Genomic DNA, 121896 nt, shown 5'->3' on the forward strand with positions numbered 1-121896 from the left:
ATTTGTACTTGACCCTACATTTGGTTCCCTCACCCACCCATGACAGAGATGAAGGCAACTTTGACCAGGGCAAGGCTATTAAGGATCTAACTTGGGATGCATGATTTTCTTTAAATGCTGCTGGTGAACTCTATTAAATTTTCTCTGAAAGCGGCCAGTTCTCAACAGCCTGGGCTAGGGCCAATGATTTTCACAATGTGGCACTGGTTTTGACAATTCCTACACTGAAAGAAAACAATGAGTTGCGTTCATTCATAGGGGGAAAAAAACAATTATTCATTCTTTTACCAATTTTCAAGTGGCACACACACATTCTCACATGCCCACACCCACGTATGAGAATTGCTCCTAGGACATGGTTATCAGACCCATCACTACCCTGGTCCACCTCCCCTGGATTTCCTCCAGTTGGTCAATTTTATTCTTAAAACATGACACCCATAACTGGACACAGGACTCCAGACGGATGAATCTGCCAGTTTGGTCTCTCTCAGTATCTCATTTTTCCAACCTTAATTTCAGTTTGCAATTTTTTAATTAAAAAAAAACACATGGAAGTTTATTAGTGTTTAAGTGTTCATAATGCCGTTTGTATGCAATTTTGCCTAATATATACATTTCTCCCTTAACAGAATAAATTTTGTATGTTATATACACTAATATAAGGATTTATATGCACACCCTAGTAAATGCAATTTTATCCACATCACTTGAATAGAGAATTATATTGGAGAAGTGCATGTTTCAAAGGATGGCTGCATTTCAGTACGTGTATTATTTTGGAGAGTTCAAATTTGTTAGGTCCTCGTTTAAATGCAAAGTGAATCAGATTTCTCTCCCATCCCTATCCCTGACCAATGCAGAATAAAACTGGATGATCAGGCTATATGCTGCTGCAAACAGGAAGATGGGCTGCACGGACCTTAGGTCTTGCCCAGCAGTTCTCTTCTGATGTTCTCAGCATTTCAGAAAACTGCCAGAGAGGTCAGACGCTTTCCAAGTTCTGTGTATTTGCTGTGACCAATAGGATTGGGAGCTCCCTGCTCTCAATCTCACACGTCTGGCATCTCAGTACAACATTAGCGGCAAGGGGGCTATAGAACAGGTGGAGAATCAATAAGGACCCACTGAAAGTTATTTGCAGATGCTAGGGGGAACGGGAAACCACAGCAAGAAATGGCACATACTACTTATTCAATAATAAAAGGACCCTGCTGGAAATGGAAGAGGTAGCATTTTCTGCAAAGCCTCCTGGTTTTAAGGGGGAAGGGATTGTGGGAGCTAACAGCAGCACCAGTTTCGGCAGCAGCTACTCAAACATTCCAGCAGGTTTGAAATGGCAAAATTCTGAAGATAAAGAAATTCAGGGAAGGGTCACCATGTATCCTACTTTTTGTCCATGTATTTTATGGATCTACTGCAGCTTCTAAGTTATACTCAGAGTAGTTCCATAGAAATTAATGGACCTAACTGAGCAGGTCTAACATAGGATAAGGGATGGACAATTTTTATTTCTCTCAAAAAAAAATTCAAGTTCTTAAGATTTCTGCATCAGCTTGTGATTGTTTCCCCCCCAAAAAACAAAACAAAAGTTCTTGTTAAAATTTGCCAGCATTTTTGTGCAAATTTCTCCTAATATATAAATTATTGCAAGCAGATTTCCCTAATATAATGCATTATGAATCTCTCTATAGAATTTTAACTTATATATACTTTTTATGCACACTTTCCCCTAGTAAGTCACATGATGGACTGTGTGAAAGTTGCTACAGATTTACCAGTGAGTACCTTAGTTAGCAGGGAGAATGCATAGCTATAATGACTCATTCTTCTCATCAAAACCATGCCTGTTCCCTGCAAATGCTCATTTAGCTAAAAGCCACTTTTTGATTCTAGGTTTGTTCAGCTCCATTCTACTCAGGGACTAGCTGGAGCTATTTTTGTTGCTTAATCACCTGCGTTCCTATAGTTGCATAATCAATCTGTGTAGACGGAGATTTGCTAGATGACTGAACAAATGGAAAGAGTTCAGGCCAGTGTATGGGTTTGTAAACACAGCCCAAGAGCAGGCTTGGTTTGGAAAGAAAGAAAAAAGTGGTTACTGGGAAGAGGAAATAGCCACAGAGTGGAACTCACAAAAACACACAGGCCCGCAGAAAACAAAATCTGAAAGCAAAGGAGAGTGATGGAAACCAGCCGTCAACGGGTGGTGCGCAGCATAGAAAAAACACAGAGACAGCGAGTATCTTCAGGGTGGAGGGCAGCTCACTTGAACGTTCCTCCTCTCCCGTATATTTTTTATCTTCCCCCCCTTTTTCTAACAGCCTACGTGGCCATCTGCCAATGTCCCATGTCACATCACCCTATCATGGCTATACAACACTCATCACCATATATGGTATTACTGCACAGCGGGAACATAACTCCATATAAGGTCAATACACTTAATACACTGCAAAGCACAGACATGCCGCGTCACCGAGGTCAGCGAGGCACCACGCGGCACTACAAGCCTCTGCCATGGCTTCATGGCTCTCACATGCCCTTTTTCTTTATTTTATTAATCAGAGTCATATATTTCATTACCAATACATTTATACCAAGCATGATAGGCAACCCTTGTAAGGCCTGAAGCAGGCCGTTGACGGGAGAACCATGCAGTACATACAGAGATTAAAGAAGGAATACATTGTATACAGCAACACAAAATAATGCAAATAACTACTATAAGGATCACTGAAATCAATAAATGTCGAAGCCAACTCCCATCCGGAAGCCAAGAATATAACCATGCCCATGGATCAACGGAAGGAGGGGGGGCAAGCGGATTGTGAGCTACCATGGTTTCCATATGATCAATCGTCGCAGATATGCTGACATTATTATCAGGAATAAACATACAACAATGAGAATGAACAAGTGCACATACCCCTCCTTTTGAGGCCAAAATGACATCCAACCCATAACGATTTTGTAATACCACCTCTCTCATTTCAGACACCTCCTGGTTGAGATTCTTCAATGCTTTTATGGTATCATTGAATAATCCTTCAGTCCAATTTGCTAGCCGATGGAGGTCCCTATAGTTCATTGCTGCACCCACTGGGGGCAGCAAGGCTCGAGAAATCTGGGTATTGATTTATGGGTGAATTAACCTCCCGGTGATTTCGTAGTCTAAGAGAAGATGGTAACTTATCAACCTTATACAACAACGGGACCACAATATCCAATGTACATGTGCCTGTGAGGTTTCGAGGAATGGCTTTGTATGCTTTTTCACCACAAAGCAACCATAACTCTCTTTGGAGTAAATAGCTGATATTACTACTCTGTTGGGACCAATTAAAGGCTGCAGTAAATAAAGAACTGATATGAAATTGCTCACCAGTGGCATTTGCTAAGCCAGGGATAGAAGAATTCAGATTCCAAGCTGTGCGACGAGGACACCCTTCATAGCTTGGCATATTTCCCAGGCAATTGGCTGCAAAACTGTATCCATAAGTGGTGGACCATGCATAGGTGGGTTTGCCTAACTTATATGGTGTGGCATGGCCAGGTAACGCGACAGGAAACACCGGTACCGCTGTAGATGGCACAGATAACCAGGGCACCTGAATGGGGCGATGACGGTAGGTGCAATCAGAGAATTCTGACGGCAGCGGCTTGCCAGCTGATAAGCTGAAATATGGTGGTTTCAACTGGACTGGGTCGTCTGCTTCTCTTCCTTGTGTAACAATGCAGCAAAGGATGGCGAGGCAGATGGTGAGGAAGGCACTTCCGCAGTTGAAGGGACTCGCCATGGCCGTACGCATCGAGCTGGAACCCACAAAGGCTTGTCCTCGACGTCCACTGCCACGTACCCTCGTCCCCACGTGATCAGCAGAACAGGTCCATGCCACGCGGGATCAGGCAAGCATCGGTACACCACCAAGGGGCGGGGGAGTGCCTCCTCCTTCCTAAAATGCAATTCAGCGGGGGTATGGGTCCTATTATGTGGATATAAAAGATGGTTAAGTACAAAAAGAACTTGGTGGACTGCCGAAGGGATATCTGCTGTTGGTATGCTTTGGCCGCCAAGCTGCTTAATCAACAGTGTTTTGAACGTCAGGTGCGCTCTTTCCACTATAGCTTGTCCTGTGGAGTTAAGAGGGTATACCATGAGTTAATTTCACATTCCACAACATACAAAATTCAGAAAATGTTTTAGAAATATATGCTGGACCATTATCAGTTTTGATGCGCGCAGGTTTACCCATGACTGAGAAACAGCGAATAGTGTGCTGGATCACATGACGAGCTGTTTCCCCCCTCATGGGCGTAGCCCATATGAATCCAGAGTGGGTGTCCACCGTGAGGTGAACCTTGGAGAATGGAGCCAACACAGGTGTGTGTGTGACATCCACCTGCCAACACGCCAATGCAGACGTGCCCCTAGGATTGACAGCATCAAAAGGAATGGCCAGCGGTGATTTAGAACAAGAAGCACATTGGGAAACAATATCCCTTGCTTGGGCCAAAGGAATAGAAAACTGCTTTGCCAATGCTTTCGCAGGGAGGTGAAAGGTGTTATGACATAGTACAGGATCAGAAAAGAGAGAAAAGGCAGAAATGTCCCTCAACACTGCATCTGCTCTTGCATTGCCCTCTGCTAAATATCCTGGGTGTGATGTGTGGGAGCGAAGATGTGCAACATAATAAGGGAACTCTCTGTGCTGAAGTAAGGCTTGCAGGGCAAGAAACAAAGAAAACAAGTCAGAATCCAAGGATGGAGTTACATAAGGTATCCACAATGAGATTGAAAGGTTGAGTAGAAAAGGATTGAAAGGCAAGAATCACAGCCGCTAGCTCAGCTCGCTGAGCAGAAGACTGTGGAGGGGTAAATAAACATTTCCATTTTCCTCCCTCTTCCCACGTCACCACCCCCCTACTTTTTGTTCCAGCTGCATTTTGTTTGGTGAAGAGGGTCAATGCAGAGGGAAGAGGTGTGAGAGACAAGGGGGTGGCCAAAACATAGGTGACTTGTGTCAGAAAAGTCAAACGGTCATCCTTCGGAGGGTTGAAAATGATGACACCTACAAAATCAGCCAAGGCGATTTGCACGGCAGCATTAGTTATCAATAAGTGCTGCTGTTCAGTCTGTGAGAAAGGCAAATAAACTGATGCAACATCAAAACCGCTCAAGGCCATGGCGCGAGAACATCCTTTAATGACAATGTCTGATGTGGATTCAATTACTGAATAAATGTTTTTGGGTGGGGTATGTGGCAAATGTAGCCATTCTATAATGCAGATAGTCTTCCTCTTGTCCGTCTGAGCATATAAAATTCCTGTTGGCAACAATGGTGTGGCAAACACTGCCAGATGCAGCTTGTGTGCAGAGGCTTCTGTGATCCTGTCCACGAGAGTAGATCGCAGGTGCTGATTAACGGTCTGTAATGCAGTGATCATTGCTGGGGTGACCTGGATTACATCTGCTGGATCCTTGTGTCCTGCGAGCACCAAAAACAATGGTGATAATGTACTGGTGGGTAATGCAAGGAAAGAGCGAGCCCAATTCAAATGTCCAAGAAGTTGCTGTAATTCCACAAGCTTCATGCTTGAAGGGATAGTCAATTGGGGAACAATAGGCAGCGCTGCTTGTGCAGTGACTTTATGTCCCAAGTAGGTGGTGGGCAACGTCAATTGAATTTTTTCAGGCGCTACGCAGAGTCCCGCTTCCGCCAACGTGGCAGAAAGTTCTTGAAAAATGGCGGGCAGGAGTTTCTTCGCAGCAATCAAAATGTCGTCCATGTAATGATAACATATCACCTCTGGGTGGCGCATGCGGAAAGGTTTCAATGCTTCCCCCACAAAATGTTGACAAAGTGTAGGGGAGTTCCGCATGCCCTGAGGCAGGACAACCCACTGATATCGCTGGGTGGGCTGCAAATTGTTATATACTGGCAATGTAAAAGCAAACCGTTCCCTGTCTGCTGGGGCGAGTGGGATAGAAAAGAAACAGTCCTTTAAATCAATCACTGCCAACTGATATTCTCACGGGAGCATATTTGGATTTGGCATGCCAGGTTGTAAAGTCCCCATTGGCTGCATTTGTTCATTGACTTTTCACAGATCCTGCAAAAGGCGCCATTTCCCCGATTTCTTTTTAATGACGAAAATTGGGGTGTTCCAGAGGGATGAGGACGGTTCAATGTGGCCGAAAGTCAATTGTTCAGAAATAAGCTGGGCCGCCGCTGCGGATTTTTCTTTTGGTAGGGGCCACTGTTCTACCCACACCGGGGTATTGGTGATCTATCGTAACGGCAGTGCCGTGCGAGGAAGTGCAGGGATAAATTTGACTCCAATTTGGTGTCTGCAATGGCCAAAATATCATGCCCCCATAAGGAAACTGGAATGTCCATTATCAACGGATGGAGGGTGATCTGAACCCCGCTATCGCTTTGGATGAAAATTGGGTGGACACTGTGCCGTGCCGGTGATTCACCTCCCACACCAATAACTTGTGTGGCTGGACAAGTGGGCCAACTGGATGGCCAAGCAGATTTGGCCACAACTGTTACATCTGCCCCTGTGTCCACCACCCCCACAATGCGCCGACCTCCCACTGTCAGAGACACAGAAGGGCACGAGGCTGTAATGTCCATGGCTGCTGCAATCAGGGGTGGTTGTTCGGATGGGGGGAAGATGATAATCTTTGCCACTGGGGTATTTGGCTGTATCCTGCATGGACGATCCGCGTATAGTGTGATCTCAGGGAAATTCACATATGGTCCGTGTGTTAACATCGCTACCGCATGAATTCCTACTGCTTGCGCGGATAATAAAGGCAATACCAGGCAAGTGGCATGATTGTCCAACCCTGCTTCTTCTTTTTTTTCTTTTTTTTCCATATATTTTTATTAAGTTTATAACAACACAAAAAGAAAAACTTATTTATATCCAAGTACATATCACTTATTTTCATTATCTGGACTTCCCTCAACTCTTCCGACAATCTTTCGCAATTTCCATCCTATCTACACATTTCCTAACTTCAACATTACTATTAAGTGTTACAGTTCTGTCTCTATATATCTTCACGTAACGTTCCTCATTCTTTCACAAAGCTTCTTTGAAACACACTAACGTTGTATGTTCCTCACATGCAGTTTCCAAATATTCCGTAAATTTCCCCCAGTCTTCCAAAAATTTCTGATCTTTTTGATATCTTATTTTACCTGTTAATTTGTCTAATTCTGCGTAGTCTATAAGCTTTACCCTCCAATCTTCCAGAGTTGGGACCTCTTTTCCCTTCCAATTCTGAGCCACCAACATCCTTGCCGCCGTAATAGCATATTGAAAAAATTTACAGTCTTTCCTTGTTATATCCTTTCTTGTTATTCCTAATAAGAAAATTTCAGATTTTTTAACAAAGTTATATCTTAGTATTTTCTTCAGTTCGTTATATATTGTCCCCCAAAACTCCCTTATTTTACTGCACTCCCACCACATATGCATGAATGTACCTTCCTTCTCTCCACACCTCCAGCATTTATTACTAATTTTGTACATTCTGGCTAATCTTACTGGCGTTAAATACCATCTGTACACCATCTTCATTGAGTTCTCTTTTAGGGAGACACAAGCTGTAAATTTTATGTTTTCGTTCCATATTTTGTACCAATCATCTATTTCTATATTGTATCCCAAATCTCTGGCCCATTGAATCATCACATCCTTTACCCCCTCATCCATCGTATGCCAATCTAGCAGGATTTTGTACATTTTTGAGATCACCTTATAATTGCTGTTCACTATTTCTGTTTGAAATTTAGATTCTCTTTCTCTGTACCCTTTTTCCTTTGCATCTTTCTTAAACATTTCGTTTATTTGGAGGTAATGCAGCCAATCATAAACCTGACCTTTTATTTGTTCGTATGGTTTTATCCTCCATTTTCCTCCTTCCTTCATCACCAATTCTCCATATGTCGCCCAATTATCTCTCATGTTGACTTTTTTAACAGCTAACACCTCTAATGGGGACAGCCAGTGTGGGACTCCTACTTCTAATATGTTTTTATATCTATCCCATACTTCCCACAACGCTCTCCGAACAATATGGTTATCAAATGACTTGTAACCCTTCTTTTTCTCTTTCCATAAATAAGCATGCCATCCGGCTCTGTTGTCGAATCCTTCCAAATCTAACAACTTTGTGTTCTTGAGGTTGATCCATTCTTTCAGCCAACAGAGGCATGATGCCTCATAATATATCTTCAGGTCTGGCAGAGAAAAGCCCCCCCTCTCCTTTGTATCTGTCAATAATTTATATTTAATTCTTGGTTTTTTCCCTTGCCAAACGTATCTTGTGATCAGCCTCTGCCATTCTTTGAAAATCGACGTTCCTTTTAATATTGGTAGCATTTGGAATAGGAATAGCATTTTGGGCAATACTAGCATCTTAATTAGTGAAATTCTGCCCCAGAAGGATAATTTTAATCTGTTCCAAATTATCAGGTCTTTCTTAATTTTGTTCCATATCGGTGTATAATTGTTCTGATATAGGTCGATATTTTTTGGGGTCAGCCAAATTCCTAAATATTTCACTTTTTTAACAATTTCAATTCCTATTTGTTGCTGTAATTCTTCCATTGCTGTTTTCTCCATATTTTTGACCATGATTTTAGTTTTCTTCCTATTTATTATGAACCCCGCCACCTCTCCAAATTTCTCAATTTCATCCAGTATTTCTTTCGCTGACTCCAACGGATCTTCAGCCGTCAGCACTAAATCGTCCGCAAAGGCTCTTATTTTATGTTGGTCTTTTCCTACCGCCACCCCTTTTATTCTTTCATTTTTCCTTATTGAATCTAATAGCACCTCCAGGACCATGATAAATATCAATGGAGACAATGGACAACCTTGTCTAGTGCCTTTTGAAATTTTTATTTCTTCTGAGATCACACTATTTACTATCAATTTGGCTCTTTGTTCCATGTATATTGCCTTTATTCCGTTGAGAAAATCATTACCCATATCCCTCTGTTCGATATTTTTCAGCAGAAAGTCCCATGATACATTATCAAATGCTTTTTCCGCATCCACGAACATTAGCATTGCCTGCTTCTCATTCCTGGCAGACAAATATTCTATAATATTTATAATATTTCTCACATTATCTCTCATTTGTCTGCCAGGAAGAAAGCCTGCCTGGTCTTCATGTATAATTCCTTGTAGAACCTTTTTCAGCCTTTCTGCCAATATCCCTGCAAAGATTTTATAATCCGTATTCAGTAAAGAAATTGGCCTATAATTTTTTACTTGCGTCAAATCTGCATCGTCTTTTGGGATAAATGTTATGAATGCTTCTCTCCACGTCTCCGGAATTTCTTTCTCCTTCAAAATCATATTCATCACTTCTTTCATTGGTTGTGACAAGGTTGTCTCCAATTCTTTATAGTACCTTGCTGTGAAGCCGTCTGGTCCCGGAGCTTTTCCATTTTTCATTTTTTTAATTGCCTCTTTTATCTCTTCCAATCTTATTGGGGTGTTCAACCTTTCTTGTGCCTCTATCGAAATCTTCTGTATCTCTTTCTCTTTTAAGTATCTTTCTATTTTCCTTATGTTGTTCTTTTCTTTCTTTCTGTACAGTTGATTATAGAAATCCAAAAATCCTTTCCTAATCCCTTTAGGGTTAGTTATCTCCTCTCCACCCACTTCTATTTTGTTTATTGTGGTTCGTTCTTTTCTTTCCTTGGTCTGCCATGCCAGCCACTTCCCTGCTTTATTTGCAAATTCAAAATTCTTTTGTCTTAGTCTTTTGATGTTCCACTCAACTTCTTTGTTTATCATCATTTCAAACTCCTTTTGCAGCACCTTAATACTTTGTTTGATTCTAGCATTGTTTGGCTTCTTTATCAGTTTCTGTTCGTTTTCCATAATTTGTCTTAGTATTTCCTTCTTTTCTCTTTCTCTGTTCTTTCTTTTAATCGAATTCTGTTGGATAAAATACCCTCTCATCACCGCCTTGCCCGCGTCCCAGACAACACTCCTCTTCGTTCCTTTATCCCAGTTATCTTCAAAATATTCTTTCAATTTCTTCCTGGCCTCGTGGATTACCTTTTGATCATCCAATAAGTAGTCGTTTATTTTCCACCTAAACGATCTTTCTTCCAAACCTTTAAGTTCCAATTCCAGAGGGCTGTGGTCTGAGATGACTCTTGGTTGAATTTCTACCTGGGATGTTCTTGGTGTCAACTCATTTGATATCCAAATTTGATCAATTCTGGACATTGATTCGTTTGGGTCGGAGTAAAATGTGAATTCCTTTCTCAGAGGATGTCTTAACCTCCAGATGTCTATTAGGTTACAGCTCTTTACCATTTCAAAAAAAGACTTCGGTAACTTCCCTTCTTTTGAGTTGTTATTTCTTAGTCTGTCCATTTCTAAGGAGACCACCCCATTCATATCTCCCATCAGAACTATCTTTTGGTCTGCAAATTCTGATAACTTGTCCTCCAATTTTTTGAAGAATTCGGATTTGTTTTCGTTTGGTGCGTAGATCCCGACCACCATTATTTTTTCACCTTGCCAATTTATCTGGATTGCCATCATTCTTCCTTCATCATCTTTGAATATTTGTTGTGCTTCGATTTTACTTTTAACGTACATTACCACTCCTCTCTTTTTCTTTTTATCTGAGGATATGAATTCATTGCCTAATCTCTTATTAATCAAAATTTTTCTGTGACTCCTTGCAACGTGAGTCTCTTGCAAGCAGATTATATCTAGATTTTTCTTCTTTAAAAGTTGTTCCACCTTATTGCGTTTTTTCCTTTCGTTCAAGCCATTCACATTCCAATTCCATATTTTTAGAGCCATGTTGTTTTAATTAGGTGTGTTTAGATTCCTTCCTCCTCTTCTTCCTCCCCCTCCTCTCTCACCTCCTCTTCCTCCTGTTCCTCGTCTCTCTGGCCGTTTTTCCTCTTTATCTCTTCTCCTCCCGATGCTCCCTTCGCTTCTTCGTCTTCTTCCGTCGTTAATTCTTTATACTTTCTTTGAAATTTACTTATTTCTTGCGGGCTGGTCAGTCTATGTCTTTTACTCTTGTAAAAAAAGGAAATCCCCTCGGGGAACTCCCATTTAAATTCTATATTGTTCTTTTTGAGAGTTTGGACTATTGCTTTATAGGGGTCTCTCCGTTTCAACAATCTGATTGGGATGTCCTTGAAAATGATTATATAGCTGCCATCTATAATTAGCCTTTTTTCTCTGTTTTTTTGGAGGACCAAATTTCTCATATCCCTATCTTTAAAGGTTATGAGGCAGTCTCCTGGGTATTTCTTCGCTTTGGTCGTTTTGACCCTCATTCTGAAGGCATTCATTATCGTATTTGCTACGTCAACTTCCTGGAGTTCTAACCATTGCGCCAGTTCTACTATTAACTTTTGTCTAATATTCTCGTTCTGCGTTTCTGGTATCCCTCTCAACCTCAAATTTGTTTCCCGTTGTCGAAGTTCACTCATAGAGATGGCATCCCACATTTCTTCTTGAGCTTTGTTAGTCTCCTGGAGTCCCACCTTAATTTTATCTTCCTCCCGCTTTAATTCTCTTATTTCCATTTTTGTCTTTTTCATCCCTTCTTCTAATACTTGGGTTCTTTTGGATACTTCCTTGATTTGCCCTTTAAGTTCTCTTACTGTCTCATCTATTTTCTTATCTATTTTTCCAATTCTTGCATCTACCTGTTCAATTTTTGATTCTAAGTTCTTTTCACTTTGTCTGATCTCACTAAACATTTTTAATATTTCTGATCTAAAATCAGACTCTTGTTTGGACCCCTTTCTTTCTGCTGGAGTCCCCCCCTCCCCCGCCTTTTTCTGTGTATATGACATTTTAAAATTTTTGGATCTGATTTCACTGACCGTTTAAACTGAACCCGATAGACCGTTTTTCCTTCTTTCCACTTCTTTCCACTTCCCCAAACACCAATTCCCCCTTCCCCCCGCAAAAAATTCAATTTAGGAGTAAGATGGGGAAATCTGAATTTCAATTCCCACTATCTCCTTTGAGTTGCAGTCTTTACAAATTTTAGTCCAGCTTGATCTTCTTACTTCTTGCCACCAATTAGGCTAATCCGTTAAATATGAAGGTTCACCCTCCACCACCAAGACTCAGTGCCACTGCTCCCTTTTGGTTCTTTCAAAGTCTTCTTGCCCTCAATTGGGCTAATCCACTTTTCACTATATTCTGAGCCTGTTCTTTATCTTCTTGCCCTCAATTGGGCTAATCCACCTTTCACTATATTCTGAGCCTGTTCTTTATCTTCTTGCCCCCAATTGGGCTAACTCCTTTTAACCGCGGTTGAGGCCGCTTTCCAGAGGCTCCAGAAGCTCTTCTCTGTCCACCCCCTTTCCTTAGGCAACACTCTGTTCCGTCACTTTCAACACAGTTCCAGTAGATCGGGTGGGTAAGTAGAATAGATGAAACAGTAATATGTTGCAGTCTCCTCTCCTGCCACAAGGACGCTACAACTCCCTCTAGCAAGGAGGAAGCGGGTGCCGCGAAAGGGGAAAAAAAAGAAAAAAAGAAGGAAGGGGCAAAGTACTTTCTCTAAATCTCCCCAGAACTCCGCGGTGTTCTCATAAGAGTTTTCCTCACAGAGGGGAAAATTGGAAGGAACCACTACTATCTTTTATTTTGTCCACGTCCCTGCTGAGTAGTTAGCCACTGTCCTGCACTCCTCCTCTTGTCTCCTCCTCCTTCTCCTAGTACGTGCTGACAGTGAGGAAGGTAATGGCGTCTCTAATTTCTCGTATCTTCTCTCACGCAGTGCTTTCCAAAGATCGCACTATCCCCTTCTTTTCCCTCTATCCTGTTACAGGCTGGAGAAACATGGACTAAGTCCGTCAAAGAATTATATAGTATCTTTTTGCTCTCCCCTTGCCTTCCTTCCTAATCTGTTACTTAGTATCTGGCACTTTGGAAAGTTTTCGGGGAGAGAGAATTCTGTCCGCTAGCGACACACACGTTTTTCTCCGCTTTGCTTAGCGCTCTGCGTCTAATGCGATTTCGAGTAAAAGTTGAGCTCTCTTATGCTTTTCTTTATCCAATTCGAATTTCAGCTTAATCAATCCTATAAACCTCCTTCTTTGATTCGAAATTGTCCTTTTTTCTGAGAATCTAGCGCTCCTCCTCCAGGCTCGGGGCTTCGCTCCCCAGAGGCAGTTATGGCTTCCCTCTGCCCGCTTCCCCCCCCGCCGTACTCTTCGCTCCGAAACGGAGTTACCTGACGGCCGGGGATTCTGCGTTTCGGCACCGCGGGAACCTCTGTATCTGTATCGTCCTGCAGATACTTTTCAGGGGTTCGCTGCGCCCTGCGATACCCCTATTTTCCCCCGGAGAGTTCGGGATCCTCCGCAACGAAGGGATCCCCGCCTGGCTCTGAGTCGCGCTAAACCAGAAGTCCGATTGTCCAACCCTGCTTCAGCGAGGACATGAGTCTTTAAAGGGCAGAAAGGTAAATGGAATTCCACATCCTGGGTCAGGCGAAGCCGTGGTACTGTTTCCCTGGACTCTGGGGCGTCCCCTATTGGTTTGTCTGGGCCCGGGGTGGGCCTGGCTGCCGGTTTCCCTGCTGTTGTCCTTGCTGATTTTGGGCAGTGTGCTGACCCTGCTGTTGGTTTTGGGGAGGCGATCTGCATTGATTGGCCCAATGAAAGCCTTTTTTGCAGATTGGACATTTGGTAGAAGGACGCCGGGGCTGTTGCGTGGATCTACATTGCGCCTTAAAGTGTCCTGGTTTGCCACACTGGAAACAAATTATATCGGTGGCTACAGGCTGGTTTTTATTTAGCGCCGCCGCCAGCAAATGAGCCTTGTGGGTAGCTGTACCCACAGACTGACAAATGCGAAGCATGGCTGCTGTGTCTGTGGTAGGATTGTGTATTATTGGTCGTAATGCAACTTTACAATCCTCATTTGCATTTTCAAAGGCCAATTGTTTGATAATTATTTGTTTGGCTTCAGGATTATCAACTTGGCGACTCACTGCTGTAATCAGCCTGTCCATAAAGGAAGAATATGACTCTTGTGGCTCTTGTCTGATTGAACCCCATCTAGACTGAATACTGGTGGGTTCTGGAATTTTTCTCATTGCTTCTTTAGCAGCAAGGGCGGTATCCCTCAATAAGATCTGCAGCAGTGTGGCTTGCACCGAAGCCACAACAAAAGGACCACGCCCCATCATGGCATCTATGACATCTCCGAGGGTAATGTTAGGGTTATTCCCTCTGGTTTGTTGTAATAAAGCCGGAGCATAAGCACGGCAGGCGGTTTCCCATTCATGGGCAAACAATACGCCCGCTGATGGAGGTAACACCGTATGGGCCAGAAGCTTTATGTCATCAGGAACCAAAAGCTGGGCAAATGTGGCTTCCAAAAGCGCCTGCATATATGGAGCTTGGAGTCCATTGGTCTTTACTGACTGCTGCAACTCTTTCAAGATCTTAAAGTCAAAAGGATCAGGTTGGGCTTGGGTGCCTGCCGGGTCGCCAGCGGGGGACAATATAACGGGAAATGCCACAGTATCCTGAGATAAGGAACAGTAGCCGGTTCCACTGACGCCGTAAGAGGATCATTGCCTACTAGGCCGTGGTATTTCTGAATAATGGGGTCCCCCGGCGATGAGCTGTAATCCGGAGGCTTAGGGTCCGGTGGTGCCGGCAGGGCGAGTGCCGGAGCAGACGGCAACACGGCAGGGTGGATTAAAGAGGCCGGAGGTGGGGTTGGCAATGCGGCCATGGAGATATTTTTTGGTGATAAAGAGCCCATGGCGTAACAAACCTTGCACCATGCATTCAGAACTCGAACGCCGATGCTAGGGTGTCCATGAAAATGGATCCCAATTTTGTCCCAGTCTTTTAATTCCCAAGTTCCATCCTGGGGATACCAGGGACAATGTTCATCGATGGCCAGAATAAGCTGTATCAAATCGCCCTCAGGAACTTCCAATTTATTGGAGGAGAGGAGAAATTTTAAGTCTTTTAAAAATTTCTGTTGTGGAATAGACAAGGAGCTGCCCATTTTTTCAAAATCAAGATGAAAGGGATCGACTCACCGGGATCCGAAGATGCGTGGCGCCTGTAACCCTTGCCGGGCGTGGAGAGTCGATGGTGTCCGTAGCGTGGATCGGGAAGCCTCACACGGGGCACCACTTGACGGAAACCAGCCGTCAACGGGTGGTGCGCAGCATAGAAAAAACACAGAGACAGCGAGTATCTTCAGGGTGGAGGGCAGCTCACTTGAACGTTCCTCCTCTCCCGTATATTTTTTATCTTCCCCCTTTTTCTAACAGCCTACGTGGCCATCTGCCAATGTCCCACGTCACATCGCCCGATCATGGATATACAACACTCATCACCATATATGGTATTACTGCACAGCGGGAACATAACTCCATATAAGGTCAATACACTTAATACACCGCAAAGCACAGACATGCCGCGTCACCGAGGTCAGTGAGGCACCACGCGGCACTACAAGCCTCTGCCATGGCTTCATGGCTCCCACATGCCCTCTTTCTTTATTTTATTAATCAGAGTCATATATTTCATTACCAATACGTTTATACCAAGCATGATAGGCGACCCTTGTAAGGCCTGAAGCAGGCCGTTGACGGGAGAACCATGCAGTACATACAGAGATTAAAGAAGGAATACATTGTATACAGCAACACAAAATAATGCAAATAACTACTATAAGGATCACTGAAATCAATAAAGGAGATTCAAGGAGAGATTCAAATAAAAGTGATTTTCTCATTCATTTACAGCAATGGACAGAGAGAAGCATCCTCTAACACACTAGTAATATGCTACAGATGAAAATATTCCCACCCTGTACACACATACAGTGTGTGAGTAAATTTTGCCTTTTTATTAACATGTGTAGGTGTTGTGTTTTATGATTATTTTATGCTGTTAGGGACATTATTCTTTGTGTAAGAATATATTTCATCAAGATTGCCCAGGGATTGCAAAGCTGAGGGGCAGCATGCTTCTACCTCAGTCACAAAACTAGGACACCCCTTACTTCTCAGGAAACCCCAGAGGGCAGAGGGAAGACCATGGTGTAACTCAGACCCTCCAAGTATTCCTATTTTCCAGGGATGTCCCTGATTTAAAGAAGCCGTCCTGGTTTCTGATTTGATTCCGGAATGTCCCACTTTTCCTTAGGATGTCCCTATTTTCATTGGAGAAGTGAAGTGAAGGCAATCCTGTAGAGGGAAGGGTTTTTTAATGTTTAATGTTTTATTATGTTGGAAGCTGCCCAGAGTATCTGGGGCAATCCAGTAAAATTGTGTGGAATATAAATAGTAAAATTATCATTATGGAATGGGACGTCCCTATGTTCATTGGAGAAATGTTGGAGGGTATGGTAACTTCCCTTGTATCAAAGGCAGGAGGACTCTGAATTCCAACTGCTGGATATCATCATTGGGAGAAGGTTATTGAGCTCATGTCCTGTTTGTTGGCTTCCCACAGGCAACTGGTTGGTCACTGTGAGAACAGCATGCTAGTCTAGATGGGCCTTTGTTCTGATCCAATATGACTGTTCTTAAGCTGTCAATGTGTAAGACAATCAGCAGAGGTAACTTACTTACTTACTTACTTACTTACTTAATTACATTTATATTCCACCTTTCCTCCAAGTACTTCCAAGTGTAGATCACTTCTCACGTTTCTCATACCCTCCAACATTTCTCCAATGAGCATAGGGATGTCCCATTCCATAATGATAATTTTACTATTTATACCCCACACATCTTACTGGGTCACCCCAGCCACTCTGGGTAGCTTCCAACATAATAAAACATTTTTTTAAAAAAAAAAGAACTTTCCTGTACAGGATTGCCTTCAGATGGCTCGGAGGTTGGATAACTCCATAGAACTCCGACATTTCTCCAATGAAAATAGGGACATCCTGAGGAAAATAAGGACATTCCAGGATCAAATCAGAATCTGGGACAGCTTCTCTACATCAGGGATGTCCCTGGAAAATAAGGACACTTGGAGGGTCCGTTATCTTCATGATGCCATGTTAAATCCATTTTATTTTGGAAAGCTTGTAGGAATGAGGCCCAATTGCCCATCTAGTCTAGCATCATGTTCTCAAAGTGGCCAGTCAGATGCCTCAATGGGAAACCCGCAAGCAGGACCCAAACATAAGAAGACTCTCCCCGTATGCAGTTTCTAGCAACTTATACTCATAAGCATTGCTGCCTTCAAATGTGGAGGCAGCATATAGCCATGTTGGCTAGTTGATAGCCTTGTCCCTCATGAATTTGCCTGATCTTCTTTTAAAGCAGCCCAAGTTGGCAGCCATCACTGCCTCTTGTGAGAGTAGATTCCATAATTTAACTCTGCATTATGTGAAGTACCATTTTCATCTGTCCTGAGTCTTCCAACATTCAGCTTCATTTGATGCCTATGAGTAAAGACGGAAATCTTCTTTCTGTCCACCTTCTCCATTCCATGCATCATGCTGTACACCACTATCATGTCATCATGTCGAAAATTGCCCAAAGGAAAATGCTTTTACTATTTTGTCGCTGCTGCACTATACATGCAGAGCCCCTTCCCCAAGTGGCATTATGCCTGTTTTGAAAGCTGAAGGAGTGGACAGGCACATGGGGGCAGCATAGCAGACCCCCCCAAACCAAATCAACACAAGCAACTGTTACAATATCATTTTCCCCATCCAAGATGGCTCCATTTATAAAGCTGAAACCTTCAATTAAGTGTAATGTGCTAAACCCAGCAATTCAGGAGAGACATAAAATTGTATAGACCAAATCTAACCACCCAGGAGAATTCATAAAGCTAATTATCCCTTGTTGTTCACAGCTCAGATTTGATCTAAATGCAAAATATTTATACAGAAATGTTTTTTTCACTTAGCACTCTTTATAGTAGCTATCTGATTTTGCCAAACTTATTGCTTCTGTGTCATGCAGTACTTAAAAAAATACAAAAAGACATATCATTTATAAAAATATTGGAGTTGCTTGGGGGGACAGAGAAACTGGGGGGGAAACAAAGAAACTGGTGGTTAATGATGGCAGGCGAATACTTCTTTATGCATTTTTCACTGAAAACAGCAGCTTTATTATGACATATGAAGGGAAACAGACACACACAATTTTGATATTGGCTTTGATTGTATTTACAATTTTGTGTGTGTGTGCTAAATATTGTCTTTGTGTAATGTACAGGGAGAAGAATGGTCACAATGAGCTCTGTGTTTGTGTTTGGAGAGAAGATGGAACGGGACATGAAATCTTAAATGTAAGGGGAACTAGGAACTGAAGCATAGAAAGACAGGGGAAGAGCTGTAGCTTAGTGGTAGGGCATCTGCTTTGCATGCAAAAGGTCCCAGGTTCAATCCCCAGTATCTCCAAGAAGGGCTGGGAGTGAACCTGACCTGAAATCCTGAAGAACTAGATGGACCAAGGGTCCAACATGGTATGTATTCTAGTTGGGATGGTGATGGTGATTTGGTTGGTTGTTCACTGGAACAGGAAAGAGGATGTACGTAGGTTAAAGAACACCACTCACAACCCAAAACCAACAGCAGTGATACCATCTTCTTCCCTACACAACCAAATACTTTCCTGAATAAAACAGATTTAGCCTATCACTGAGAAGATGAGAGAGAAAAAGATGTTATATTTGCATCATACTTATTGATCTGCTCAGGTGACCAGTTCATATGAATGAGTAGCATGAGAAAATAGTGAAGAAGTAGGGATATATTTTAATATAAGTGGATTTTGGTTGCAAATCCAAGCAAGTTTAAATCCCACTGCAGGCCAACTGTATTCAGGATTGCTGCAGTAGAGATGCGCTTGATGAGATGAGGGGTTTTCAGAAGTACATTTTGGCAGATTATTCAGAAGTGCCATCAGGAATGTCTCAAAGTCATTTTCTCTGCCATTTTCCTCATCAGCAACCACAAATCCCCATCATTCATATCAGTTCTCAGGTAAAATTATGCCTTCAGTCACTTTCTTGAGGTGCAAAAAGCTTATTTCTGTGAGCAAGCACAGTGGTGGATAATGTAAGTTCCTCTCCCCACCCCCCACCCCAATTGAGTCAGTCTCACTGTGGTAACGGCACTCTTGTAGGTATAGGGTAGTTGTTCAAATGCTTTATAAGTGTGGGTGTTCTGTTCAGGAAAGTTTTGGGTTGGGGAGGAGGAAGGTGGTGTCACTGCTGTTGGTTTTAGATTGCATTTTTATATCTATTTATTTTGTTTGTAGTGGGGGGTTTATGTTGCGTTTATATTATGTTAATTTTTTGCCAATTCTTAGACCACAATTTAAGACAGGCATAGCTTGGGCAAGGTGGCAGTACACAAGCAGTCAGAATGTTTACTGCAAGTAATCAGACGAATGGGTAAGCCAAGGATTAGGATGCTTCGAAGACCATCTGCTGCTTTATAAACCTACCAAGGCCTTTGGAGATCGCTGATATGACTGTTTTTACATTGTATGTTGTATTTTATTTTACATTTTGTGTATCACTATGGCAACCTTTGAGCTCTTGTACTGATGTACTCAGGGTGACTGTGAAGGATTTGGAATTTCAGTCACTTTCTCTTGGGCTTTTGGTTGCAAAATATAGAATATAAAGGGGTTGCTTTTTTCCTTTAAGGGCTCTTGTGCATAGGAGGGTCAGAAGATCATATGGAGGTTAAAAGTTCAGTGGGATGTTTTGCTCAGGGAGTTGTTCACAGGAGAGTCAAAAGTTTAAGAGGGGATGTTATGCTGAGGAACTTTTGCACAGGAGGGTCCAAAGGTTCATCCTAGGCACCTAGAAATTAAAGAGAAAGAGAAACTAAACCAACACTCTCCTCTCCTTCTGAATCACTAAAACGTTGGAAAGGAGAGAGTGTGCAAATACTCTATATGTCACGCTAGAAAAAAGTGGAATAGGTGGAAGGTTGTGGAGTTAGAAGTTTGAAGAACTTCATGAGACAGGGGAAAAAGTTGGAATAGTGGAGGGCACTGGCACTGCAGGAAGACGGAACCAGGAGAAGGTCATGAAGTGATCCAGAAACTAAACTTAGCAATGCGAATGGATAAATATTGGTTTGGTCAGGGAAATAATCTAGTAAAGGTATAACTAGATATGTTTATTTTAAAATTTGCTCTTATGGGTAGCAATTTCCTTGAAAACTGTATAATGTGTTGTCTTTCTAAATCCATCAGTAAAAGCCTCATGTCTTTGGGAGAGAGGGGAATTAGTCTAAGGCCTTGTTATGCACCCCACACCTATGCACCATATGACTCTACTCACTATTGGGAGTAGGTTGGGTCACTTAAAGACCAGAAGGTTAAAGGGCTCTTTAGTGGAAGCAGCCAGAGAAAAATTAACATATTCATTTGGCAGTGGTGAAGTTAATAAGAAGGAGATGTTGGTTTGACTGGTTTGCATGCCTCCCTTCTCTCTTATGATGCACTGTGTAATCACAGTGACTAACAGCATAGGTGTAAACAGTAATAATGAAATACTCAGCTGATGGGTATATGCATGCAAGGCATGCATACAATATTTTGTATATTGACCGCCATGCTTCTTGATCTTTCTTTTCTGCCAAGTGTGTGGAGTCAGTTTCTAAAACTCACTTAAACATGAATCACCCAGCAGTCTCAGAAGGATGAGCTTGCATTAGTCATAAACAAACACAATGGTGTAATTACAAAAAGACATCTATGGTGAGCAAGAGGAGGAATGAGAGCATGAAATACAGTTATTTTTGTCAGCAAAAACAGTGCACATACATTAAATCAAATTAACGTCAACATTCATAGCCAGCAGAGGGAGCCTGGACAAGTGTTTAACACCCTGAGAAAAATATTAATAAAAATAAACTTTTAAAAAATGCAAATACCTCCCCCGCCCCTTTGCACATGTCAGGTGCTTTGCTGCCTTCTGTGATTTAGAGTTAATTGGTACATCAAATGCTTCATGCCATTGGGAGTTCAATGCCTCTTCCTAGTGTTACTTTTCTATGAATGCTTCTGTTGAGCTTTGGAAACATAGTCAAAGCTTGATTTAACAGATCAAAATGTCAGTAGACCGGCATAAAGGCTTCTTGCTTTGTTCAGCCCACATTAAATGCAAAGGAATCTCAGGCCACCTCCTCCCAGCATTTGAAATCCCATGGTCCCAAACATGTGGCTGGACATTGGACCCACACATATTACCCTCTGTTGTGAGAATGGTGTAGCTTGTAGCTTGATACATATGTGATTACCTCCATGCATATATCTGGCCAATCCATGTAACCTCTCCATTCCACATATTGAGAAGGGAGAACAATGAGATTTATATGATACAAGCTTACTTATGTATGTGCATATGTTCCCTGTAATATTTATGCTGTACTTTCTCCAGTTGCATATCAGACAAGTGCTGTTTCTGTTGTCTTCTCAGCACCCGTTGAAGATCTTCCTTTTGCTACAAGTCTTTTAATTGGATATGGTTACACTTAGATGCCTCCCAAATCTCCAAGCGGTGGAGACAGTTCAGGGGCACCAGGCATGCTTATCAGGGTCTGTGTTTCTTTTTGGATAATGAGGCACAGCAGAGACTGTGGTGTCTTTATGATGTATGGTTTATTTACACATATACACAACCTAAGTCTAGGGGGAGAGAAGGCAGAGTGTTCACATCCCAAGATGTTCCTTCCATTGCTACAGCTTAGATACCAAGAGACTGCAAACATTGTGTCTGAGTCACTCTGCAGCATAAAACAGAACGCCCGCCTTCTGCTCTGGCCCCTCTCTCTCAGACTTGCAAAACTGACACTTTTTCCTGCTCATTTTCATCAGGCAAACTGAAATCCTGCACCCTTTAAATCCTTCTGTATCTTCCCACTAACACACAGCTGGAGGAGGGGCTCCTTGTCTTGCATAGTCTTTGCCTTCCTAATGGACTCATCTTATTTCCCTCTCTTTCCAGGGAAGTCCTGGAGTTTGTAGTTCTGTGAGGGGAACAGGGGTCTCCCCGATAATTCCCAGCACCCAAGGTTATTTGGGGGAAGCCAGGAGTGCTGAAGTGTTGTCAGAGTGCTGTAAATGTATAATGTCCCTAAGCCATGGGTAGGCAAACTAAGGCCCGGAGGCCAGATCCGGCCCAATTGCCTTCTAAATCCGGCCCGCAGACAGTCTGGGAATCAGCATGTTTTTACATGAGTAGAATGTGCCCTTTTATTTAAAATGCATCTGTGGGTTATTTGTGGGGCATAGAAATTAATTCATTATTATTATTTTCAAAATATAGTCTGACCCCCCACAAGCTCTGAGGGACAGTGGACCGGCCCCCTGCTGAAAACGTTTGCTGACCCCTGCCCTAAACTGTTTAGTAATATCTGTTTCTATGTTGCTATTTTTATCTATCATAGAACTGTAGAGTTGGAAAGGGACCACAAGGGTCATGTAGTCCAACCCCTGCAACGGAGGAATCTTTCACCCAATGAAGGGCTCGAACCCACAAGCCTGAGATTAAGAGTCTCGTGCTCTACTGACTGAGTTACCATGTCAGCACCTCATTCTTAAAAACCTAAAGCAGGATGCTGACATGATAGGAAGGACATAATTCTAAGTCAGATGCTGTTGGACTACAGCTCCCACCATTCTTTAAAATATAACTCCCATCTCCCCTCACCATTGGCTGCTATAACTGGGGCTGATGGGAGTTGGGGTCCAGCAACATCTGGCAGGCCACAGGTTCCCTAGTCCTAGTTTAACACTTTGACTGGGTCATGTTCTATATTTCCTTATTTCAGTCACTTTATCTGATCTTCTAAGCACCTATAACAGCCTTTACTATTGGCAATGACATTATTAATTCAGGGCTACAAGAGACAGTTAAGAGTTTGATGCCTTCCTTCATGTACTACTATTCTCTTCTGCAGTGGCAAAGCATCAGAGCTGTTCACCCTGAACTGCAAGAAGCCACGATTCTGTTAATGTTCTTTGAAGCAAGGAAGGCAAACCTTACTTTGCTTTCTGTTTATTTGCTGATCACAAGTATCGATTGACAGTTTCTATTTATATAGAGGGTTTGCCAGTTAACTGCAATCCACTTCTAACACCATCCTAGCTTAAGCTAGAGAATAGCTCAATCCATCCAAACATTGGAAATTTGTTTCTGTTTGTAATAGCAGTAAATTTCAAGAGCTCTGATTCAAACTATGGCTATTAAGACCATTTTATGCATTTCTATGTTTAGGACAAGAGTAGGCAAAAGGTAAATCAGGATCAACTGGGAGATCACTGAATGATCAGCCAGAGGGTTTCTGACTCCCAGTTGAGTTCCCATATCGGAAATTAAATTTTTTCATTCATGTACATTTCTGTGTTTTTAAAGGATTTTATAACAGATCCCATTAGATTCTTACAACATATTACAGCATCAGACACAACATTATATTCAGCCATTGCCCTGAAAATGGAGTTTAGGCATCAAAAATAATGTCCAAATAACAAGTTTCTATTCCAGATAAGCATTTATATAGAAGTTTATATACAGTTTATGCTAAACAAAAAAATTTCTAATGTGAGAGGAGTCCTCTGTTTTCATTTTTAGCCATGTACATAATAAAGTTGTATCAGTCGGCTGTAAAAGAATCTCTGTGCTCCAAACCTTGTGCCAATTTTATTTTATTAGTCAATTTTTCTATAAGTTCTATTTTCAATATTTTATTGTATCATATTGTCAAAGAAGCATCCTCCATATTCTTCCAGTATCTTGTGATTATGAGCCTGGCCGCTTGTAAAAGATAGCATTAAGTTACAGTTCAAACTCCTAATAAGTTATCTTCCATGAAAAGACTTAGCAGTGCCAGCTCTGGACAGGTAGAGGCTTTTATTTCAACAAATAGTTCCTCCTAGAACTGGGCCATTTTCACATGTGTCCATCACATAAGTTGAATAAAGCTTAACATTCCATATTCTCTCTAGCAGTTCAGCAAATAGGAGGCGGCAAAACGGGCCAAGCATATAGGTGTGAGATACCATCTGTGCAATGTTTTAAGTGTGACCTTTCATTGAGGTTGTGACAGATTTAGAAAGAAATTTCTCCCACACTCAAGTCCAGACCTCTTCATTGATAGCAATCTGCCAATCAGCTTCTCACATCTGCTTTAGACCATTATCCAATCTGTTAAGATTGGCATGCTACGCAGTCTAGACACTAGACACTGTTCTATATTTTGGGAGTCCAACAAAAATTCAAAATGGGCAAAGTCCCTCAGCCTGTTCTGTGGTGTGGGTTTGGCATATAACATTTTCACTTTGGCACCATATCAACCAAGGGATTCTACATTCCTTAAGTTGGGATTTGCACATATCCCTTGGGTGTAGTTGGGGTAGAAGAAAGAGGTTTCTTCTGGCTGCACAGATGCCATTGTTAGGAAAGGTTTGGCTTCCTGGACTGTAGTCTCCATTTCCTTGAGGAAGGACTTCTGGCAAGAGATGGGCTGTACCTCACAGCGGTTGACAAGAATGTGTTTGCTAAGAGTCTCACGAACCTGATCAGGAAAGCTTTAAACTAAATTCTGAGGGGGAAGGAGACTATATTATGAATCACAAAGGAACACCTGGTATTAGGAATAATAATTGATGCACAGGAAACTGAGGTGGTGCTACAGAAACCTGCTAAAGGGCTGGAAACTACAAGAAGGAAACAGCAAGAGGGAATGACTCATGATTTTGCTTGTCTCTATACTAATACACAGAGTATGGGAAACAAGCAAGATGAATTTAATATCTTAGTACAGAATGGCAAATATGGTCTAATAGGCATAACTGAAACCTGGTGGGATGAGACTCATGGCTGGGATGACAGTTCCATGAGTTCTTTATCAGGTAATAACCCAGAGAGCCCCCTCAAGAAGATATTCCCCATCAGATTCAGGGGGTCTTGGCTGCTCTTGAAGGTCCACAATCTGTGGTCAGATCTCTGACGGCTCCATGTTTGTCAAAAAGTCAGGACTAGGCATGACAAAGTATTGAGAATCATTGGATAAAAAGCACCTTTTGTATTTTCCATAATATGCCAGTGGCTTTAACAGGTACTGAGATTTCTTCTGAACAAGTGGTGAAATTCATTAAGGGAGCTTAGAATGTGAGCAACTTGCCCTGAAAGCAACTGACAATGTATTATGACAAGAATGGCATTTCAATAGATAAATTATTAGCCTGTTAAAGGTTACAGCCTGTCCTAATGACCCATGATTAACAGTCTGCCTCACACTATTATTTTGAGCACTGAAGGAATAAGGTTTGCAAAAGGCTTTCGGCAATAAAAGTGCTGTATAAATGATGACAGTAAGGACAAATTTTGAAAGCAATTAGAATGAACCGTTACTTCCCTGCCACTTAAGCTCCAATCCTTTACATACTCATTTACCTGGAAGTAAATCCCACTGAACACGGTAGCAACCTCTGATGTGTAACCAGGGCATGCCGGGACATGCCAGGGTGGGCTTGCATAGATGCTTCACCTTCTTTCCAGGCTAAGTGCTCCTACATTCCCTCAAATGTCCGAGCATAAGTAATACCAAACATATGGAAAGGAAGTCCATTCTTGTGCTTGGTTTCAGAGGAGGCATTTCTTCATGCACGCTACTCATCAACAATGTTCTCTCCCAATTAAAATATAAAAGCAAATACCAGTCTCTAAACTGCAAATGCTTTCCTGTTGAATTATCAGCAGTAAAATATTGTAGCAAACTAAATAACACAAGATGTACAAATAGTCCCATTAAGTAGTCTCAGAGGTGATGTGTAAATAAGATTATTTTTTTAAAATTTCTCATCAAGATTCAGTCCAGCTAATTTGTATCAACTTGGTAGCAGTGGAAATTTAATTAAAGAGATCAATAAATCATGATTCTTTTTTTTTCTTTTTTTGCAGTGCAAACTTAACTTTAAAAGCTCATTACATTTATAATTCGACAGTCTGAAGCTTCCGCTTGCTGCCAAAGCTGCAGGGGAGTAATGTAGAGACAATATTCTCTTATCCGTTTCAGAACACAGCCTAAGAAGATATGAATGAGGAAATGAAGATAGCCTGCTTGTAAAAAAAATACACACTCTGGACTAAGAAAATATCAGGATCTAAATATAGAGAAACTCAGCATACAAGTTAGACAACCATAACACCTAGGAATACACCTTCAAACTGCAGTAGACAGTTGTACCCAGCTAACTTTTACTTAGAGTGGACCCACTGAAATTAATGGACCTAAGTTAATTATGTTTCTTAGTTTCAATGGGCCAACTCTGAGTATGACTGACACTGGATGCAGTCCAAGGGTTTCATTCCTGTTATTTTTTTAAAGCAAGGTGGGGAATATTTTTTGGCCTTTTGATCAAAGTTCCAGAGACTACTTGCCAGTCATGGGCAGAGGCAGAGGCAAAAAGTTGGTGGAGTAACAAATGTTAATTTTGCCTTTGTACATTACACTAGTTTCCACTCATATCAATGCAGATAAGCAAGAGGCATCATCAGAGTTCAATTACTCATTTCAGGTAGGCCAAAACACTCATGTGGGGGGTAAGAAGCAGAGCCACTAGGGGCTGTGGCTGGGCAAGAAGTCTGCCCTAGGGGTACTCTGAGGACCAGCTAGACAGGATCGAAGGATCACTATGACCCCCTGAGCAGTGGCCTTGCAACGGGGGTTGTGGGGGAGTGGTTCGTCCAGGGTGCCATGTCTGGGGGGGGTGACAAGAAGGCACCCCGCAGGGGCTCGTGACGGTGCAAGCAGCCATCGTGCTGCCACAGCCACATGTGGAGGATCCTCCGTTCGCAGCTGCAGAGGATCCCGGTGCTATGTACTGCTATGTACAGCGCATGTGCGGCATCGCAGGCATGCACTGTATGTAACAATGATGCACATGCGTTGTACATAGCGGTTTGCCACCGGTGCCGCTCGAGTGCCGTACGAATGGCAGTGGGATCCCTCCGTCGCCGCTACAGCCGCATGTAGAAGATCCTCCGTTCGCAGCTGTAGTGGCGTCAGAGGGATCCCGGCACCATCTGTACAGCACTGGAGTGGCAGCGGCAAATTGCTATGTACAGTGCATGTAGCGACGCCACACATGTGCCCTACATAGCGATGCCCTGCCCCAGGTGTCACGACGCCTTCGTTCACCCCTGCCCCTGAGTTCCCCACCCCGAGTTTAAAGATGCGCTCAAGGCTGGTTTTAGAGTTGAGGGTTCTCTTGTCCATGTGCCAGCCAGTGAGACCCAAGGGACAGCTGTGCAGCCACCATCTTAGTCCCCCCCCCAAAAAAAAAATGCCCTGCAAATTCTGTTGTGCTGGTTATTGTGGGTAAAAGCATGGCAGCTCACAGCCACTATGTTTCTGTGCTGACCACCATTTCTTCTTGCCCACAGTGCACTGGGTTGATAGGGCAATAGTACATAGGGAAAACTAATATTGATCCATAGTCACTGGAAGTCTAGAAGAGAGGTTCAGGCAGTAGTGGGAGCCAGCAGGTGTCACCATCATCCATGAACTTTGCAGCCTCTGAGGATACAGGATGGTGAAGCCGGGGAAATACATCTCATGCTGTCTATAAAAACTTATCTTCTACAGCTACCAGCCACTACTGAAAATTGATATTTTAATCACAGGGATCTTACTTTCTTCAATTTATTCAAAACAAAGTCCCCCTGTGTCCACTGGTGCTTCCCTCCCAGGTAAATGTGCAGAGCATTGTAGTCCATGCTGGGGTGTGTGTGTATGTGTATCCCTCAAGGCTTTGCATTTCTGATAATAATAACACTGGCCACACTCCAGACAAAAATGAAACAGTGCCTTTAAAAAAACACCCTACTGATGCTTTTTACGGTAACTGAGCAGCACACAGCAGTTTTACAGAGTGATGTATTTCCTTTTTATCACGATAGGCAGCCAAGTTTCATGTGATCTTATTTTCAACTGCAAAATTACTTCCTGTAGTGACTTCAACTGCTCAAAAAAAAAAAATTGCAAAGAGCCCAGCTCTGCAGGAAACAGTCTTGCCCTATTTAAATATTTTCTCATTATACAACTTGCTTCCATCCAGATTTCCCCTCCCCCTTCCATTTCCAAACTCTGAAAACTTTATTTGGTTAAGATCCTAATGTACAGTAAAGTTTTTCTTTTCGTTTTTCCCTTTCATGCTTTTTAAAATAATAATACCCAATCTCTTCAAAGAGAGCTTTTATTATACCTGATGAATATTTACTCTATCTTTTCCAACATCAGCAATAGCAAAATGAGGCAACAACTTCTGGTAGCTTCAACAGATCTAATGAAATTGAGGTTCATGTGAAAATGAAATTTGGATTTTCTACTCTGATAGAGGCCAACGTATTCATTCCAACAGTTTTACAAAATAAACACACTATGCACTAGTGACTTTTTTCAACTAGAAGCTTTTTATTAGCTGTGTTACATATATCAGGTGTGTATCAGGTGTGCATTACATATATCACATCTAAAAAATTTTATAACCATGCTAGGATTTTTTATCATATAAATTCAGCTGTTTGAGGAAAGACCAGGAATGGGTGAATCTGTCAATTTGCATTTCTCTCAATTGCTCATTTTTAAAGTTTTCAGTTGAGTTCTTCACATTTCCAAATCAGTTTGTGATTATTATTTTTTAAAGTCCTCGTGAAAATTTATCAGCATTTTGGTGAACATTTCTCCTAATCTGTGTATGTTGTATGCAAGTTTCCCTAATATGCACACCTTTGCAATACAGTTTTCCCCAACAGGGCATATTTTCACAATTTTAACCCATGCATATTTTTGTACATGTCACACTACTGTAGAACTGCATTGCAAAATTCAGAGAAATGTGAATTTTAGTGTGAAAGGCTGTGTTTCATTTTACATATTGTTTCTGAATATGCAAGTTAGGTAGGTTTGTCTTTAAATGCAAACTGAATCAAATTTCTCCCCCTTCCCTATTTCAATTCTCTGTAAAATCTTGCTAGTATTTTTTTATCAGATATATTCAGATGATTCTATTTAGGGAGAGATAAAGATGCAATGGCATTCAGAGATGCCATATATACAAACAAATCTTATGAGAGTCCAATAAAAGCAGTTTCAAGCACAATAGAATACTGGGTCCCCTTAACAGCAAAAGTTATATTTAGACCAGATTGACTTTGGAAGCTACCTACTTGGTAGACCAGTTCCCACAAGAAGTTATGACAGTGGCAGCTTTATTAAAGTTTGGTCAATATGGCTTAAAACACTGTTTCATTACAGAGAACAGGATAACTGCCTTGGCTAACCACTCTTTATCTTATTTGAAAGCATGCTAAAAAGAGAAGGATTGAGGGGTTTGTAGATGCTACATGGAGAATAGTCAAGGTGTTAAAAAAAAAACCCATCTTTAAAAATAAGAAATAAAGTTTTTACTGATCAAACCCTAAACTCTGTACCAATAAATGTTGAATTCTGCATAAATTATGCCACTTCACAAACTTTGCTTCTATATGAAAGCTATTATTATTATTATTATTATTATTATTATTATTATTATTATTTGTATGGTACTTCCAAATGCCTTGCATACATTATACATATATTGGTATTTATTTAGAGAAGGTCTGTAGCTCAGCAGTAGAGCATGTGATTTGAATGCACATGGTCCCAATCTCAATCTCTGGCATCTTTAGGTAGGGCTGGGAGAGAGAACCATGTATGAAACCCTGGCGCTGCTACCAGTCAATGTAGACAATATTGTTACACTCATATATTTGCATGTACACATTCCTACACTTGAGGCCTTCCTTCATTTAAATAGCCAATAAATGCCGCCATGTCTGCAATCCAGCCTGTGTGCAGGATTGAGGCCCTAGACGCTGCCCCTTTTAGCATATTTTAACTCAGAGTAAGTTGGCACAATAAGACCAATTGTTTATTTTCTCTCATTTGTGGCATCAAGATGTAATTACATTACAAGCAAAAAAAAAGGATTCACCCTCCCTTTTTTCCGCCATAATGGCAAACTCCATCTGGAATTGAAAAATCAGCTGTGTTTTTCCTTTTGCTCGAGAAACATCACTAACGATAAAGATTGTTCATTTGCAACTTGCGTTTCACAAAATCTGTATTCTTGAGGGAGAACAGAAGCCGGCTAGGCCTCCCAGAACATTGAAAGTAAACTTATTGAGGTGACATTCAGTAAAAGAACTGCATTATATCACAGATAATATGCACAAATTATATATACAGACACACACATACATCCAAATAAGCTAATGAAGTGAAATGTCAAGCTTAAAATTAAACACTCAATAAGTTCTAAAAGTCTGTTTGAGACCTGGGGCATAATTTCTTGTACACCCTTTGAAGAAAGCACAGATTTGGCTCACTAGGCACAGCATTCCTGGGGGAGAGACGAAGATCCAAGGAACACCAAAACAGGCTAAAAATGACATGAATTCAAGAACCAAAAGCCTGGAGAAACAAAACTGTCTTGACATGGAGCTGAAAAGCCAGCAGTGGTGCCAGGTGAGCCTTGTCCTGGTACTTACAGGATCTTCTCCTCCATCACCCCTAAATCAGGCTTGAAATAAGTACTGTGTTGTAGCCAATGGAATCAGTTGCAGTATAGGATTGATTGTGGTGTGTGTGTAGTGCTCACAACAGTTTTTCCAGTTTGCAGATATTGGCCACCTGCAGCCCAGAACAATCTGTGCCATTGGGTAAAAAGGTCATGTCAAGGAATGAGCTAGATTATACATTTGGTGAAGGGAATCCCTCAATCCATTCATGTCATTGCATTTATGAATTGCCAGAAGGAGCCCAAGGTGGTATACAGTATAAGATAAAACAGAAACATTATAATGTGGTGTATCCACCTTAGTCCCCCTCAGAACAGACCCACTGGAACTAATGAACCTAAGTGGGTAATGTCCATTTACTTCAGTAGGCCTGCTCTGCACAGAAATAGCATTGGATACCACCCTGTATATTTATAAAATAACAAAATCATTAAAACACAAGAGAGCACTTACTGCTCTTGGTATCAGCAGGAAATGTAATGATTTATTTTTATCTGATGATGCTTATACTTTATTTTGTTAGTATCTTTGGGCATCTCTATGTTGGAAATGCAGGTTATAAGCCTAGTTATAAATAAACAAAATAACACAGTGTCTTTCCTAACTAATAGGTTTGTATATTGCACTGAAAATGCTCCATTAGTAATCATATAAAATATTTGTTTCACAGCCACCTAAACTGTACCTTATTTGCTATGATGACAAAACACATAGGACACAAACCATGAACAGCTAATAATTTGCTGTATTATTCTCCCTCCAGTCTATGAAATCCTTTCGGGAGTTTGTGATTAATTTGTGATGGAGGACTGGGAATATGACTAACATGCAAAGCTATAAATTGCATCAAAATAAAAGGAGATAGCTGTAATGCTGTGAGGGGGTTACAATTGGGTATTCACTGCAAAAATATGACAAGTTAAGTGTCTATTAGCCACTAATGTCATCATGAATAAAGGATGTTTCGCAATATATTGTGAAGGCATAGTTTTAAACAGAAGTAGTCTGACATGAGAGGTTTTATATTAATAAGAGTTTATAGTTTCCACAATAAAAGAATGAATGATATATTACTTAGCAGTGTGGTGCAGTGGTTAGAGTGTTGGACTAGGACCTGAGAGACTAGGACCTGAGAATCATAGAACTGTAGAGTTGGAAGGGACCTCGGGGGTCATCAAGTCCAACCTCCTGCAATACAGGCATCTCAGCTAAAGCATCCATAACAGATGGCCATCCAACCTCTGCTTAGAAACCTCCAAGGAAGGAGAGTCCACCACCTTCCAAAGGAGTCCTTTCCACTCTTGAACAGCTCTTACTATCAGAAAGTTCTTCCTGATGTTTAGTGGGAATCTCCTTTCTTGTAACTTGAATCAATTGGTTCCTCCAGAGTCCTACCCTTTGGAGCAGGAGAAAACCAGCTTGCTCCATCCTCCATATGACAACCTGTTAGATATTTTTAGGTGACTATCATAGCTTCTCTGTCTCCTCTTATCCAGGCTAAACTAACCCAGTTCCTTCAACCATTCCTCATAAGGCATGGTTTACAGACCCTTGATCATCTCAGTCGTCACATGTTCCAGCTTGTCAATATCTTTCTTAACTTTGGTGCCCAGAACTGGACACAGTACTCCAGGTGTGGTCTGACCAAGGCAGAATAGTATAGTACCATGACTTCCCGTGATAGAGACACTATACTTCTGTTGAAGCAGCCTAGAATAGCATTAGCTTTTTTGCTGCTGCATCACACTGTTGACTCGTGATAAGCTTGTGGTCTACTAAGACTCCTAGATCCTTTTCACATGTTTGAGTTTATCATGGAAAGTTGTGGTATAAAGGTCAAAAGAAAGATACAAAAGACACAGTTGGTTGCTTTATGTGCCTGTACTTGGTCTGTGGTTTTGGTGTGCTTTAGTGACTCATAAGAACATCAGAAGAGACTTATTGAATCAAGCCCAAAGCCTATCCAGTTCAGCAAACTGTTCTCAGAGTAGCTAGCCAGCTGCCTCTGGGATGTCTGCAAGCAGGAAGTGAGTGAAGCAGCACTCCTCACCACCACCTCCCAGCAACTAGGTATTCAGAGGCTTACAGCCATTGCGTCCAATAACCTTTGATAGTCTTATCCTCCATGGATTTGTCTACTCCTCCCTGAGATGAGGCATTCTCCGTGGTGGTACCCTGGCTACAGAACTCCTCCAAGGGAAATCAGACAGTCCTCCTCTTAACCTGCATTCAGGAAACATTTGACTTTTCTTCTTATTTTATTAGAATGCAAAATCAAGCATAGAACAAAATAATCACAGAAAGTAGGTAGGAAATATCAAAGCAGAGAGAAAACGGGGGCGGGTGGAGAGACATCCATAATACAGTCCAGTCCTTTAAAATATATTTTTATCCAGGCCCCTGGTCTACAGTTTATGAAGGTTTTACACTGCTGGTTTTTAATAGCTGCCTGCAACATGTTTTAATGTTGTCATACATTGTTTTTGTCTGATTTTATCATTGGGAGCTGCTCTGAGTTCCTTAGGGACGGAAGGGTAGGTTATAAATTTGAAATACTAATATCATAGACTAGGGATGAATGAATCTGTCCATTTCAATTCTTCTTACTTCCTTATTATTCCAATCTTTGGTTCAGTTCTCCACATTTCTGCATGTCATCATGAAAATTCATCAGCATTCTCCTAATATACACAATTTGAGTGCAGTTTTACCTAATACACATTTCTGCACATTTCCCTTAATTTTGCATGTTATTTTCATTAATATATACATTTTAAAGCACACTTTAACAAATTTGGAGTAATGCAAATTTTGAAGTACGTCTGTGTTTCAGTTCACATGTGGTTTCAGGAAGTGCAAATTAGGCCAATTCAACTTTAAATGCAATTTGAATAAAAAATTTCTCCCAGTGTCTGCTCAATGAAAATATTGTGGCCTGTCCCACTTGCTCCCAGGGTAGGTGCCACTTTTGCCCTGAATTGCATCACTCACATAAATGTATACACATGTAGAGAACGTTCAAACAAACTCGATTCCCACCAGTCACCTGTTTCTAGATTTTTTGCTAGGAAAAGACACATCCATTTGTGTGCAAAGGTCAATCAACCACAACTTGACTGCAGTGAAGAAGTAATCCACAGTTTATATTCTTGAGCACAAGATTGGAAAGCGGTTTCTTGCCAGTAAAGTCCCTCACTTCATTAAGCTTTTTTTTCCCCATCAGGAAGCATTTCTGGAAAAGGAGTGGCAATTGATGGAGACATTCCATTGTTGTTGCCTCTATAAATTCTTCTCTGAGGGCCAGCACAGGCAATCACAGAAGAGACAAAAGGTGCAGTATGTGCGAGTGAAGGTGTAGCAAAGAATTGGACTATCTGAAAGTGCGACTGCCCCCTCTTCACAATTCTTGTGCTGTGTTTGTATTTCAGAATCTCTGTCCCCAGTAAATGGAAAATTTATAGATAGAAAATTTATTGTGGGTTCAGGGCTCAGTGGGTGTGGAATACATATGGGAAGGCCAGTGCTGGTGCATGGTGCTTGATAGAGTAGCAGCATGAAAGCAGGTAATTCTCTTACTGGACTGGGATCTTTTAATTTCCAGGTGAGTTCGAAAGAGCCCTTGGGCAGGTTTCCATCCAATGGGCCTTGGGTCATTCTTACAGCCATCATAGTTTCCCCAAAGTTCAAAGAAGTTCCATTTTTCTAGGGCACTGTAAATTCTTATTTTTAAAAAACAACAACAAAGCACTATGGTGGCTGTCACAAAAACATGGCAGAACTGAGGCAACAACCTTCTATAACTGAACATGCTGAAAGCCTTGCTCTGAAGATTCTATTCACTTTAAAGATACAGTAGTGCATGTACATATGGGGTGTGTTCACAAAGGGGACTGCGGAATAAGAGAAAGGGAAAGGAGTTGGTAAGCTGAGGGAGCAGGGGTGCAGCCCCTAGTTTTAAAATATGTACATTTTTAAGCTTCCTTGAGCATTTTTATTTTTGAAAGCTGAACAGAAAGGATTGAAATAAACCATTAATAATGAAATAACCTTTTTTAAACTTGGTCTTTCTCTCTCTTTCCACCCAGGGAACTCTGAGCTGTCCATAACTTGTGAGGTTAAGGTGACATTCCTATGTAAAAATGTAACGAGAGCTCACCAGACTGGGGTGGAATCTAGACACATATTTAAAAAGGCTGTGAAAATGCATTTTTTTTAAAAAAAAATGTTTTAGAAAAATATATTGAATTTGCCATAGCTTACCATCGCCATCTAGTGTCACATTTGTATAATGCACTTTACAACACACTTAAAATGTTTTATTTGCCACTGTATAACTGAGTCCTAGGTACACTTGGTGTTTTCAGTTGTGTGTGTCATTGTCTAATTATTATCTAAAGTGACCAGGAGTAGCTGAAAGAGTTTCCTCTTTATGAACTCTTGCTCTTATTGACTTCTTTCCCTCGCGCTTTTTTAGCTGCCATTCTGAGATTTGTACAAAGTATGGCTGAGAGAGTTAGAGAGATCGGAATGATTCACATCTCAAGTGCCCTTGCACATAACTCGTCACACCACCACTCCTTTTAATTACTATTTGCTGTTTGTGTCTGCACGGACGATCTCCACCCACAAGCAGTAATTTGACCCCTTGCATTTCATGTGCAGACGTGTCATTACTGGTGCAAAACTTTCAGTAGGTGTCCATGGAGAAGAATTTATGAAAAACATCTCAACCAGTTTTACCGGGCCAGTAAAGGTCGATGGGTTGCTTATCCCAGTGTCCGGCGTCTAAAATGTATATCTGCTTTTGGCAGAGGATTTCTTCATATGAGGCATCTGATACTTAGTGGTGCATCTGAAATTAGCAGCCAAATTTCTACCTAACTTTTGAGGTTCTCAATTATTCAGTCTTGTTTCTGGAGCCAGTTTTTGTTTCTGAATTTTGTTACAAAACACAATGCATGTTCAGCTTGTTATAGATTTAAATGCCTTCCGTTCCCCTCTGATTCCTTCCTCCCCCCCATTACATCACCTAGGCACATACATACAATGGCAAAACATCCCCCCCTTAAAAAAATATTTATATGATTTGTACACCTGATTGCATCAAGATTATTTCTGTGAGTTGGGGCAGTGTCAAATGTTAGTTCTACTCAGAGTAGACCCATTTAAATTAATGGCTAGGGTGAACTGAGGCCCATGAATTTTAATGGGTCTACTACTCTGAGTAGAATGGAATTGGCCCAAACCCTTATTTCCTATTAGCTGCTAGATTAGCAAATGGAATGAGTAAAAGTACAAAGAAATTGTGTATTGGGTTTTAAAATTTATTTATTTTTCTTTGCATAAAAGGTATATATTTTTAAAAAGTGAAGAAAAGAAGAAAGACCATAGTACAGTGGTACCTCGGGTTAAAGATGCTTCAGGTTACAGACTCCGCTAACCTAGAAATAGTACCTTGGGTTAAGAACTTTGCTTCAGGATGAGAACAGAAATCGTGCAGCGGCAGCGCGGCAGCAGCGGGAGGCCCCATTAGCTAAAGTGGTACCTCAGGTTAAGAACAGTTTCAGGTTAAGAACAGACCTCCAGAACGAATTAAGTTCTTAACCCAAGGTACCATTGTATATCACTATAACAACTGCTACAAGTTAACAATTACATTTTTTAACCTACTGTATATTGTATAAATGAGTTCCAAATTGCATTATCCTTCTTCATGCAAAGTCTACATCTATAAGCAAACTGCTCATAAATGGCAAGTGTAGACAGGTCTTCAATCCACAGAATAAATGGAGCCGTATATTGATCTTTCCAATGCAGCAATATCAGTCTCTTGGCCACTGTAAGGGCATGGAGAATCTATTTATGTTGTCCAGTTGTCAAATTCCATGTAGTAGGTATATAGTTCAAAAGCATATTATCCTCTGTAGATTTTACGTTTTTCCGCACCGTACAATCATAATTATATAATCCACTGCTTCCTCCCAAAACTTACTAAGTATGGGACATTTTAAAGACATGCTTTCAAGAAGCATTATCCTTATTCATGAGATTTAAGGGTTTTCCTATTGAATGAGGTTATGTTATTGAATAAGATCCTATCAACGCAGGAGGAAAAATTTGGATTTTATTTATTTATTTAATGGCATGTGTACGTTGGTAATGTGGCAGGTGGAGGGAAGGTGCAATTGATACGAACACTGCAGCACACTGCATGCTCCTATTCCAGAATTAATTTCAAAAATTCTCAGAGTTAAACCAGAATTCAGAAGGAGAAGAATGCAAGTAGAGTAAACTCATAGTACAAAAAAATGAACAGAATGGATGAAACCCTTTCATCCCTATCTGACACCAATGGAGGAAATGGCAGGATTATTAAGGATGACAAGAAATGGATAAAATATGGGACACTTGTACTGTAGCTGTTTTGGTCCTCCTGCTATACCATGAATCTGGCTCAAAGTACATTCAACAGATTGTTGCTCCTGGCTTCTAGCACTTACCCATTCTTAGTCCATAAACAATAAGTATTTGTGGTCCCCATTACAATAATTGTCAGCCTTTTTTATCACATGCATTCTGAGAATGCAGAGTACATATTTTCCGTGCTGCAAAACCACCTGAAGTGAAAGCTGCACCATTGGCACATTCTCAAAGTGAAACCTGGCTGCAAGGCACAAAATTAGTCATTGAAAATTACCTTAAAATATAGGCAAAGGATTGTTAGATCATTGAACTACTGTATTTACGCGAATCTAATGTGCCATAGAATCTAATGCGCACCTCAGTTTTCAAAACCTTGAAACCAAAAAAGGATTTGCTCTGTCAGCGGCGTTTTTCAAGCTTGCAATCAAATCTAATGAGCCATCAAATCTAATGTGCACCTCAATTTTCGTGACATAATTTGGCCAAAAAATGTGCGCATTAGATTTGAGTAAATATGGTATATACTGTTCGTTAAAGGAAGGGTTGCTTTCCATCCTAGAATGCAATTTGAAAGACATACGGTATGTAATGTTGAACACAGTAAGATGAAGCAGTTTACTTGGCAAAGACTGCAAACTATTATTATCGAGTCTGGACCTTCCTTTTCAGTTTGCTGTAGTCCACATTGAATGACTATAATCTGGTACTAGTTTTGGGGTCTCACCTTGTTCCACATGGGGAGGGATGAGAAATTTGGTTCAGTTTGCAATTAAAGGCAGACCTACCTAACACACACTTCCTAAAGCATTATGTGAACTGAAAAACAGCCATCAGCTCTCCAGCCAAACAATGTGTGCAAAAAATGCATTTTAGTAGGTGAAACTGTTTGTATATTATACAAAACTGCATACAAAACTGTCACGTAGGAGACATTTCCACAAAAAAATCTGATTAATTTTCATAAGGACTTTAAAAAAAAAACACAACTTGATGTGAAAATGTGGAGAACTGAACTTCAGACTGGAAAATTTAGAAACATTGACAGTCTCATCCATCCCTAGTTCCAAGGTTCCAGGTTGCTCTTTTGTCTCCTAGGAGATCTGAGTAGCAACAAGCAAGGTCAAAATAGGAACTATCAAGGCACTTTGTATGCAGGCCTGCACCAGTTTATCCAGCTCCAAGAAATATTGAAAAGGGGAATCCAAGCTTTTTCACCTGGCTGAGCACAAGACAGAAGTAAGGGGGAAGCAACTATCAACCTTTCCTCCTCCTCCCTCCGCCATTATTATTATTATTATTATTATTATTATTATTATTATTATTATTATTATTCCCACCCAGGACAGGTTACATTTAAACACAATATTAAAAACAGTTTAAAACCATTTGCAATCACAAAAATATGGTGAGTCCTTATTTACACCCTTCACCAAAAAATGGTCACAGAGCAGTTTGCAAAAATAGTGAAACATAATACATAATAAGCAAAGCATTATAAGGATTCTTATAAATTGCATAATTTATAAGCCTCACTGCTGCCCTGCCCTGCCCCATCTTTCATCCAGATAAACGACAGCAATGCTAGCATCTGGGGGGAGGCACCATTGTTCTGCCCCTCACCATATCAGCCACTACAGCCTATGATATCTTTTTTATGAAGCAATTCCACACATCCAGGGAAGTTCGAGAATCCTGAAGACACCATATCACTCAAGAATTCACAATGAAGCAGAAGTATGGACATGTGAAATTGTGTTGTACCGAATCAAGCCACAGAACCATCTAGCCAAATGCTGTTAACTTTGGTAGCAACTCTCATCCATACTACCAGATTCCTTTTAAAAGCCAGAGAATAAAATCTTACACATGCAAACATGGGCTTTGCCATTGAGCAATGGTTCTTTCTCATATTAATCTCACAACTTGGATTTTTGCATGAAAGAGCTATTGGTCATCCTGCACAGCTTCCAAATCCAAAATGACAAAATAGGAAATTTTATGTATGTGATGTGCAAAATACTGATTTGAGTAATGGGAAACCATATTGCTTTGCCACCCTTAATCTTCTGCAAATGAGTACCGGTAACTCTCAACCAGAGATGCGCTTTCGTAGTTGCCTGGCCACAATGAGGTGACAACAGTGAGTCAGCATTCTTCTTTACAGTTAACTCTGATCAGGAACGGAGTGTAAGATGACGCTGGCAAGGCATTTCCCTTTAACATATTTTCTCTTTGCAGACTAAGAGCAGTGCTATGTGGAATGCCCATTGCAGGGACGCTGAGAGGAAATTCCAGAGCTATGCTGCTATAACCTGTTCCCTTCTCAAGAATGATTAAATATGCATTGTCAAAGTGTATGATCCTCTGCTGTGGCACTCTGCTAGAAAACTCACACTGATTGGTTTCAAAAAAGAGCCATCTCCTGCCTGAGTCATAAGTTCTTATCTGGAAACTATGGTTCCTAATATCAGTCATAAGAGCAGAAGTGGTATAGTGCTTAGCATACTAAGTTGGACTGGGTCAAATTTTTGAGGATGTGGTAAACTGGATCACTTGTCAATTCCATTAATGCTCTCTAGAGCAGAGATGGAGAACTTGTGACCCTCCAGATGTTGACTGCACCCCCACCCCCAGTGCTGTCCATAGACCATGTTGGCTGTGACTGAAGGGAGATGGAGTCCTACTGGGAAAATCCTACCATCTGCAGGAGAGCAACTTTGCATTTAACCTACTGTCTGATTGCCACAGCAGTTAATATCTGGAAGAAATCTATGCGGTGTCAAGATCCAGGCTTTCATCACATTGAGCACCTAAACCTTTTAGTGACTCTGTGAGATGAATCCAGTGGGGTGTGCGAAATCAGGGGCAGGGCTAACAGACATAGTCCCCTTCTCCCTCCATGTATGCAGGGCTCTATTACGTAACCTGTTTATTGAGCCTTTATCCTGATTTGCTTGATAATTAAAATGCCTCTGAATCACCAGTGATCTTTTAATAATTGATTTATTATTATTCTATTAAATAGATAACAAACAAGACTAGCAGGGTATTCCAACAAATTTAACAAAAGGTGGGGGAACCAAGTGAGCACGGTCAGGTAAAAGGTAAGGAGATGAAAGATATCCATAAAAATATCGGAAGAAATTTGAACAAAAGAGGCAATACGGCAGTATTCCAAGACATAAACAGTGGGTCAACAACTCGTACAGTCAAAAACACTGAGCATTTGTTCCAATTTGTCAGGAAGTTATACGGCAATGGGCATTCATCCTGCCTAGGGTGCTCAAGCATCTTCCCATTATTAATTTGTTCACCCTACTTTTCAGTGCATTTCCCCATCACTGTCCTTGCTGCACAAACTCTGATTCTTTCTGAAGTGCATTTGTTGCCTTACAGAGACCAAGCGCTTTAAATCTACTTTATGGAGCAAACCTAAGTTTTTTGGGATGCACTTGAATCCTTCCTGTAAAATACTAACAGATTGGATGTGCCCATTGTCTGCTCATCAAGGTTAACTTGTAAAGATGGCTGAAGAAATTATGGGAAGTATTTACTTACTTACTTAACTTACTTATTTATGGCATTTATATCCCAACTTTTCCTCCAAGGAGCTCAAGGCACCATACATTGTTCTTCCCCTCTTCATTTAATCCCCACAACCACCCTGTGAGGCAGGTTATGCTGAGAGGCAGTGACTGGCTCAAGGTCACCAAGGTCAGTGGAGGGAAAAGGATCACCTGAATGTGCACTAGGCACCACAATTTAAGGGCCCCTCCAGAGCGCTGCTTATTAGTTTTTAGCTGTATTCTGCAACATGTCATTGACACAATAATAGTGCACTAGTGATGAATTTATACTGGACCATACACACATCATTCTATTTTATTAGCTGTTCTGTGATGCTTCCCCAATGTTACTGCATTACTGCCATTGGGAGGGGCACTCTTATACCATAGCACAACAAACACGAGACAAAAAATAAACTGGAACATTTGTGATAGAAAAGGATACGGGATTTGAGCAGGCGGTTACAGGCCATGCAATGACCGGAAGCAAAGCAGTTTGCCTGCCCTGAAACCTTTGCAGAGCCAAAGAGTGTTGCAAGCAGGATCGTGTCTAGCCACCTGACACCATCATAAGCCCAAATCATAATGAATAAAAAGGGTGTGTGGAGGGACCCCAAGATGCACCACTCTAATATGTCTTCAAGGACTGGCTGACTGACCGAACCCAAAGGGTGCTCATCAATGGTTCCTCTTCATCCTGGAGAAGAGTGACTAGTGGGGTGCCACAGGGTTCTGTCTTGGGCCCGGTCTTATTCAACATCTTTATCAACGACTTGGATGATGGACTCAAGGGCATCCTGATCAAATTTGCAGATGACACCAAACTGGGAGGGGTGGCTAACACCCCAGAGGACAGGATCACACTTCAAAACGACATTGACAGATTAGAGAACTGGGCCAAAACAAACAAGATGAATTTTAACAGGGAGAAATGTAAAGTATTGCACTTGGGCAAAAAAAATGAGAGGCGCAAATACAAGATGGGTGACACCTGGCTTGAGAGCAGTACATGTGAAAAGGATCTAGGAGTCTTGGTTGACCACAAACTTGACATGAGCCAACAGTGTGACGCGGCAGCTAAAAAAGCCAATGCAATTCTGGGCTGCATCAATAGGAATATAGCATCTAGATCAAGGGAAGTAATAGTGCCACTGTATTCTGCTCTGGTCAGACCTCACCTGGAGTACAGTTCTGGGCACCACAGTTTAAGAAGGACACTGACAAACTGGAACGTGTCCAGAGGAGGGCAACCAAAATGGTCAAAGGACTGGAAACGATGCCTTATGAGAAACGGCTAAGGGCATGTTTAGCCTGGAGAAGAGGAGGTTAAGGGGTGATATGATAGCCATGTTCAAATATATAAAAGGATGTCACATAGAGGAGGGAGAAAGGTTGTTTTCTGCTGCTCCAGGGAAGCGGACACAGAGCAATGGATCCAAACTACAAGAAAGAAGATTCCACCTAAACATTAGGAAGAACTTCCTGACAGTAAGAGCTGTTTGACAGTGGAATTTGCTGCCAAGGAGTGTGGTGGAGTCTCCTTCTTTGGAGGTCTTTAAGCAGAGGCTTGACAACCATATGTCAGGAGTGCTCTGATGGTGTTTCCTGCTTGGCAGGGGGTTGGACTCGATGGCCCTTGTGGTCTCTTCCAACTCTATGATTCTATGATTCTATTCTATGATTCTATGATTCTATGTCACCAACAAAACACTGGGGGAAATAGAGTTGGGAGGAATGTTTAGCCAGACTATTTCACAGAGCTGTAATGAACGAGCTGATCTCTTTATGTTCAAGTTAGAATAGCAGGATGATCTACGGATAGGTTTTATGAGAAATGCAATCCATTTGTTTTGCACTGCAATGCTCAGAATGAGGACTGTGTTACTGCAAACTGGCAATATAAGATTGTATAATTTATCTTCTTGTTTTTGCCTGGTTTTCTTTCTTTCTTCTGTGTAATTTAAATTTGAAAAATAAGGGAGGGAGGAAAAGAAAGTACGGTACGTATTGAGCAGGGGTCAGGAGTCCCAATTTTCTGGCTTCTGGATGATCCATAACGTCAAACACATCCCTACACATTTCTAAATATCTGTCCCCAGATGTGTCCTGGATTAATTTATTGGATCGTGGCTCCAGCAACAGCCAAGACAAAATAGCTATTGAACCATAGTTTTATGATTAAATAAATAAAAGGCATACTGGAGTGGAAAACAGAGCAATAAGAATTAAAGGTGTTTACTCAGCTCTTAGCAATAAAACAACTCTAATAACTTTTCAGTGTTCAGTTGCCTATACAGAATGCTTGGTAAATTCTGCTCTTCTAATACGAGACCACAATTTTGAGAGATGGTAAGCTTAAAAATAAAATAAAATGCATGGTACCATTTCAATAGTGCTATTTGCATTATTGATAGTATTATCAAGTACTGTACAGCAAAAGATTTCCAAAACTGTGCAGTTAATGCAGAACAAAACATTTCCTATCCACATGAGTATAGATACTTGTGAGTTTCACTTGTGAGTTTCTCAAGTTTCTTGTTTTAACTAAAGACTTGGACTGTTCAGAGACAAAATATAAAGAATGTCAGGTTATATTCTTAACAACACAAAGCACAGGGGTTAGCCTTAGCCTAACACAGCCTTGGCACCTTTCAAGGCTTCTACTTTCAGTATGTCATATTGCACTAATGCGAATTTAGAGGAATTGAGAAGAGATGGAAATGAGCAGGATTAGGCAAAACCAGTTCCCTTCATTCAACTTAATTAAGGTGGCAATGTTGGGTAAGCAATCCTATGGCTAGAAAGCCACAGACCCCAAGCCACAACACCCAAATCATCCTCATCTCAGGAGAGGAGATAGAAAATACTGGAAATGACTTGTAGAAAAGACCTATCTTTATTTTACCTTGCTCCCTTCCACTGGACCCAATAGGGTTTACATCTGACTAGAGACGTGCATAGGATTGTTCTGTTGGTTAATGAGTTTTGTGTCTTCACAACTACCCTTTGGAATCCCTCCCCCCCCCCCTTGAATAATAGGCAGGTACAGTTTTTGTTGGGACGCGGGTGGCGCTGTGGGTTAAACCACAGAGCCTAGGACTTGCCAATCAGAAGGTCGGCGGTTTGAATCCCCACGACGGGGTGAGCTCCCGTTGCTCGGTCCCTGCTTCTGCCAACCTAGCAGTTCGAAAGCACGTCAAAGTTTAAGTAGATAAATAGGTACCTCTCCAGCGGAAAGGTAAACGGCATTTCCGTGCACTGCTCTGGTTTGCCAGAAGCAGCTTAGTCATGCTGGCCACATGACCTGGAAGTTGTATGCCGGCTCCCTCGGCCAATAAAGAGAGATGAACGCCACAACCCCAGTGTCGGTCACGACTGGACCTAATAGTCAGGGGTCCCTTTACCTTTACTTTACAGTCTTTGTTGTCTCTTCACTGCCTACTGAAGGCCTTTCTTTTCCAACAAACCTTGAGTATTGGAACTGTTTTTAGGTGTTTAAATCATTTCATTGCTTGCTTGTTTGCTCTCCTAGACATCTTTGAGATGAAGAGTGGGATATAAAGTTTAACAACAACAACAACAACAACACATCGTTATTACTTCAATTTATAAAACACTTTTCGTTCAACATTTATATTTAAAGGATGGCATCCAATGTTAGTCATACCCAGAGTAGACCCACAGGATTTAATGGACATGACTACCTTAAATGTATTAATATCTATGGGTCCACCCTTGACTGTGACTAACACTGGCTACAACTCAACTACATCTGCCTTACAAAACAAAGCAAGCAGCCACAGTTCAGTAAGCAATTTAAACTATCTGAAACATAATGAAAATGCAGTCAGCAGTCCTGTAATTACACTATAAAACTTAATAAAATATTTATACTAAAACAGCAGAGGACAAACATTAATATTCTATTTGAATATGTGAGTTTTCAAAATTCATTTGAACATGGGAAGACATGAAGCCTCACAGGTCAGCCCAAGGAAGGAATTCCAAAGTCCGGGTGCTACCACCAAAAGAACTCTGCCCCTTGAAAATAAAAGTCCTACTCACTTTATTTGTGTATGAAGGCAAGGGAGTGCTCATTATGGGAACATACTGGTTGAGAAACTGAAAGGAACTGAAAAGTACAAGGAGAATCTTGCTCCAGTATCTAAGAAGGCAATGTTCTAAACTTGTTCCTTAATGGTCAGAGTACTACACTATGTTCTGAGAGCTGGATTTTTTAAAAACAGTAAACCATAGTCATATCTCTAATATTATGGTTCCATGTGTGGTGAGTGAGCTGGGTGATGTATGTGTATCAGTGAAAGGCTGGTCGACCAGGGCAAATGGTGTTATCTATATAAAATAAATGTTGATGATATGCAAAGTAGCAGAGTAGCTTACAGCTAGGAAGCTAAATAACTCTTCTCGGTGATTGATAGTTTCTTTGTAAAGACTATACAATGTCCAGACACTTTATATTCAAAAGAACTTTACTTTCATAAACATATAACTAAGAAGAATATATTTACAATCTCATACTTATTCAAACATGGGTACATTCTCAGTTGAATTGTAGACTGAAGTCTACTTACTTAGTCTTACAAACAAAATTGTGTTGAGACTTGCACCAAAGTTCTACCTAACTCAGGGCTTACTGAGAGCTCCTGCACAGGTTTCTCTCTATTAATGTTTAGGGATCTTCCGCTATCTGTTTCACATCAGACAGATCACATTGACACCATACCATCCTCAGCTGTATCCTGAGCAGCCTCTCTTAGCAGCCATTCTCCCTCACACACATAGAGAGAAGAGAAAGCAGTTAAAAACAACAGTTACTGGAGTAACAGTCACAATAGAATGGAATGCCTCTCATGTGACTCAACAGTCAGCCAATCATATGAGAGCCACTGCCTGAGGGGGGGACCCTATGTTTAAAGTGCACAGTAATTTAATATAAATAAATATTCCCATTTCAGGAACTTAAATCATTATCCTTAACTTCTCTGTCATTGGCTCAGGCTCTACCTACTGTTGGCCTCCCTCCCTTCTGCCCTATCGGTCACAATGGGCTCCAGTCACCAGTGGAGTGCATATATGATCGATCATGTTTTTAAGGAATGAAATTGCATGCAAGATGCTTTCCAACACTTGAAAGTGACACAGTAGATGGACTTCACAGGCTTAAAAGCAACACAACCTTATTTTTATTTATTTTTTCCACAAGGAGAAAGGGAAGAGAGGGAAATATTTTATAGATTTTGACACAACACCATTATCAGAATGGGTAAACTTTTGAGACTGTGAGAAGACATACCAACAATCTACGTCCCTAAATAAAGATCCAGGTATGAAGATGCTGAATCAGATCATTGGTCCCATAACTAAATATTTTGTCGAGTGGCAGAAGCTCTCAAAGTTTTCAGGCAGGGGGTCTCTCCCAACCCTAACAGGAGATGCTTAGAACTTTCTGCCTCCAGGGCAGGTGGCTCTTCCACTAAGCTATGGTGGAGGAATGAGTTTTCATCCCCTAGCAACAGAATAAGCCAATAACTAGGAGGGGAGCAAGAGCAACCACAGAAAACTACAGAGACAACCACAGTCTGCACGGCTGCATTCATCTCTAGTACATGTTTAAGAAACAAACTTCCCCATACATTTACCACTTGGTAAGTTGAGATGTCTTCACCCCATGTCTCATTGCTTGATGAATGCATGTCCAAATACATGAACTGCTTTCACTGGAAAGCATCAGTGCTGATATGAGGTGGCATGAAATTTCTGTCCCCTGTGGTATTTGATTGGCAATGACTCAGTCACACGTGCAACTTGCCATCACCTAATATTGCAGTCATGAAATGATAGGAAGGTAGTTGCTATATAACAAAGCTGCTATATAAAATGTTGGTGATGTATTCTATTGGAAAACTGTCTAGAGTGGTAGCCATGTTAGCCTGTTGCAGTAAAAAGAAAAAGGTCTTGTGGCATCTTAAATGTATTATGGCATAGGTGCTTAATCAACAGGCAAGATCAGAGGGCTAATGCTTTACTGTGGATTAATTTCGCTGCTTCCTACTAGGGAGTAAGTGGAAAACAACATGATGCTTGGCATAGCATTACCTCTGAACTGGAAAATGTGACTTCTTTCGCTCCGAACCAACCCTGATCTTGGCTTTCTGTTTGTGGCTTGTTTAAGTGAAACCAACTGCAATCTCCAGTTTGGATGTAACACTAAAGACTGTAGTTGGTTGTGCTCACTAGTGGCAAGCAGCAGGGAAAGTGATAGCACATTCACAGCAATCCGTCAACCGTGGTTTATTGTGACACATTATAGTGATCAACATGCACTTGGGGTTGCAGGTTGTGTTGTGCATATGGCTGGTCTACTGAGGCCCATCCAAGCTGTCAAAAGATCTTTCTACTCCCACCCTACCCCTTGCATCTATAAGCAGGTGGATGGGATGCCTTTGGGACAGGTTGAATTTGAGAGTGGGAGGCAAATGGAAGGAGAGGAAACCAAAGAACCTGTCAAAACCCCCCAGACAAATCTGATCTGAGTTGGTCCTTAAGATGATGGCGATGTCCTCCTTTTGGAAGGTAGGAAGTCACATGACACAGTCAGGCCTTTGGCTCAGATGGCCTACAGTGATGGGCAGGGTGGCTGTTATGTACTGAGTTGAATAGGATCCAAACTGCAGCAGTCTGAGTGGTCCTAGAACAATAGGCTCCAAAAGGCAGCAGTCTGATTGGTCCTAGAACAATAGGATTCAGAATGCAGCAGTCTGATTGGTCCTAGAACAATGCAGCAGTATGATTGGTTAGCAGGAACCACCCAATCATGCTCCAGATAGAAGTGAATCCACAACCTGATTGGCCTACAGTAGAATCCTGGAATTAGCCAATCATGTGCAGCCCATTGTGTAAATAATGTATATAAAGCAGATACTTTGAGGGGACATTCATTCATTCCTCCTCACCACTATGAGCTGAATAAAGAGCATGAAATCACTTTGCGACTCCGAGTATATTTCACTGGCGACGAAGGTGGGATCCCGCTGAGCTGACTGCCACACACAGCACCGCAGCACCGCCACCTGCCGCACCGCTGCCTCGCACCGTGTATCCAGGCTTCAGCTCCGGGACACAAGGAACTCAGAATGGCAACTGACAGCAGCTTCTCGCCATTCAACCCAGCATCTGGAGACTGGGAAGCGTACGCCTCCCGTTTCACCTTCCTCCTAGAAGCCAAAGGGGTCACCGATGAAGAAGACGCCAAGAAGAGGGCAATATTCTTCAGCGTCTGCGGAGAGGAGACATTTGAAATCGCCCGGGCTCTCCTTGCGCCTGAAGACGTCGCTACTGTTCCATACAAAACAATAATGGAACAGCTGAAGGGGCACTTTTCGCCACAGCCCTCAGTGGTGGCTCGTCGAAATGCCTTCTACGCAAAGCGGCAAGCCCCTGGGGAAACCATAACTGGGTTTGTGACCTCTCTCCGCCAAGCTGCCCGGTTCTGCAACTTCTCAGAGCTGGAGAACATGCTTCGTGACCGCCTCGTCGGTGGCCTGAAGGATGAGAAGCTGCAACGACGCCTCTACGCTAAGAAGAACCTAACGTTCCAGGTCGCTCTGGAGGAGGCCCTGGCAACGGAAGCTGCTGAGAGGTCGACGCAAGAGGCACGGCCGAGCCAGCCGTCCCAACCGAGGGTCCACCACGAAGACCTCACCAACGACTCGGGATCCGACAGGGAGGAGGTGCACCGAGTACAGCAGCGCACTCAAGCAGCCCACATACCACAGCTGCCTCGACGAGAAGGAGGGAACTGTGCAAGCTGTGGAGAAAGTCACGAGAGGAGGACCTGCCGTTTCCGCAACGCAGAGTGCAGGCAGTGCAGAAAATTGGGACACATCGCCCGGGTGTGTCAGGCTCGGCCCACCCGAAGCCAGGCATCAGATGACCAATCCAAGAGCCCCAGGTCCCGGGGCCCAACGCACCAAGGCAACTCGACGGAGCTCACAGACTTCCAGGTATACCAGTTGCCCCACCCCAACGTAGAGAAAATTTATGTAGAGGTACAGATAGAGGGGGCCCCATGCCGCATGGAGCTTGACACGGGTTCAACTCTATCCATAATCTCGGCAAGGACCTTAAGGAAACTGTGTCCTACTGGGGGTCCCAAACTCAGGCCGGCCCCATTCACCCTCCGGGACTTCCAGAAACGTAAGGTCCCCACAATGGGGGTGGGGACCTTCAGGGTGCAATACCGAGGGCGGACGCGGCAACTGGACTTGCTTGTGGTCAAGGGCCCCTACATTAGCTTACTGGGGTTGGCATGGTTTGGACCACTGGGACTAGCCATCACCGGGGTGAACCACATGAGCTTACAAGTGGACGTGGACGCCATATGCAAGGAGTTTCCGGGGGTTTTCGATGGGAAATTGGGACAGTATACGGGCCCCCCCATTGCTCTACAGCTTGACCCCGCAGTACGACCAGTCAGGCTCAAGGCCCGCCGGGTCCCATTCGCCCTGAAACCCCGTATAGACGAGGAATTGGACCGACTCGTGGAGCAAGGAGTGCTGGAGCCGGTGCCTAATGCCCCCTGGGAAACCCCAATCGTCACACCCGTCAAGCCTAATGGTTCGGTCCGCATCTGCGCAGACTACAAATGTACCATAAACAAGGCCCTCATGGCCCATGCATACCCAGTGCCAGTGGTCAGCCATGTCCTTGCCACCCTGGCTGGGTCGAAAATTTTTGGCAAGCTGGACTTGGCCCAAGCATATCAACAGCTGCCAGTAGATGAGGCCACAGCAGAGGCACAGACGATTGTGACGCACAGAGGAGCGTTCAGGGTAAAGCGGCTGCAATTCGGGGTCAGCGTGGCACCAGGCATATTCCAGAATCTAATGGACTCTCTCCTTAAAGGGATTCCTGGTGTCACCCCCTTCTTTGATGATGTGTTGATTGCCGGGCCCACACCAGAGGAGTTTGAGGACCGCCTCCGCACTGTTCTGCACCGTTTCCAGATGGCGGGTCTCAAGGTGAAGCGGGAAAAATGTCTACTAGGAGTGCCTCAAGTGGACTTTCTGGGATTTATGGTGGATGCAGAAGGGGTTCACCCGACTGGGGACAAGGTACGGGCCATTTGTGATGCCCCAGCGCCCAAGAACAAGACTGAACTTCAGGCCTTCTTGGGATTATTGAACTTTTACCATTCCTTCCTTCCCCACAAGGCGGCGGTAGTGGAGCCCCTACACAGACTCCTGGACAAGCGGGCCCCTTGGGTGTGGGGCCAGCGCCAGGAGGCCGCATTCCAGGCAGTCAAGGACTTGCTTGTCTCAAACTCGGTCTTGGCACACTTCGACGAGAGGCTGCCGGTGGTGCTAGCATGCGACGCCTCGCCCTATGGCATCGGCGCTGTCCTGGGACACCAACTCCCGGATGGAAGAGAGGTACCGGTAGCATACTTTTCCCAGACACTCAACGAAACCGAGCGGAACTACTCGCAAATCGACAAGGAGGGTCTGGCAATCGTGAAGGGAGTAAAAAAATTCCATGATTTCTTGTACGGGCGGCCCTTCACCGTGGTGACTGACCACAAGCCGTTGCTTGGCTTGTTTGCCCCCGAAAAGCAGACCCCCCAAGTGCTGTCTCCTCGCGTCCTCAGGTGGTCAATTTTCCTTGCCAGCTACCAGTATGCACTGATTCACCGCCCTGGAAAGGCGATGGGCCATGCAGACGCCCTCAGCAGGCTACCACTACCGGAAACAGGCCCCGACCCAGCACCTGCACAAGAGGTTATGAGCCTGGAGCTGCTTCCTGACCGCCCCATTCAGGCACAAGAAGTTGCACACCATTCCAAGAAAGATAGGGTCATCTCCCGGGTCCTGGACTGGGTGTGGAGGGGATGGCCCAGCCGCAGCCCCGGGCCAGAATTCGCCGGCTACACAACCCGCAAACATGAACTGTCAGCCCATAAGGGGTGCCTGTTATGGGGAAGCAGGGTCGTTGTTCCCCAGCCCCTCCGCAAAAGGGTCCTCACAGCCCTACACGAGACACACCCAGGGGTAGTAAGAATGAAGGCCCTTGCCAGGAGTTATGTGTGGTGGCCGGGGATCGACGGAGAGATAGAGGCCTGGGTCAAACACTGCCAGGCCTGCCAGGAATCCCGCCCAGATCCCCCAAGGGCCCCAGTCCAGTCCTGGGAGTCCGCCCGAGCACCATGGTCACGCCTGCATGTGGACTTCGCTGGCCCCTTTCAGGGGAAAACATTCTTCATAGTGGTGGACTCCTACACCAAATGGCTGGAAGTCGCACTGGTACCGTCCACTTCTACGTCCGCAGCCATCCGGGTACTACGCAGGCTGTTTGCAACCCACGGGCTCCCTGACACTCTCGTCTCAGACAACGGGACTGCATTTACATCAGGAGAATTTCAAACCTTCACAGTGCAGAACGCCATCCGCCACATCCGTTCGGCGCCATTCCACCCTGCCACCAATGGCCAAGCAGAACGCATGGTGCGGACCACCAAGGACACCCTTCGCCGCATGACGCAAGGGGATTGGGAGTACCGCCTTGCCACATTCCTTCTAGCACAGCACAGCACCCCCAGCTCAGCGACTGGCCGGAGCCCCGCTGAACTACTAATGGGTCGGCGCCTTGCAATCAGATTGGACCGCCTTCACCCCGATAGAGCTCAGGATGAGGTAATGGTGGGGGAAGGCAGGAACCCCCGGACCTTCGAGGCCCAGGACCCAGTGTACGCAAAGAATTTTGGGGCAGGCCCTGCATGGGTACCTGCCACAGTCACCAGGGTCACGGGCCCCGTGTCGTACGAGGTGCTAACAGATGGGGGGCAATGCTGGCGCCGCCACTGCGACCAGATACGGCGACGATTCCCGGGAGAAAACCAGGAGGAGGAGGACAGGTCAGAGGAGTCCCAAGGGAACAGTGGGGCAGTGAGGCCCATAGAGCAGCAGGGGCAAGCAGGAGAGGCAGAATCAGTAAATACAGAGAGGACCCGCGAGGCCGAAAGGACACCGGAACCAGAACCACGACTGAGCGAGCCGGTTGCGCCAGACCAAACAGCCCCATCCTTGGAACACGAGCCAGAACCTGAACCCCGGACCAGGGAACACCCCAGGCCGCAACGCACACGTAGGCCACCGGCGTACCTTGAGGACTATGAATGCGACCTTCCGGGCAGGACTGGAACTTAGAGGGGAGGGGTGTTATGTACTGAGTTGAATAGGATCCAAACTGCAGCAGTCTGAGTGGTCCTAGAACAATAGGCTCCAAAAGGCAGCAGTCTGATTGGTCCTAGAACAATAGGATTCAGAATGCAGCAGTCTGATTGGTCCTAGAACAATGCAGCAGTATGATTGGTTAGCAGGAACCACCCAATCATGCTCCAGATAGAAGTGAATCCACAACCTGATTGGCCTACAGTAGAATCCTGGAATTAGCCAATCATGTGCAGCCCATTGTGTAAATAATGTATATAAAGCAGATACTTTGAGGGGACATTCATTCATTCCTCCTCACCACTATGAGCTGAATAAAGAGCATGAAATCACTTTGCGACTCCGAGTATATTTCAGTGGCTCTCCAGGGTTTCGGACGAGGCTGGGGGTGGAACCTGCGTGCAAAGCAGATGCTCTACCCTGTGAGCCCATTCCCCTTGGTCTGCCAGGACCTCTGGCGGGTCTCTTTGGAGGAACGGGCAAGCGTTTGTGCAGCTGCGGCGGCAAAAGGTGCAGGGACTTTTGCTCGTTGGGGGGTTTGCCATGCGGAGGGATCATCAGCCTTCCCTTTTTTGTCCTCCCCGCCCTTGTGCCGCTTCACTAGGGTGGGTAGTGGGGGGGGGGAGTTCCTGAAGGCGCAGAGACACCCGCGCGCAAGCACGCACACACACACACACACACACACACACGACTCCTTCACACGCATGCAGAGCGCCGCTCTCTTGCCGCTCCACGACTGCCACTGCTGCTGCCGCCGCCGCCGCCGCCGCCGCTCTTGCTGGTTACGCCAGCCCGCCCGCCCGCCTGCCGCCCGCCCGCCTGCCTCTCGCCGTCTCCCCTCGCCTCCGATTCTGCGCACACAGCCTGTCATTCTGCACAGCACAGTTTTTTCGCTCCGCTCGGAGAGCGAGTGGTGGAGAGAGAAAACACACACACACACACACGGAGGGAGAGCAGCTCAGGAGCCCGGCGAGAGAGCGAGGCGCCCGAGTCCCGCAGCCCAGCATGGCTTCGGGGGACCTTTACGAGGTACGGCGCCGGAGCGGTTGTCCGGGGCTTGGCCGGAGGGCAGCCGGCGAAAGGAGGCGGGCAGGCAAGCAGGCAGGGAGGAAGAGAAGGAAGGAAAGGAGGAAGGAAGGAGGGAGGGAGGGAGGGAGAGAAGGAGGGACGCCCCGGCCAAGGAGGCTGCGGGGGCTTGTTTGGCCAAGGCGTCTTTTCCGCGCGGGGTCTTTCTCTCGGGGGGCGCCGGGGGGTCTCCTTCTCCCCCTCTGGAGTTCCTGGAGGAACTGAGAGGAAATGGCCAAGGTGGAGAGGAGGCGGAGGGGGGTGGCAGATCGGCTGCTGCTGCTGCTGCTGCTGACGGGAGGGATGGATGAAGCGCTCCCTCCCTGCTTTCTCTTTCGAGACCCCCCCCCCCGCCACTTTCCACGGGGTATGAGCTGAGTAGGCCTTAGAGGAGAGTTAGCGGGCCAGGGGGAGGGGGCACCCCAGCCGGACAGCCCCCGGGGCGGAAAGTCCAGGTAAAGTCCTCTGGACTGCTCCTCCTCCTCCTCCACCGCCCTCGGAACCCAACCCGGTAACAACAGGAAGGAGAGAGAGAGAGGAGAGAGGGTTGCGCCCCGGCACGCGGTGGCGCAAAGTCTTGGCGAAGAGGGAAGTGCTGCCTGTTTTTCTTTCTCTCGGGGGCTTCCCAGGCTTGCCCCCAGGGGGCGGATGTAAGCCACGGGGGAGGGGCTTGGTGAGGAGGAGCTGGAGCCTCTGGTGGACACCAATGCATGCTGGGGGATATGGGGGGGGGGAGGTGCGCTCAAGGATGCTGGGGTTGGGAGGTGGGCTGTCAAAGTTTGGTGGGGTCTTGGGAGAGAAGGTCTTTGGGGAGGCAGTTGTTCCTGCATTGGGTTAGCCTGGAGGTCTTCAAGTGAATTGCTTTGATCAAGTCTTCTGAAGAAAGTGTCACTCATTCTGTGCCGGTTTACTAGTTTATCATACAGCATTAAAGTGCAAAAGGAGAGAGGGATCCCCACCATGTTAACTTGAGTAGATCCTATTAGATTGTTCCATGTGGATTAGAGGATGCTGCCTGTGTTTGTTCCATGATTTTGGACTAGAGGAAGTAAGTGCAGAAAGTAGCACACCAACTATCTGGTTGGTCAGGGGTCTGAAGTCCTGAATTGGGGCATTGGCAACCCAATGGAAACTCTAGATGACCATCTTTGGATCACACTCCATGTCAGAATTTTAATGGCTGGTCTACACTTTGTACCAAAGCCTCTCCATCCAAAGTGCCATCAAACCTCTACCTCAGATGACACAGGGTTGTATCTATCTAAGTTCTACTCACTTGACCCATTGAAACTGCAGGGTCTGTTAGTCAGTCCATTCATTTCGGTGGTTCTACTCTATGGGATGCAACCCATAGGGAGTTGCTTTATTTTGATTCATACCAGTTGTTGACTCCATCTGGCTCACTATTGTCTACACCAGCGTTCCCAGATGTGGTTGAACTACCATCTCCCTTGACCATTGGCTAAGGTGGGCTGGGGGTGATGGGAATTGCAGTTCCTCAATACTAGAAGATCCAAGGTTGAAAAAACACTGGCTGGCCATAGCTTCAGAAACGGAATGCTCCCAGACCTACCTGGAGATGTTGGAAATAGAACTTGGGACCTTCTACATGGAAAACAAGTGCTCTACCTCAAAGCTACAGCTTTTCCCCAGTCTAAATAAAGCAAATTTAATGTCATAATGTACAGGTACACCGAACTTGATATTGTGTAGCTAGCAACAGCTAGTAACCATCAAGGCTACCAACGGAACAAGTCTGAAAATAATAAAACCCATTTGTTAGAGTTTGACACATAACATGCCTGAGATTTAAATCGGCTCCGATATTGGGTTTACCTGTGGGGCATCTTATGTGCTGATAGCTGTTTTAGACACCACAAAGAAGTGGCAGCAGATGTTCCACAATACAGTCTTGACTTGAGCAAAATAGAAGCTCCTAGAAGATTCCCTCTTTTAAAAAATAATGCTCACCCTCCACATAAAGATTATTCAGACAATTAGCAGACTTATTTGCAGCCAATTAATTGATCAATTAACCAATTCAGTGGATTAATTAGCTAATTCAAATTAATGTTAAAGTCTTAATGGTGATTAATCCCAACTGGAAGTTTGTAGCCTCTCTTCCTAGAACTCCCATATTGATAATGTGTTTATAATAAAATGTATGAGTGGTATGTTAATGCCTGTAATATTTTGAAGGTAGTTGATGATGTTACTAGTCTCTCTGGTCTGTAAGACATACAAATTATACTTTCTTTGGAAAAATAATATGTGGCAGAGGTGACAACTAATATTAAACACAATGGTTGCAATCCAGGAAACCATGTATCCCACAGTAGATCTTGGTGTCAGGCTCTGCCAAGAAGGTCGGTGAACCATTCCCTAGTTGGCTTTGGGAAATCCGTAACTGCAATTCCAGAAGTCAAATCACCAGATCATATCTATTGCCTGAATAAAGAAATGTATATTAATTATCTCCAGCAGTGCTGACTTCATACGCGTTAGTGCTGCTTAAAGGCCATTTGTAACACCAGATTTTTAAGCAGTGACTGCTGAACCAGAGTTATTTGCACCAATGAAGCTAAGTTAGTGGTATTGATGGCTATTTTTAATGTGGTGGTTTTTAACTTTGAAGGCCAAATTTTTGCTGGATCAAGTTTAGATGCTTGTCTTGAATTACAGCTTTGTGCTCAACCTTTGAGGATTATTAGGATGAGCACTCTGAGAGGAAGGGCAGACAACGAATGTTGGAAAATGGAACAAATGGATTTTTGTACCTCCTGCTCTCCTTATTTGTTTTCTCTATGGAGTAAGCATAGCTACAAGTTGCTTTATCTTTTGTTGGTGTTTTATGGATGATTTAAAGGCACAGGTGTTCAGATATGGATGGAAGAGTCTGGATGCATCTTTAGCATCTGAGTGCCCTTGAGGAGCAATTAAAGTTTTGACCCTTTGTGGTACAACTTGATTTCTTCTGGAGCAAACAGAATCTCTCAAGGTGACATCAGCTACTCAGAAGTCTGCTCCGATTTATATTGATGCCTTTAGCTTCCTTTGCTTGAAGCTTGCATAGGTTTGAGTTTGTAGCCTGCTAGGGAGCTTATTGCATCGGTTTTCTCTCTTCTCCAACTCCACCATTGTTGGTGAAATTCTGCCTATTGATTATTTGCTTGGTTTAATGTGTTTGCTTGGTTTATTGATATAAAAATTTGTTTTGTGCTGTGTGAACTTTATTGCAAATATTTACATTTATTTCATACTCTGGAAATATTTCAGCATGAATACACACATGGGTGCTAAAAGAAAGCATTCATCCTTCTCCATGAAGCTGGCATTGCATTCGTATAGACATTATTGCTATTCCTACTTTTCTTCAGAAATATTCTGAAAATATGTGCGCTTCAGGATTGTGCCTGAGAAGATAGATTGTTGATTATCTTACATTCTTCATGGAACATACAAATAATATATCAAGCAGAATTTCTACAAGTAACACTATTAAACTATTGTAGTGAACAACATTCTGGGGAATGGTTGTAGCTCAGTGATAGAGCATCTGCTCTGCTGACAGAAGTTCCAGGTTCAACCCTTAACATCTCGAGAGAGGGACAGGAGTAATCCCCATCTGAAACCTTGGGCAGCTGTTGCCAGTCACTGTAGACCAGCTTTTACCAGCCTGATGCTCTAGAGATGCTCTAGAGATGTTTTCAACAGCAGCTCTGGGCTGATGAAAGTTTTAGTCTAAGACATGGAAGGGACCAGGTTGACAAGTTCTGGTTTAAACTGAGCTGGATGGATCAATGACCTGACTCTGTAAGGCAGCTTCCTATGTTGCTGTTACAGGATACTCAAAATCATCTTAACATCACAAGTACCTTTACACTGTTTGGCTATCTACCAGAATTGTGGATAGGCAGCTTTGCATATTACTGATTATTGGTTTTTAGGTTGCCTTTTCCCTCAGTGGTTGCTTTTACATTAAGTAATATGCAGAATGGAGAACACCTGCATCCATTGTTCACAAGCATAACTAAAACATATCTTCAGATGGATGACATCAGACCATCACCTGTATGTTGGGCAAACTCTTTGCTTATAGCAAGTGTCGGAAATCTTTGGTTGTCCTGATGCTGCTGAACTACAGCTCCCATTAGTCACAACTAACATGGCCAGGGAAGATGGGACACTCTGACGACATCAAACTCTGTGTTTTAAGTAGCTGGGTATCTTTATTTTAACATGCTATACTGGAGAAATATTTTCACATGTCCTTTGGGTTAGTAATGTCCTTATGATGCCCTGTTTAATATTGGAGATTGTGCTTACAGGCTTTTGCTGAAGTGTGGATAGTCATGATGATGATGATGATGATGATGATGATGATGATTAGTTTTCTAATAGCAGTAATCTGTAATGTTTGTAAAATTACTTTGCTACCTACGATTACGATCTCAGTGATCAAAGAGTCATGACTAAATGGAGCACTTTCAGCATCTGCAGTTCATAATTCATGTTGACTTTTTTGTGGCCTATGTATGAGTTCTCAGGAAAATCAGTAAGAGGAGAAATAGCAAGAGATGCCAAGATTGAATTAGGGTGGCGCAAGATAGGGTTTTGTTGTTGTTTAGTCGTTTAGTCGTGTCTGACTCTTCGTGACCCCATGGACCAGAGCACACCAGGCACTCCTGTCTTCCACTGCCTCCCGCAGTTTGGTCAAACTCATGCTGGTAGCTTTGAGAACACTGTCCAACCATCTCAACCTCTGTCGTCCCCTTCTCCTTGTGCCCTCAATCTTTCCCAATATCAGGGTCTTTTCCAGGGAGTCTTCCCTTCTTATGAGGTAGCCAAAGTATTGGAGCCTCAGCTTCACAATCTGTCCTTCCAGTGAGCACTCAGGGCTGATTTCCTTAAGAATGGATCAGTTTGATCTTCTTGCAGTTCATGGGACTCTCAAGAGTCTCCTCCAGCACCATAATTCAAAAGCATCAATTCTTCGGCGATCAGCCCTCTTTATGGTCCAGCTCTCACTTCCATACATCACTACTGGGAAGACCATAGCTTTAACTATATGGACCTTTGTCAACAAGGTGATGTCTCTGCTTTTTAAGATGCTGTCTAGGTTTGTCATTGCTTTTCTCCCAAGAAGCAGGCGTCTTTTAATTTCATGGCTGCTGTCACCATCTGCAGTGATCATGGAGCCCAAGAAAGTAAAATCTCTCACTGCCTCCATTCCTTCCCATCTATTTGCCAGGAGGTGATGGGACCAGTGGCCATGATCTTCGTGTTTTTTTATGTTGAACTTCAGACCATATTTTGCGCTCTCCTCTTTCTCCCTCAATAAAAGGTTGATTAATTCCTCCTCACTTTCTGCCATCAAGGTTGTGTCATCTGCATATCTGAGGTTGTTGATATTTCTTCCGGCGATCTTAATTCCGGCTTGGGATTCATCCAGCCCAGCCTTTTGCATGATGAATTCTGCATATAAGTTAAATAAGCAAGGAGACAATATACAGCCTTGCCGTACTCCTTTCCCAATTTTGAACCTAGTGGTTATTTATTTCATTTATGAATCGCTTCCTGGAAAAGATTTCACAATACAATTTTTACAAATTCTTTGGAATAATGTCTTAAAACATTTGGAATAATGTCTTAAAACAACTGCATATATATATATATATATATATATATATATATATATATATAATCAAATCCAGTATCGATCAAACTGGGATTAAAATCTCCTCTTAGAGGTTTTGTTGAAAGAACAAAGTATTGCCTTCTATGCACTATCCAATGGCCATGTAGCAAATGTGGGGAATGACTGTAGCTCAGTGGTTGAAGAAAGTCCCTGCTTCTGTTCTCAGCTTTTCCTGCTAGAAGTGAGAGAAAACCCTGCCTGGAACTCTGGGGAGCTACTGCTAGTCAGGGTAGATAGTACTGACCTAGCTGGACCAATGGTCTGACTACCTATAAGGCCGCTTCCCATGTTCCTAAATGCATGTGAAGATGACACTTGTAGTAGAGAATAGCTGCTACCCTTCCATTAATAGGTGTGGAACTTGTGAAGTTGTGCTGTCTACCCTTCCATTCAATAGAAATGGCACATGTTGGACAAATCCAGTTTTTGAGCCTGTGCCAGTAAGTGCTGCTATTGCATACTCTCCAACTAAAATTGTTCTCATTCATTTGAAAAGGGGGGGAAATTAAGCACACGCTTAACTTCACAGCTGAAATCAGTGGAACACAATAGCGCTTGATGTTGAATGGATTGTGCCCCGTGCTTTTAATCTTTCCGACTTTATGATATCATGTTTACATCTTTTGAGAGTTGTGTATAGAATTAATGAAAATGCATGGTAAGTTTAAACATATAAAATGCCAAATTAGTCACAGCATTTTATGTTTTCCTGATCTATATTTCTCATATATATGTGTGTGTGTGTGTGTGTGTGTGTGTGTGTGTGTATATATATATATTCTGAGGATGTGAAATGTGGTTTACTGTACTACAATTTAAAAATTGTGAGCTATTTGTCATTTAGAATGAGTTTACTTAGGTAACTTGAAATACAGTCCTGAGTTTTCACATCTTAGAAATCCAGCCATTGGCCTTTTTAAAAAAGCAAGTTTAAATCCTGCAGAAAGCAGAAAACATAACTTAGGTGTCTAATTAAGGTACCTAATGTTCAATTAAGGAATTAAGTCAATATTATTAATTTAAGTGTTATTTTCAGAGCCAGTTATAGCAGGCTTGTTCTGAGTTTGGTTAGCCCCAAACTCTTTACTGTATTTTGCAGACATTTTCAGCACTGCTCCCCCTTCAACTATTTCTTGGCAATTCCTTTGTGACTGTCTGCCACTTGATTTGTATTACTGTCTGTCAATCTGTCTCTCATTTGGATTCATTTCCTCATGTAGCCAAATCACTGAATCAGTACCCTCATTCTCAGCTGATTTCATTTGCCCTCACTTAACATTGTCAATTCCATATCTCATTGGTCATACTGAGTAATGATGTCATCTTATTCACCAATATGGTTGGCTAGAGTTGCCTACCTATGTAACTAAACCAGAAGTAAACAGAAGGTGGGATAAAATGGCATTTAAGTAACAGGTGGGGAAAGCACTAGGATAAAACCAGATTGGATAAATGTGCGTATTCTGACTTACAGTCAAAGAGTTTTGATGGGTAGGGCTTGGTGTGAGGAAACTATTTCTAAAACTCATTTATTCAGGGACCAAACAAACTGAAAAAAGAAATTATTCATTACAGCCCAAATTCAGGAGCCCCACACAGACCACAACTTATTGCCTATCAGACTTGGAGTTGTTCTAACTCTAGAAAACTGGTTCTAATCTGAAACCAGCCTTGCTGTTCAGTCCAAAGGTCCATTTATTCCAGCATCCTTTTCCCCATAATGGCCAACGAGATGCCAAGCAGCAAAGACATAAGCAGGGTTTTCTCTGAGCCCTCCCTGGAGATCCAGAGGCTTGAATCTGGGACCTTCTGCATGCAAAGCAGAATTGTGGCCTCCTTAATAGTAAGAGTGGTTTTACACTGGAACAAGCTCTGCCACAGGAGGCGCTGGGCTCTCATTCTCTGGGAGTATTTCAGCAGAGGTTGGGCAGTCTATGGTAAGGGATGCTGGCTGCTGCAATGGTCCATTCCAGCTCTATGATTCTATGAAAGGCACCAATTTATGAAATTCCCGCACAGAACCCTGGGCAGACAGAGCAGAAGAAAAAGAGAGCAGTATAAATTTCACCATCGGAAAGTTCCTTACACTGTGTTTTTAACACAGCAGTCTGTGTTTTTCCCCCTACATGTACAGTTTGAGCAAAAGCCCAGTTTTATTTTCAGCGTTTTGTTTCAATAAAAGAGCTGATCCCTAAGTTTTTCCTAGGAATATGAGAAAGTGTTTCTACAGTTGCTCCAAATGGCTGTTAAAGGAACAATGGGCTGATTCAAAAATACATATATATTTTTTGTCAACACAAGCAGTCAAATGTCTTCTCCTGTTATGCACTTGTGTGGGAAAAAGTAAATGTCTAATGATAAATATGGCTCGTCGAAATTTCTGTGACTGCAGCTGCCAGAGAGGGCAGAATCATAGCAGTGATCATAAGTTTCCCTATCCAGGACCATACATTACATTTATTTGCAGAAATGCATGGTTGATGGGAATGTGGATTGTTCACATGGTCAGGAAAGGCATTGTGTGAACTAACCTGTAGGCATTTAAAATAACTATGGCTTAGTTCCAAAGAATTGTGAGCGGAAGGAGAAAACACATTAGGGTTGTTCTGTGAGCTCTTGCAGAAGCGATGTTGACTTCTCACATGGCAGTGCCCTAATGCAGTGTTTCCCAACCTTTTTTGGGCAAAGGCACACTTGTTTCATGAAAAAAATCTCGAGGCACACCATTAGAAAATGTTTAAAAAATTAACTCTGTGCCTATATTGACTATATATACAGTGGTGCCCCGCAAGACGAATGCCTCGCAAGACTGAAAACCCGCAAGACGAAAGGGTTTTCCGTTTTTTGAGGCACTTCGCAAGATGAATTTCCCTATGGGCTTGCTTCGCAAGAAGAAAGCCTATAGGGAAATCTCCAGGGACCTCTTTTAAATGCTGGCGGTGGGGAGCAAAGCCTTCCCCCCCCCCTCCGGCCTTCAGAAGAGGTCCAGGAAGGCCGGCGGGGGCCGAAAGGCTTTGCTCCCCACCGCCAGCATTTTAAAAGCAGTCCGGGATAGCAGGGAAGCGCTTCCCGCTATCCTGGACGGCTTTTGAAGGCAGGCGGGGGGAGCAAAGACTTTTGTTCCCCCGCCCGCCTTCAGAAGAGGTCCAGGACCTCTTCTGAAGGCTGGCGGGGGGTGAAAGTCTTTGCTCCCCCCTGCCTGCCTTCCCGGGAGAGCGGAGAAACGCAGCGTGTTTCTCCGCTGTCCCGGACAGCTTTTGAAGGCAGGCAGAGGGGAGCAAAGACTTTCGCCCCCCGCCCGCATTCAGAAGAGGTCCAGGACCTCTTCTGAAGGCGGGCGGGGGGCAAAAGTCCTTGCTCCCCCCCTGCCTGCCTTCCCGGGAGAGCGGAGAAAAGCAGCGTGTTTCTCCGCTGTCCTGGACCTCTTCTGAAGGCGGGCGGGGGGCGAAAGTCTTTGCTCCCCTCTGCCTGCCTTCAAAAGCTGTCCGGGACAGCGGAGAAACACGCTGCGTTTCTCCGCTCTCCCGGGAAGGCAGGCAGGGGGGAGCAAAGAGGTCCTGGACCTCTTCTGAAGGCGGGCGGGGGGCAAAAGTCTAATTCTAATTTCAATGAGTGTGCCCTCCCACGGCACACCAGGCAACGTCTCGCGGCACACTAGTGTGCCGCGGAACACCGGTTGGGAAACACTGCCCTAATGTGTCAGAGTTTGCACTGTTTCAGTGTAAGAAACAGAGAATCAGGAAAATGCAGACTTAAGTGTTTATATACCAACCATGTGGAAGTCTCAGGGTTGGATCTGCACAATGCCTTAACACAAGAATTTGCACCAACAAAAGTAGACCTCTTTGATTTGGGGGTGCTTTGGTCAGGAAACTGCTGTTCAGCTAAACTGGAAATCATTCATAAGTGTAACAGATCTCTTGCTATCGATAGCTATTGCAAGGGGGCACTATTGGAAGTTCTCACTAATTTACATTTAGAAAATAATTGCTATGTCTTTGGGTTTCCCCCTCCATTTTCAGTTTCTTGGCGAGGGGCAGAGTAGAAGGAATTGTGCCCAGTCCCAGCTACGGTATCATTTTTTTTAGTTTCTCCATTCTTCAGTTTCTCTGTGCAATCTCTCTCTTCTGTCCTACGGGAAAATTAAAAATAGCTTCTCAATGTGAACCAGGAAGTCACCTGTCCAGGCAATGGGATGGTTCTTTCTAGCGCACGTGTGTGTGTGTGTGTGTGTGTGTGTGTGTCATCCTGCTCCAGCCACTCTGTTCGGTTCTTCTATCCCACCTGACAGTTGTTTTCCTTCTCAATTTTTGTCATTGATATATTTTTGGGCTGTTTTGGGGGTCTTTCCGCTCTTAAATTTTCCTGCAAATTTTTTATGTATTTTTTTACTTGTTTGTATCTCAGGATTACCTTAAGAGTGCTTTTACTTCTCTTAAGTGCACTTGTGGTGTGGTTTTGAATGTATAATTATCACAAGAGCGGGAAGACTTGAATCTAGAACATAGATGACGGTAAAGCTAAGAGCTTTTGAATTGCACTGATTTCAGTGGAAGCCCCTACTCAACACCCTTACTGAAAAGAGAGGAAATTGAAGGTGCTTTCTTTGGGGTGGATCATGCCCAGTGTCATTGAACAAATCAAATGAAACTACTGATGACATTAAGTATCCCCATGAAACCTAAATGAAATACTTGTCAATGATATCCGTCAGGGCATTTGAACACTCTGTTTTCATCCCATGGAAATACTGTAATCCTTTAAATACTGCTGGTGGTTACTACTGACTGCAGTCAGTAAAAAGGCCCCAGAATGAGCAGAGAGGGGCTGAGTCGTCACAGGGTATCTACTGCTGTCATGTGACAGCATCAGGCTCCATCCGGGACCCCAGGAAGCCTGTGCAACGGTTTTTCTGTTCCCACTTCTACCTTGGCTAGCGGCCCCAATAGTGACCCCTTAGCTCCCTTAAGCCCCACTAGGCAGCAACCAGCACCAGCATTGCACACTTAAGCCATTAATTAAGCAAGCCATTAATTAAGCAAGCGATCCTGGAGAATGTGATGTCATAAGATAGTTGAAGCTAAGCAAATTGTGTCCCCGATCAGTGCCTGGATGAGCGACTGGTTCCTAGGAGTGTATGTAGGGAAGGTTGTTATACGTATAATAGATAAGTGATAGGAGGAGGGCATAACCTTCCACAGTTTAATTTTTACAATTCAGGCAGCTGTTAAGCATGTTGATACAGAGACCTTAGTGATTTTGATGACAAACAGAATTAGTATATACGCTCACAAGTAGTAAATTCCAGCATTGTTTATTGACACTCATTAAAAACCCTTGTTGACTTGGGATATCCTTATGCATTCTCCACATTGTGCTCTGCTCTAGAATGTAAAGGATAATGAACAGTTCAATCTTAAAAGCTCTTCATCAACAAAAGTTAAATACGGCCTCTGTGAATAGAGGTGCTTGACGATCTCACAACCAGGCTTAAAGCAGAAATGAAGTTCTAGGAGAAATGCATCTCAGCAAGATCAAAGCTAGGGCTGAGATGGATTGCGGAAGTGAAAACAGTGGGAGGAGCTGCCTTTTGCAGTCCCAGTTTCAAATCTTGCAGTTTTGGGTGGGCAGAATTATATTTGCTCACGTTTTAGCAGGTTGTAGCCACGCATCAGTTCGTTAAATAAATGATATCCTGAGTCCTTTTGGGCACATGTGCTTTGCTTGCTGCCTCACTCCACCATGGCTTTTGTAGCTTAAAGCTATTTTTAAAGTCATTTTCACATATGCATAGTATGCTTGTTCCATAATCATTTACCATTGGCAAAAGCATGGCAAATTTTGGAGCAGCCGCTAGAATTTCTGGAGCAGAATTCAGTAGTGGCAAGACCCGATTCATTCTGAAAAGTCCTTTATTTTCTCCGCCTCCCCTTCTTTCCCAGACAATCTGTTTTAATCATAGATTGATTTTTAATGTAAAGTGGTCCACTGCTTATCATGTGTACCGTATGGAACAGAATCTTGCACAGTTATCCTGTGTTTCAGAAAATGCTGCTACTTGCAAAGGGGCAGGGAGATGTCTATGTGTACCAGACACATCTCTACCACATGAAAAGATATTAAGTTTTAAAAATATTTATGTTTTATTAAGGTGATTGCAATTAAAAGAAACAAAGTGATACAGAGCAAACAACAACAAAGATACATATAAAAGTGAAAATACACACACACAAGCAAAAGCAATATACAATATTCCCACACATTCTTGTATACATTGTATAGTGTTATTGGCCTAGTGCTTATGTAAATGTTAGTAGCCTACTACTATTTGTATACACTCATTCCTTATGTTATTGTATTTATCCATACAGAGTCTGTGCCTGTAAGCAGTCCGTTCATAAAGTATGAGTAATGTCATATTGTCAGTCCATTGATTGAAGGGTATCATACCTTTGTTTTTCCAATTCCTCTTGGCTACCATTAGGGCACAGAAAATCCATTTCCATTGTCCCATTGATAAGAAAATATATTTAAGTTGCTGATATTACTGTGAAGAAGCTACATAACTGGGTTATGACAGATGGAGTGGGGACCTCCACAGTACTAGAGCCTCTCTGCCAGCAGAATCCAGGACACTCCATTGAAAGAAGCAACCATCAGCAGAACAGAGAGGGGAGCAATTCTGTGAATTCCCTCTCTGCCGCAGCCCCAAATTGCCTAATAAATCTGCTCTATAGGACAAAAATTGGGCTAGCTTTCTTTAAAGAAGGAGTGGTGGTATTTGCTTTTAAAATACACTATTTTACACTTTTCATGCTTGAGAAGAATGTTTGTTCTCCCTCCCCCCCCCAAAAAAAAATCTATCTATCTCAGACAGACAGACAGACAGACCGACAGACAGACAGACAGATGATAGGGTTGGCGATACTTGTTAAAACGTTTAGGTGAAAACACAGGAAGATTATTTTAACCACGATATAGGGCCCATGCCTTTGTTGGACTCTGATAAACATATGATGAGTTATCCACTTGGTGGAGGAGCTTCTGTCTATGAAATAAATGGGGGAAGGGGAGCGTCTTCCCTTTCAGATAATTTGTGTGTTTCAGAAGCAGGTACAACTCATGGAGTTTTGAACATTAAACCAGAACCATTGAAAGAGCAAGCATGAATCACTGGTTCCTGCCTCTCCCCCCACTTTTTTTATTTACTACATATAACCTTCAAATAGGGATATATGAATATGTGGATTTCGGTTTCTCTCCCTTTCTGATTTTCTAAATGTTCAGAACTTCTCTATCAGTTTGTGGATTATTTTTTTAAGCCCTCATGAAAATTAACCTGCATTTTAGTGCAAATTTATCCTGTTACGCACATTTTTGTATATACTTTCCCCTTAATTTTTCCAAAGCAATTTCTCTTATTAGGAATTTCAACACCGTTTTCATGTGTATATGCATTTTTAGGCACACTTTAGCCTAGTATGTACACTTTTGTACATACTATGTGTCTGGATTGAAAAGCATTGCAAAATTTGGAGAAGTACACATTTTTAATGTTGGCTGCATTTTGGTTTATGTATTGTTTTCGGTGTAGGTCTGTCTTTAAATGTGTCTTAAGTAAGTTTTTCTTTAAATGTGAACTGAATTGAACCCCGCCCTCCCCAAATCCCTGTCTGCAAAGCTACTCTTATTAGCACTGTTGCAGGTTGTAGTTGATGATGATGATGATGGCATCCGTCTCTCTTGGGTGACAATGGAAGAGTTCGCCTTTGGGGGTGAAGTCAAACTGTTGGAGTATTACAGCACCTGCTGTGACAAGGAGAGAATGAAATGAGAGAGACGTGTTTATTGCAGATATAGCAGATGAAGGCGTCCGGTTTTGCTGCTACAGGTGCACCATGGCGTTTTTTCTCTCTGCGTTCCTCCCAGCAGTCATTCTTCCTTTGGTCACTGCTGTAGATACAGCAGTGAATTAATTAAAAGTAAATGAATTTCAGTCAGAGTCTGGGGCATCCTGAATAGGGAGCAAGAGCAGAATCAGCAAGGGCATGAAGTCAGCGTTACCATAACCAACCCAGTAGTGTCTTCGGGTTGCATCTCTTTGCTTTATCCCATACAAATGAATGGCTGCTATATTCCCCTGTGGTGCAAAATGCAGTACTGTACTGACCTTGGGGATAGTGGCGAATGACTCACTCAGCGCTGCTGCTGATTAATCCCTTCAGGTGCTGTGTGGGATGTGTACAGAGAAGACCTTTCTCCCAGCACAGGAAAGGTGCTGAAACGGTTTCTGCCCGAGGACCACATTCCATTTTGGGCCGCCTTCCAAAGGCCATGTGCTTGTGTTGGCTGGGACCAGAGGCACAAGTAGGCAGAGCAATGGGCGCAAACGTTCCCCTTAATAGAATAAGCTGGTTTCTACACTCACTCGGACACCCCTCTTTATCCTTCATCCAGACAAGCAAGAGGTGTTATCAGAGTTCAATGACACATACCAGCCATGCAAACCTATTCAAGGAGGGCTAGTGAGGGGGGAGGCCTGGGGAGCGTTCAGAAGGCCAGAGAAGAGGCTCAGAGAGGGTGCAACTTGCTCCCAGATCTGAGGTTCCCCACCCTTGCTCTGCAGAAACACGCACTGCCTGTCATAATGCAGGGCAACTTCCTAATTACATTATAAAAAGCAGAATAATGCAGTGTGTTTCTGGATAGTGACTGCTGACAACCTGGAGAAGCAGACGAAAATTCCACTTGCCTTCATATGCCTTAGCCTCCCAGATTGAATTAGATTAACAACAATATGTGTCTTTCAAGAAGACTGACATAACTGAACTGCAATAATGTAATTACCAAGTAGTACAGGTTGTTTTTTTACAAAGACACAGCCAATTTTATCGGTGTCAGAAGTAAAGAAAGTGTTAACTGCTGTTTATTGTGCTGGAGTTTTGGAGGGGAAGTAAAGGAATATCTGCAGTAATCTAACCTCCGTTGTGTGACTTGCTAGCCCATTACTGTCAAATGTGTTGGGGGGGGGCAATACAAAATACGGAACATAAAGGTGTGTCTAGGGTGTGACTCAGGAACTATCCTTTATGACGTGTCAGAGTTACCTGTGAGAGCACACCTTGGTGTTCTGTGCAGGGATGGGGAACCTTTTTCAGTTTGAGGCCCACATTCCTTCATGAGCAACCTTCCAGAGTCTGTAAGCCAGTGGTGGGCAGGTCCGTAGACAGAAGTGGGTGGAACAACAAATGTGATTCTTAGCTTTGTAGAGTCAGTACCTGCAATAATGCCTCTAGAACTTAGAGTCTAAGGTATATGGACTGCTAAGGAACTGGCACCTGCTGAACCACCCTATCCATATTTACTGCAGGAGTCGGATTCATTCACTTCATTTGACCCCTAAAGTAGCAGCCATATGAATGTGCTATATTAATGATTGCATTCAAACATCACAGCGAGCCATGGTTTTTTCTCTCTTGTCCATACCCAGTTGTTGATAAGGATAGAAGAGAGACGCAAAAGTGATATTGTTATGCTCTAGACTTGCCTAGCCAGCTGGAACACATATATGATGTTTCCCTGAAATAGATTATACAACTTTCGCAGAGGCAAGTCATAGTAGTAATGAGGACTTTCAGCTATTCTGACATACGCTGGAGGTCTAACTCTGTTCCAAGTGGAACATCCAATAAATATTTGACTTGTCCTGCTAACAACCTCACAGCTCAGAAGGTGGAGGGGAAGGTTCAGGAGTCCTGCTATCCTGACCGATAAGGCTGAGGGAGTGAAAGTGGCAGGAACCTTGGGGGAAAGTGACAGTATCATCTTGGAATTTGTGATAGGAAGAGATGTGAGAATCTAAGCATAATAAGAGTTTAGGGAAGCAGATTGAAAGGAGTTCAAGGAAATGTTGAGTATGAATTCATAGCTAGAAATTCTGAAGGAGAATGAAGGTTGATGATGTTTGGGAGAGTTTAAAAAGTGAAATTCATTCATTCATTCATTCATTCATTCATTCATTTATTTTATAACCTGAATCTTCCTCCAAAAGAGCCCAGGGCAGTAAACATGTCAGTACTAAAACAATGCAGTTAAAATGTCTAAAAACAGTTAAAAACTCCTAAAAGCAATCACTAAACACAATCCAATAATTTCAAGGTTGCCACGGACAGAACTTTTAGCCATCAAATGGCTGGGCAAACTAGAATGTCTTAAATTTCCCCTAAAAGCTAATATTTAATTATTTATTTGAAAAAATATTTATATACTGTAATACATAAAAACAACCATACACCATATACAATAAAAACTGTTATGAAAAAACTAAAACAGAGTTCAACTAACTACTGCAGAAAGATATCAATAATAGGGAGGGAGAGTGGTGCATCCTGCTAAGGAGGATGTTCCACAAACAGGGAACCACCACAGAGAAGGACCTATCACAGGTCACAGCCAACCAAGCAACTGCTGGGGCAGCACCACAAACAGAGATACCGAAGGCGCAATTACAAACCGTTTCCATGCCCAGTGCAGCTGCACAAGGAGCTCTCTGATGAGGAGCAGTTTTGATCCTCTAAGCCAGTGGTTCTCAACCTGTGGGTTCCCAGATGTTGTTGGACTACAACTCCCATCATCCCTGAGCTCTGGCCTTGCTAGATAGGGGTGATGGGAGTTGTAGTTCAACAACATCTGGGGACCCACAGCTTGAGAAAGGCTGCTAAGCCTCTCCATCTGGCTTTTGGGACTCTTCCCCATGCCATTTCCAAGCCACTCACCCTTATCCCAGGCCACACCCCTCACTGGCTCTGCTTCACACACCCTTCAGTGTTTTTGCCTGGCTGGAGATAGCTCAGCATGTAGAGCATGAGACTCTTAATTTCAGGCCCATGGGTTCAAGCCCCATGTTGAGCAAAAAGATTCCTGCAGTGCATGGGGTTGGACCAGATGACCCTTGTGGTTTCTTCCAACTCTGTGATTCTATATATGTATATATAACATTGATAATTGATCTTTTTTCACTTGCATGGAGGATATGTGGATGTGGGTAGACAGTAGCCTACTGTAAAATTTACATTTGTTGCTCTGCTTGTTTTTTCATTGGCCCCTCCCACCATTGACATGTTGCCTGGATGGCTGCCCAGGAGGGGATACAGTCCTCAGGCTGAAAATGGTCCCCCATCCTTCCTTTAAAAGGACATGCATAGATGTATATAGTCAACAATGAGTAGACTAGGATACTTCTTACTTGTAATGGCAGTGTCAGAAAAGCTATAAGTCCCAGAATGAGCTGAGACTTAGATGCTAAAAACAAGGAGGACTTCTCTCGTTTTGTCTGGAGCAAGAACAAGAAGGAAGGGTTAGGTCTGTTGCTTGGAGAAGATGCCGAAGCCTTAACAGTTGATGCAGAGAAGGTGGAAACTACTCAACTCCTATTTTGTCTTGGTCTTCTCCCACAAGGGGAATTGGATTCAACCTGGGAAATGTAGAACAAATGATATAGGAGGGGCTTGCATCCCAGAATAGGTATGGTGATGGTTAGACACACCTTAAATGAGTTCAAATCTCCAGGGCCAAATGAATTACACCCTGGAGTGCTGAAGGGAGAGGCAGAAACTATTTCAGAGCTGCTTATTGTAATCTTCAATAATTCTTGGAGAACAGGTGAAGTGCCAGATGACTGGAGGTGGGCAAATGTGGCCCCTGTTTTCAGAAAGTGAAGAAACTGCAGACCAGTCAGCCTGCTGTTAATACTAGGCAGAATTCTAGCACAGTTTATTAAGACTGTCAGCATCTAAGAAAGACTGCACTGCTTACAATTATTTTATTTATTAATTTCTTCCTATGAACTACCCTGAAGCGATTTACAATATAATATCATATATAAAACAGTTGCACGCACACACGCATGCACACATTTCATAAAATTATACACCACTTGGTTGTAAAAACAAACAAACCCTGAAAGTTGCTTTAAAAATTCATATTTAAAAACATGAGTGAGATTTAAACAACAGCAGCACATACATAAAATAAATTCAAATCCAAGAGAGATAGCGACTGGGATAAAGATTACTAGAAGCCAGCATGAGTTTATCAGTAGTGCATCATGTCAGAACAATCTTATTTGATAGACTCTGATAAATCTACTGGTAGACAGGGAGCACCATGGGTTGTACACAGCCAAGTTTTATTCAGTGTTGACCCATTGCTAATGATGTCCATTAAAATAAATGGGTCTACTTTGGTTATGACTAGCGTTAGGTATGACCCCATGGACATTGTATAGCTTGATTTCAGAAAAGCAGTTGACAGTGGAACCCATGATACCCTTACTGATAACTTTGTAGAATGTGGGCTGTGAATACCGGTTTTGAGAGCCCCAAACAATTTGTACTTATGATGTCATAAGTACAAGTTGATGACTTCAGTGGGGACGTGAGCTGTTCCATAAGCATATAATTACCGAATGCTCAGACATGTCCTGCCCCAAACAATCGTAAAATTCAAATGTAGTTAGGATCAACTCCTTTTTTTCATCAAAGAATTGATTGTGACAACTAACTGCTGTGTGTGGAAAAACATGTTCCATTGTCCATTCATTAGCCTTTTAGCAGCCTAGCGTTTTTTGGTTTTCTATAGTTCTCTCTCTCTCTCTCTTGCTTTGTCTCTCTGTCTCTCATTATCCCATGTATGGGGGGAGAAAACACTTCATAATCTATTGTATGACATAAGCATCTTGGTGGTGTCAGCCTTTTTGAATAAAGAATGAATTGTTCTTAATTGTGAAGAGCACAAGAAGCATCAAAGGTTAATATCCAGCCATCTCAATGCATGAAAACACTGGTGGAGCAATGGAAATGCAAGGAACTATTCACATCTGTGTTGGTTTTACATAAATTAAAATAGCCCCTTACTTCAGTCTCCCCAAAGGAAGCTGTTATTTCAGAACAGTATTATTGTAACAACTTTTTGTTCATTACACAAGGCCTACCCAGCAGGTTGGTTTCATACATGCATCTTTTTCTGTTATACCTTACCAGTTGTAGCATGTGGGAACAGCAAAATGTTGCAGCCTCTTCAGGTAGTTTCATCCTCTCTGCCTCCTGGTTTTCTGTTTGTCCACCCCTTATAATCAGCAAGAATTCCATGATTGCCGAACACGCTCAGTCTTCATTCATCTGGGTTTCTTTGGGGTGGGGGCTCCCTTGTTTTTCCTTTAAAAAAATCACTTTTGTACCTCCCCTTTTGGAACACTTACTCAGTACACTTCCAAAGGTTTCACAGAAATGTGTTTTTCATGGAAGAGAGAGATGGTGGTATTCTACAGGTGTTGTGTGTTCAGGCATGTTTTACCAAGGTGCTGGCAAGCTGGGTGGAAGAACAAGCCCTGCTGAGGGATGTGGCCTAAGGAGAAGGGATATGCCTAGGGAGAGTCCCAAGAGGCCCTGAAGACTGCATTTGTCCCCCGGGCCTGAGGGTCCCCATCCCTGCATAAAGTATCCATGACAGAAAAGCGAGTACGAATGCAAAAATCATACTTTTGCAACCTTTATACTTTGCATGGAACACTGGAGTAATATTAGGTGCCCAGTGGGTGGCAGGGACTCCCCGCTGCTCCTGCATCCAGCATGCGGAGATTGTTGCCTCTTTGCAGGTGTATGAATCATGGCCAAGTAAGCAAGCATGCTAGAATTCACAAAGGTGGAAGTGGGAAGAGGCAGATCGAGAAATCTCTCATACAGGACCACATACGGGATTCATTCCAGAAGAGTTGCATTGTTAAACTGGAGCAGCGGGAGCAGGCGTCCAACCCCCCACCCACATACAACACAGAGAGTGCTGGAGCACATTGGAAACTAGTATGAAATGCAAGCATGGATGTTTTATAGATACAAAGTGCAGGGTTTGAATAGACATTGGCAACTACTAAGCCTAACGTTCACAGGTTTTAATTTGTGCATTGTCAGGAGTTTTCTAGGGCTTGAGAACCAGAGCTCTCAGTTCTGTGCACAGCTGTCTCTGCCCCCCACCCCCATCGCTGCTTGCTTTGCATCAACAGAATGTCATATTAATCCTGAAAATCAGAAAAGAAAGAGCCCTAGAACTATACTCTCAGACTCTTAAGTACCATATTTTTCCATGAATAAGACGACCCCATGTATAAGATGACCCCCTTTTTTAAAAACTCAGAATTAAGAAATTAAGTTGTTTAGCTTTTGGGGGGGGGTCACTTCCACCAATCGCTCACCTGCCTTCCCGCCACTGCCAATTGCTTGCCCCTGCCATTGCCAATCACACACCTGGTTGCATCCGCCAATTGCCTGCCTGCTCACCGCCACCAACAGCCCACCCGCCCACTTGCCTCAGCTGCCAATCACCTGCCTGCCTCGCTACAGCCGCCAATCGCCTGCCCAATTGCCACAGCCAATCGCCAGCAGGCCTTGCCGCAGCCACCAATCACCCGCCCAATCGATGCTGCCAATCGCCTGCTTGCTTCTGCCATTAATCGCACGTCCCCCCACTTTGCATTCACTATCAGTGTATAAGACGACACCCAGTTTTTGTCTAATTTTTTTTTAGCAAAAAGCATCATCTTATACATGGAAAAATATGGTAATATATGAAAAAAGTGAATGGCTAAAGATAGATAGAATTGACTGTGTTTAATTAAACATTTCAGCATGGGGTACCCCATCCATAATGTTGGGGAAATAGCCATAGACTTCATACATGATTCGAACCAGCAAATCAGCAATCTTGAAGAAAGCACCTCCAACTATTTGTTTCAAAACATTGGAACTCTGAAAGCCACAATCTCTCTGACTTGGAAGTATATCCTATTGCTAATGATCTTGGTGGACCACTTGATGATTTTTCTGCCCCTTGTAGCAAATAAAATGTGTTGTGCTAGGTGCTGTATGATTTTTAATTGTATGTTCATTGCTTCTTTTATTTCTTTTATTGTATTTTATTTCAGTACAATTTGAACTCCTTTCCATAGAATTAAAATTGTAATACAATAAAATACAATATAAGAAATGAGAGAAGCAATTAAATGCAATTAAAAATCAATGTGAACATTTGATGTGCCATCTCCCACCTTCAACAACAGATCCACAGACATGCTGTGGATTACATGAATGAAACTCACAGACCACTGGTGGTCCGCAGACCACAGTTTGGGAACCCTAGTTGGAAGCAGTAAATCTGGGAATATTAGAAAGAAAAGAGAAGTTTTGGAAATATAGACTCAAGACTCTTAACAGGTCATGAACGTAATCTGGAACTATATACACAGTCTTTGATTTTCACTTTTTAGAAAAATGTTTAGCTTATGCCAGACTCCTTTAGAATTTTTCCATCTTAAGTGTTCTTAATGGGATTGGATGAAGCTGTCTTGATTTGATTAATGTCTCTTTTATATGTGTTGACCAGCATCCCCACCATCTCCATTATGCACAGATCCTAAAAATGTCACACTTTTAGCAATTTTTTTTTAAAAATTGAAATACCTATTAGGTGTTCAGAGAGCTGGTTTTTTCTTTTTTAAGATTTTCAAGCTGCTTGGAGAAGCTATTATTAGTACAGTATGGCACCCAGTAAGTAAAATGCCTTTTAAATACTCCAGGAAGGGGCCATAAAACTTCATGCACAGACACTTCCCAGATAGAAAGGAGGATGGGACTGATGGATGGATACCTGTATACATACATACTATATAGATTTATCCTGCTGAGTGGCAGCATAGAAGTCCTGTTGCCCTCATCTCAGAAGCATTTGGTTGATCATGGAAAAGAAAATGTTAGACTAGATGGACCTTTCATCTGATCCAGCAGGAATCTTAGATGCTTGTGAATGGATTGCAGTGGTCCAAACACACGTCCCACTCCATGTGATGACCACACATGTTCAGGGAAGGGACCACAGCTTCATGGTAGAGCACATGTTTTGCATGCAGAGTGGGGCTCATGTTCAGTTTCCAGTTAAATGGTCACATGGCAGCCCATGTGGAAAACCTCTACCTGTGAATCTGGAGGGCTGATGACAACTGAAATACACCATTTGTTGAGCCTGGTGTGAGACCACTTCTGATGTCTTAAATATAAAGTAATTGTGATTAGAAGAATTAGGTGTGTTTAGGCACATTTTCTGGGCCATATCAAAGTTGTAACAAATGCTTGACCCCCTTCCTATATAAGCTTAAATTGTTCTTTTTGTCTTTGATGCAATGCTGTGCCTTCGGTCTATGCATTACTGTCACTGCTTCTTTCTGTGCATACTTTACAATCACACACAGAGGGAGGGAGGGAGGGACTGGTGCCATTTACTTTTTGCTGGAAAATGACGTGCTGGTATGGGATCATAAATTCCATGCATAATTGCAGAGTCACCTAATCCTGGAGCATTCTTTGCCTCAGCAAAAGAAAACTTTCATTTCACTTATGACCTTACAGCAGTTGCCACACCTTCTGGATCCTGTTCATTGTTAGGCTATATATGCAGGGCAGACAAAAAAAAAAAAGGTATTACTTCACACAGCACATACTTAATGGAATTTGCTGCTGCAAAAGGCAGCGGTGGCCACTGACTTGGATGGTTTTAAAATAGGATTGGACAAATTCATGGATGATGAGACTATCAACGGCTATTAAGCCTGCTGGCCATGCTCTTCTTCCACGCTCAGAGGCAGTAAGCTTCTGAATACCATTTGCTGGAAACCACAAAAGTGGAGAGTGCTTTTGCGCATAGGCATCTGTGAGAACAGGGTGCTGGACTAAATGGGCCACTAGCCTGATCCAGCGGGCTCTTAATAATGTTCTTAGGTTGGATCCCAGCTAGCTCTGTGGTCCAAAGGCACAGGATTCAGAAAACTTTCTGAAGCAGGTCTGCGTCTAGGTATGGTGATGCTTCCTACATAGGAAGAGACTTTCAGGATCAGACCAACAATCCATGTAGTCCAGACTCCTGTGTCCTATAGTGGCTAACATGGTACCTCAGGAAAGCCCACAAGCAGGGCATGAAGACAACTGCCTTCTCCTGTTGTTGTCCCCCAACAAGGCTGGAAATGGTGGCCCTCCAGATTTGTTGGACACCAACTCCCATCAGCCCTAGCAGCATGGCCAATAGTTAGGGAGTTGGAATCCAATATCTGGTCTACAGGTTAGCCACCTCTGTTTCTATGAGACATACTCTCTCTAAACATGGAGGTTCAATTTAGCAATCATGATTAGTAGCCATTGATAGTATTATCTTTCGTTAGTTTGTCTAATCGACCTTTGAAGCCATCTAATCTTGCTGTTGCAACTGTTGTAGGGAACCCCTACAATATATGCCATTTTCATACTAAAACCATTGCCCACAAAAACCCAGTGTGGCCCTTTTACTTCTCCTCAACTTTTAAAGCACCTAGTATGAAAAAACCCTTAACCTATTCATCTGTAATTTGTCAAGTTTCTTTCTTGAGGCATTTATGTCATATATGTCATTTCCATACAGAAAACAATAGCAGATATTAAGCAACTACCCCAAATGTGCAGGAAAACCACAGCAGCTATCTTTCTGAAATTTGGCTGGATTCCCCTCAAAAGGGGAATGTCTATAAATTCCAGCTGATTCTGCCAAAAAAGTTATAAATGGTTCATTAAAAAAAAAATCTTTAAAGGTGCCCAGCACAAAATCCCTAGACCTGTTTTCTATAATTTGGCAGGCTTTATTCACCCCGAGGAGCTACTATGCATGCAAATGTCATCCAATTCTGTCAAAAGGAAGAAAAGTTATAGGTATCATTCGTTTTATCCATAGTAGTGAATTGGGGAAGAAACAACACTTCATTTTTTCCAAGTCAAAATTTGGACCGAAACCAAAGCAGGCAGCCTCCACAGTGCTTCAGACTAAATTTGGCTCCAGATTAGAATCTTGAGATCAGTGAACACCTTTACCATATACTGTCAGACTATTGGTCCATCTGGTTCAGTATTGTCTACACTGACCAGCAGCAGGATTCCAAATAGTGGGAAGGCTTCAGCTGAACACACTGAGAAGCCGCATTCAGACCTTTCCTCTCAATGCAGGAGGGTCAGGGTGGAGCAGCCATGGATGAGGACACTGAGGGTTGGATCAGCATGTCTGCGCCTGCTATTCCTACATACTTTATGCCTACACTCATTCAAAGAACTCATGAATAATGCTCGCAATTTTTTAAGCATCGTACCAGTTTATCTATTTTTACGGGAAGGTGAATATTGATTTTATATATCTGTATAGTAACTGAAATCAGAGAAGCGCCTAGCATTTTAAAATTCAGAAGGCTTTCCCTGAAATGTGGCCCAGCCATTTAATGTAACAATAACTGTAAAATTGTAGAAATGGTTTTGTTCCCTTTAGTTTCCCTGCCTTTTATATTTTATCTTATTTTATTGTACAGCACTTCAGTAACTTTTGGTTGTGAAGAAGCTTATAAACCTGCAAATAAATAGTAACAGACGAAAAATCAAGAATTGTTCAAACCATTTTGTGAGTCCTGGTGCTATCTGATAGACTTGACAGCAACGAACTCAGTTGAACAAGCATGTTAGATTGGCATGCTATATACCAGGAGTAGGGACCTTTTTTGGTCCAATGGGCCATATCTTTCTCTCCTCGTGTGAACCAACCCACCTGTCAATCATATGATGACATAATATCAGGTAGATTGTCCCAACCACCTATCAAAGTTGGCCCATAGGGATGAAAAGGTATTGCCCAAGCAGAATTGAGCTCCCTGTGCATTGCTTGATGTGTGGAAAGTTCAATTCTGCTTTCTGCAAGTTTGGACACACCAGCCGGTTCCCTGCAGGACCTCACTGATGTGTCCAAAACCAACAGAGCAAATATATTTGGATACTTTTAAATGACTCAAGAGATGCAAATGAGTAAAGCTCCACCAGCTGAGAAATGTTTGCTTACATTCCCCATGATCCAAATTAGTCCTCTGGCAGAGGCAGGGAGAAATAATGTATGAGTAGAGGCAGGGAGAAATAATGTATGTGTAGCATTACATAAGGGACGCGGGTGGCGCTGTGGGTAAAAGCCTCAGCGCCTAGGGCTTGCCAATCGAAAGGTCGGCGGTTCGAATCCCCGTGGCGGGGTGCGCTCCCGTTGCTCGGTCCCAGCGCCTGCCAACCTAGCAGCTTGAAAGCACCCCTGGGTGCAAGTAGATAAATAGGAACCGCTTACTGGCGGGAAGGTAAACGGCGTTTCCGTGTGCTGCGCTGGCTCGCCAGATGCAGCTTTGTCACGCTGGCCACGTGACCCGGAAGTGTCTCCGGACAGCGCTGGCCCCCGGCCTCTTGAGTGAGATGGGCGCACCAACCCCAGAGTCTGTCAAGACTAGCCCGTACGGGCAGGGGTACCTTTACCTTTACCTTTTAGCATTACATATGATGCCATGTTAAATAAAATCCTAACCTTCCAAGCCTTGTTAAGTTCCTTTCAACAAGGACTCAGGAAGAGCTTTGCAAGTTTAAACCTCATTAATAAATTAAGTCTCCTCATTTCCACAAGGTGAGCAAAGTGTAAATAAGGAGCATTTCCAGAATATTAAGTCTTCCAAAATGGTTCAGCATAAGCCTGGTGAACTTCCTTCCTTTAAATAACTGTACTGGAGACAAGTGTGTGCGTTTTCAGGGTAACAAACTCTCTATTAAATTAAGCATGACTATGAGGCTTATTTTGGGAGTCTTGGGTTATGCGTGCTTTGCACTTGAACTTAGAGCTGCATATTTTTTTAAAAAAAAATTGTGATTGTTAACATTTTTTCCTCCTTTAAATGAGAAATCGGTTGCACCAGTGTAAAGGAGGAAAAAATAACCCAGTGGACAGGATTGGAATGCCAACACGTCAAAGCCGAGCATTAGGGAAAAATTGAGCTACTGATGATGATGGGAAGAGTCACCACAGAATGATTTTCTGCATCAAATCACACAGTTTCCTCATAGGGCATCACAGCTGTAGAACATCCTCCCTGTAGAACTGGGGTGGGGAATCTCAGGCCAAATGTGACCCAGGGACTTTTCCCTCAGCCCTCACCGACTCTTCTCTGTGCCTTCCTTGGATGTTCTTGCCTGACTAGAATGTTTCCTTGCACTCTGGCATTCTCTTGCTTCCCTGGATGGAAGGGAGAATGAGTGTGTAGAAACTAGCCTCCTGTGGAAAGATAAAATTGGCGTTTGATGCTCTGTCCACTTTTGCCTCTGGCCCTCCCCACCACTGGCATGCGGCCCCCAGAAGATTATCCAAAAAGGAAGGTCATGCTCAAATAGTTACATAGTTTTGTACAAGGACAACATGGCGCCAACTTTGCTGTCTTCTCAGCACCAAGTCAAAACTTTGCTGCTTGTGTAGACATTTTAGATGTTTTGTCTGCCCTGTTTCACTGCTTCTTAAAATTGCTTTGACTATATATTATGGATTTTAATTCATGGTTCCATTTATTTTGGTCTTATTTTGTATAAGGCCTGATACCTAACTGTTAAACTCTGATCACCTCAGCCTGGCTGGGTATAATGAAAGATGGAGTCTAGCAACATATGGATTAACTAGACTGGATGCTTTCAATCTCTTTACAGAGGAGGAGTAAGGGAAATATGGGAGCCAACAGCATTTGTTCATTTACGGAGTGCAGGGATAGCTAACATAGTACCCTGCAGATGTTTTGAACTACAGCTCCCATCAACTCCAACCATGATGACCAATGGGCATACATCAATAGAATCATAGAAGTGTAGAGTTAGTTACAGGGTGAGTCCTTTAAAAGAGGTCTCGTGGATACAGAGTACACATGTTCCATGGGCCTCTTTTAAAAGACTCTCCCTGTAGAAGGGACACCAAGGGTCATCTAATCAAACCCCCTGCAATGCAGGAATCACAGCTAAATAATGCCTGACAAATGGCCATCCAACCTCTGTTTTTAAAAAAACCCAATGAAAGAGAATCCACCCCTTTCCAAGGTAGTCCATTCCAGTGTTGAATAGCTCTTACCATCAGAAACTTATTCCTAATGGTTAGTCAGAATCTTCTTTCTTGTAATTTGAATCAGTTTGTTCTGATCCTATACCCTCTGGAGCAGCAGAAAACAAGCTTGCTCAATATTCCATGTGACAGCCCTCCAGATATTTGAAGATGGCTTCATATCAAATCTCACTCTTCTCTTCTTCAGGATAAAACCAGCTCCTTCAATGGTTCCTCATAAGGCTTGGTTTCCAGATCCTTTATCACATGGTGGGACCAAAATATCTAAATGGTACCATCTCATTCTGCACCATGATTTTGTCTTATGCGCCAGTGGAATTATAAGTGGCTGTTTCCTGTGTTACATGCTGTGTCAGCCATATTTACAAGTTAAGACATAGCATGCTAAGAACAAAAGAAGTCTTTTCACATCACTGTGAGACTGCTTTAGGTGCAGCAGAGATGAAAGGAAAAGGAAATTGTATGCATTCTCCAATTTCAATTAACAAAAATGGGGAATATAATAATGATTTGGTTTGTATGTGTCAGTTCCAACTGAAAGGAGAATGGATGTGGGAATGGAAAACTAAATGACTAGTTTCTTCCTTTTCAGAATTGAAAATATATTTTGATTAATCTCTAGTAGCCAGATAATACATTTTTTCTTATTAGCAGAAACTCCCTCAAATGTACTTTGAGATGCTGTAGAACGTAAAAGGAGGTTATTACCAGACTATGAAAGTAGCAAAATACTCGCAGATTTTCAAAGCTGGAATAGTGGAAATGAAACTTCTTCTTTGAAAATAATTATGGGTTGATCATTGGAGTGCACTATGAAGAAAAGGGTTAGGTTCATCTCTTGATGATAATCATGTTCTCAGGCTGTATTATGATATTTTCATTGAACCCCATACATGGCGGGCTTGGCACTTGTTCATTCAGCAATCCTGCATTGTGGGAGCTACTGCTTTTAGTCAGTAATACTGAGTTTCAGTGGCACTGCTCTGTGCAGCAGTGGTTCTATATCCATGTGCATTCATTCATTCATTTTATTTGTTTGCACTTTTCCAGACAAAAAAACATACTCAAAGCAGCTTACAACAAAGGAAACAGGAATACGTTTCAACCAAAACACTACAAAAACAATTCCTAACATTGCAAAACAATAGCATAGTAACAGTTTCATAATTAAATAGCAAAACAAAAGCAAACATAATAACATACAAAAAAACCCACATTTCAGTATTATAAATATAACAAGAATACTGTACTTAAACAACAAGCAGCATCCAATAGCAAGAATAACTAGGGAGTTTCTCAGTTTCACCTTAGTCCTGGAAACACCCCTTCCATTTTGCCCAGCATCCTTTGCAAGGCTTCCAAAGGCAAGGGGTGGGGTAGCTGAAAACACTCACCTGCCCGCCATGATGTTGCATAAGCCTGCATCAAGGATAGAGCATCTTTTTAAGCCTGAGGGCCACATACTCTTGCAGGGGTCAGTCATCTAGGGGCCACATAATAAGCGTGGATGCGACCAGATGCAAAAGTGAGTGTACCAACTGTGGGACTAATAATAATAATACTAATAATTTTATTATTTATATCCCAGCCACTCTGGGTGGCTTATAGCACATAAACATGGTAAAACATTAGACATTAAAAATGTACTGATATAGGGTTGCCTTCAGATGTCTTCTAAAAGTCAGATAGTTGTTTATTTCCTTGACATCTGATGGGAGGGTGTTTCACAGGGCGGGTGCCACTACTGAGAAGGCCCTCTGCCTGGTTCCCTGTAACCTCACTTCTCGCAGTGAGGTGAGGGAACCGCCAGAAGGCCTTAGGAGCTGGGCCTCCGTGTCAGAGCTGAACAATGGTGGTGGAGGTACACTTCAGGTACACTGGGCCAAGGCTGTTTAGGGCTTTAAAGGTCAACACCAACACTGTGAATTGTTCTCAGAAACGTACTGGGAGCCAATGTAGGTCTTCCAGGACTGGTGTTATATGGTCTTGGCAGCCACTCTCAGTCACCAGTCTAGCTGCCACATTCTGGATTAGTTGTCGTTTCTGGGTCACCTTCAATGGTAGCCCCACATAGAGCACATTGCAGTAGTCCAAGTGGGAGATAACTAAAGCATGCACCACTGGTGAGACAGTCCGCGGGCAGGTAGGGTCTCAGCCTGCATACCAGATGGAGCTGGCAGACACCTGCCCTGGACACAGAATTGACCTGCATCTCCATGGACAGCTGTGAATCCAAAATGACTCTTATCTTTCTACACTAGGCTGCATTGCACCCATGCAAACATCGGAGGTTTCTGTACATGTGCACAACTCTCTCTCCAAGTAGGAAAGAGGCATTGATTCAATGAAGCATTCAGGGAAGGGATGGACAAGGACCAATGAGGAAGTTGTCTCTAGGAATGGCCTACAGAGAGTCCTGAGGGCCAGAGCACAGCTCTTGGCCCTTGAGCCTGAGGTTTCCCACTCTTGACCCACACAGATAAGGTTTTAATGCTCACTCATAGCAATCCTAAAAGGAAGAGTCAGCCAGGTTTTTATTACTGTCAACCCATCAATAAGATGGAATAGAAAATATGAAATCACAGCTTCCATTATAACCAATCATTATTATTTAAATGACAAGCTGAGAACTAGCAATCATAGCAGGGCTATTAGAACATTCAGATAGTATGTGAACTGTTTGATAATAAATTTATTGTTCACATCATGGAAGATACTCCATGTGAGCAGTGCTTTTTTTCTGGCAGTACACAACAGTATGCAGTACCAGCAATTTTTGGCGGAGAAGGAGACAGGAGGGCTTTCAGGCCCTCTCAGAGCACTGTGCCTCCTTCCCTAAGCTGGGCAAATGGTCCCTGGGCTCAGGGAAGGAGGCACAATCCCATACTGGTTGGACATTATGACCCTGTGGTGAAAATAGGCATGTGCAGTTAGGGTCTATGAGTACAGAAAAAGGTATGGTGTTACAGCAAGTCATTTAATTAAAATGCATTATACCAGGATTATACCATGCATTATAACTATATACACAGATCTTAATGAAGTTTGGAAGATCATCCAAATGTCATAGACCAAATGGAGCAAACAGCACGCAGACCTAGCGGTGGGAGGAAAAAATCCTTAAATAAGAGACACGGGGGAATGATTAATGGACTTCAATGTCTGTACACTAATGCGCAAAGCATGGGAAATAAACAAGATGAGCTTGAGCTCTTGGTACAGCAAACTAAATATGACATAATAGGCATCACTGAAACCTGGTGGGATAAGTCCCATGACTGGAATGTAATAATGGAGGGATACAATCTATTTCAGAGAAACAGACCAGACAAGAAAGGAGGAGTTGTGGTGCTATATGTCAGGGATGTGTATACCTGTGAAGAGATCCAAGATTTAGAACCTCAAAGCCAAAGTGAGAGCATTTGGGTCAATATTAAGGGAGAGAAGAATAACAGTGACCTCATTGTGAGAGTTTATTATAGATCCCCAAGCCAAACGGAGGACATAGATGATGCCTTCCTGGAACAGATGGCCAAGCATGCAAAAGGAAGGGAGATAGTAGTAATGGGGGACTTCAATTACCCGGATATTTGTTGGGTGTCAAACTCAGCCAAGAGCATAAGGTCAAACAGATTCCTCACTGGCCTTGCAGACAACTTCATTGTCCAGAAAGTGGGAGAAGCAACAAGAGGAACAGCCATTTTAGATCTGGTCCTAACCATTGTTGATGACCTGGTTAGTGGGATAGAAGTGGAAGGATCATTAGGCGCGAGTGATCATGCTCTTCTGAAGTTTACTATACAGCGGAAAGGAGCAGCCAAGCATACTAGGACTCAATTTCTTGACTTTAAGAAAGCCGACTTCATATAACTTTGGGAAGTGCTGGGTGAAATCCCATGGACAGTAATACTAAAAGGAAAGGGAGTTCATGATGGCTGGGAGTTTGTTAAGAGGGAGATAGTAAAAGCACAACTTCAGGCAATACCAATGAGACGGAAACATGGAAGGTGCCTAAAGAAGCCAGGGTGGCTATCTAAAGAACTTTTAACTGAGTTAAGATTAAAAAAGGATGTGTACAAAAAATGGAAAGGGGGGGAAACCACCAAAGAGGAATTCAAACAAATAGCCAGCACGTGTAGACACAAAGTCAGAAAAGCTAAAGCACAGAATGAACTCAGGCTTGCTAGAGAGGTTAAAAGCAACAAAAAAGGCTTTTATGGGTATGTTCGTAGCAAAAGGAAGAACAAAGAAACAGTGGGGTCACTCAGAGGAGAAGATGGTGAAATGCAAACAGGGGACACAGAAAGGGCTGAACTCCTCAATGCCTTCTTTGCCTCAGTCTTCTTCAATAAAGAAAACAATGCGCAACCTGAAGAATTTGGAGCAAATGATTCAGCAGAGGAAACACAGCCCAGAATAACTAAGGAGATAGTACAAGAATACTTGGCTAGTTTAGATGTATTCAAGTCTCCAGGGCCAGATGAACTGCATCCAAGAGTATTAAAAGAACTGGCAGATGTGATCTCAGAACCACTGGCAGTCATCTTCGAGAATTCCTGGAGAACAGGCGAAGTCCCGGCAGACTGGAGGAGGGCAAACATTGTCCCTATTTTCAAAAAGGGGGAAAGAGAGGACCCAAATAATTACCGCCCAGTCAGTCTGACATCAATACCAGGGAAGATTCTGGAGCAGATCATTAAGCCAGTGTTTCCCAACCTTGGGCCTCCAGCTGTTTTTGAACTACAATTCCCATCATCCCTGATCACTGGTCTTGCTAGCTAGGGATGATGGGAGTTGTAGTCCAAAAACAGCTGGAGGCCCAAGGTTGGGAAACACTGCATTAAGCAAACAGTCTGTGAGCACCTAGAAAGGAATGCTGTGATCACCAATAGTCAGCATGGATTTCTGAAGAATAAGTCATGTCAGACTAACCTGATCTCGTTTTTTGACAGAATTACAAGCCTGGTAGATGAAGGGAACGCAGTGGATGTAGCCTACCTTGATTTCAGCAAGGCATTTGACAAGGTGCCCCATGATATTCTTGTAAAGAAGCTGGTAAAATGCGGTCTTGACTATGCTACCACTCAGTGGATTTGTAACTGGCTGACTGACCGAACCCAAAGGGTGCTCATCAATGGTTCCTCTTCATCCTGGAGAAGAGTGACTAGTGGGGTGCCACAGGGTTCTGTCTTGGGCCCGGTCTTATTCAACATCTTTATCAACGACTTGGATGATGGACTCAAGGGCATCCTGATCAAATTTGCAGATGACACCAAACTGGGAGGGGTGGCTAACACCCCAGAGGACAGGATCACACTTCAAAACGACCTTGACAGATTAGAGAACTGGGCCAAAACAAACAAGATGAATTTTAACAGGGAGAAATGTAAAGTATTGCACTTGGGCAAAAAAAATGAGAGGCACAAATACAAGATGGGTGACACCTGGCTTGAGAGCAGTACATGTGAAAAGGATCTAGGAGTCTTGGTTGACCACAAACTTGACATGAGCCAACAGTGTGACGCGGCAGCTAAAAAAGCCAATGCAGTTCTGGGCTGCATCAATAGGAGTATAGCATCTAGATCAAGGGAAGTAATAATGCCACTGTATTCTGCTCTGGTCAGACCTCACCTGGAGTACTGTGTCCAGTTCTGGGCACCACAGTTCAAGAAGGACACTGACAAACTGGAACGTGTCCAGAGGAGGGCAACCAAAATGGTCAAAGGCCTGGAAACGATGCCTTATGAGGAACGGCTAAGGGAGCTGGGCATGTTTAGCCTGGAGAAGAGGAGGTTAAGGGGTGATATGATAGCCATGTTCAAATATATAAAAGGATGTCACATAGAGGAGGGAGAAAGGTTGTTTTCTGCTGCTCCAGAGAAGCGGACACGGAGCAATGGTTCCAAACTACAAGAAAGAAGATTCCACCTAAACATTAGGAAGAACTTCCTGACAGTAAGAGCTGTTCGACAGTGGAATTTACTGCCAAGGAGTGTGGTGGAGTCTCCTTCTTTGGAGGTCTTTAAGCAGAGGCTTGACAACCATATGTCAGGAGTGCTCTGATGGTGTTTCCTGCTTGGCAGGGAGTTGGACTCGATGGCCCTTGTGGTCTCTTCCAACTCTATGATTCTATTAAAACATGTAATTATTATATGTGTAATTGTTTTTCCTAGCCTCAAGGAAATTTTGTGCCCAGGGCAACCACATGACCGGGGTAGCCATTGTGGTACCCTTCAGTTGCTGGACCACAACTCCTATTAGTCGCAGTCAGTGTGGTCAATTGTCAAGGATGATGGGAGTTGTAGTCCAGCAGTATTTGAAGAGCTCCATGTTGGCCACCTCTAGGTTACATAGGCAGAAAATCTGCCATCTAAAATCTTTTGACAGTAGAACATTAAAACAGGCCAAGAAAATGACTGCTCCTGCCAACCTAGCAGTTCAAAAGCACATCAAAGTGCAAGTAGATAAATAGGTACCGCTCTGGCGGGAAGGTAAACGTCGTTTCTGTGCACTGCTCTGGTTCGCCAGAAGCGGCTTAGTCATGCTGGCCACATGACCCAGAAGCTGTATGCCAGCTCCCTCGACCAATAAAGCGAGATGAGCGCCGCAACCCCAGAGTCGGTCACGACTGGACCTAATGGTCAGGGGTTACCTTACGTTACCTTATCTTAAAAATAAAACAGATATGCCTTACATATATTGGAAGAAGCCTAAATCATATCCAACCATCACTAAAAATAAAGTAAAACTTAAAGAGAAAAGAAACAAAATCCAGTGGATTCAGGATCCTGGGCTTGGCTCTTGACAGTCCTTTGATATGCCAGCCTCAGTTTTTGACAGCAGAGATAAATCTCAATTAGTCACCACTGCCGTCTGTAACTAACACATACTTCCTCAACACAAAACTCTGAAGTGGAGTCCTCAAAGGGAATTTACGAGCATGGGCACTTTCATATTTGCCAAGTTTTGGTGATGACCACACATGACTGGGTTAAATGGTGGAGTGGGGAGTGGATTTCTCTAGAAGCATGAAAGGCTTGCTTGCTTCCCACATCCTTCCAATATTTTAAATATGTTTTGTATTTTTCTTATTTTTTGCAGAATATGCAAGCATTACAGTCTAGCTCTCTTAAAAAAATTAAATTCCACAGAGAAATGGACAAAATTAAAATGCACTAACATCAAACTACAAAAATGGTGTTAAGCTACAGAAGTGGGCAGACTTTAAACTCTGGCCTAGTCATGTGTCGATGACTAACTGAGTTAAAATTTTCAGCCACCTTGTACACATCTGGGCATATGTTGTTTTATTTTTCACTTTTTGTAAGAAAGACTTTCAAGGAGGATGCATTCAGGAACTGTGTTGTGGTTGTTATACTTGGTTAATCATTGAATTGCACAAGCAGCAGTGTGTTCTTAACTTCTAGGTATTCAGGCACTTTCTCTCATAGCCATAAAGGACAGGGTGGAATGACTTTTATACCCACCTCAGTGAGGCTGTTAGACATTTTGCAGCTGCCTGCATCATTTAAGGCACAGGACTGAAGACTACTTCCTCTGGCCACATTCACACAACCATGCAAACTGGATTCGTCCAGACATCATGGCGAAAGCATGCTTTTGCTGTCAGGAGAGGGATGCGGGTGGCGTTGTAGTCTAAACCACTGAGCCTCTTGGGCTTGCTGATCAGAAGGTTGGCGGTTTGAATCCACACAACAGGGTGAGCTCCTGTTGCTCTGTCCCAGCTCCTGCCTCCCTAGCAGTTCGAAAGCACGCCAATCAAGTAGATAAATAGGTACTGTTGTGGCAGGAAAGTAAACGGTGTTTCCGTGCGCTCTGGTTTCCGTCACAGTGTTCTGCTGTGCCAGAAGTGGTTAAGTCATGCTGGCCACATGACCTGGAAAGCTGTCTGTGGACAAACATCGGCTCCCTTGGCCTGAAAGCGAGATGAGCGCCGCAACCCCATAGTCACCTTTGACTGGACTTAACCGTCCAGGGGTCCTTTACCTTTACCTCTTTACCTTTGCTGTCAGGAATAGGCATCATGCCTATTTTCATTTACTTATTTCTTTGAAAATTTATGCTCCGCTTTTTGAAGAAATTCCTCCACAAAGCAGTTTACAGTCCAGTCAAAAAAACCAACTCCTACCTGCCAACAAAAGATAAAAATACGAAACACCCCATTACAATAAAAAACCAGGACAAAAAGTGGAATATTGAAATACAGTAGAGTATTAAGCATACAAACATAGGAAGAGCCTTGCCTATTGTGACTGTCACAATATTTCCAAGAAGGGTAGCCTTGTCTCTGCTGTTGCAGCAAAAACAATGGAGTTTTGTGGTGTGTTAGTCCCCATCTGCACTACACACTTAAAACTGATTCATAGCACTTTAAACAGGCGTGGCTTCCTGCAAAGCACCCTGGGAACTGTAGGTTGTTCAAGGTGCTGAGTGTTATTAGGAGACCCCTATTCCCCTCACAGAGCTACAATTCCTTGCAAAGAGGTTTTTAAACCATTCTGTGGGGAGAATAGGGATCTCCTGACAACTCTCAGCACCCTTAACAACCTACGGTTCCCAGGATGCTTTGGAAAACCATGACTATTTAAAGCAGCGTAGTACAGCAATAAATGTACAGTGGTACCTCGGGTTAAGTACTTAATTCGTTCCGGAGGTCCGTACTTAACCTGAAACTGTTCTTAACCTGAAGCACCACTTTAGCTAATGGGGCCTCCTGCTGCTGCCATGCCGCCAGAGCACGATTTCTATTCTCATCCTGAAGCAAAGTTCTTAACCTGAAGCACTATTTCTGGGTTAGCGGAGTCTGTAACCTGAAGCGTATGTAACCTGAAGTGTATGTGACTCGAGGTACCACTGTATAGTGCAGATGGGGCATTGCACATTTAATGTGGCATCATTTTGTCAGCTGCATAAAGGAAAGCTTTGGCAGTGCTGTGAAGGAGAAAATTGTAAGGTGAGTATTGAATGGCAATGAAATGCATAAAATTAAAGTCAGTGATCATTAGAACACTGCTTTACATACATTTAAGCTGGATGACAGACGGGCTAAAAATACAGGCACAGTCAGTACAGGATTCCTCTTTCTAAGGCAGGGAAAGAATGTGATCCATTAAGTGCACTCTCTCAGAATACACTGTTTAGCTTTTCATAAGAGAGATGGCCGTTGGGTTGAATGACAACGTGCTCTCATTTCAGAAATTCTCTTTGAATACTGTAGAATTTCTGTGTTGCTTTTTTGCCCTTTATCGCCCAGAGAGAGCCCACTGTAGAGTTTCTAAGATTAGATCCTGTCACACTGTGACAGCGGAATCATATGTTCTACTAAAGTCGGTTTCATGGGCAAAAATAGGGCATCTGTTAAAGGGATTGCAGTCAGTATATAAAATGTATAACTTGGTTGGGTGTTTTAGATAGCAGCCATTTCATTTTATTAGGTGATAGAAGGTTGAAGGTAGAATCCAGTGCTAGTCCTACTCAGAGTTGACCCACTGAGTTAATGGACATGACCTGCTTAGGTACATTAATTGTAATGAGTCTACTGTCGGAAGGACTTGGTTGGATACAATTCTAAGGGGGCAATCCTAACTTCACTTGCATGGGACTGAGGCCCATTGAATTCAGTAGGACTTACTTGGCTAGTACTACTTTTCTCATATTTTCATATGTCACAGGAAAGAAATACAGAGTTGGAATAAACTTATTGATAGTTATTGAATATTTTCATAATAGAACAGCTTTTCAAAATGCAGTTTTCTTTTTCATTCATCTAAATTAGTTACTTGTATTTTACAAAGAGAAACATTATCATGTTATTATCTGTGGCTAGAATAATTTACAGGGACCCTCCCACTTACGTGGGAGCTGTGTTGCTGCATGGATAGGTGAAATTATGTAAAGTGGGGAGCACATCACTTTACTACATAGGCTGCATGGCAAGGAGAGTGAGATATTCATGTGCACCGCCAAAGCAGCTACTTTCCCTCTCTCAGGGCTGCTGCCCAGCACACCTTTCCTCACCCCAAGCCTTCCTTCTAATCCCGCCTGGGCAGTGTCCCTGAGTGACTTCTGAGCTGAAGTTTGATTTCCTCCTCCCCTTCCCATTTGACCCAGCTGCTCTCATTGCCCTTGACTTCCCCAATCAGATCAGCTAAATTATTTATTATTATTATTATTTTATTTATTAGATTTATACGCTCACACTCTTCCCCCACCACTCATTTTCTCCTCCGCACCCCAGTCCCACCTTGTTTGGAGATGGATTCGCACCTCTCCTGCTGGCCCAGGGCAGTGTGGCTAATGGGGCACTGGGTCACTCATCCTCTAGGCTGCACTCAAGAGGCACTTTATGACCCAGCAGCTCAGCAGGCAGGCACTGATCCCATGTTCCCTTGTTCCAGCTTACCTTTTTTTTTTCTCCACTTAGGTTGAGAGGATCGTAGACAAAAGGAAAAACAAAAAGGGTAAATGGGAATATCTTATACGGTGGAAAGGTTACGGGAGCAATGAAGACACCTGGGAGCCAGAACATCACTTGTTGCACTGTGAGGAATTTATCGATGAATTCAACGGACTGCATGTCACGCGAGAAAAGCGAGCAAAGCACGGGAAACAAGCCAGCACGCCAAAATTTTTACGCGAGAGCAGAGCGTCGTCCCTCGACAAAATACCACATAGGCCATCTGACTCTGGGAAGAGCAAAGGGCTGCCCCATAAACGGAAGCGCATGGCCCCATCATTTCAAAAGCAAAAAAAGGGTTACGCGGCCAAGCCAGCACCTTCAGGAGACAGGGCTGCTAAAACAGTCTCTTACCGGACTACTCCCAGCGGCTTGCAGATTATGCCATTGAAAAAGCCACACAACGGCTTACAGAATGGAGATGCCAGTTATGAAAAGGATTCTAGACATTTTGGGAATGGCCCCCCAAAGCCAGACTTGGATTTAAATGAACATGAAGCAGAACCTGATTTGCCTGGAGTGTTGGATGTGAATAATGAGCCACCTGTCATGAATGGAATTGGTAGGTGGTGTTTGTTTTAAGCATTATTATCATTATAATTTTATTTGCACAAAATCATGCCATGTGTATTAGATATATGTCTGCATATGTAGTATGTTACGATATTGACATGCTAGCATAAATGCAGGCAGAAAAATCTACATGTTATTAATACATTGCTTCACGGTGTAATCCTATGCTTTCCTATGCAAAAATATGTCCCACTGAATTTTACAGGCCTTTCTCCCAGGTTAGTTTGTATAGCAGAGTAAGCCACAGGTTGTTGGACTACAACTCCCATCAGCCCCACCGAGCATGGCCAATGGTCAAAGGTGCTGGGAGCTGTAGTCCAGCAATTGGCAAGCACCACATTGGCAGTCCCTGGTGTATAGCATGGCCACCTAAATATTTCAGTATGATATCGCCTTGATCCAGTCATATGGACAATATTTTCTATCCCTTTTCTTTGGAAGATATGTCAGATTGCCCCTTATCCTGTCTTCCCGATTTAAAGTAGCAGCATTTTAACTATTTATTTATATTTTGATACTTTATATAGCACTCAAACATAATTATCTCTAAGTGGTGCACAAGTAACCCAATACAACAAAAATAAAAGTCAATGAAAACTATAAATTCAGGCGTCTATTTTTCAGCTAGCCTGGAACACCCAGGAGCCTTGAAACAATATTTTAGTATTTTCCCACATCATTGGGGATCACCTTGATGTGTCCATAAATGTGCAAAATGGGAAGCTTAATGAGCATCAGTCCTAATGCCTGGTGCTCTTGAAATCTATATCATGCATATATGATGATGCTCTTTTTATTACTGTTATGTTCCAATTAGTTCTATTTATGTCCCTTTGCATTGTATGTACAGGTGAGAAGCATTATTCCTAAATCCCTTCAATTTTCTTCTCTAGGCAACACGATCTCGCTATCTTCACAGCCTCCTTATATGGGAGTCTTCTCTGACCTCCAACTATTTTTGCTAATCATTTCTTGAGCCTTTTGTCTTTCTATTATATCCTTCCAGAGATTATGAGATCAGGGCTGAGCACACTGTTCCAACAAAGGATGTCAATGCAATATGTGAGATTCGGTGTGTAGAGTCTTTCATCATCCACCATCTCTCAGTGTCTTTAACGCTTGTAGTGCTCACTCAGCAGAAGTTTTGAAATGGTCAGGGCAATCTTCTGCTGGAGTTTCATTTCAGACTAAGCAGTTTCTTGCTTCATGTCTCAGACTGCCTTGCCAGGGCCCTTTTTAGGGCACAGAGTGACCTAGAGGCTGAATATTCATATGGTCCTCCTGTTTCTTCCCATTGCATCTGCCTTCCTTCCTTCCTTCCAAAAATGTATGTATGCCATCCTTCATGGCAAAATTCTCTGAAAGCAGGGTACATCAAAATGGACACATCATATTTTGAAAATAGGGTCAGGACAAACACAGCTTCTCTACTCAAGGCTACAGATGGGGGAGGAGTTTGACTCAGTTATCATTTCAAGGCAAACTTAACCTAATTCACACTTTCCCAAACCACACACAAACGGAACACGGCCTTCCTTCGAAATTCGCATTGCTCCAAATTTTGCAATGGCAGGCCAAACGATGTGTGAGAAAATGCGCGCACTGAGGTAAAGTGTGCATATGTTGCTGGAAATAAGATGCCAGAATGCATTGTATTGGGGGAATCGCTTTGCAAAAAAAAATGCATATTGGGGAAAATTTACACCAAAATACTGGTGAATTTTCACAAGGCCTTTTTTTTAAAAAAAAAAAAAAGTGTGGTGTGGGAATGTGGAGAACTGAATTTAAGACTTGGAAAATGAGGAAGAGAAAGAAACAGAAATGGACAGGTTCACCCATCCCTACACAAAGCTCAATAGCCAGGCAAAAGGCTTAGCCAAGGGATGTTTTGAGTGTCTTGTGTTGATGACATTCCTCCCCCCCCCCATGTTTGTTGGTGTGTGTTGTTTTTATTGTTTTTTCAAATTATTTTTCACATATAGTACATAGGAACATAGGAAGCTGCCTTATACCAAGTCAAGCCACTAGTCCATCTAAGTCAGTATTGTTTACAGTGACTGGCAGTGGCTCACCAGCGTATTAAACCTGGGACCTTCTGCATGCGAAGCAGGTGCTACACCACTGAGCCCTTCCCTGAGATAGCTAGATGTATATGTGTTCGGCTTTTGGGCACATTGACTGACAAAACCCTTACAAAGTGTATTTGGATGGAAGGTACCCCACTTCCACGCCACTCCCTGCCCTGCTGCCTTGCTATATTGCACCACTGCGTTCATTTAAGCCTGTACACTCCCCTCGCTGTCCCCTGCAGCAGCAGCAAAAGGAAGCTGGATTCCTTTATCACTACATCTCTGAGCCTTGGGCTCGCCTCTTCTGCAAAGTCTTTGCTTATGAGGTTCAGATGCCAGGCAGTGTTGTTTCGCGCTGGGCAACCATGCACACACAAACAACACACACACTGCAGCAAAGCTGAGAGAGCAGAGATGAGGCAGTCAGAATGCAGTGGGGGGTGGAGAGAAGCAACAGCGGAAAGGAAGAACTGACTGTGGACCACAGGTTAAAATAATGGGAGTGGGGTGGTTGATACTATAACCATCATGGTAATCAAATTAGAATCATTACAGTATAAGGCCTTTCAAAAAAATTGGAATCCTTTCTGTCAACGCTGTTGCCAAAATGACAGTGACTAGGAAGAGTTGTTCTTTTTAAAACATTTATTAAATTATCATTAAAGCATGGGTACCCCATGTTACTGGACTACAATTCCCATCATTCCTGACCTTTGGCCTTGCTGGCTGAGGTTGATGGGAATTGGAATCCAAGAGAGCTGGGGGGGGGGCCCCACATTGTAGCACTATAACACTCTTCCATTTAAGCTGTGTTCCATTTATTTTATATATATATATATATATAAAAACACCACAATTTTAGCCGTAGATGTGTTTCAGTGCTAATTAAAATATTGATTAAAAAATCAACAGGGTGATAAAATAGCCCCCACCGCAAAGTTTACACTAAATCTTCACTGAGCTTCAAGTGGTCCCTCAGCTGAATTGGGCCACATCACACTCACAGGCATAGACAGCATCCTGGGGTGAAAGTACAATAGGGCGAAAGTACAATATCCCTGATAGTGTGGAAAGCCAGTTGCAATTCTAGCTTATGATTTTTGCATTTATTGCATTTATATCCTGTCTTTTTCTCTGAGGAGCTCTAGACAATGTACACGATTCTCCTCCCGCCAGCAATCCTGTGAGGTAGAATAGGCTGAGAGGCAGTGACTGGCCCAAGTGAGCTTCATGGGCCAATGGGGGTTTGAACCTTGGTCTCCCAGGTCATAGTCCGACACCCTAACCTCTATACCATGCTGGCTCAGCAGGAGTACAGTGATTATTTGCATTAGGAGAAACCCATCTCAAGAATCTGGTGTTCCCACCACAGAGAAAGCAACACAAAAACCCTCAAGTGCATAGGACAAATGGGACCTGCAGTGTGGCATACTCCTGCCCTAGCCCCCTTAGGACATTGATATTCCATTCCCACCCATATATTTTTCTATTCACTTGTGGTCACTAGGCGTTGGCCTCATCCTGCAGTCTCTTCTTACATTTATATGTTCTTAAGGCAGTGAAGAGGAACGTGACCCAGGTTGTACGACCCAGGTTGTTATATGGATGAAATGGGGAGGGGAGAGAATCAGGCATACCACCTTCCATTCTGAGGAGGAAAATACGCAGCAATAAAAACAATGAGTAAATAAATTAAATAGTTGCCCGTCAAGCTACAACTGGAAACTCTTAGTTCAAGTGGCAAGCTAGCTTTCCCAGTGTCTTGATATCAGCCAGCAGATGTCAACACTTACCCTGGGTGGGAGAGTCACCCAGCCCACATCAACCAAACCCTTGATAACACAGAGAACATCTGTTGCGGTTTCACCGAAGCCACATGAGCATTCCATCATCTTTCATTGGTGCTTGCTGTCTTCTTTTGTCAGGTTTCTTGACAGCATTATTAAAATCAAAAAGCAATCCCTTATATTTTCCTTTCTCTCTCCGTCTCTATTGATCTAATTCTCTGCACCGTTTGCTAAAGATTGCCCTTTTCATTTAGCTTTACAGAGTCTTCTGGTTTTTTTTATTTTTACCAACAGACTCCAGGGATAATCTTTAATTGCAATGCTAGTTTTACTCCTAAGGAAGTCAATGTTTGTCCAGCTAATATCACAGCTAATAAAATTCTACTGTGCTTCTTAAGTTTGAAAGGGTGTGCCTTGTAGGTTAACCATTTTTGTGGCTTTTAAGTACCCTGAAGAAGGCTGCAGACAGAAGGAGAAGATGATGAGTGTGGACAGTTTTTAAATGCAAATTTGAAAGCAAAGTTTTGTGCGCTCTGCCTCCTGGTGTGGGAAAATGCTCCAGTGGCAACCATTATACGAGAGACCCCCTTCCAAAGTTCAATTTTGAGATGTGCTTGTGCTGGGTGGATTCAGCCTCAACTGGTGCCTCCCACCTCCCAAACCATTTTTTAAAGATTGTCTGCAGGTATTTTCAGGGGTCCTAGTCACCCTCTTCTCCTGATATGGACCCCACTGGACTGTGCCTTGTGGCCTCTCTGAAGCTGTAGCATCCATGATGCTCCACAGCAGAGGGGTGGAACCTCAGGCCTGGGGGCCAAATGTGGCCCATGAAACTGGCCCCTGGATCTCTCCTGGGGCCATCCCCCTCACTGCCCCTGCTTCACATTCTCCTTGAGCATTTTTGCCTGGCTGAACTGTGCCCTTGAACTCTTAGCATGCCTCTTCCCTGCCTGAATGGAGGAAGAAAGGCATGTGTGAGTGTATCTATAGTCCACTGTACAAAGGTAAAAAGGTACATCCATTGCCCACTTTAGCATCTGGCCGCCAGCAGGTTGCCCAGGTGGCCCTCTTGCTGAAAATCCCCCTACGTCCTCCCAGCATTGTCCACCCTCCACCCCCACCACCACAGCAGATTTATGCTATTAGCTTTAGCCTTCCTTTAAACTCTGCATTAGGAAAAGTTTGCACAGCAGTCAAAGGTTAGAAGGGAAAGGGGAAGGTGATGATGAGCCTTATTACTTCCCCTACACCAGAGACATAAAACCATCCCATTCTTTCCATGCTGCAACCTGATACATCTCATCATATTGCCGCTGTCGGGTCATTTTGTGAGAGGTCCAGGAAGCCTGTGTGAGGTTTAGGGCTGCTGCTAGATTAATTTGTGTGTGTGTGTGAGAGAGAGAGAGAGAGAGAGAGAGCACATAAAATAGCAAAGCACATGCCTGTATCGGATCCCATTACACGCCACCATCTCTTCTCTGCTCCTTTTTTGTTTTCTCGCAAATGTGGCAAGAGCTCTCCTGTGGACCAGCCATTGGTTGCCTTTCCCTCCTCTCCAGAGAGGCTTTGCTTTGCTTGGGGGACCTGCTGTGAGGTTAACAGCCTCTTTTGTCACCTCTTCAACTCGCTTGCTAGGTGCTCTCTTTGAACAAATGAAGAAACAACAAATAATGATGATAACCTGATGGATGAGAGGGTTTATGTTGTGTTAGATTTCCCCGAAGGATTAATCCCCTGCCCTCTTCCCTTACCATCTGCACCTTCAGCAGCTGTTGCTTATTCCTCAATAGCATATAAATTTTCCAGCCCAAGTCTGCCTTCATCCATTGCCCAGGCACTTGCATGTGATTTTTCAGAGTTCCCTGTCCAGACCTACTTGAACCTGCTTAGATCTAATTCCTAACAGACACATGGCATTCTTTTGACCCTGAACATGATCAATCCTTGTTGGGAGGTTGCTTTTTTGGCTAGGGGAAGAGGTTGCCCCTTTAGATCCCCCCCCCACTAAAGGTAATTTGTTGCCTCAAGCATTCTGGTGATACCTCTCTGTTGTTTCTTACTGGCCCCAGTTACAATCTGGTCACAGTACCTGCCAGGTGGCTCCACTATTAGAGGGAGTGGTTATTATTTGAAGATTTGCCTGGTGTATTTGGAAAAAGAAAAAGTATATTCCCTGAGTGGGCTTTAACTGGTGTGCTGGAATAAGATCTGGGAAGACCCTTTGTCCTCGAGGGAGACAGTTCTCAAAACATGGTGAGCAATCTTCAAACAATAATAAATGGTTGTTTTCAAGCAGCAGTCTATGGTTTTGCTTCTCCTTGTTTTGGGCTTTTGGGTTGCTACGTTTACTTCCACCTGCAGCTCTCCTCCTCTTCAATGCATCCACTGACATGGGAGGTTTCAGTATATATAGAGATCAGTTGGTCCATCTGACTCAGTCCTGTCTATTCCAGTGGGGCCATAGCTCAGTGGTAAAGCATCTGCCTTGCTGCAGAAGATCACAGGTTCAAATCCCAGCATTTCCAGCTAGGAAAAAATGTTTGTTTGGGGGGGGCCCTTAAATAAAACAATACAAATATTTGGCATTTGTCTGTTTTGAGACAATTAGGTTGTGTCTTAATGTGTAAAAATAGTATCAGTGTATTAATATTCCTAATTATGAAGAAGGCAATAGGTGAAATATGTAAGGTGAATATGTCTTGAATATGTTTATAGAGGCCTCACTGTGTGGTAGGATTAGCTGTCCAATCACAGACTCTATTAACTTTTTTTTCCTCCAACACCCTCAAAAGTACATAATCCAGACCCTAGTGACATTAATTGAAAGACTTCTCTTGCCTTTGGTTACTCCCTGAGAGACTAATTTACCTTAAACTCCCATGACAGTCCACCAGCACTTTCACTAAGCAAAGATGAATCCAATCTACAAAACTCAGATCCAGGTCCCAGTTGTACATCTTTTGATTCTGATTGAAATTACACCAGGCTGTCTGGAGCCAAGAAACAACTTTGTTCATTGCAATTCATATATAAGGGAAACAAGAGGGAAGTTTGGATTAAAAAAACATTTATTTGGTTCATTTAAACCCCTTACAAAGCAGTTTACAGCAGTGAATAGAATCAGTGGATTATATCCAATGTGAGTTCTGCTCAGAGTAGATCCACTGAAATTAATAGATATAGCTAACTTATGTCCATTAATTTTAATGGGACTACTCTGAGTTTTTTAAAAAATGGTTAAATGCAGCCCGATACATTGAACAGTGCAAACATTAAAAACCCAACTGGGGATGAACTGTTAAAACAGCAGCAACAAACATGAAGCCAAATAAAGCCATGAATAAAAAGCAGAGTGGGTTTAAAAGGGGGGGGGGTCGAAGCAATGCAGGAAGTTGGACTAGATAACCCTTGTGAACCCTTCCTATTCTACAGTTATATAATTCTATGATTCTAAAATTCACTTAAAAGACAACAGTGAGGGGCCCATTCACACTTCCCAAATAAGGGAAGTCCACAGCAGATAAGGCCCTGTTTTTGTTCCCCTCCAGTCTCATGGTCCTTGGGTTCATATGCTTAGAAATGCTCAGTATTTCCTGTCTAGGAATGGAAGAGAAATATACAAATTTCAAAGAATAGTCGTGTTTCACTTTGTGTATTGGTTCGAGGAAGTGTGAATTAAGCACATTCACATTAAAATACAAATGAAAATGAATTCCTCCTCCACCCCTCGTTACTTATTAGCCGTCTCAAGCTTTTTTTGAAAAGCCAGAATATACAAAATATATATTTTTTGAAAAGCTAGACAAAACAAAAATCCAGTCCAAATCAAATGTGTGAACAGCATGATCCTATATATGACTACTGAGAAATCAGTGTCATTGAGTTCACTGCGGTTTGCTCCTAAGGAAAGGAGCATGGGGTTGCAGACTGAAGTCCCAGTGATTTCAGTTGAAGTCATTTAAGCACACACCTTGCTCTTCCCTTTAGCTAGCGCAGTGGTAGGTAACCTCAGGCCTGCCAGGTCTGATGATCTGACCCTTGAGGTTCTCATCAGGCCACACTGTTCACAGGCACTGCTCTATGCCTTCTGAGTTCACTTTTTACTGGCTGGCATGCATATCTGAATTCTTTCTTGTCTGGATGGTGGATGGAAAAGATACTGGGAGTGAGCATTGAAAGCTCTGGTTTCTGTGTAGCGTTACTGCACAAAGGTAGAACTCACATCCATTGATCTGCCTACTTTTGCCCCCTGATCACTTTGTCTCTGGCCTCACCTGCCAGAAAGTTGCCTGCAAGAGAAGGCAGCCTGTGGCCTGGAAATGGTTCCCCATGCCTGAACTAGAGCATATTGAGACAAAATATGTTTCACTAAGTATGTACTTATTTTTTTTAAGGGGCTGAGTTTACTTTCAAGGAAGGCAATAGTATCCATTGGCTTTTGTTGGAGAAACTCTAGCAGTTGCCACTGTTCAACTCCCTTAATTACTCCATCCTTTAAAGCAGAATAAGAGCAATTCAACCAAATGAAGAAGGCATCATATGAAGCTGAAGTACATCAAAGATGTACTTCTTGGGGAGAAAGGGGCCAGGGCTTAGTGGTACAGCATTTGCTTTGCTTGCAGAAGGTCACAGGTTCAATCCCTGGCATCTCCAGGTGGACTGAGAAAGATTCCCTGTCTGAAACCCTGGGGAGCCCATGGTCAGTCATTGCATCAAATATTGTGCTAGGTGGACCAGTAGACTGGCAACTTCTTATGTTCCTGTGCTTGTCTCTTGGGGGATTCCTAGAGATAATGACATGTGCCTCTTCTGACTCTTTGCCTTTTGAAAGGTTCTTCTCTGACAAATGGAGGCCTGAATCTTCATAGCACTGTGAAAAGGAAGCTGGAAGGGGAGAAGGATTACGTCTTTGATAAGAGACTCAGGTACAGCGTGCGTCAAAACGAGAGCAACTGTCGGTTCAGAGACATTGTAGTACGCAAAGAAGATGGATTCACGCACATCCTCCTCTCCAGTCAAACCTCAGATAACAATGCACTGACTCCAGAGGTATGCAGGTGAACATCAAAGCAAAGGGGAGAGGCCCTGTAAAGTGGGAGGGCGATAGTGGCTAGAAAGCTAATGTCAATCTTAACCTGAGTTTACAGTTGTCCCCTCATCACCCATGAAGAAGCTCCCATTTCGGACTTCCGCTGTTGATGCTTGCAATATTTTTTAAATGAAAGAATAGAATCAGAGGCTGCAGATTTGTAGTCCGTACACAACATTTTTATTTTCCTCAGGGTTTGAATGGAGGCCACGGGAACTTACAGGAACTCATAATGCTTGCATTATGAGTTGATGACTCCCCAACCCATCATGTTCACATGGCGGCCAATTGTGTGGGGTGGTGGTCCCTGATTGCATTCCCAAGTGGCAGGATATTGAGGCTTACTGATGGGGAAGGACCATAGCTCAGTAGCAGAGCACAGACTTTGGATGTCAAAGGTCCCAGGATCAATCCTTGACATCCCCAAGTAGGTCTGGGAATGTCCCCTTTCTGAAACACTGTAGAGCTGCTGCCAATCCATGTAGACAATGCTGAGCTTGATGGACCAATGATTTGATGGTACAAAGCACCTTCCTATGTTCCTTCCTATCATATCTCAAGATATTAGAACTTTTGGCCATTCTCCAGGGTGAAATAAGTATCAAGAGCTTCCTGCTTCATTTATTATTATTATTAATTTTTACTCCCCCCCAAAAAACTATGGGTAAAAAGGTCACATATCACAAAAATACAAAGCTGGGTACAGGAGGTACAATTCATAAAAAATCTGGAGAATATTATAATTCTTTAAAAATTCCACTAGAATGACTCCTATTCCCATGGTTTGCCTACAGCCCTGATTACTGATCAGATGAGCCCCTAATCAAGGATCACTTCACATTCTGAAATAGCACAATATCCTTTGGGGCTTTGTTTTCTGAAGGCGGTGGCTTCTGCTGCTTTATCCTCAATTAATTAAAGGTGCCTCAGAACCTGGTAATTGCATTTCCATTCTTTGCACGGGTTTAAAGCAAAAACAAAACCAGAGCAAATGTTTTGCCTAGCAGCAGACACAGACAATGTAATGTGCTATCAGAATTGTTTCTTCCAGACATTCAAGGGGGCAAACGGCAGTTTGAGGGGCACACTTTTATGAAGGCATTTGTCTCTGTTACTTATTCTTCTCTGGTGCTTCAGAGGTTGTTGGACTACAACTCCCATCATCCTTGGTCATTGTCCATGCTCTCTGGGGCTGATGGCACTGGATTCCAACAGCAAGTTCCTCACCCCAGTTTCTTAGGTCTTCTCTTCATTGCCCCAGTCCATGACCACTTGTAAACATCAGCTTTCTTAACAATATCTTCATAAATGGCTTTAAAAATAGATTTTTCAGGTGCTTCAACTGTTCCTAATTTCTCCTGATGAACACATTTTGTATGCATCTGACTAATATACACATTTTTGAAATGCAATTTCCCCTAATATAATGGATTTTTGTATGTTATCTTCACTAATATATTCATGTTCATATGGAGTTTGCCCTAGTTCATGTGTTTTTGTGCAAATATATAGCTGGAGAACTGTATTGCAAAATTAAGAGAAGTGAAAATTTCAAAGAATGGCTGTGCTTCAGTTTATGTTTTGTTACAAAAGTGCAGTCCATCATTATTATTACTATTTATATCCTGCCTTTTCCCAGGCAGCTTACAAAAAACAGGCAGATTTGCCTTTAGATGCAAACTGAATTGAATTTCTCCCCCATTGCTATCTGGGTGTAAGGATGGATGGATTTGTTGATTTTTATTTCTCCTAGAATCTAGGTTCACAAATTTCCAATCTTAAGCTCAGCTTTTCCACATAGGTTTGCATACACAGATAGATAGACTCCCCATAAGCCTTTTTGTGTGGTGTTCTACCATTTCTCATACGCACCTTTATGCAGTGTAATCCTATTTGCATGCAATTAGCCTAATATACACCATTTTGCATGTTATTTTAACTAATATATACAATGCACACTTTCCCCTAATATGCACATTTTTTTTGTTCAAGGGCTGCACCGTAAAATCATGGGAAGTGTGATTTTTGAAAGATAGCTGTGTTTCAGTTCAAGTACTGTTTCATAATGTGAATTATGAAGGTTCATGATAAAATTCAAGCCAAACCAGATCTTTCCCACATCCCTACCAGAGAGCAAGTTCCCTTGAACATGGTGGGGGTTGCTTTTGAGTATGCCCAACTTTGCCCTGTGAATACACCTGAGCTACTGATCATAGTAAGATGAGTTCCACTGTAGTAAACGTTCTATTAAAGATTGTTTGGTCAAGGGCCTCTTTGGTCTGATCTGACACCACTTTCAGAAGGTAATGCAGGACAGGATAATTTCTGGGTAAACGAAATGCAGGCGTGGAAAGAACTTTCAGCAATAGTAATGATACTGGGTGTGAGAACATGTTTTTAAAACACACCCAGTAACTTGTTTATTTTATCAAGACAATTTATACCCTGCCCTTATGGTGCAAAGCACAAGACAATCAGTGAAAGTCACAGTGTGCAGCTGAAGCCAAATCATTCCTAAATCCTCATAAACTAAAAGCCTGCTGAAATTAGAAAACAGTTTCTGAGTGCTATATGAATAATCTTAAATTTGTAAGAAATCAAGGATATGAATTATTTCATCTTCCCAAGGCTTTTAATGTTCTCTTCCTTGCAGAATTAAAGTGTCAGCAACTGTGTGGGTGTACATAATAAAATTTACAGTACACCTGATTCTCAGAAAGCTTTCCTAACCCTCTTTGATTCTCCCAAAGAAAGAGCCCCACTAACCAAGCTGGAAAGCTCATTTCTTGCCAAAGATGTATTCGTTTTATTGTCACTGGACTTCCATCACTATTTATTTATTTTTTTAGTTTCCTTTGCCAGTCTCTCCAAAGAGAATAGCCATACACTGTTGGCGATTCCAACAGTGCTGTGCAGCTCATGACATGTACATTAAATGCATACTTTTGAAAATCAATTACCGGTATCTAGAAGCATAGCACAGCATTTTCCCCTTGGCATATTACTTGCATGGGGGGTACACTATGCAGTTACTGGGGAATGGGACCTAGTTGCATGGAAACGTCTGTACACACAGAGGCTTTGTCAATTTAGACATCTGTGCCCAATACATTGATGCCAGGGGTTTTGTGCACTTGGGAGCTGAGACAGGGTTAGAGATGTGTCCTTGATCCCCTTCATACGATGAATGTGTCAAGGGGGTCCTACGCCAGGTAAAGTGATTTTACCACCTGTTTTAAATAAAGACAGCTGGCATGTTGCTTGGTTTGTTTCTTGCAGGCAGGCATGCACATACACAACTTCTTAAAAGTACAGAATCTTCAAATCACAGAGGAAAGCCCACACTTACACAAAGTGCGGTACTCAGGAGGGACAGAAAAAATGGGCATGAACCTGCTCTTCCTGCAGTGTGCATTGGATTGTGGGTGTGGCTGCTATACTCCCAAAAGTTTCTCCAATTTGCAGCCATTTGCACATCTGCCCATGGCCCTCAAAAAGATTGACCAAGCCCTGTTCCACACATTGAGTCTACACAGTCATTTGAAGAGTCTGTACAGTTTCTGAAGGCATTAAAAGGAAGAATAGCTCTTCTGGGGCCCACACCACTGCACGATACCCTTGTGTGGTCATTTAGACAAGCTTTTCTGGAAGAAAAGCATAGGGTGCAATTTAAAGGTTGGCAACATGAAGCCTTGGGAAGTCCGAAGCAAACCAATGACCTTAAATTTCCTTCCTCCATATTTCGCTAGCAATACCTTTTGCTTTTGAAAGTTGCAAAGCAACTTATAAATAATGAGTGTAGAGCAGAGATAGCCAAAGTGGAGACTTCCAGATGTTGTTAGGCTTCAACTCCCAACAGCAAAGCCATCCAATGGCCAAAGTAGTATTGAATATATATTTGAAACGTGCAGTTGTAGCTGAAACAGTGTGAAGCTAGTGATCACTTTAGCTGTGTGTGTGTGTCAAAGAACTGTTCTTGTTTTTTGGTCTTCACAGATCATGAAGGAGGTCCGGAGAGCACTGTGCAATGCATCAGCCGACGACAGTAAACTCCTGCTTCTCAGCGCAGTGGGTAGTGTCTTCTGCAGTGGCCTAGACTACTCCTATTTAATCGGCAGGTTATCTAACGATAGAAGAAAAGAAAGCACGAGGATCGCAGAAGCTATAAGGTGACTTTGTCTTACCTCTGATGCTCAGGAGTTGCCGTGCTTGGGGAGGAAGTCTTAAGATTTTTTTAATTTTAGTTTTTGTGGTCCCTGTATATGTTTATGAGTTTCTTTGCTTAATAGGGTTGTTATTATTGAGTTGTTTCTTATTTTTATTTTGTATTTTGTGTTTTTATATTGTGATTTTATCCTGTGAACCGCCCTGAAAACTGTGGGTATAGGACAGTATACTACTACTACTAATAATAATAATAATAATTCACTTATAATATACTAGCAGCCACGCTGAAGTTTTATTACAATCAAGCATTGTATACGTTTTGTTAAAATAAATGAGCCAAATTATCACAAAGCCTCATGGCTTAGAAATCAATGTAGGACAAACTAAAAAATTGTTGTTGTTGTCACTATTTTTACCCAACTTTCACTCTAAGGCCCTAATGTGGGTTACAACATTGAAATACAATATATACAGCAGATGGCACACATAATCAAGCCTGGGGAGTTGACTTGGATCAGGGATAGAGAAGTTGTCGGCCTCCAGAAATTTGTTGGACTACAATTCCCATCATTCCTGTCTGTTGGCAATGCTCACAGGGGCTGGTGAGATCTGGAGTCCAGCAATGTCTGGACAGCCACCAGTTCCCCATCGCTGGCTTGGGCAGTGGTCCTTGGCGGGAGATGCGTCCCCATTTTCATCTGTGAAATTTGAAAGGGTTGCGCTCACCTGGAGATTACCAAGATGAAGTACAAGCCCTGTAGAGGTTTTGATTGTACCTTTCCTTCCTTCTGGCATGTCAGATATTGCCTCGGGGACTTCAGCATATTCATAAATTTCAGCACTCATGATGATTCCTAGCATGGCAGCCTTGCTTGATTAAAACAGGATTGTGCAATATGGCTGAGCCTAACAAAGGAGGTGTTCTGCTCTTTTCCTTAGAAGTAAAATGACCTCATTTACATGTAAATGGACAACCAGTGCTAAAATGTGGCCTTCCTTTAATAAGTGTCATATTATTTTTAATAGAAATCTGCCTAGTGTGAAGCACGTTCCTTAAATCCATTGCCAAACATGCTCCTTCCTGTTTGGAGCCCAATCCCAAACTGTTGCCAATTAGTGCCCATGCAATCATGACCCATTTGTGCCAATTATGTTTCTGGCTCGGTGTTGCGTTTGGGAAGGTCTGTAGCTCAGGGGCAGAGGACATGCTTTGCATGCAAAAGGTCCCAGCTCCAACCTCTGACCGCTCCAGGTAGGACTGGCAAGGGCTCTTACCTGAAATCCCAGACAATTGTTGCTTGTCCGAATAGACAATACTGAGCTACATGGACTCAGTATAAGGTATCTTCCAATGTGCTTGGAAAAACTTAGTTTGTAGTGAACCCAAAAAATTGCAAAGGAAATTGCCACTCAAATCGGGGTGATTTCAGAAGTTGCACAGGCATTTTAAAGTTTCAGGAGGCTACAGTGTCATAAAGCAGGGGTGGGAAACTTTGCTCATCTCAAGGGCCGCATTCCTTTCTGAGAAACCTTTCAGGGGCCACATGCCATGGGTTAGAGGCAAAAGTGAGCAGAATTTGGCCTTTGGTGCAGCAAATTAGTTTCTTCACATGCAAGCCCATCCCTCTCTATCCTCCTGTCTAGACAAGCAAGAAGCATGATAAGAGTTCAAGAACACATTCCAGCCAGAAAGGAACCTTGCCAGGAGAGTGCACAACATGGCTGGTGAGGGATGTGGCTCAGAGGAGAGTACAGTCTGAGGAGAGTCATGGGGGTTGCATTTGGACCCCCTGAACCTGAGGTTCCCCATCACAAAGCCATTACATCCATGTATCTCAGGATCATCTGTTTTAAAGAATATTTGGGTGTTTCTCTTTTAAGGCATTGGGACGTGGGTGGTGCTGTGGGTTAAACCACAGAGCCTAGGATTTGCCAATCAGAAGGTTGGCGGTTCAAATCCCCGCGAAGGGGTGAGCTCCCGTTGCTCGGTCCCTGTTCCTGCCAACCTAACAGTTTGAAAGCACATCAAAGTGCAAGTAGATAAATAGGGACCGCTCCAGCGGGAAGGTAAACGGTGTTTCCATGTTCTGCTCTGGTTCACCAGAAGCAGCTTAGTCATGCTGGCCACATGACCCGGAAGCTTTTCCCTCGGCCTATAGAGCGAGATGAGCGCGCAACCCCAGAGTCGGCCACGACTGGACCTAATGGTCGGGGTCCCTTTACCTTTACCTTTAAGGCATAGAAGCATAGAATCAAAGCACTGTAGAGTTGAGAGGGACCCTGAGGTTCATCTATGCAGGAATCGCAACTAAGGAATCCCTAGCAGTGAGTTAAATGCCCATGCAACATTTTACAAATTAAAGACAGGCAGTCAGCCTGTTTGAAGGAGAGTGACAGCTAAGCCAGCACTGAATTCACTGGCATGTGTGCACCACTTGTTCAAGTGGCAAAGCCGGCCAGATGTGTAGGGCTCGCATTGCAGCTAAAAGATGCCTTTCTTCACCTTCTGTAGACATCAGGAAACCACCCCAAGCCAAGATGGGTGGGGAAGGGCTGCAGTCCAGCAGGCAGGGCATCTGCTTGGCATGTTGAAGGTGAATCAGTAAAAACAATGCTGAGTTAGATGGATCAAGGGTGTGTCCCAGTATAAGCCAACTTCTTAGGTGTACTTGCTGCTCTGGGGAGCTATAGATCAGCGGGTAGCACATCTGCTTTGCACACAGGAGGTTCCAGGTTCAGTCTGTGGCATCTCCAGGTAGGGCTGGGAAAAGGCTTCTGCCTGAAACCTTGGGGAGCCACTATCTGTCGGCATGGACAGTTCTGAGCCAGATGGACCAATGGCCAGACCCATTATAAGGTAGCTTCCTGTGCTCCTATAGGTTGCAAAGGTGAATCCATTTTCAGAGGGAATAGGCATCAGTGATAGGGAGTGGCTGTCTCCAATGGGCTTTATTTGTGAGGTTCTCTTAAGTTACCTGGCTCCCAAAGGTTTCACTCCAATCCAGCAAGGTCATTCTCAAGTTTGTTTCCTTTTATTGCATCACTATATATTGTAATCATATATATATTACACGCACATTAACACAGAAGGTTTCCAAGCAGGGCACAGCATGCAGAAAAGGGAACAAAAATGCAAAATAACAGAGGTTCTGCACTAAAAAGTGTTCTCAGAATTGCCAGCAATTTCCGGTAATTTCCCGATGGGATGATTGACATTTTTTGGAATGTGATTAATAACAGTTCTCCTCCTTCTCTAAAACTGCAGGGATTTTGTCAAAGCTTTTATCCAGTTTAAGAAGCCAATTGTGGTTGCGATCAATGGACCTGCTCTCGGCTTGGGGGCTTCCATTTTGCCGCTCTGCGACATCGTCTGGGCGAGTGAAAAGGCCTGGTTTCAGACACCTTATGCAACTATTCGCCTCACTCCAGCCGGCTGCTCTTCGTACACGTTCCCACAAATACTGGGTGTCGCTCTGGTAAGTCTGCTTCCTGGATGATTCCGGTGGTCCAAATCCAGGCAAATGGCTTGGATCTAAAAGTGCCCTTCTGCAGGCACAAAGCCTCATTATCACCTCATAGAGAGACCATTTCTGACTTAACGGAAGAGAATAGCACAAGGAAAGTGAGCTGAATCCAGAGTTTCTCTTCTGTTGGGACAAATCTTCATTCAACCATATGTGCAATGTTGTTTGCTATTTCTTCCCCTGAATCCCATACCTTACTCACTTAATGCAAACCAAGTCCTTATGCTTTTTCAGCCTGAGGGCAGCATCCCCTCATAGCCAAACTTCTGGGGGCCACATGCCAGTGTTGGCTGAGGGACCGAGGCAAAAGTGGGCGGAGCAAGACCTGTGACTCTTACCTTTGTACCAGAGGCTACATTCCAGCCATGCAGATGTCCGAGGAGGATCTACACACACATTTCAGCGTCTTGACTCAGATATGTTTGATTGCAGGCAAATGAAATGTTGTTCTGTGGAAGGAAGCTAACGGCACAAGAAGCCTGCAGCAGAGGACTCGTCTCCCAGGTTTTCTGGCCCACAACATTCGGGCAAGAAGTGATGTTGAGGGTGAAGGAAATGGCATCCTGCAGTGCAGTGGTAAGAAACGGGCAGTCGCTGGGATTGGCTAAGGCATGGCAATGTTCATTTTTGGAAACGAAACTCACAAACTGATAAAGGAGTGTGGAGATATGGATTTAAGCTTGGAAATATAAGAAACCGAAACTGATAGGTTTGCCTGTTTGTATAAAAGCATCAGCTACAATAACACACACACACACACACACACATATATATATATATATATATATATATATATATATATATATATATATATATATATAAATTGGTTTTTCCATGTATACATCCTCTAACAATTTTCCATATTTCCACCCTTCCTCCCCTGGACTTCCCTCATATTCCCATTTTGTTTTATTTCCATGTTACTCACCCTGCGTGTTGTTTCCCAAAATTTTCCCCATACATATAATCTTACTTTTCGTTATATACAATTGTCTTTGTTTATTCAAACCCTGCCAGTGAGTCTAATTCTTTATGTTGCTTCTTTATATATGCTGTAAATGGTTCCCAATCTCTTTTAAAGTCTTTGTTATCCTTTTCATGTAATTTATCTGTTAATTTTTCCAGTTCTGCGTATTCCATAAGTTTCCCTTGCCATTGTTCTTTCGTTGGTATTTCTTCTGTCTTCCAAGCTTGTGCTAATATAATTCTTGCCACTGTTGTTGCATACATAAATAATTTCCAATTTTCTTTTTTTAAATCTTGATCTAAAATTCCTAGGAGGAATGCTTCTGGTTTCTTAACAAAAGTCTTTTTAAACATTTTTTTCAATTCATTATATATCATTTCCCAATAATTTCTAACCCTTTTGCATTCCCACCACATATGATAAAATGTACCATCTTTTTCTTTACATTTCCAACAGGTTTTAGATCCCTTTTTATACATTTTGCCACTTTCTCTGGAGTAATATACCATCTATACATCATTTTCATATAATTCTCTTTCAATAAGATAAAATCTGTAATTTTTAAATTCACCTTCCACATCTTTTCCCAGTCTTCCAGTTGTATATTATGACCTAAATCCTGAGCCCACTTTATTTGTGCTGACTTTACCATTTTTCCCCATATAACAGGAGATTATACATTTTTTTAAAGTAATTTCGTATCACTACAATATCCTTAGGGGCTACCTGGCTTGCTCTATTTCTTGGCCTGAAGGGAATAGTTAAAACTTCTTTTATGTATTTACTTTAAAAGCTAATCTCATCTCTTCCAGAAACTTCCAGTAATCAGGATTGTTGGGAATTATTATTATTATTATTATTATTATTATTATTATTATTAAATATACTGTAAGCCACCCTGTGATCTTCAGGTGAAGGGCAGTATATACATTTTAACAACAACAAAAATGTAATTAATATGCAGTGCTTTGAGGACTCTAAAAAGCTACATAAAAATATTTTGTTATTCTTCTTGCTGCAATCTTGGGGTGCTTTTTAGGGAAAGCTGGCAAGGAGGCATAATCCTTTACCTGGGACATTTTATTCAGGGATGGGGAGCCATGTTTGTCTAAGGACTGCATTATCTTCTATGTAATCCGGGGGGAGATGACATGTCATTGGTGGGCGAAGGCAAGGGCAAAAGTGGGCAGAGCAAGAAGTGTAAATTTGAGCTTTGTACAGTAGGCTAGTTTCTACAGACATTCCTCTTTCTATTCTCAATCCAGGCAAGCAAAGAGGCATTATCAGAGTTCAAGGACACGTTTCAGCCAGACAAAAGGAGAGGGTGTGAAGCAGGGTGGGTGACAGGTGTTGCTTGAGTGGGTGGATGGCATGGGGAGATCCTGAAAGGCCAAACAGAGAAATTTGGGGAGCCTGTGGGTTGACTCTTAGGTCCAGCAATAAGCTTGGGTTGGTAAACAGTTGAGTGAACTGGTGGATAGGAGTTGTGTTAAGCACTCTCCCTTCTTCCCACCAGTTTTCCCCTGCAAATTTCTTCTCCACCCCTGGAGCAGGGAACATGTTTTCCATGTTGTCTGGCAAACATATGACAAACCCAACTTCATCAGAACAAAAAAAACATTTGTTCCTCCATCCTGTTTCCAACAGGCGCCAACCAGATCCTTCTGAGAATCATCTTTGCTGAGCTTGCTTTTTATAATTTGAATACCTAAATCTGCCTTATAATGAGCCAGACCATTATTCTATGTAGCCCAGTGCTGCTTATGGAAACATTGTGGGGCTCATGGTGTCACAGGTACTAGCCAATCAAGGCTATGAGCTTCTGCTGCAGACTCAGTTTCTCAGAGATCCACTTCAGAGAGGAAATCGTTCATTTGCACACACTACATTTGCACAGCCTACATATGCACAGTAAAAGTTCTTCAAGAGTAGTCCTGATTTTCAAATAATGTGTCATGTGTGGGATCTGATTTTCAACCCAAAGAAAAATAGAATATTTTTCTCACCTTTTATAATAAAAGATTGTAGCCACACACTTCTCAAGCAAAGACAGAGCAGGTACTTGTTTCAGAGGAAAGGTTTGGAGACACAGCGAGGCACTTTTAATTAAATGAACTGCAGATAACATCTCACATGGCATGAGAACCACAAAGAAGCACAGACTGAAAAGGCACTGTGAAGCTCTTGCGGATTGTGCCGATAAGCACATAAATTGATCTGACAATGCCCCCAGCCGGATCCTGCATTCCCCATTGTTGTTTCCATTGTTATCCTTGTTTCTGATTTCATAAGAAGATGAAATGTAGCTATGCACATAAGGAAGCCTGTAAAACAAGGGTGGGGGGTGTCAGGCCTGTATTTCTGACCCTCAGGACCAGAGCCGGCCCAAGACATTTTGCCACTTGAGGCAAAACAGAAAATGGTGCTCTGCCACCACTGTCTCTGCTGCTGCTGCCTCCTGAGGCAACTGGGGGCAGCCTGGGGAAGCCCCAGCGCACTGAAGGCAACAAGAGAAGCAAAAAAGGAGGTCAGAAAGGAGCAGGCAGTTGCAGCCTCACTCTTCCCAGGCAGTGGCTGTGGGCAAAAAGCACAGGAAAAGTCCGGTAGCATGGTCCTCAGGGGCCCAGATTTGCCACCCCTCCCAGCTGCCCCGAGCCTGCCGCCTGAGGCAACTGAGGCTACCCCTCACTTGCCTGGGTAGAGGAATGTGTGTAGATGTGTAGAAATGTCTGGCTTTGCATGGCAGGAAGGCAACCTGTTGTACAAAAGTACAGTGGTACCTTGGGTTACATACGCTTCAGGTTACATACGCTTCAGGTTACAGACTCCACTAACCCAGAAATAGTACCTCGGGTTAAGAACTTTGCTTCAGTATGAGAACAGAAATCACACGGCGGCAGCGAGAGGCCCCATTAGGTAAAGTGGTACCTCAGGTTAAGAACAGTTTCAGGTTAAGAACGGACCTCAGGAACGAATTAAGTTCTTAACCCGAGGTACCACTGTATATCATCCTCACAGCTCTACTCACTTTTTTTCTCGGGCTCCACCCATGGCTGGCCTGCAGCCCCAGAAGGCTGCCCATGAGGGGAGCATGGCCTTCAGAATAAAAAGGCCCCCATCCCCACTGTAACACAAGAAGAAAGAGTGGTCAGGCGGAGAGTCACGAGCAAAGGTTACAAAAGGTAATAATAATAATAATAATAATAATAATAATAATAATAATAATAATTTATTATTTGTACCCCGCCCATCCGGCTGGGTTTCCCCAGCCACTCTGGGCGACTTCCATAAAAACCAAAAATACACTAAAATATCACAGATTAAAAACTTCCCTGAACAGGGCTGCCTTAAGATGTAGAGGCTTCTACACATACATCTCTCCATCCAGGCATTATTGCGTTTCAAGGACACACTGCATCCAATAAACAGCACGTGGAGAAGGTACAGAGTATGGCTAGTGAGGGTTGTGGCATGGAGAGAGGTCTGAGGGCCGGATAGAGAGGCTTTGAGGGCCACATTCTACCCTGAGGCCTGAGACTCCCCACCACTGGTAAAATAAAAGTTTGCCAGAACAAAAAGTAATTCAGTAACTGGTGGAAAACGTTGCATAAAGGGGCCAACTGCACATCATGGGGCCAGGTGCTCCATAATCTGGCTTTAGCCATTGAGAAGACCTTTTCTCTTGTCCCATCCAGACATTCTTCCCCCATAGGTGAGAGACAGATAAGGGTCTCACCTTCTGGTCAGAGTCCAGAGACTTTCCAAGCTGTATAGGAAAAAAGGCATCATCTTAGCTGTTTCATCCTCTCTGCAACCATCTCTTGTCACCCCACTACCCCACCATCCAACTACAGTACTTGGAAAATGAATGTGTTAGATTTAGAACCTTTCTTGCCTCTTCTCTGGAGTTGTTTGTTTCGCTAACATTCAGGTGTTTGGTTCCTCCTAAACTCCTAATCTGGCCATCCTCTTGTGTAGTGACACTGGCCTCACTCATAATGGGTTTTACAGAGTTTCTACCTCAGGAGCACCTACTAACACTTTTGCAGCTGCGTTCTGGGCCAGCTGATGTTTCCAAAGAGTGAATAAATTGAAATGATGAAATGGGCTTCTTAACAATTTCTTTTCTTAGGTACTGGAAGAATCTAAATGCCTGGTCCGGAGCTTCCTTAAATCTGGCCTCGAAGATGTGAATGAGAAAGAATGTCAGATGTTAAAACAGCTCTGGAGTTCTTCCAAAGGACTAGATTCATTGTTCAGTTATCTGCAAGACAAAATATACGAAGTCTGACATCCTTGCGCAACTCTGAAAGAGCAGGGAGGAAGAATGTTCCAAGAGAAAAGCGATTTCAGGCGTCACCAGGGTTTGAGAAAATAATATAAAAATCAAACCCAGACCCAGCAAATCCTTCAGAGGAATTTGTGATAGTGTATCTAACATACCTATGGTTGTGTCAGTTTCCTTGTGAGTTAAATAGAGAAGTTCAGTGGCTGTTCCTAGCAGGTTTGATTATTGTTCAACAAAGGAAGAGACAGATGTATTAAGAACTGCATCTCAATGTACACTTGCCTAGAGAGAAGTGTACATTGCATGTGCTAGAAAGCACAAGTGTACCCCATCAAGGCATACTGCAAAAATCAATTGTTGTCTCTTTTTTAAAATTTAATTTATTCTTGCTACTGTAAGCAACTTATCTTGCGTTGACCTAAGTGGCTCAATTTAGAATTTGGGCCAAAGCCACGCTTTCAGGGCCCACTTTAGAAATATTTTAATAATTTTGTTTTGTTCGTTGAAAGAATAACCATGGAAAAAATTTAAAAGGGGAGAGTATAATTTATATGTATGATGTAAAAAAAAATATTTTGGAGAAAAGAAAAAGAAGCTACTTGGATTTGTGTTTTCCCCGCTCTGTTTGTGAATTTATTTAATTTATTTATTTGTGTCTTGCTGTGTGTGTGTGTGTGTGTGTGCGCGCGTGCACATACATACACATTTGATTGTTCGTCTAGTTAATATATAATTATCATTTTCAGATTTCCCCGGATTGGACAACTGTTTTGCACGAGTACACAAGCTCTGTGATTTGCAGTAAACGAATTGAGCTGTGCGTACAATAAAAACAAGATAAAGCAGGAATGCTGTAGGGCATTAAAAAGCAGCAGAGAGTAGACATCATTTTAGATACCTTAAGAAAACCAATCAAATGCCGAAGCTGTGAGTTTTACACAAGTCTCCTCCTGACAACTTGAGGCATAGGTAGCAGGTGCTACATTTAAAAGAAAAGCTAATATGTTTACTATTTTCTTATTAGCTCAACATTAATAACAGGGTGAATGGTGCCTAACTTGTGGCGCCAACAAAGGATTAAGCATTCCTTTGTGCTATGAAACTTAGAACCTTACCTTCACGAGCCTCCTTCCTCAGATGTGATATAGTATATTTTGGAAAACGTTGAGAGAGGCCAGCAAGAAGCTGTTAGAGGATCATGAATTAGATGGGGAAAGGCTTTCATACTTCTTTCATTCTCCAGCCCTCGGTGGCCAGACTCTCCACAGGTTTCCCTCAGGACAGTCTATGGTCATTTACTATTAGAATGTGACCCTAATGAATAGATTCTTCCATTTTGCATCAGTTTATTATGTGTTTGAAGTCTCTGGAAAAATACCAGAAGGAATGCGTTCTTCAGATTAAGCAAAGAAGCTTGCAAGTCCAATCAAGATAAAAGGTGTGGGCTGTTCTAGTGCTTTGTATGGCGGCTCTGCATCTTCCGACTACTCTAAAAAATTATTGTTCTCTTAAGATTGCAAAAAAGAAAAAAAAGGAATCCTGGGAACAGACTGAGGGTTCACATTATCTCTCAGATTTCATGGAATACAGAGATTGACTTCCACGATTTCCCTATCTGTCTGTCTGTCTGTCTAGTTTGCTGCCCTTTCAAGGTTAAGTAGAACACACTTTCCATTTCTTTTTACTTTTCAGAGGTTCCAAATTAGACTACTGGGCTTGGATTTTTTTTTATTTTGTTCCGTTTTTTGCTTCATATTTGGCAAAGCTCCACCTTCTAGTTAGAGCACATCCACGGGAATATGCTTACAAATCAATGCAGAGTCTGGCTTCTTGTTCAGATTTGTCTAAATATTTTTGGAAAGCAATATTCAAGGTGGCTTGTGGAATGCTTGTTACCCACAAGTGTTAGAAGCCAAGGCCGCATTCCTCAGTCAAGGGCTGATGCCTCCCTTATTCTCAGCCGTGAACCGTCTTAACAAACCCACGACTCATTTTCGTCCAGTTGACTTCCATAGAGTCAGTGTGTGAACTGGAGTCATACCCTTGAATGTACACTTGCAGGGCAAATAATTGTATTGAAATATATGGGGAAACATCTTTCAAAAACATGCTTTCATGTCTCTAAACAAGTGATGCAACCCCAAATGATGTGTTAGACATTTTAACGAACCAGTGGAAAGTCCTTGCAGCATGGGAAAATTATTGCTCTGTGTAGACTCTTGGGAGTGCGACATTTTGGGTTTTGAACAGCAGTTTTTCTTAATGTATCTGATTTTTCAACATTGTTTCTTCAACAGCATTTTCAAAACCATCTCATTTGCCTTGGCAAATTAATAGCTGAACAAAACTGAGTACCATTTCTTCATAAAAATTAACTCTGAAAGCTCTAAAACTTTCCAAAAAAAAAAGAATCATGTTTAGGTGGTTAATTTAATTTCCATTTAATTTTTTAAAGAAAAATGGGCAGTGATTATTTTTTAATACACTTCCTTATTTTGTTTTCTCTTTCTATTGTCACTGGGTATTCAGCTGTATAGGTATACTGTATATATTAGACCGAATACTTTTATGAATATTCACAGTATTTAATTAAAAAATACATGCAAATTTGTTGTTAAGTATGTTATATTATTTCATGTAAATTGTTTTGTACAAATCTTTAAGGATTGGCAGTTTTTGCATTTGTAGATACGGTAAAATGAAACAATTTATTTCTGTGTGTTTCTCTTGCATGTACATTTTCGCTGTACATAAAGTGTGGCTTTAGTTGGGTAACCTTCTGTTTCAATGAATAAGCTGTCCAACTTTAATAAGTATATATTTTCAAAAATATAAACTTTTATATTTCCGTGGTAGATTAGGGTAAGCGTTTTAGGCAATCTTTTTCCACGATGGTTAACCATTATTTTAATCTCAAGCATCCTGGGGTTGGTGCCAATTGTTTTCCTCTTAGAATTCTAATACACACTTTTACACTTATATATGCAGGCAGGGTGTTGTTTTATTATTACTTTTGTTTTTTCCCCAACCTTGAAATAACAGAGTTTAAGGTACAATTTGTAAATTTAGTGCATTTGTGAATAAGCCTTACCACTAGGTTGAATCAAATGTTGTTAACTGCATAAGTAAGATGGAGGGTCCAGTTAGATGTGATGGCAACAGACCCATGTTGTAGAACATTTATTCTTCTTGTTATAGTTGCCATCATGCAGATATAAAAATAGAGGATGGGGAAAACTTCATGCCGGCCACCTTTCTTCACACATCTTTTTCCCCACTGAAACTCCCCCCTCCGCTCAAGTTGCCTCCTCCTATCCAGACTCTAAAACCAGGTATGAGCTCTCTAGAGGGGCAAGTTGCTAGGGAGAGGTGGTTCTCAGGATAGGAAACACACAGACAGAGAAAGTGTTCAGTACAACCTACCTTCTAAGGAATGTGTTATGTCATCATCATGTCTAATTAGATCTGAAGAAATTTCCTCTAACACCCCCCCCACCCCACCCCCGTTGAAGCATTCAGACATTTGGCAAATTTAGAATGCAAGGCCTTAATTTTATTCCTTGTGATATGGATTAATACGGGTTGTTTCTTTCAAACAACATAGTTAGGCTTGTCGGTGTGGGTATTGTTTGATATAAACTCTGCATACTGTCCGCCCAGCCACATTACTCAATCTCAGGCTCTCTCTTTTTTCGGTGGCTGGGTCTATAAAAGTCAAATCTGACTGAAGCCAACTCTCTTTAGGAGGCACTAAAGAAGTTTACATAAGGGACTTACAGACAATCTTAATCGTAGTGCATCTAAGTACTCCGTTTCCTGGATGTGTTATCTCTGTCTACCCAATTAACTGTATGTTTTTAAGCCATACTTAAATCTCTTTGCCACTACTTTAAATACCACACGGGAATTTAATTGCTAATTCACTGACATTGTCAACAGGATTTTAACTTCTAGGGAATAATATATATAAATATATATGTATCTTCCATTAAAAAAATAAGGACCAAAGAGTTATCAATTATCCTAATGAATGAAGTTAAAAAACATAGCAGTTTATCTGTACAGCAAAGGATCGTCTGTTGATTCCCTTTCAACATGCATTTTGTATCATTCATTTCAGGGATAGAGAAAAGGGCAGGATAGCCATTGTGGGTCTATCTGCTTTTAACATGTTGGAACATGAAAGATAGCCAGTAAATGATGGAGTGCCTATTGGTAAGGCTTATTACCAAACTTTGGAGATAAAGCAAATAACCAAAAAAAAAAAAAAAAAAAAAAAGGCAGAATTGCAAATTTAATCTGTGAAGATTGTTTGATTTCTAATGAGTGTCTTGCACAAAGGAATTAAAACATTTTCTGATTAGGCCCATAAGTTATTTTGTTGTCCAAATAGCATAGAATAAGATGGGAACAGTTTCCAATATTTGTGATGAAGGAGAGTGCACAGTATATAACAAATATGAGGGTATAGGGCACCCCTTAACCACAGTGTTGTAAATAATATTTTAGAAGCTAGTTCAGTACTAGTTTCTTCTGATTTATCAAATATTGACTGTCTAGATCAAATTGTACACAATATATTTGTCAATGGTCCTGTAAACTAGTGTATGAACACATTTTTCTGGGTGCCTTAGAAGTTGTATTTTTCATGTGTGTTAATATGCAGTATTTATACATTGTGAGAAGCTGCTTTGAATAAAAACATTGAAACTTCCATTTTCTGACTTCGGGGTTATAAAAATGGTCATGGTGAGTTTTGCCAAGGAGTGTCAACGTGTATATCCATTACTGCCAACATCAAACTTAAGGGGAAGGTGCATGCCAGATTTTCCAAGCAGTCACAGGAGGTTCTTCACTTGTGATACAGGCCTGACATCATCACCTGGCAACCTAGGCAAATTGCTCCAGCAGGGCCTACCAGCACTAACCTCTGCCCCCTCCACGTTGGACAGTTGGGTCTGTGAGCCTTCCTTTTCATATCCCCAGTGTCCTGGCATGACACTAGGTAAGACACTTTGGGTCATTGCGATTAATCAAGATACTGATCACTGCACTCGGCAGAAGAGGGCCTTCAGTGGAGATCTTATCAGGGGATCATTTCTGCCCTCCCATTAGTCCTACTGAGGACCTTCCTCTTCCAGCAAGCCTTTTCAATCCAGATCTTTCCCAGCCTGTCTCTGTGTTGGAATTGTTCTTACCTGTTTTATCATTTGAGGGTTTGCTGCCATGTGCCCCTTTAGGAGGAGGGTGAGATATAAATTTAATTCATGCTTAAATGTTATATGGTGGCTCTCACCCACCCTTGCAGTAAGACAGACAGGTAAGCCCATCAAGCTCAACCTAAGAGGTGCCCGCCAAAGTAACTTTTCCTAGTATTCCTTCACACCTGAAGCTGTCCCTGCACATGTCCAGAGCAAGTCAAATGATGGGTGAGTCCATATAGCATGGTCAACTATCTTACAAAACATGCCTGTTACAGCCACACCACATTATAATACTTGCTAAAAATAACACACTTCATCAGAGAATGTGCATGAACCTTCTACCTGCATGTGCCATCATTTCTCCACCTTGCCTTGCTATTATTATTATTATTATTATTATTATTATTATTATTAAGTTTTCAGTTTTACAGTTGCAACATTTTCCATTCTTTTGCAGCAGTCATTTTGAACTTCCCACCCAGCGTCCCATAGCAGTTCTTTACAAATCTTACTTAGCTGCATATGCATTAATTCCTTCACCTTATTTTCCACATTCTCATAACCTTTATATAAGGTACCCCCTACCTGGAATTTATATTTGAGATCAATTTTTTTGGTAATTATTCCACTAAATACTCCCACTCACTCCTCATCCATTTTATCATCTTGGTTTCTTATTTTAGATGTCATCCTTGCAAGCTTGGCATATTCCATTCATTTATTTAACTACTGTTCTTTCCCTGGGGTCTCTTTGTTTCCAATATATTGCGTATACCATACTCACAGCTGTTGTTGCGTATTGAAATATTTTGTGGGCTTTTTTGGGTAACTCATTCCCAAGCATGCCTAGAAGGAATGCTTCCAGTTCCTTGGGATTTGTGAATTTAAATTTTTTAAAAAACTCGTACACTATCTCCCATAATTCCTTTGCCCGGTTGCATTTCCACCATAAATGAATAAATGTGCCCTCAACTTCTAGCCATTTCCAACAAAGTTTTGAGCCTCTTTTATACATTTTAGCCAATTTAACCGGTGTCAAATACCATCTATATTGCATTTTTTGCTTATTTTCTCTTATTTGATAGCATTCAGAAATGTTCAGTGTAAAATTCCATAATTTTCCCCATTCAACGATTTCGATTTCAATATTATGCCCAGTGTCAATGACCCTTTTTATCATTGCCTCCTTTATAAGTTCATCTTTAGTCTCCCATTCTAACAATGATTTATATAATTAGAAATTAATTTTTATTAGGTCCCAAAATCCCTTTTTCAAATTCTGAACCTTCTTTATCTTTTTTCTTTATCTTTTTTTAAACACTTCCTTTGTTTGAAAATAGTGAAACCAGTCAGGTATCCAGTTAGAAATCTCCTGTCTATCTCTTAATTTTATATTACCTTCTTGATATTCAAGCAGATCTTTATACTTTCCCCAAGTCCTATCCATATTTACCCTTACTGCAACTGCTTCTACCAGTGATATCCAGCCAGGAGTTTTTCTTTCTAAGATATCTCTATGTCTCATCCAGACCTTATATAAACTTCTAATCACATGATTAAAAAATCCCTTGTGAACCTTGGTTTTTTCATACCATAGGTACACATGCCACCCATAAATCAAATTGGCCCCTTCTAAATCCAATATGTTCACATTCTTCAGTTCAATCCATTCTTTCATCCAACTTAAACAAGTTGCTTCATAGTAGAGTTTCAGATCCGGAAGAGCAAATCCCCCCTCTTTGCCTTTCATCTATTAATATTTAATCCTCAGGTTTTTTCTTTTGCCATAGAAAATTTGATACGTCTTTTTTCCATTGTGTAAAGTCTTGCTGCAATTAATTCCTGGACTAATTGATCAGTTTCTCATGTCATCCATGTTGTGAAACTATGACTATCAAGTCTGGAACAAACCTGGCTCAGAAAATGCAGTTTGAATTTAAATGGGTGTCAGCTATTGTATTTGAGCTAAGTGGACCTCAAATCTGATCCAGCAGGACTCTTCCCATAACAGGGACAGTCAAAGCAAATGGGAAATTGACAACATCTGGAAGACCAAAGATTCCATCTTCTCTGATGTATATTTGCTTGAGTTCCATTTGATATTCCCGTTTGATACATTGTGATACTTCACTTCCAAATCTAAATTTAAACAGTCAATATTTAGCAGTATTGAGTAACTAAAACAAATCTTCTTTAACATTTGATATGCAATGGTATTTTGTATTTCATAGCCTTTTGCAGGTAGCGTGCAAACACACACACACACACCAACCATTGTTTTTACTGGAGGGAAGTGAGGAAATGAGGAATTTCTTTTGTTTTGGCAGATGTTCCATATTTCCTGCAGTTACAGGGAATTTTACATCAATGTGCAGGTATAATAATATTTTACCTGTATGCATTATTTACACGCCGACTGCAGCGTGACTTTGTTCTAAAGAAAAGATTGCTGAAATGTGCTGGAGCAGGATAAACGTATTCGGTGTAATTTCCTTGCTCAGCTCCAAAGGTGTCAAAACAATATTTTACGTTGGTGCTTCCTTTTGTTTCATTTGTCATTCTAAAGCAGACACTAAATTTAAATGAAAGCGTTGTAAAACATTTATGTGCTATCATAGGGAAATGCTTTGCTTTACAATCATGCAGGCCATTAAAAAAAAAGGAGTTCATAACGTGAAAACCATTTCATAAGAGTGAAGGAGCCAGGGGAAGGATTATCAAAATGAAAGAACCAGCCCCATCCAGTGTCATTCATGGTGGGTCAGTCCGTGCAATGCTTCCTTGTAGCAGCTACCCACCTCCAGCCTCCCTGGGGCCTGTACCATGTGCAGGAGAATGTCCATAGCTAACACAGAGTATCTCCCTCTGCTCAGCCCACTCTTCCGCTTTGAAAAAAAAACTGCCATGAGACGTGTTAGTTATTTCCACAAGGCTGCCCCTTATCAATCAGCCTCCAAATTCCCCCCCAAGACCCTCCTAAAGCCTTTTAAACTAGTGTGGTATTATAGCTCCTAAGTGTGAGAGGGTTAAAATAAGACACCACACCAGGTTTATGAAACAGTCTAAAGTGTTTTGTTTTTAAGACAGAAAAAATAATGGAGTTTTAAGGAAAAGATGTGTGTAAGTGACAGAAATGAACCCAATTCAGTCACGTGATTGGTTAATTTAGTTTAGGATTGTCAACACTGACTGACAGCAGCTTTCTGGGGTTTGGGGCTGTGGTCTTTGCCATCACCTTTTAACTGGAGATGCCAATCCTTTAACTACCCAATCCTTTTAACTTGAGGTGCCAGGAATTCAAAGTATGAGTTCTGCCACCAAGATACAACCCATCATTTTCCTAATTACTCCAATCCCCTCAGCCTTGTTCTCTCCTTCCTCCTCATCCATTGCTGCCTCCTTAACTCCCTCTCTACATCCTCAAGTCTCCCACCATCTCCTGTTCCATGTTCGACACTCCATCCTCCTGACATTCAGGATTTAGATACCTCCTCACCTTCCAATAGTGCAAGCCAAATTTGGGGTGGCCTGTAGCTTCCCGCCAAAGTCACTTGCAGCTGCTGGTGCCTGCAAACAGACTGAGTCAAGACCAGCAGCATCAGGAGAGGAAGGAGAGGGTGCACAAGATAGCCCTCAACAGCTGCCAACCCAGACTAGTATAGCAGTCGCAGTAGAAGTTGTTCAAACCCTGGCATTCTTGTTCAGTCTATCCACCAGTGTGTTCTGTATCAAATCTATCAGCATACATGCTTACACACATATGTTTCTATGATTCCTTACCAAGTGCTGCTCTCTGATTATGTCAGTTGGGTCTTAAGAAAACAGGAGACTGCCATACCAAATCAGATCATTAGTCCATTTTGCTGAGTATTGCCAACTGACTGGCGATGGTTCTCTGGGGGTTCTGGGGTGAGTTAGTCCCTGCCCTACCTGGAGATGCTGGGGGTCAAACGTGGGACTTTTGCATGCCAAGCAGATGCTCTTCCATTGAGCTATGACCCTTCCCTGATATTAATTTCCCTTTAGTTCCAACTGGCATCCCCAAAGGAGATTCAGTTACCAGTGGTACCAAAGAGACAAAGATGAGGCAGACACACACACACACACACACACAC

General features: G+C 42.6%; 1 protein-coding gene and 1 long non-coding RNA gene across 3 annotated transcripts; one reads left to right on the forward strand and one right to left on the reverse strand.

The window, feature by feature from the left end:
- Nucleotides 1–42837: 42837 nt before the first annotated feature.
- Nucleotides 42838–45501, reverse strand: LOC309347610. The gene is made up of 2 exons (XR_014158993.1): nucleotides 44023–45501; nucleotides 42838–43175 (listed from the first exon to the last, which is right to left on the reverse strand). It is a non-coding gene; the product is annotated as an uncharacterized lncRNA (long non-coding RNA).
- Nucleotides 45502–45984: 483 nt separating this feature from the next.
- On the forward strand, nucleotides 45985–117291 carry CDYL2 (chromodomain Y like 2). Of its 2 annotated transcripts, none has more exons than XM_081871952.1 (7): nucleotides 45985–46284; nucleotides 90081–90675; nucleotides 99374–99591; nucleotides 103628–103800; nucleotides 107064–107274; nucleotides 107755–107898; nucleotides 112422–117291. In XM_081871952.1, the coding sequence occupies exons 1-7, from the start codon at nucleotides 46246–46248 to the stop codon at nucleotides 112578–112580; spliced, it is 1539 nt and encodes a 512-aa protein (XP_081728078.1). In that variant the 5' UTR covers nucleotides 45985–46245; the 3' UTR covers nucleotides 112581–117291. The 2 variants fall into 2 exon arrangements, with proteins under 2 accessions (XP_081728078.1, XP_081728079.1); XM_081871953.1 differs by lacking the exon at nucleotides 45985–46284 and adding an exon at nucleotides 52254–52893.
- Nucleotides 117292–121896: the final 4605 nt, after the last annotated feature.

Source organism: Podarcis erhardii, assembly GCF_964252035.2.
Source record: "Podarcis erhardii genome assembly, chromosome: 7".
NCBI lineage: Eukaryota > Metazoa > Chordata > Lepidosauria > Squamata > Lacertidae > Podarcis > Podarcis erhardii.

Bases quoted from the DNA above. Each gene is read 5' to 3' on its own strand.
- CDYL2 (XM_081871952.1), top strand. From the start codon at position 46,246: ATGTTTAAGAAACAAACTTCCCCATACATTTACCACTTG. The intron at 90,676-99,373 runs GTAGGTGGTGTT...GCCTTTTGAAAG, and splicing joins ACCTGTCATGAATGGAATTG to GTTCTTCTCTGACAAATGGA. The intron at 107,899-112,421 runs GTAAGAAACGGG...TTCTTTTCTTAG, and splicing joins TGGCATCCTGCAGTGCAGTG to GTACTGGAAGAATCTAAATG.